The sequence below is a fragment of the Scomber japonicus genome, chromosome 12, assembly GCF_027409825.1.
Source record: "Scomber japonicus isolate fScoJap1 chromosome 12, fScoJap1.pri, whole genome shotgun sequence".
NCBI lineage: Eukaryota > Metazoa > Chordata > Actinopteri > Scombriformes > Scombridae > Scomber > Scomber japonicus.
Window position 1 is genome coordinate 27,168,853 of NC_070589.1, and position 111,403 is coordinate 27,280,255.

Below are 111,403 nucleotides of genomic sequence, written 5' to 3' on the forward strand. Positions count from 1 at the left end.
ACCTTTTTGGTGCCAAAAAACAATGATTTCAGTGTTTTTCTTTGTTCAGTTGTAGAAACTTCTGGCACATCCACTAATTGATTTGTTCAATACACTTATTCATCAAATGTAAAGTAAATGGACTGTTACTTATTAGCTCTTTTCTAGTCTTTTGACCACACAAAGCACTTTTATACTACATGTCATGTTTCAACCATTCATACACTGATGGCAGGGGCTACCACACAAGGTGCTCACCAGAGAAAACTAACATCCACACACTGTTGGAACAGCCATCAGGAGCAATTTTGGGGTTAAGTATGTTGCCCAAGGACACATCAAAATGCAGACAAGAGAATCCGGGAATCTAACCGCTGATTTTCCAATTGGCGGACTACTGACTCTACCTCCTGAGCCACAGCTGCTCCTATAAGGGACTATAGTCATGTGGTGACATTGTTATGTAGAGTTGTGGATGTCATCTGCATTAGTATGGTAACTAATGGTAAGAGATATTATAATATTCTATACTTTTAGCAAGCAGCAGCGTGGAGATATTAAATAGAAGAGGCCCCAGAATGGACTCTTGAGGAACTCCACATGTGATTTTTGTCCGTCCAGATTCATGATTACTTATTGACACAAAGGATAATTGCATAGGCGGCACCAAGGAGGGGTTTGCAGGTGCTTTAGCTCCCCCTAGTGGTGGCTCAGCACCCCCATGAAATCAAATAAAAATTAATCAAATACAATATATTTTTTAAGACATTTTATCTTGTGCCACTTGTATCTGATTTCTTCCTAAAAAAGAATAAAATAAATTGTGTTACAAAGTATATTTCATTTTCTTGACATTAACGCGAGGTCAAAGTTGAAGTGTCAGGAGTCACGTATTTGGGCACCATTTATGTTTGGCTAGTAGCTTCATGAGTAGCTTGATGTATCGGCTGCAAAATGAAGCGTTTCCTCATCTCAAATAAAAGAAAACGGACTACTTCGCCAAAAAGTGACCCCAGAGGAAAGACCGATAACATACCGGACCAACCTCTCGACAGCAACAACAACTTTGTGGAATCCGACGGCACCGCCGCGATATCAGATGGCCCTACTCGTCCTCCTAGCTTGGAGCCCGCGGCCGCGGCTACGGTTACTGATGTGGAGAAAGACACCGTTATTGACCGAATGACCGGAGCGGCAGCAGTACCTCAGAGTCAGATGGGGAGCCGCTCACGCCGAGGGCCGGGGACGTATTGCCGGCGACCGGGAAGCCCACCGCTGGGGCCGAGGAGGTAACGTCCATGAGCGGTTTTAACCATTTATTGATGGACCCATATGGTTGTGTTCCCACTGTCCTGCAGCTGTGTTTTGAGATAGTGGTCTCATTAATGCCTCATTCTACGTGTTCTGTTACATGTTTAAAAAATACGAGTTACTTTTTCATGTGCATGTCAAATGCCTTTGGATAATTTCATAAAACTGAGTTTTATTCCCATGATCTGACAGTGGTAAAATAAATGTTTGGATCATTTTAGTTTAACATCTAATTCTCATTTGATGGTGGCTGACAATTTTTCAATATAAAGATAATGTAATTGAAATCCTGTTGTTTCTCAATTTGTGTATAAAAACACTTTAAAAACAATATTAACGTTGCATATCCACTACTGTTTATGTGTGTGAACTGCAAATACTGTATTTCTAGGAGCACCCCCAGTCAATATTGGAGCACACCCATAGCACCTGCAGTCAAATTTTTCTGGTGCCGCCCCTGGATAATTGACACTATCTTGTAAATATGATGTAAACCAATATAAAATCTAGCAGTATCTTATGGTCAATCGTGTTGAATGCTGCACTGAGATCTGGTAACACGAACACCGAAACTTCAGCTTGCAGTCTCAGTGATGTGATGTGATCAAAATCCAGACTGCAAAAGTATAAGTAAAAGTATAAGAACATTGTTTAGTGCAAAGAAAGTATTAAGTTGCTGAAAATCAACCTTTTCAATGATCTCTCCTAAGAAAGGACCATTGGAAACAGTCCTGACTCAAGAAACCTATTTACCATTTGTAGTGCATCAGATTTGAAAACATCATTAAAGAAGCTTGAAGGCAGAGGGTCAAGGCAGCGGGGGGTAGTATGGCCAAGATGCTGGACAATTTCTGTTGAGGTTGCATAATCTAGGAGGTAAAAATGTGCCAAATCAACTAATATGAAAAACCATTTCAGGAACACTCTAGTTGCTGAGTGGTTACAAAGCATGCCATATACCACACGTCCAGCAAGGGACCTTTGTTGCATATCTTACCCTTTTTCCTCTCCCCTTTGTTTCCTGTGTGTCTCTCTGCCATCAATTGTCCAATAAAGTCAAAAAAAGCCCCCCAAATAATAAAACAAACAAAAAAAAATGACATAGCCATTTTGCCTGAGATAAGTTACAGACTGTTTTTCTTACTCAGAATTTCTTTTTCTTTCTTTTTTACCAGAATTTTATCAGTGAAAAAAGATGCATGATCATTGCATGATGTGGTGGATAGCAGTTCAAGAGGGACTGATGCTGAGGGGTTTGTCGGTCCGTTGACGACATTGAATGTGGCACATGGATAGTTGTTATTTTTATTAATAAGAAAAATGACTGCCTTGCCCTTTTTTTTGTTCCACACTATAGATGAAAAGTCTCTCTTTATAGATGTCATTATGAATCTGGAGTTTGGTTTTTCACCACCGGCGTTTTGCCTGTCTGCACTCTCTTTTTTGAGCCTTTACCAGCGTGGCATTCCTCCAAGGTGCTTTTTTTTTCTTACCAAAGACAACATCCTTATACATCTGTATGTATGCAGATATAAATTACACAGAGTTAACTAGAGACGACAATTATAGAGATACCATAGGGGATTATATCAACCAGAAACCAGAACATGGTTAGTATAAGGTCAATACTGAGATCTGCAAACACACACAGTACAAAATTACAGGGACACCACTGGAAATAAAAATACCATAAAGTGCAAGAAGACCCATGTGAACTCGCTATTGAGTACTAAAGACACTGTCATTTCATATAGAAGAATATTATTAAACCAGAGAGAAGGAGCAACTACAAAATATTTTATCATACATTTAGCCAACATTTTTGTCAATCATTTGCGTACATTTGGAGCAATTTGGACTCCACTGTCTTGATCAAGGATGTCTCAATCTGTGAAAAGCAGGAGCTGATAAATAAAAGATTTAATGGCTGAGTACATGCCACAATATGATCTTTATGTATTTTGAACACAAGTTCATAGTAAAATGAAAATGTGATGCCATTAAAAGGGATCACTGTTAATCTAACTCTGAAGATTAAAGACCCATTACAGTTTCTATTAACATATTATAATGATTATAGAAAAATAAATCAGTCTCTCTCAGGTCTCAGCAGTCTTCACACTGAGATGATGAAATTATTTTTGCATTATTTGGTATTTATAGTATTATAGTACAGCAATACCATTTGGTTTGTGGTTCAATTATCTTGTCTTTAATAAATGTAGTTAATACTATAAGCCTTTTTAAGTATGGAAGTGGGCTTGACTTAAACTATAATGCACCGTTTTCCTAACAGTGATACCACAAGAGAGTCAAATACATATGATATTAATAATGTCACAATCACTGAGCATTACTGCATCAAACTGGTACTACTTTCTAATAAGACATCCTTCATAAAGGGTTTATAAGTTGTAACTAATGGCTTCATCAATGGTTTGTTTTACTGGGCAGTTGTTGGCCATCAGCATCAAGAAGGTTTGGATTGGCGGGTGGTGATAAACCCCTCTGGCTGTAAAGGGTTGCGAGCTTTTCACTTTCTAATAAACCATCAAATCTGCAGTTATAAATGTTATTAAGTTGTTTGTGAACATAAGCGTGCGCTCCATGATCATACATGTTGATAAAAGTAATAACCCTATTATGCAGTTTTTACTGTTCATGGGTTGTTAATAAACTGATTTTGGCCCAGATGTCCTGCAGCACTTTTCCAGGAGATCAGAGGTCAAGCTGTCCATTTGAGGAGAAGAAGTGCAACCTATAAGTTGTTCTCATTAATAGTTTATAAGCAGGGTTGGGAAGGTTAGTTTGGAAATATAATAGGTTACAGATTACTAGTTACCCTATTTAAAATGCAATTACTAATGTGACTATTTCAATTACTTAATCAAAGTAATGTATATTATTAGATTTGATGACTTTTCTAATTTTCTAACAAATATTTTCAGCGGTTAGGGTAAGTATACCTATTAAGCACCAAAATCTGACATGATTTATAAGGGAGATCATTTCTTATAAAGCAAGATTTATCTCTCATTTGAAAATATATTCATTAGTTCAAGATATTTTATGGAAAAAGTCAAAAGTCTGGCATGGGCTTAATTGGTATGGTGACACCATTTAAGCCCACGTCATGATTTATTTACAATATATATATATACTTTTTTTTAATTAGGAAAAAAACCCCTCCAGAGCAAAATCTTAAAGGTCTGACTTCAGATGTAAATCCCTTTGTAATCATCACCATTTCAATAAGTAACTGTAGGTTTAATTACACATTTAACTAGTTGTGTAACTTACTAGTTACTCCCCAACACTGGCCATCATACTAATTCTTTATTGAGCTCTGGAGACTTACAATGAGCTCTTTTGGGGACCTTTTCATTAATTTGAAGTTTACGGTATAATTCTGGTATTTATATATTCATAAATGCATATTTTAGTACTTGAGACGCTTTCCACTTTGGCAGTTAAGTGAATATGACTTTGGCTCTGTCTCTCTTTATTAAGACAAAAAAAAAAAAAGAAAAGGAAAGGGGGGAAAAAAAGTGTTTGCATGTGCGTGCATGTGTGCGCGCTGCATGGAGCAGAGCGCGCTGCTGTGACAGTGGGAGGCACAATCCGCGTGCAGCCAGCGCGAGGCAAAGACCGTCCAACAGGCTGTGAGAGATGATGAGACGCAACACGGTAAGAAGAAGCGCTTTAAATGAGACATTACGACACTTAAACGGTATTTCTAACGATTTAACCTGCGGGAACAACGTAGAGAAAGTTGTCATTTAGACTTAAAGTATGTGTTCACAATGAGCGTTACGTTAAGATTCATGTTATGTGTCAGATAAGTTTTCAATTAGTGAGTTTTTATTGTGACTCATCATTAACTTTTCCTATTGAGGACGAGAATGGTGGGAAAAAACAAATGATGTAAGTAAGTTAGTGGAGTATTAAGAAGTATTTGTCAATTGTCTGTAAACATCCTAAGTGACTTTAACCATTGTTTGGTGGATGTGCACTACTGCTTCAAACCCACTTAATGCTCAAGAGTTTATCATAAAAGAGGAAAAACGTCCCCAAAGAAAAGAGGAAAACGTTAGTACTGATGATAAGAAACGTGATGATCAGCTTTAATTTTACTTCCATATCAAGGATTACACAACAACTTGTTTTGATTGTGCAACAAGTTTTTTTTTTTTTTTGTGAGGAAGGCAATTAATAGATAGGCTGCTTTACTGTAGTGAACTCTTACCCAAATGGTTTCCTGTGATATTACCCCCCCCCCCCCTTATTACTTATGGGACTCTTCCTTTCCACTCCTCTGCAGTCCACTGATTTATGTAATGTAGCTGGAATGAAAAGTGCTGCGCAGGGGGTGGAAATCTGGCTTACTGAAAGTCAAACAGATGAGGAGGCTTGTTTTAATCATTAGGCTCATGGTATCACTGACATGGAGCTTATGCTGGGGAATCGTGGTTTATGCTCTCAGGCCTCGGCCAGTGTTCCCACAGCACTGAGGTGTGTGCACTCAGGGTTGAATCACAGTTAATTTTATTATTTACCCCATTTAATCTTATATGTGGCCCTTTAAGGGGGTAATAAACAAGGTTTGTGCTGCTCAGTATAGCGCAAAATCATCTTAATATGCCTCTGGGATGTTGATCAGGTTGTTGATCAATACCAATGACTCACCGATTGTTTCACCAGATGCTCTGATTGTTTGTTCAAGTGTTCAGATGGAGCATGGCGCTACGAGTGAGAGGCAACACCGAGCCAAGATTTGTTTCGCCTTAAAAAAATTTGTTTGCCCTGGCAGTGTAGCGTCGCCTCGATTTCACACCAGGGGAAGAGAATAACAAAAGCATTTCAATTTTTGGTGGATTGTTTTTCTACTGCGGACTTTTTCAAAATGTAAACAACGGTTTCAGAGTATTTCATCAGGTTACGAGTGAAAGTATGAACCCCAAAGCTTGGATCCCTTAATTCTACAAAGAACTTGTGAGGCTTTACATTACTTTGACATTTATTAAATCCATTCCCCTATAATTATTTATATGGCAAACAAACAGACCAAGGATGAAATGAGGGGAAAGCTCTGTTTTCTTAGACATACAACAATTTCATACATTTGTGTCAAGCTCGACAGCTTTTCCTGTTGACTAAATAATCACAACTCAAGGTCTATTTACTTGCTTGTTCCGGAGCTTTCAACCTTTGCTACACAGGCTTCATCAGTAGAAGTTTGCTCAGCTGCCAAAAAAACTGTGGATGTTTAAACTTTCCATTACTCTGACCGCTTTTAGGCCTTCTCGTCCATTTTCGGTTTTTAAAGTTGACCTTGAGAGTTCATTCATGACTCTGTGGAAAAACAGCTGAATCTTATGATGGATGATACGGTCAAAAGCTCGGGAACAAGGGAGGAACTGGACATTGAGTTAACTTTGTGTAGTCATCTAGTTCTCAAGCCAAAAGACTACTATCATAAAATATTATTACTACTTAAGTGATAACATGTATCCCTGACATTGGAAGTAGTAGATTGACAAAAATAATTCATCACTCACTTTCTTTTTCTTGAGCTTTCCCAAATCTCACAGTCCTTGTTTTGCTCAACTGTGACAGCTCCGTAGAAAAACTCAACCAGTGTCTTTGACAGATCTATAAATGGATCATAAGTGCCCTACATCTGTTTTTATGCTTATTTTGAATTTTGCAGATTTTTTTTTTTCAAATACTGTTGTCATGCTTGGCCGAGGAGGTGAAAAAGATGGCATGTCTGTAATGGAGCGTAAAAAAGTGATGGAAATGCAAACAGCATTTCGTCACCTTACTCCTCTCAGCATAACAGACCTCCAGTTAAAGGAATAGTTCAACAATTTGGGAACTGTGCTTTTTTTTTGCTTTGAGTTAGATGAAAAGATCAATGTGACTCATAATCGTTAAAACAATAGCAACAACCATCATAAACTCTGAAAGCAGGAGCAGAAACAGCTACACGTTTTCATCCACTGCTTTTTATGCAAATATACTGAAGGAGATGTAATAAAATTACATAATCAAAAGTGACTAGCATCATATTTCTGTGTACTGTAGACCTTCGTTGTTGTCCAAAAAAAAAAAAAAGACTCTTTGGAGCCGTTTCTAAAAAAGCTACGATAACCACTTTGTTAAGTGATGACGGAAGATGTCACCAAGTGTGGCGACGTGACTCACTGCCGTGTTTTAAATCGTTTTTGGACAACAACGGTGGTCTACAGAACAGAGCAATATCAAACCACTCTCTTTTCATTATGTATTTTATTACATCCTCTTCAGTATACTGTATTTGTATAAAAGGAGCTGATGACAACACTGACTGATCCAAAAAAATTTCTTTTGTTGACTTTTTGGAAATCGGAGCAATATTTGGACGGACACAACCTATCACTGCAGGTCCCAATGGTGAACAATGGAGGTCATTTAAAGTCATAACTTACTTACTAATGCCCCTTTAATACGTGTGTTTATATTACGTCGACCAAGATGAGCTAACGTATTTAATTAAGGGTTCAAAGTCGCTGAGAAACTGTGATCATATGGGACGTATTAGTGTTAGGCAATTTGCTTTCTCTTATATAAATATTTGTTACCATGTCTCTCTGAAAAAACATCCCTGAGTCTGAATTTGTCACATCCGATCTCATGCTAGTTTGGACTGTTGTTTTATGACAGCCGTAGCTGTGTTCATGGCATGCTGCTGAAATGCCTCGTCACTTGTTTTTCTCAGCTGCCTGGACTCTTACATACCTTTCACAGACATTAACAGTGATTGCCCCTACAAACAGTACTCATTTTGGTTTGGTGCAGAAATATTATTCCTGGCCAGAGGTGCTCTTTTGCAACACCCAAGGGTGACACAGCTGGGTAATACGACCCGCTGTGAGTATCAGAGGTAACTGTTTCAACATTGTTTCTGGTGTGTATTAACTACGAGCCAATGTCTTTTTAAATCATGTTTACTCGGTAAAATTATTTCAACTCTCAGAACTTTTCCTCTTAGTGCAGTCCAGTGAATTAGTGGGATTATAAAAGTTCCAGTTAATACATAGAGGGTACTTTATCTCTACAACATGATGATAAACTCCAGATCTTTGCTTGGGGTTATTCTTAAAATACTTAGAATAGAAAACAAATGTTTAAAAGAAGTGTGTGTGTGTGTGTGTGTGTGTGTGTGTGTGTGTGTGTTTGCATGCGTATTCAGCCTCTTTGGTGTATATTTAGTTGCAGGCAAACTCGTCTTCTGCTTAGTCGAATGATTTGTCGAGTCAGTGTTAAATGGTAGGAGATGTTTCCTTTGACTGAGTGACAATACCAATAACACAATATAAAATAAAACATGTTGAACAATGTATGACAGTAAAGTAAAGTTGTACACATTATGCAAAGTGGCCTCTTTACGAGTTTGCAGTTGTTGGTGTATGAACCATTAAAGAGCAGTTTAATGTTGTAGATAGTCCATGTAACCACTTTTTGTACAATACTGCTTCAATATTGCTTCAAGAAGATGTTGTCTGAGTCAGTGTCGGTCGGCGCTGAAGACTACAATTTTTGAAAATGAAAAAAATCTGTCTTGAGTCTGGAGTTAGAAAGAAAAGAGGATACGAGACCTCTGTAGTTTGTTCCTCATCTTTTTCGGAGCAGCTTCTACCACAAGGCATGCCTGAATCTGTGAACAGACTGTCAATGAGCTGAGTTGTATTGTGGGCCATGTAGACACCAGGTTTTGATAAGGAATACGACTGCGTGGAATAAAAGGAACAATATCTCTGGATCTGCTGCATCAATTTTGATCCTTTTTTTCGTGAGTCTACCATACTGGTGCCTGAGGAAAAGTTATTACCACCTTTGTTGCTCCAATGATTGCTGGATTGATTAATTGGGCAGTTAACTCAGCCAAATCTACTGACTATAATTAAGTATTTTACATAACTTGTTTCATACTGTAGTAAAACTGTGTATATAATTACTCTAAAGCTGCATTAATTGACTTTCATGAACAACACATTGACCTATTATCACCATGTGTTGGCAAATAATTGCTTACACATCCAGCAGAGACAGAGTAACATTAACCTCCATTTGGATTTATGTTTCTGGCTACCTGACAGATATTCAGTCTCCTTATTTGGTCTCCACCGACTCCTGAGTTCTCCCTCTAGTTTCCAAGTCGTGTATGAAACGATGCTGATGATAGCTGTAAGACTGTAAGACTGAACCAGAATACCTATAAAAATGAAACTAGTGATCCAGAATAGACTAAAATGCTTCATAGAGCTGAGGCGAAGAGCAGGGCTGATTCGTTGCTATGGGCAACCTTTGTCACATTACACATCAGTCATTTCATTCAATCAATCAATCAATCTTTATTTGTATAGCGCCAAATCACAACAAAGTTATCTCAAGGCACTTTACACATAGAGCAGGTTCTAAACCAAACTCTTCAGGTTTTAACTTTAAAGAGACCCAACATTCATGCTTCATATAGAAAATATCGATTACTGCAACTTTAAGTTTCCGACAGCTTGACAAACTTTTTACACAATGAAGTCCCTCTTTGTTTGTCAAAAGCTTATGTTGTAAAGACACAAGGTTTTTATTAAAGATAACACAATAAAGCTAATTACTTTATTTCCCATGAGATCCTCAGCAGGAGGTCAGAGTTGCAGCAGCAGCAGCAGCAAGAGAGCAGAGTTTTATCAAAATCAGCACAGCAGCAACAATATTACAGCATACCTATTGCTAAATAAACTCAGTAACAATGAGTTCCAGTAAAAATGAGAATATTTTACGACAAATTAAAAGTATGCCTCTTACAGGGCACGTAGCAACAGCCAGTAGCAACATAATGCATGGCTGTTGGGACTGGTACACTAAAGAGAGGACCAGACTCAATGTAGAGCGAGTTGTTGCAATAAAGTTTAAATATTATTACTGGGAGCCACCTAAAACTAACATACAAGGATAACAAATATAGCTGTTAAATTAAAGAGATCTGTCAAGATTAATGACGCCTTGCAGAATCGGTGAAGCAGACGTACACACAGCTTTTCTCATTTCATCCACTCCCAGACAAAATTTAATTTACATCTCGGAGTTTTAATATGAAGAGTCAAAGAGTTTCAAAGGCTGCAAAGGTGCAGCTGGAAAAGCAGGGAGAAATATTTAACATGAATGTGTAACCTGGAACAAGTATATCTTTGCATTTATTTACATTAATTCCTTTTTTTGTAATTTAAAAAGCTTTTTCTCATTATTACAGTACTCTCTTGGCTTAATTCCTTCTTCTCTCTTCCTAAATGTATTTCCAATATGACCCTAAACATTTAATTGTCCTTTTGAGGAAGATACTGTTATCTGCTAGTTGTGGAAAATGAATTATTCCATGACTTCATATGGAGGAGTCCTGCATGAAGAGCTGTAAAGTGTTGTTTGATATAGTCCTGTAGTAATGGCTGGATGGTTCATCTATGTGAATAAGTGTGGCAAGAAAACAAATACTAACTCATCCTTTTAAAAGATTCAGCAATTTAATAAAGTTAACCTCCCAAAAGCTAGTAGCAAGCTAACGTTACATAGCCGATGGTGAGCTAAACATGTTTGCTAACCATCCATAAACACTAACATTAACTTAATGACTTATCCAGGTGTGTTTTCAGGTGCCTGATGAATTTCAAGCATATGGCCGTTCTTTTGTTTGGGCCTTGTATAAAGTTATTACAGCCAAAGGCGATTACAAATGGCACAGCAGCTGCAGGTGTTCCCACTGAGGTGCTGCCACAGTTTACAGTCATCTGCAGCTCTGACACAGACCAGGGTTAGATCAGCATGTTTTGGCTGTAAAACCAGATTTCACATCATTACATATTTTACAAATGAATAAAAACTTTTAAATGTTCACCATAAGCACTGCACACTCTGGACTGTCATAAAATATGGACATAGTCACCTCCAGTTTAGCAATTTGACAAGAAACTAGCAATTTAGACCATAAAATAATTAGGAGAGTGTTGTACTGGGGTAATAAGTGAAATCAAGTAAGAAGTAGGGTAATTTTTTCACAGGCTTTCATTCAATCGGACTACTTTTTGCAACCAGTGGAGTCGCCCCCTGCTGGCCATTTGAAAGAATGCAGGTTTACGGCGCTTCCACTGCTCCCCTGCTTGGAGTTGACGCAAATTACAAATGTTTTAAACTTGAAATTTAAGGACATGATTTGTAAAGGCGTATGGAAAGTATGCTTAAATGAAGAATTGAGAATTTGTGCTGATATCAATCCATCACAGGAGAAGTAGTGCGCGAAATATCAAGAGCCATGACCTTTTTCTGTCTACTCTGCCATCATCGCACTGACGGTGACAGTTCAGCCAGGATCAATTTACTTTGATTGGTAAGTCCATACATTTTATTGAACATTATCAAGTTACATTTTTGCCATGCTCTTTTGGATGATAATGCAAACTCTTGATGTGTAGCTAGCTTAAGATGGCTAATAAGGACACCCATCTGTGATCTTTCAACAATTAATGTCTATCAGAGGCTGTAGCTGTAGACAGGCTCAGGCTCAAAGCTAGAGTGAAGACACTGGTGTAATAAAAACTAGATAGAAGACACACTGAGTTTGTCGAGTCATGGAGGATAACACAGAAAGAACAGAAAGTATAAACCTGAACTCTATCCTCCCTGTCAACCTTATTCATAAAATGGAGTAGTCCAAGATGAGGTCACGCTCTCCCTTCAAAAAAGAAGAAGAGGCACTCAGGTAAGAGAAAGAGGAAGACTAATAAGGTGGTGGAGGATGACAGGAAGCAGCTCCTCATGCCTTCTTCTTGTGTGTATTTGTGTGTGTGTTTGGGAGAGGGGGGGGGGGGTTACGTCAGGTACTTTCCTCCCACACTTCAAAGGCATGCAGCTCAGATCAACCACAAAGTCTAAACTAGGAGTGCAGCTAGCGTTTATTTTAGTAATCGAGTATTCTAGCGATTATTCCATCGATTCAATCAAGTAATCAGATAATAAATGTTTTAGCTTTATTTAAGAACCATAGTAAATCTACAAAAGAGAAAATATGACGTTATCTTAAAATGAGCAACTAACTGGTTTCATTTTAGTGCGAAAATCTGAAATGCAAAAACAAAAAATTACTTACTCTTTGTTTTAAGTGTGTTTTGGATATCCGAACACGAGTGGACAGCCAAGACACATCACTGTTCACACCTGTGTTTATTTATTTGGCTTAAATGAACAATTACTTTTGTAGCTAGCAGTATTAGCCCAGGATTAGCTTACATGTTTGTTGAGGGTCATTTCATGAAAGTTGGTCCTTTGCCATCATATCATATATCATATATATGTTTGTCCTATCTGTTTTTAAGACATCTGTTTTAAAGTTAACAAAACATTTTCTTTTATTACAGAGTTTCCAGAGCACCAGAGTAGAGAGGTTGTGAGACACCAGGGAAGACAGCGGATGGCGTGTTGCTCATCTTGGATGGTTTTTCTTGGTTTCACATGTCTGCTTTCCGAGTGTCTTACTGTATCTACCGAGACTGGCTTAAACAGCGAAACATAACTTTTTATAGTTTTATTTTCTTAGTGCAAAGGACTAAGACACACATAGACTTGGATCTTTTACAGTCTACAAAAATAAATGGTTTTAGAATTGGTATTTCCACACAGTTTAATGCTAAATGTCTTTATTAAAGTGTTACAACATAATTTGTACAGTACAGTCGTAAAACAGTTAGAAATCCAAGACACTTTGAGTCCAGATTGTAATATTCATAGTGTTGTGTCTTTTAATTTAGTGGATGATTAGGAAAGGTGGTCAATCTTTGTATAGTACACACATGAAACATGTACAGTAGCTCATATTGGCTCAATAAAATGAATTCTTCATCGTAAGTCATTGTGATATTGTTTCGTTGGATTTCTTTTCATCAGCTTCTCAACATCATCTAATTATGTCAGTAAAAAAATGTACTTGTGTATTGTGCCCCCTCCTGCCATTGTTAAAAGCCTATTAAAATGTTAAATGTCTTTTATAAGTGGAAAGAGTTAAAAATACTTATTATATAGTAACAAATTAATGCATTTGTCTTGTAAAGGAACTTTAGATGATCAATTTACACAATAATGTTTCAGATTGAGGTGATTCCTCTGAACACGGCACTAAAAAAACATCCAAACTGCTTGATAGTGTTACTTACTGTATGTATGATATATACAGCATATATACACTGGATTGTTTAAACACTAAAACAAACAAAACAACAGCAAAATTAATTGATTTTTTATGACAAACCGGTGTCAAGTTTTACGTAAATGTATGGCACATTAGGCCAGTAGTATCATATTTAGACCCTCCTTGTTGATCCTCTGTAGACCAGTGGAAATTAGACATAATTCATTAGAAAATGAGGGATGCTTACAACACTTTAGGTCTGCTGTATGACCTAAGACGTCTTTAATAATTTTCTAAAATGCTACTCATGCTCCATTAGTCAGGTTTTAAACTTGCAATAATTCTCTTGACAGTATATTATGGTTTGGTAAAGCCCAGATAAGGTTAAAGAAGTCTGAATTTTGGCTCCTTTGGCACATTTCAATTCCAGTAAATGAAATATTGCCAGACTTAAACTGAAATAATACCTTCAGCGTCTGTGAGGGTCCATGTTAATTAAGTTTTATCATAAGAGGGTGCATTGTAGGCTCCGTACGGACATCCATGCAACAACTCCAATTTGATCTGCTGCTATTCGTCTTGTAGATGCACATCCTCCAAGTGGACTCCAGATAGTGGTTTAAATAGAGCTACTGAGTATCCATCATGTCCGCAGGGAGTTTGGAAGTATATTTGTGGCTTTAACACTCTTAAGAACATCTTGAAGAATCAGGGTAAGATTGCATTCATGATTATACAAAACAACAACATTACGCCTGACGAATCCGATTAAATTACTCAAATGTCATAAAATTACATCAGGACACGACCCTTTATCACGATATATAATGAATCTATAATAAAAGTGTAATAAACCGCTGGATGTAGAACATTATCTATGTTCACGGGGTTTTTCAGACCAACCACCCAAAATCTGTTTTGACAGTCACGCTGTAATCAGTCGTTACCCATCACACTAGACTCAGAGCATCACAGAAGAGTTTTAACAGACATCTTGTGAAGCTGCTCCTATTTCAAGACGCTGGCAGGCCGGGGAATCCAACTTGAGTCCATAGGCCCTATTGCTGCTGCTGCTGTTGCTGCTGCTGCTGCTGCTGCCTCTGCTGGCCCTGCTGTATCTGGTTCACGGGCTCTGCTCACACTGTCTTGTGGTTTGGACTGAGCCACTGTCATTTCACTGGAATTTCCTGCCATCTGCGCTCAGTCAAAGTTTCTCACAGATCCACACCTGCTTGTAAATGTCTGAGTCTACCAGGAGGAGAGGATGGGTAGAGGTGGGGATAGGTGACCACGGATGAAGGGAGAGGGAGACATCCGCACCCACTTTTTGGCGTACGTTTAGAGCTAATGAAAGGAAAATGTACTTGTTTGTAAAGGAAATGTTATTTAGGTGGAGGACAGCACTTTTGCAGACACCGAGACAAAACGATGGGATAGTGTATTTTAACACCGGTCTAAGAAAATAACTGAAACATATTTCCATTTCCTGCACTCATAAGTAATTTCCTGCACTTACACTCTCATGGTTATGTTTACTGTATACCAGTGTGGTAGATATTTATACTGGAGAATGTCTCTGTTAAAAAAAAGTCTTAAATAAGCTTAAATAAAAAAGCACCAAAGCATTATTAGCTAAATGTCTCAAAGTGTCTTTTAGTTTTTTGTTCACACAGTTGGATATTTGAGCTTCCCTGTGCAGAATGATGTATGTGCAGAGTTTGACACTCGAAAGCTGTTTTCACATTCATCTGCCGAAGGTGGAAAGTTTCTCTGTGCTCACCTTAAATCTGAGTTCAAGGTGTCTACCTATGATGATGATTTGCCAGCGTGCAGACACTGAGAATTGGACAGAAGAAGTCATCTTGTGTTCTAAGTGTATATTGACCTGAATCGTTTTCAAGTTGAATTGTGAGAGTCATTTTTTCCATTCAGGGAACAGAATTGATTATGTTGATAAGAAAGGCAGCAGTGGGAGGGTTCCTCTGCAGCCAACATTTTGCAATTGTTTTTTTTATACTTGCGGCCATAAAAATCTTCAAAAGATATGTGTCACTTTTACTGAGAACTTTGGGAATGTCTCCAAGGTATAAAAAAAGTGAAAGAAAAATCAGATTTCAAGTCCAGAATCTCTAAAATTAAACGACCCACTTCCTTCCAAAAAGGCTGAACAGATGAACAAAACCAAAAAATATGTGCATGGTCGACCGAAACTGATCCACACTGCCTCCAGCAAGCATGCTGAGACCCACTTAATTTGGATTTCTGCTTGGGGGTAATAAAGTAACAGATCAGGTTCATCCTGCAGAAATCTCTCCAGAAATAATAATTAATGAAAGTTAACTGGGTTTCTCATACTTGCGGGCATGCGTCCTCTCATATTATTATATTAGCTAGCAGTTGAACTTTTGAAATGAAAAATATTTGCATATTCATAGAGTCTGTATTTTTAACAAGGAAGAAGGAGTAGATGTAATTTATCGGACAAGGTAATTTAAGTTTTTTGTGGAAAAACCACATCAGACACAAATTATTATTCAAGGCTGAGTCTTTTATATGATTTGAAACTTGTCTGGAGGGAATCTTAAAACATCAAAAGTAAAATTAAGAAGTTAAAAGTATGTGGAAAAATGGCCCCTGTGCTTGTTTTAATATAATAAAACAATATTATCAGATGATTACTGCTGATGCATTTATGTGTACGCAGCATTTTACTGTTGGACTTGGTCGAGGTGGAGCTAATTATAACTACTTTATACATTTTTGTGCAGTTTAATCTGTAACAGTGAATCATATTTTATGTTTTGTGGATAAAGTATTACTCACTGCTGCTTTCTACAATTGATATTATGTGTCCTGTTTAAACAGTGCACAAGTAGTTTACAGAAAATGGTAAATGCTTATTTGTATGTGCAGATATGTGAAAAAACATAAAAATAAAAATAAAATAACACTGTTAAAAAAAACTGTTAACTTCTGAGATACAGTAGATTGCACATTTCTAAAAAAAGCCCTACTCAGAGTAACTGTCTCACTTATAGAGGAAGAGTCCTCAGAGGATCACTGTTTAAAAGTTAACAGCAATTCAATCCTCTTCCGAAGATGACAGGCCCGAGTGCTGATCCAATAACACTTCTTTATTTTGTGCAACATGAGACTGTGTTATTCACCTGCCCCCGCTGAGTTTACTCTTACCCAAACTGTCTCTCACTATCTGCAAAGTGCCAAAGAATTTTTCTGGCTAGAGTCGCACAACAAACTATCCTACAGGACTGTGGCATTGGAATTGTAACCTAGCAATGATACGGTACATATGATTAAATATATCACAATAGGGGATTTTTGTGCAGCATAGATAGACAGTCTTCTGCTCAGTGTGGCAGTCCAAAACTTGAGGTGAAACAGGGCACCGAGTTAAAACTTAAAGTGTTTTAACTGCAGCCAGCACCACATAGGGATTCAAAAATTCAGCCCACATATTATATTTTTTGTGATTTTCTGTCGTTTACATACTGTTATGATGTTGGATATCTTTATTAAACATGGTCTAAGTTCAAAATCTTGTGGTGAATGTATGTAAAATGCGCTCCGTGAGACAAAAGTCTAGGTTTCTGCCTGCCCTCAACCCGTTTTTTGAACATCTGTACGTGGCCGTCCATTCAGTATAACTTTGTTGCAGAGGTTGTTCGGGAATTACTCACATATTTCAGTGAAAATATGTCAATGTTGTGTTTACAGCTGGTTAAAACAAAAAAAAAAGTTAATGCAAGTTTATTTTCACAAATTAGTCAAGGCTCTGTGTATAAAGAAAAAAAAAAGAAGAACAAAAGCCGGCAAGCCTCACAAATTAAAAGAAACATCAGTGATCTCATATCCTGGCAAAATAAACTGTACATCACTCACTTCCCTTTTAGCAACTTTCCAGGTGAGAATGAGTGCATTCTTCATTTTCACACGTATCTGTCTGAGACTTTTGACGTTGCACATATGTGAATGGGCAGGTTTACTACTCTGTGAGTTTGAATTGAATTGAATCTGTGATCTCAGTAACCTTGGATGTAAAACATGGAAGTATCTCCCCTACAGATATGGTTTAAATTAACATGTTGGCTGAACTATTGATCTTTTTATGAAAAGACTAGAGTAATTATTATTCCCTGAGAACTCCATAATGAATAAGTGTATCAGTGTAGGACTGATATGAGCGCCTTTTGCACCACCTGTGTTACATTTAAGTTTGATTTGGACTAGAGTTTGGTCGCTGAAACATTGATAAACTTTGGCAGTGAAGTTACTTTTCATGTAAGAACTGCTGGATCTTTATCTTTGACTGCTCAGATGAAACTCCTTGCAGATACCCTTGCATCACGACATCTCAGCATCTTCCAGCTGGACTATCAATACAACCAGACATTAGAGAGTAATAACCTTCACTGTTGGGGCCATGTAGTGGAGCTTTGGATTGCACACTTAATTTCCAAGCAGTGTCACCGGTGGTGGTTTTGAAACGTGGACAGCCTTCTTTGAGCAGACTTAGTGGCATTGGGCATCACCAGTGGATTTTGTCACTTTGGCAGCCTTCACATTATTAAGCTGATCACTCCCTTGGATGTAGCAGGGATTTCATAGACATAGTATTTCTGGGAAAAGCACCTTTTTTGGCTGGCACATGGAGCCTTCAGGTTCAGAAAGTAAAGTGGCAGCTTCCAAGTGTGTCGGCCTCTTTGGTGATGTAAATCTCTCCAGACTCCTGGAGCAAGTTGGACCTGCTGTCTGTAGCTTCAAACTTAGCCTATAACACAAAAGTTTACTAAATGGAGATTTTTGCACTCAGTTGCACCACACAAACTAATTTTTACTAGTTACTTATTGTTACTTAATATTTACACCTACTAACTGCCACCAAATAATGTCTGTTAGATTAGCATATAACTGGATATATCTATTTTACTGTAAACTGCATAAGTACTACTAGTTCCTAAGTGTACTGTAATTAGTCTATGTATTCAGTTAAAATGAAAATGAAACAGTCTCGACCCCATGTTTATTTAATTTTTTTGCCCATATTTTTGTAAGTTATACACAGTAACAGTTTGTGATACTTCACTGACTTCCTGTTTACATAGTTGGTTACAATACATTACTGATGTGTTTGCTAGATAAGAAATCTTAGTTTAAATGCAATTTGATCGAGTAAATCACTAGTTTGATGAATAAGTTAATAAGTATTTAAGAAAGGCTTTATGCTGAATAAGTCCCTCCCCTTCCCCTGTCCACCATGGGACCTAATTTCAGAAAATGTATGAGTGGTAGTCGACAAATACTTTTTGATACCATATGAAATGTGCCATGAATTATACATGAGGTGTTTGTCAATTTAAAAGATAATTTTGCAAGTGAAAGAAGTCACAGTTCATCAGATAAAGCTGTTTGGTGGTCTATTAACGTACCACAACTCAGTCCAGGTGCAGCTGGACGTTGGCCTGTTCTGTTCCTGTTGACCTCAATGCCATTAAATTTTACAGCCTGGTTATTTAGGTCAGATTGGGGAATACTAGACCTGATGTGCACTAACTGAAATGTGACAAAAATGAGAGCAGTGCCACAGTTACATGACCTTAGCTTTTTCCAGAACTATATTCCAAAGTCTGTTTTTTTAATGCAACAATCTAACATCTTTATGACGTTTGTATACTAACTGCAAAGTAGAAAGACATGAGGAGCCAGTGTAGAATGATTCGAAGGCATCTTAATAAAACCACTTTTATAAATACCTCAAGGATCAACAAGCCTCACATTTCTTTGTGCTTTTCTGCACAGCTGAGCTCATTGACTCGTGGCTTTGGTATCCCTGCACCTGCACGTTACTGATACAGATCCTTTGCACATACTTGTCATTGGCAAATAATAATATAATACCATGACTGTTAAAAAAAGTGCTTTGAGGTATTAAATATCTTCAGTTGTGAGGTTGAATATCTGTATTTTGCAGATTATTTATCATCTGTGGAAAAGATTTTTAAAAAACACTAAATTTAGACTGTAAATGTGTTAACCCTCCTGTTGTCCTCGAGTCAAGGAAGGAAGGGAGGAAGAAGGAAGGAAGGGAGGAAGAAGGAAGGAAGGGAGGTAGAAGGAAGGAAGGAAAGAAGGGAGGAAGGAAAGAAGGAAGGAAGGGAGGAAGAAGGAAGGAAGGAAGGAAGGAAGGATGGAAAGGGGGAAGAAGGAAGGAAGGGAGGAAGAAGGAAGGAAAGGAGGAAGGAAGGAAGGATGGAAAGGGGCAAGAAGGGGAGGACGGAAGGAAGGAAAGGAGGGAGGGAGGGAGGAACGAAGAAGGAAGGAAAGGAGGGAGGGAGGAAGGAAGGAACAAAGAAGGAAGGAAAGGAGGAAGGAAGGGAGGAAGAAGAAAGGAAAGGAGGGAGGGAGGAAGGAAGAAAGGAAGGAAGGAAGGACGCAGGAAAGAAAGAAGGGAAGAAAGGAGGGAGGGAGGAACAAAGAAGGAAGGAAAGGAGGAAGGAAGGGAGGAAGAAGAAAAGAAAGGAGGGAGGAAGGAAGGACGGAGGAAAGAAAGAAGGGAGGAAAGAAGGAACAGTCAAAGATTAAAGTACAAGGTTTAGGATAGCCTACTATATGAATAATCAAACATAAATACTAAAAACACGTTTTAATTGTAAACTTTTAATAACATTATAAAAAACTATTTGTGTGAGTCCTTAAATCTTCTGCAGCAACTGACACACACACACACATTACTTGGTGAAATATGGTATTGTTCACCTCTAATCAGAAGTGTCAGTGACAGTCTTTGTGCAGCTCTGCAGTTTTCAGTGTCAGGTCAGCAGCTTCAGGTCGGGCCTCTTCCCTTAGTATAAATAAATGTTTCAGGAGGCTCCAACTCACGATCCTCCTGTTTAAGTTCCACAGTTGAAGCTGTCTGACAGGTCGTGTTGCTGTGAAATATTTATAGTGGACTTGCTCAAAGACAGAACAAAAACAGAACATTTTGCTCACTTTTTATGCATATTCATCACTTCATACAAAGTACATCATGTCTTTTTGGATGAACAAACTCTTGTGCGTGTTCAGACCTTACGTTGGCCCCCCAGTCCAGCTGTTTATCTCACAGCGGGCAGGACTGCACTCCTTTAGCAATATGCATGATCTGAAGAGGTGTTTGTGTTTATTATTTTCTTGACATTGAGGAAAATATGTCTTCTAAAACGTCTGTCTTGCTGTCATAACAAACTGAAAATGCATTTGTCTTACAAGCAGACTGCCGACAGTTTGGCGGTATTTACTGATCATCAAGAACAACCCTGTCTCCAAGAAATGACGTCCATGTACAACCAAACTTTAACCGCAAATATGTTTTTCTAGAAACGTAATGCTGGCTGAATTACATTTTCTATCAACATAATGAAAAAAAAAATGTTGATACTGAACATATGAGTGAACAGTTCAGGGACTATGTATCTAGCTGTTTTTTGCAGCTTTCAGTACGATATCAGCAAGTAGGAACTAAAGCAATTTAACACTTTATATAGTTGTGATTAGGCAACACTATGGTTATGGTTTGGTTTAACCCTCCTGTTGTCTTCAGGTCAAGGGAGGAAGGGGGGAGGGAGGAAAGGAGTAAGGAGGAAAAGAGGAAGGAAGTAAGGAGGAAAAAGGAAGGAAGGAAGGAGAGAAGGAAGGAAGGAAGGAAGGAAAGGACTAAGGATGGAGGCAGGAAAAGAGGAGGGAAGTAAGGAGAGAAGGAAGGAAAGGAGTAAGGAGGGAGGAAGGAAGGAAGGAAAGAAGTTGGGAGGGAGGGAGGGAGGAAAAGAGGAAGGAAGTAAGGAGAGAAGGAAGGAAAGGAGTAAGGAGGAAAAAGGAAGAAAAGGAGTAAGGAGGGAGGAAGGAAGGAAGGAAAGGAGTAGGGAGGGAGGGAGGAAAAGAGGAAGGAAGTAAGGAGAGAAGGAAGGAAAGGAGTAAGGAGGGAGGGAGGGAGGAATATAGTAAGGAAGGAGAGAAGGAAGGAAGGAAAGGAGTATGGAAGGAGGAGGGAGCAAAGAAAGAGGGAAGGAGGGGAAGAACGAAGGAAAAAGTAAAGAAAAATGATGGGGTCAATTAGACCCGGGAGGACGACAGGAGGGTTAATACTGAAAAAACATGACTTGAAGTGTTTATGAGCATTTAAGCAAAAAGATCTTTCACCAATCTAAACCAAAGTGATTTGGTTCCCTAAATCTAACGACATGTAGGACCCAGGATGTAAAACTGTATCTGCTGATTCCTGTGTCTCCTACAGCCGACATTCACCCCGATGTCCTCACTGCAACCTCAGAGTTATATATAAAACTAGTGCTGAAGAAACTTCATGTCAATATAATCCAAGCAACAATTACATCTGTCAACAAAACGTAAAAGAGAAAACAATATAGTTATATATGAATGTTATTTCTAGGATACATGGGTTGTCAGCAGCTCGTCTAATATTAGCCTTTCTGACAGCATGACGTCAAGTCCTCCGACCCAGTCTGACAGCAATTTGTGAAATAATCACGAAATTTAATTTATAGATTTATTTACATGGATACGAATTTTCAAATGTTTGTCATGACACTCAGCATGACTGCCAAACCTTAGTTTATTTCATTATTATTAATATTAACTTACTTTTGTCTGTTTTTTATTTGTCTGTGTTTTGTTTTCTGGGAACAAACGCAAAGATACATTCTTCGTATGCTTGCATTGGATAATAAAACAGAGTCTTATTCAGACTGAGTGAGCGATGTCATGCAGACATAAAATCCCCAAAACCAAGATTCATAAATATACGATACTAAACTAAACCACCACTGTAATGTAATTATTGAATATCAAATTGCTATCCCTCACAGTACTTAAAAAGTTGCCCCATAACTGTAATACATGACTTGCCCCTACTGTGTGTGACAGATCTAGCCCATATGTGACCTCAGCTCTCCGTACACTCTGTGACTCGGTCACACACAAACCTTCTCACCACAAACCTTATGGGGGAAATAAAACATGTTTATTTTTTACTCATTACCCAGCAGCGGTTTTCAGATTCAAATGTGTTTTGGTGATCGTACAGGTGTTTACGGTCGGCATGGGATGAGAACATGATTGAAACCGATGTTTAAATACAGTGTATCTGTAGATGTAACATACAGCTTGTGTAGAGAAAAGAAGAGAAGAGCCATATTTCTTCCATATTTGTAGTCCTTTTTCTAAAAAGTGCTGGAATGTTTGTGGAAATACAGGTTTGAAATGTTGGTTTAGCCTCGAGAAAAGATGTTCTCTTTCCGGGCAGACAGTAAGAAAACAGTGTTTGGACTTACGCTCCAGGATCAAGTCTAGTCGGACACCTTTGCTTCCTGTCATCACCTCCTCTCTCCTCGTGTTTCCTGTCTCCTTCAAGGAAAAAAACACCATAAAAATATCTTGAAATAAAAACATGAACTTGAAGTTATTCTCAGGGAATTAGTAAATACAGTTTATGACAGTAAAAACGTTGCTGCCCAATATTTAAGGATATTGAAAGCTGTTGTGAACAGTTTGGAGGTTAACGAGGGAAAAAAGTTGCAAGTATCAAAAATTACAGATGGTTGAAATTAAAAAGTGAATAAGTCAAAAACCAGGAGAAGGCTGTGGGGATTTTTTATGTTTTAATGTGTGTAACTATAAATGTAAAGCAGGCAGCTGTTGGTGTTGCAATTTCCTCTGAATAAATAAAGGTTAATGACCTGAAAGTAGAGTTAATACTGATTTATTAGCACACTCGTAGCCCACAAAATTGGTTTCACAGGATTAAGCTATTTTGAAAATTGAGGCCCAGAGGCACAAATTATTTAGAGAAGTGTAAACTTTCACCCTCCAGCCAACTTTCTCTGTTACTAAGATACCAGTCTCTCATGTCTTTTATAAAAACACAAGCGACAGTTGTGAAAGTAGTTACGTAATTCCCATGTTTTCTTTAATGCCAAGCCAGCCACATTTATGAGATTTTGTTCTCCTGCAAACATATTGTCCTAACCTGAAATATATTGCCCCTGTGGGTATTTCTACGCACCAAAAAAAAAAATGCACTTGTGTATTTTCTTACAGCACTTTTTACATGATTTATATAAAAACATAATAAAAGGAAATGTCAGGACTGCAAATCAAACCTCAGATATCCCTTGAAATGAATAACTGCACACAATCCTCAAAATTATTTATTAAAACATTTTAAAATTGGTTCTTTCCTGTTCTTATTTGCTTTATTTCTTAAAATAACACCAGGCAATAGAAAAAATAATATGCTGTGTTTTTTTCTCTCTTTCAGTCTCAGTGAATAATAAAATGTGTCTTGGAAACAAATACTAACGGCAACTAACATTAAAGCTGCATTATTTGATTTTTCTCAGAAACACAACATTTACATTACACTTATTTAACTTATAAAGTTGATATGGTGAAAATTATAGCAAATATTTGACTATTTCTACATGCAGCAGAGTAACATTATCAATCATTTGGGGTCACATTTCAGGACATCTAAGTCTATAACTATAGGTCATAATGCCAGTTGCCCAAAAACAACCTATAGTAACGTTTGCGTAACAGATGCCATCTAGTGGACACAGAAATAAGTAAATTCAGATGACGTCTGTATAAGATGACAAATGTTCTTATTTGGAGGAGGAGAGGTGGACGGAGGCATTATCCAAACAGTGGAGCAATGTTTGTTTCCTGTTTTCAATTACGAGTTGGGACCCTGTTATTATTGTAGACATGACAATGAAAGCCGCCGAACTTTCAGGAAGTAGTAACTTTATCAAAAATCATGTTTGTCTAAATTTAACAAAGAGATCATTTTAACCCAAACCATGACTCTTCCCTTAATCTAACCAAGTGTTTTGTTTTGTTTTTTTGCGTAAACCTAACCAGACGTGTTGTCACATCATGAAACGTCATTCATTTTCAACAATGATTTGTAACCTTTTTGGACAACGCAGACAAATGATGATGCTACACCAAAAGATCAGAAGACGTTGTTGGGTGCATGGTCAAACAATGTATTTGGTTGTTTAATGTAGCGTACTCGATGGGCACTTTAGATGCTAAATGATCCACTATGTTTACCAGCTTGTCTGTCTGTTGTTTGGCGCTGAAGAGGTACTGTAGTGTACCATGAGAGCTTTTTCACTGAAAACAGCTAATTGTGGGCAATAAAAACCAAAATGAGCCAAAAGATGATAAAACACTCCGTAGGCCTGGAGGGAACTGCACAGTCAGGTATTATCTCTCTGTTTGTCACTATGAGCAAACCATTTAACATGACATATAGTAGTACACATGTAAGATCACACATATCGTTGCAGGATTCAGCTGCAGGATTCAATGTTAATGTTACAGGAGTCTGTATAACTGCCAAACCACTCTGACACCTCTATAACACCACTGAGAATTATTTGGGAAGGATAAGATTAGGAAACAGAAGTTCGCCTGTGAATACACATCTTTCACTTCAATAAAGAACATTTTCCCATGTTTCAGTTGAACCAAAAAGGACAAAAAAGTTTGTAATTCAAGAACCAAAGTGCTTATTGTTGGGACAAGTACACATTTGCTTGTCCTGAAATGCCACAGCTGTGTTTAGCTAACCTCAGCGACTGAGTCTTTAAAAGACACCACATGAGATGAGCCTGCTATTTTATAAAGTTTGCTGGCTCAGTGGCTTTGTGGGACACTTTTCTTAGTTTTACTGTCTGACTCTTCTTTCTGGATCAGGACCAAAGTGGTATGTGAATAGACACTTGCTTAAAAAAAAAATCCCCTTTTTCTATAAATGTTGCTGGATTTCATTTTGCCGGATTTATGAAATTGTGGATGGTTACATTGAGATCCGGTGTGATGCTAACAATACAACAAAAACAAGTCAAGAAATTACATAAGATGGATAATCAGATTTGGTCTTTGAATTTATATAGCATCTGAAAAACCTCAAAACTCTTAATGTTGGTTTTAGCACTTAAAGCCAACAGGTAAAAAATTGCAATTATCATATTTCCAACGGACCAAACCACTTCTACTGCACAAGCATCATTAATCATGTTCAGCTTGTTGACACATAGACACATTACATCCTCTCTAATTAAGATTCAACCACAGTTCCCATAAATGGTCTGCTGCACAGCTCTAGTGGGGGGAACTCCAGCAATTTACGGGAAGAATCATAAAATTGTAAACCAGACTATACCAGGAAACTATGGGCATGAACCTACACTTAGTGATTCCTTCGTCAGCTAATATAACTACAGAAGTGAACTTACTCATCATCTTGGCTGTGTGAGTTTCTGGCTTGTAAAAGAACTGTCCATTGAATCTTTCCGATGACTAATTACATGTGGCAGAGATCCTGTTGTAAATTAGATCATCAATATCTGGCAGATGTCCGATAGCAGTGGAAATCAAGTCTATTCCAATAAACAGTCAAGGGCTATTGCACAGTAGAGCTACTGTATATGTGACACAGGGTTGTTGGGGGGGACTTCTGTTTGGTCCACCATTTTCCAGTCTTCTTGCACTTGAGAGATGTGGTCCATTACTCTTCCTCTCTTAACAAGCATCTGGACCAGGTTCCAGGCAATCAGCTGCCACACAACGCCTGGCTGTTTGCTGCAGGGGTGGCCTTAATGCCTGTAGTAATGAATCAACCCGTCTGCCACAGCAGCTCAAAGGAAACCAAATATACACTCACAGCAGCGTCATACTCAGAAATGTTTGATTGAAGCCTGCTGACAAGGGGGTTGGACATGCTGTTTGTTTGGGTTTTACTTCATGCGAGACCTTCTCCGCTGGTCACCTTGCTCCATTTGTTGTTAATGATTGAACGCAGATTTGCCGATGGCTGGAAATGTGGGAATTACATTCAGAGTGTGACACAGATTCCCCAGAGGTTTTATGTTTCAGCTCTTTGATGGCAAGTTGTCATACCAGCTGGGTCACAGCATTGCAACATCACAAAGAATCCTGAGTCAGTTTAGCTGATATTGTTTCACAACATTGATGGACTATAACTAAGCACAACTACTATTTTGAAGCATTTTACTCGACTATTTTCATTTTTTGCTTCTTTATACCTTAACTCTATTACGTTTCAAGCTAAAATATTGTACTTTTTACTCCACTACATTGAGCTGACAGCTGCAGTTACTTAACATGTTGATATTACATTAAAAACATTATGATAAGCTTATAAAATACAAAACTTGTCAAATATTAAGCTTTGCATTGTGAACCCTTACAAAAAGCTGTGTATACTTGAGGCTCCTTCTCAGGTTTCAAATGTCTATGAGTTGTTTGTTATTTCACTAAAGTGAAATTTTACTTCAAAACTTCTCAGATGGTTTTATTTAAGTTACTGTTTGAGTTTGAAGGATGTAAAAATCACAAATATTTAACAATGATAACAACTTCATTAATCATCCCACAACCACTCAGAGTTGTGTTGCAGGGGCCCCGGCACCTTAGGTTGGAAACCAATGGAATAAACTACCTAACTAACTGTATATGAAGTAATATAATGCAGCTTGCACATTGAGGCTTTAGTATTATAATCTATTTTTTAATATGATATTAATCAAGGGCCTTTTTTTCTGCAGAACACGCACTTGACATGTTAAGTACATTTTTGTGATAATAGTTCAGTACCTTTTGTGTGAGTATGTGAGTATCTTAAATGCATAATTTGTACTTGTAATGCACTATTTTTACATTGTTGTATTGGTACTTTTACTAGATGTTATGTGATATGTTTCAGAAATTGTTTTATAGTTCTAATTTTTGTTTTTTAAAATGACTCATTCCTGTTTGGTTTCTGTCTACCACAGACCACAAGAGATGACTGACCAAGCGGCACTTTGGAACAAATAACAAGATTAAAACATGTTTGGATTGAAATGAGAAGATGCCAGCCTCTGCAAATCAATCTCATTTGGTTAAATTTTAGTGCCTAAAGATGCTGTGGACGATTTTGCTTCCAATGGATTGTTAAAGTTGCTCCAACACAATCATCAGCAAAGATTTTATTGACGGAATCTCTTGCTGGAAGTCAGCGAGCGGGGGCCAGGATGTGGCCCCCCGACCTCGGGCCTCCAGATGTCCAGCTGACCCTTCCTGGTTTTGGGAGTGTGTTTGAAGATGCGGAGGACCCTCAGGCGCCGCTGTCTTCCAGTGGCTTCTGCCAGTCATCGATCCATTCAGGTGGTTTGGGCGTGTGCTGTCTTCCAAGGACTTCCCTGTCCCTGTCCTCTCTGGGCCGTGACCTCACCTCCCTGCTCAGCTGTAAGACGAATGGATCCCATGTTGATAAAAAAATGGAGGACTTTGCCACCACAGCACACACAGACACCAAGAACAACACCCAGAGGTTCAGTTGTTACCCCCAGCCCTCTCTTCCTATATCTTACATGCTCACCAGCTGTGCCACATCTTCCTCTTTCTGTACCCCACCATCCTCTCTTTCCTCCTCCTCCTCCTCCTCATCTTTATTCTTTACCTCTTCCTTGCCTCTTTCTGATGCACTTGGGGCCAACAGCAAACCTTCTCAGCAACAGCAAAAGCTACTGGAAGAGTATCACTCAATAAAACAAGAGCCAGCAGATGATTTCCTGCCCTGTAAGAGGGAGCCGTTTCAACTTAACAACCAGCAGGGGGAGCTGTACCATGTGGGCCAGCCCCTCCAGGGCCTTGACGGTCAGGACAGTACCCCTCTTCATTCACCCAGACTTAACGGACCCACAGGACAGGACGCCACTGGGGACCAGCAAGATCAACCGTGTCATTGGATCGACTGTAGTGCCGCTTACAGCAGCCAGGAGGAGCTGGTGAGGCACATCGAGAAGGTGCATATTGACCAGCGCAAAGGGGAGGAGTTTGCCTGTTTCTGGGCTGGTTGTGTGCGGCGCCACAAGCCCTTCAACGCTCGCTACAAGCTGCTGATCCACATGAGAGTCCACTCTGGAGAAAAACCCAATAAATGCATGGTGAGTCAGTCTGCATTTCATGACTGGAATTAAAGGATACAGCTCTCAATTTTCTATATTTTTCTTATTGTCAACAAATCTCATGTGCAGTGCCAAACCAACTGATATTGAATACTTACAAGTATTGTGTGTGTGTGTCCAAAGTCTGAAATGTTCTTATTTCTCTGTGCTATAGAACTTTTGTTGTCCAAAACCTATTGAAAACATGTCAGCGAGTCAAACTGTTGCACTGGGTGACATATTCTTTCACCATGAAGGGTTTGGGCACATACATTTGTTTAGAAAACGGCTCCAAGGAGTAATGATAGCAATCATATATTCAGTCTAGAGTAGTTCCGTGTAAGGTAGACACCACTGCAGTGACTAAATGTGATCGCTGTTATTAGTCTTTGGAGCCTTTTCCTAAACAAACCAGCGTGTCCAAACTCTTCGTGGTGAAGAAACATGTTAGCCAGTGTAATGGTGTGACTCACTGATGTATTTTTAATAGTTTCTGGACAACAACGTAAGTCTTCGGTACAGAGGAATATGATATTTTAGGCTTTGGATACACACAATACTTTAAAGTAGATCAATTCATAGTCGGTTTCGCTCTGCACATGAGATTTGTTGACAATAAGAAAAATGTAGAAAATCGCCAGCTTCGTCCTTTAACATTGATTTTTTTAAAGCATATTATACACTCAGAGAGGACAGTTCACATTTGAGAGCTGCCCTGTAGGACTGTCACCATAAGAAATAATGACCGGAAAAGTCATTTATAGGTTTTGTACAAGTGCCCAAGATTACATCAATTCATATTCAAGAGACAGCAGTCAAGACTGTAGTAATTATGAGAAGTAAAGAAGGAAATTAGGTTATTATATTGTTGGTAGGAGGTCATGGCAGATTGGTTAGATCATCCCCTCAACTTTAACCACAATGAAGCTTCCCCAAGCTTAAGGAAGTAGTAATTTTAACCCAAACCGCAGTGCTTCCCAAACCTTACTAAAAGTACTACTAACCTAAACCATGATATTTCCCTGAACCTAACCAAACCATAACCATAGCCATGTCACGACATTAACTGTAGTGATAGATAAAGTATGCCACATTATGTCATCCTGCCTTTTACTCTTTACAGGTGCGTCAGATCTTACATGTGTTGTTCTGGAGTGCACAACAACCGATTTTGTTATTGCTAGACCGGCACAACTACAGACTCCTACTGCTGGCCACTAAGCAACTCAGTGGGAAAAATAACATTAATATGTTTTCTTTACAACTGCAGTTAAGTTTTTACTTTAACAGCACCTAAATGTTTTGTCGTCAGTGCCCTAGAAGTAAAATAGCAAGTAAAGGCTTCTTCCTAAAACTTCCATTTACATATAGCAATAATCCACAGAAAGACTCCACTTAACTTGGTCTTACTCTTGCACACAACTTTCAATGATTAGTCACTTGTAGAAATATGCTTCGATAAGCAGTTCTCAGGTATTGTTTATACCAGTATGATGAATAACGCAAACTAGTATAAATTTCCCAACTTTAAAAGCATTGAAAAAGTCTTCAAATGTTTTCAAGAGGTACGAATTGAAATGAACTCTACAGCTGGTAATGATATTTGAGACAAATGATAAATGTGGATGTCAGAAATGTGTAAATTGCATCACTTTTTAGTCCTTGAATCTTTAAAACAGAAAAGATATACACATACCACCAGCTCTGAGTATACCCCTGTTTATTTCCCTTATGAAAAATGTATTATAGAATTTCCCTCATGAATTCTTCTGTTTATTGTCTGTTTTTCACAGATGAGATTCATTTTATTTCAAGAATGACTCATCAGTAAAAAAGGGAGGTTTTTTTCATTCACTTCCCCCAAATGCAGATTCATCCAAACTGTGCAGAAATCAAACTCAACAACAGTTGTAACCATTTTCAGTCACAGTCAAAACACATCTCATTCTTTCCAACGTTGCACTTCCTTTAAATGGGACATTGGGAGGTTTAGCTGAAAGGCATTAACTTGCTTACAGTCCGTCTCGACTTCTTTCAGTCTGTGCAGCCGGTGATCAAGAGTCTGTAAGACACAGAGATGATCAAACGGTTTCCTCTCCTCACGACAGGTTTCCCTTACTCATGCATGCCGGAGGAGGAAACGTGGCAGAGCTGAATGAATGGAGGATGTGTTTGTAGTTCTGCAGCATTCAAGGACCAGCACCCTGTGGTTATTTTGACAAATGCTATTAATTTATAGGTATTAATTCACATAAGACTTTATTGTGCACTCTTTGCCTTTTCTGAACAACTTGTCTTTTAAAACATCCAGTCTGTCTTTGAGGAATGACAGATTATATTACTGAAAAAGACAAAATGACAGATTACAACAAAAGAATCATGAGCATTTAAAAAAAAATCCAAGCTAAAGACAAAACCAGACCACATTAGGCCTGAGGAGAGACTGTGAGGTTTCTGCCTTAACCATCACAACAGTGGCCTTTGAGCCCCAGCGTACCGTCATCCTCCATCAGTTCTTGTCATGAGTCATTTTCTGAAACACAACTATTGCAGCTTGAACATGTCTGCCCCATGATGACCTTCTGCTTGGCGCCAAATCCCCGTCCCTGAGAGTGAGTAATGCTCCGTAATTCCCCGATGACTTTGCCGCTGTCATCAGCCTGATTAATAATTCATTCAGATATTTTCACTCAGGGAGACGCTTAATACTTAAGTGAATTAGTTCATTAAAATGACCTAAACTGTTGGGAGCTTGTAAATACATTACTGTGGAGTGTCGCGTGCAAACAGATTAATAAAATTAAGTCAACATCAACATAAAAAAAATGTCATCAGTCACACTTGGATGACGTGAATAACATCATTTTCATGAAGCGCTCGAGCCAAAACATGTAAATTAAGTCATTCCTGGTGCAGCAATGGAAAAAGAATATCTCACATGAATGTGGTCAGTGTTTGTAAATGAATTCAGCCTTATTTACCAGCTCGTAATGTCAAGCTTCAGATTAGACAGGTGTTATTCTGGCTGTAAACACAAGTTCCCACAGTGTTTTTAAATCCAGCGTGGTAGAGTCATAGTGTATAATTAACACTATGACTCTGCTGGACTGACATTCATATGTGTATACATGTAGAGGAGAGGTTGGTACTTTTTCTTACTGTCAGCAGATCCCATGAAAAGACTAAAACCAACATTTAATTGATGCTACTAACAAGTGTTTTTGTCTATGTAGCCAAAATCTGTTTCATCTGTTTCATCTTATTCATCAGTGCATATTGTTTCCAAAAAAAATGCTAAAAACACATTAATGAGCCCCACTGTTATACTGTTACTGGGAGGTAAGGTAGTTTCTTCATAATGATGAACACAAGCACTGTAGTTAATTAGAGTCTAGCCTAAATTCACCATCCTGCTGCTGTAAATATCACTATAACATTCAATCTGTATCACTCCGCAGTAGAAAATAGTCCCTCACAATGCACTATTTACTGAAAACTGAAAAAAATTATGTATTTTGGATCCATTTTTACAAATGTACGTGTTTAGTGGGAATAAATAGGCTTGGAGCTAAGAGGCACAGACAAGAAGGGAAAGAAAATATGGAAAATCGACAGACTAATCCCTCAAGTGTGTAATATAGTATAAGAATGAATGAAGGAAAAACATTAAAAACTCTAATTATTAACTTTACAAATGTGACAAATCATAGTACTTATTATAAGGATAAACAAAATAAATTGAATAGGTGCCATAAAAACTAGACATATAGGCTTCAGGAACGTCAGACGGGGGGTGGGGGGTGGGTCGGGGGGTGTAATGTACAGTTTCCTTGAGTTTATCCGAATTTCCGCATCTCACGTAAGAAGTAAAGGAAACATTATTCTTCCAGTAGCAGAAGCTTTAAGAGGAGACACTATACATGCTGTCATGTTGAGGAAATAAAGTACATAAACTAAAATGACAGAGAGCTTAAATAAGGGGGCTGTGCTCAAATTTCTACACTGTGAACAATTTTTTAGGGAAATATGTTTCTAGTTAGGAGTCATATATATGTGCGGGGACATGGTTTCATTTGTTTGATTGTTTTCTTTGTTTATAGCTTTTTAACCACAGTAGCCACAGGGAGAATTATGACAGACAAGCCTGAATGTGCATGAAGTTTTTCCCTCTTTTCAAACTACTCGAACAATGTAGTTTCTCACAACCGAGTCAACATAAAGCTGCAAAGCGATTGAGTTAAATCTGATATTCGGTGTGTTACTCCTCCAGCTGACTTCCTGCTGACTTGTAGATGTGTGTTTTTATCCGATTGAGCGTCTCGGTCTGTGTTTTTAAGGGTTGCTTTTAACTCCTTGATTTGATCTGATTTCAAACCTTGGATTAATTAATCTCAATGATGTAGTGTTTTTTTTTATGTACAGACTTATTAAAGTAAATGAGGTGACTGAAATTTACTGACTCATTAGCGAGACCAAATAAAAACCCTGGAATGAACGTTAGGTAGACAAACTGTTTCCATATTTCCGTCTGGATTCGTTTAGAAAGGATCAAACACACTTTAGTTTTTAGTATAAGAATCAGTCCAGAATCACATTTGAAGACTCTGATCCAAAGATGGCCGTAATCCTTGTAAAAGCATTTAAATTTTATACAATAATATATAAGGAAATTATCCTCTTTTCATGCCACCCTTAAACAAACACGATGAGTCTCTGCCAGTTTCTTTCCTCTTTATTATTCACTTTGTGAGCAAAAGACACGTGTTTTTAGACAATAGATCTAAGAATGAAAACTATTTTTAAGACGTGGTTTTCCAAATCTAAATGTTTTGAAGTTACCAGCACATAAACCGAACCCAGATAGTTTTAATTAGGCCAAAATGTTAAAAAAAAAAAAAAAAAACTCTCCTCTCCTGATGATTGTATAAAATGTTCTCTAATTTCCTGCTCAGGGGCTGCAGGAGGTTTAAAACAAACATGAGAACATTTTCATTTTAAACTTGGATTTAAAGGTCAAAAAATGACAACATTGCTAATTTCAAAATCTGTGAGATCTGAGATTAGATGTGACATGGTTTCTGTAAAGTTATAAAATGTTCGGTTTACGGCCTGCAGTGTGTGTAGCGTAGCTGCTGACTCTGATGTTTGCTTCTTGTCTGGCTGCGGTCCAACAGAAACCCTTTTACCAGAACCTACCACAGCCTAGTGTGTGCGTGCATGTGCTCATGTGTGTGTATGTGTGTGTGTGTGTGTGTGTGTGTGTGTGGTTTTGTTCCAATTAGCTATTAGAGAAAAAGGCCATTACCAGAACTTCATGATTTAACAACCTAAAAAGTCTGAATTCCAACTGTGATATATTACCTCCTTACTATATATTTCTGTTGGATCAGTCTTTAACATCTCTCATCTCTAATGTGAAAATGTGATTTTATTACATCTTAGTTACAGCCAAACTCTGTAAATGTTCAAATGGGAGGGTTTTGTTATTTTTTTCCTTAAAGATTTGTATTCTAACATAAAAAGTTCAGATGTTTTAATTCCCTCTGACAACCAGAGGTGAGATAAAACTGGGATGTACTGCACATCCAGGATTAATGGATATACTCTATAAACAGAAAGACATGAATATGATTTAATGAAATAATATACTTGTTTAAAGAGCCAATGAAATTCAAAATGACTGGTTTAGTTGCTTGAGTTTATTTGTATAGTGCAATAGCTTACAGTACTTGACCCCCCCCCCTAAAAAGGAAAAAAAGATTAACACAAATTAGTCATCATTATAAACAAAATATGCATCAAACTTTTGCTGCTTGTTAGTGCTTGTTGACATGTTTGTGTCAGGATCCTTTCCCTTTCTTTGAGCTGAGCAACATTTTGCCACGTCATGCACTCATGGATGTAGTACCTAACATTTACAGATATCACAGCAAAGCAGCCAGCCCCCCTCCTCCAACATCTAGGAAGCATTTCATGCCTTTATTAGATGGAGCGATGACAGGAAACGAAGGAGAGAGATACAACAAAGGTCTCCAGTCTGGCTCGAATCAGGGATGTTGTTGTTCACGGTCGGCATCTCGACCTCTAAGCCACGGCCGCCTCCTCCCAGCTGCCCCTCATCATGTCATAATAATTTCTCTGTCGAAATTTCCTGAGTAAGATATTGAATACGAGCTGCTATGGACAAAAGTGTCTGTGAAACTATGTGTAAAGTTAAGTTAAAGTTAAACCAGCTTTAACTTGGGGGCAGCTGTCAGGTATGAAGCAACACTAGCATGGATTAGGAGAACTCCAATATCTGCCTCTGTAGCTGCTATATTTGGGTCATAAAACCAAAACAATAAGTTAAAAGATGCTAAAATGCTCCAAACAATTTATTGCACGTTCATTACTTGGAGAAAATCCTTCCACATCATCAACACAGTCTTTTGATTCATTGTCCATCTAAAAATATTGGTTTCAGTCCTGCACCAACATTTTGATTCACATGGAAATACTTTAAATGATATATATATCTCACGTTGTAGTAAAACTTTTTATTTTTCCTTGTCAGTTTGAGGGCTGCTCCAAGGCCTTTTCGCGTCTGGAGAACCTGAAGATCCACCTGAGGAGCCACACAGGAGAGAAACCGTATATCTGTCAGCATCCCGGCTGCCTCAAGGCCTTCAGCAACTCCAGCGACCGAGCCAAACACCAGCGCACACACCTGGACACGGTCAGTGCTCAGCAACAGAGAGCCATCCACAGCACGCGTGCCCTGAAAGGCTTCACTTCACAATTTAAAAAAGCGCCTTATTCAAGTAAATCCATATACTGTGTGTATTTAGAGAAACCAGTGACACAGCGTTTTTCTATCAGTTATAACACTGTTAGTCAGAGTGAAACTGAATGAAATGAAATGAGACAGAAGCAATTTTACACGTATGTCCGAATAAACACCCAGTTTTATGTAGTACAATATATCAGTTTTATACTGTAGGTTTGACCCAGGGCATTTCTGGAACATTAACACAGTAAAACATGCACTGAGAGAGATTAAATACACATATTGTCCTACTTTATTACTTTATTATCACTTGGCTGATATCTCCTCTGCACAAAGAAAGCAGCATTTATAATTCAATTTAATTATCCTCAAATTGCTGTGAAAGAGCCAAATTTAAGTGTAGCTGAGAAAGATGTTCCCCCTTATTGTTTGGAGAAAAAGAGGCAAAAAACATAAAGGCCTAAGTAAGTATAATCCTGTAATTGGGATTTTTTTTAAATCATCCAAAGTACATGAGTGAATGAATGAATATCATAATCAAAATCAAATACATGGTAAAATAGGAATGAAACGAGAGTAACATCTTGTTCTATTACGCTTTTGTGCTGCAGGAGATAATAAAAGAGGCAGCTGAATTTGCTCTCTAATAACACTAAATGATGAAACTGAGGGAATATTTATCAGAGGATTCAGAGAAGCCGGGGGCCGAGCATCCCTCGTGCTCCTGACGGTCGTAAATTAAGGCTTCCGCAGTAAAATAGGTTATGAAATCCGGCACTGATGCAGCCTGTGAGAGAACGGAAAACACTTTTCTTTCCTTGAAAGACAAACTTTTTAATTTGCAACATCTCTCTTCCTTTCTCTTTGGGGTTGTAGTTACCAAATATTGCACCAGGATTGAAGAGCTTTTCCTGTCATGTCCGAATAAAGCCGTGAGGAACATTAATGTAAAAGACACACATGAAGCCAGCGAATGTTACGTAATGTGAAAGACGAGCACGAAGCCAAAAAATGTTACGTAATTGATGTCTGAAAAGGGCTGTAGAGTATGAAACCTCGCTCATAAGACCTCTTTATGATATATAATATTTGTTCAGTAATAAAGGGTATGTTCTGTGCACTTAACACACGTAAAATAACATGCACTGCCTCCCCTCTTCTCCCTCCGCATAGTTTCCTGATATACAGTCTGAACATTCTTTAGGATTGTGAAACTGCATACCTGCTGTGGATTTATTCTGTAAAACCACAGTTATTTTTACTCCTGCTGAAAAGCAATGAGGATTTAGCAGTAATCCAGCAAATCAGATCTCTTATTACATGGATGAGATGGAGCTGTACGTTGCACTGCACTGTTATTGCAACGACGAGGAGGAGGTTATTTTCTCCTGTTTGTGGTTTCACGCTGGCTAATAGCGGCTTCGCGTGTTGCGTCACAAATCAAGAATCAGACACATCTGGCGCCATCACGGAGGCCCAGCAGAGGATTGTCTGAATGTAAATAATTGCTGAATATAGCATTACAACCAGCCAGGAAATGACTGGTGTCACTACAAGCTTTTAAAGATTTATTAAATATCTCGTATTGTCTTACTAATGTCATAAGTAATAGTCTGTAAAAGGGAGATTTGTTTTACACTGAAATGTCAACTAAAATTTCCAGCTCACATAATCTGAAAAACAAGCTTATTTTAGGGTTTTTCTTGTTCAGTATTTTTATTATTAGTAGTAGTATTGCATAGTCAAGGGTGCACTTTTGCAAATTCAGGGGTTAACTATAAATAAAAGGATACACATATGCACACCATTCTTCATTTCATAGAGTAATAAGACAGTAATAAATAAAATAACCATGATAAATGAATAATTATAGCAAAGATAAAACTATTAAAGAAGTCTGAGTAAAAAGAAAAATACATCAAATCAGTATATTGAGAGAAAAGGCTAACATTGAACATATTATAATCCATTTAAAACAATATTCAGCACTCTGTAATATGCTGAACAACATCTTATGCAGCAGTCATCTACTTAATATACAGTAAAAAATCATTCAATCATTTTGCATGTTCACAATGACAACTTAAGCTCATGTGGAGTCATTTTCCGCTCTCTTAGGATCCCGTGTTAAAAAAAAATCAATAAAATTTAAAAGGTTTGTTTCTCAATGTTGGATAGAAACCTTCATTAGGGATCAAACATAGCACATTTTGAGTCCATTGGGCAATTATTGAGGTTTTATCCATTATTCACGATTGCAAAATTCACCTACCAGGGTAGTGTATAACAATATTTGTAAGAGATGTGAATGCACAAAAGGGATTTCCGTCATCGTCAACATCTTGAATCTTGAATTGCGACATCACACAGAAAAGCTTTTCTTTTTTTTTCCCGTGTGGTTTTATATAAATATATATATTATTATTGTGCTGATTTTGATACAAATGAATTGCACGTTATATCAACTGACGCTTACGATTACCAAAATTCGGTTATGATTAGGAGGACTGTGGAGTTTAGACTTAATGTATTGAGACTCAACAAGTCCTGAGCTCGCCTCCTAGGGAATATTTTTCAGCAACAGTTTCATAAGAGAGAAATATTGCTCAATTTTTGTCAGCATGTAGGCACCGTAGAGAATCAGCTGTCTTATGCAAGATCGACTTTAGAGTAATTACATGTCTTAAAGTATTCAGCTGAACATTATCTCTAAATCTGCTTAATTCATGTTACACTAATGCAATCTGTTATTTCGAGTCATCCCTAAATCTACAATATTTAAATAAATATTGTATATGTGAGGTTTTTCGATTCGCTCCCTCATGTGGTTAAACACTGAGTGACTGAAAAGGAAAAACAGCTGTAAGGAATCAGATTCATGGAAATGAGTGGATTTATTCGCCCACACCCACAACTTTGATCAGTTTTGTGAAACGCAGGCGATATCACCTCATCATATTCAAGAACAGACATTTACATTTGATTTCGATTGTGAAAAAACGCCCACGTGCATCAGTTTGGATTGAATCAATCTGACTGCAGCTTTTATTTGCATGGAGACGAAGCTCTTAGGCAACTAACATGTTTATCTCTTGTTTTAGTCAATGCAGAGTAATAATTTGCACTGAAAGGACATATTCTTTAATTTATAGTTTATAGATGTAGTACCTTATAAATGCATTGATATATATGGGTTAACAGGTAAGCGTTTCCTCTTAAGTCTCCTCTTCCTTCCTCTCTTTAAGCCTCGAAACGAAAGGTACAGCCAAGTAGCACATTATGTAAAATGTTGACACGATCTTCACGTCCTTCCTTTGGCTGTTAGTGCAGTTGTCACGCTAAGTAACCGGATTTACAACATGTATCCTAAATGTTTGGGTCTATAATACACAAGACTACTGTATACACTTTTACACCTGTCAACCATCTGGATGTGACTCACCTGAACATGAACTATTTATTTGTAAACGTAATTAATATTGAGACCTGAAGTTGTGTTAAAATGAGATGTATCTTTGTATTATTTGTATACAATAAAAAAAAGGGTTCAGTTTGTACTTTTTGAAACCATGACAGTAAAAATAACTAAAACACCGTTGAAACAAATATTAGTATGTTCTGTATTTTTTGGGTCTATTTTGTGTTTCGGTGGTATGTTTTCCTTTCCGTGTCGAGCTTGTTTTCTATCAGCCAAAATGGAGCGTGATAGCAAGAAAATATTTCAGCAATCTCACGGTAAACATCTGGTTTTGGCCTCTCTCAAATACAGCAGCGTACATAACAAGTGACCCTTCATACAGACAGAGAGCCACAGTTTATTCTCCCCTCTTTCTTGTTGTGGTTCATTCACAGAAGCCGTACGCCTGTCAGATCCCAGGATGCACCAAGCGCTACACCGACCCCAGCTCGTTACGAAAGCACGTCAAAGCTCATTCAGCCAAAGGCCTTCAGGACAGGGAGGTCAAGGTACGAGCAACAAGTATATTTTTTTGCATGGTGGACATTTTATCTTGAATATGATTACTTTTCTGATCAACAACCACAGAAACAAACATCTTTAAGAAAACCTTCCCGTGTGTGTGTCCAAAATTAGATTAGATTAGATTACATGTGGTGCAAAAGCAACAAGTTAGTCGTGGGGTTTACAAGACAAATACAAATATAGCAAAAATAGCAAATGTATTTATTTTTAAGTAATTATGTTTATTCTTTGGGCTTTTTTTTGGCATTTATAAGACGGGAGACAGTGGAGAATGGGACAACAAAGATATCCAGCCAGATTTATAATATCTTTAATCCTTCAAACATCAGGACACCCCATAAATTATAATCTTATGTACAGTATTTGGCAAATTTCTTTAATTTTGGATAGTCATGTGACTTTGACCTGTGGGCCTGCAGAGCATATTGTGTAAAAATTTGTTTTTGTATGGAAGGAAATCAGATTCACTTAATTCATCACTTTAACTTTTTATTTTTATTTTTTCAAATTACTGGTTCACCCTGAATTTGACAGCTGTTTGCTTTGATACTAGTCTTGGTTTTATTGTTGTGTCGCAGCATTGTGCAAATTAAAATAATGTTTAACAAAAGAAACACAAAACTGGTATGTTTGTTTGTACTTTACGGCCAGATTTAAAAAATATTGCTTTTCAGCTTCACTATAAAACATTTGATGTCAGAAACATCTTAATCTCAATGACATTTGCCAAATTCTGTTATGTATGAATAATACCTGGGAAAAATATGGCAGACGCATGACTTACTGACAGATGTAAGGGTAGAAATGATTGATGGTATCGGTTGTTTTAGTTTGAGGTTTTCTGGAAGATAGATTGAAAAACACACAATAGTTTTAAAAGGAATGAGATCCCGGATACGTCGAGAAAAAGTGTCTGAATCTTCCATAGCAGCAGCAAAAATCATATTTAGTTTTAAGTTTCATAAAAATTACTTTTACCCCACAAAACTGTTTCTGCAGAGTGAAGTACTTTTTTTGCTTTTCGAACTTTTTCAACAAAAGGGGGGTTTCTCAGAGGTCAGTGGTTGTTGGTAGCGCCCCGTCTTTGCATGAGGAACCCTTGTTTCAGAGAAAAAGCAACAGAAAGCAGAAGCAGTGAAAGGAAAGAGTAAGCATGTTTATGATTCAGTAGGATGAAATACAACTAAACAAAGTATTACACACACTCCCTGGAAGACAGAATAGGGAGTCTATTGTTCAGCGTTATCTGGGCCTTGTTTGTTTTCTATGGACCATGAGTGACACTGGGGCTTTGTGTGTATTCCCATGCCTTGTTTGGTTTAAACGGAACCACGTGTGCTTGTAAATTGTGACATGGCTAACACGCCCTGCGCTGCAGTAAACCCTGTGAGGCTAAATAAGGACTTTGAAATATTAAATATTAAACATGCACTTCATAAACTCCTCACGGTTATATATTTCTTGGAGCTTGTGTGTCAAAGCTAAGTCTGGATCTTCATAAACACTGGTTTGGGCGAACATTTTTCGTTGATTATTCATACCTCTTTTGTGGTTCCTGGGTGTCCTTCGCAAGTTTCTTTTGAGTCCTGGAGCTGTCGATAAATTGTTTTGGAAAGTCCTGAGGGATACTCTGTTAACGCTGGATAATAAAGTAAATTGTCTTGCCTTAACTTTGTTAGACCATTTTGGAATAATATTACCTAACAAGATTTCTGGATTTAGTACCTCAAGAAGCTGGATTGCGAGACGAAACAAGAACCAGGCATCTGGTGCAAGCATCATTTCTTTGAAAAATGAACAGTAGAAAACTGCCTGCAGAAAACTCACTGTGTTTTCAATTGATCTACTGTATATATTAAAAAGAGAAGTAAATCTATTTAAAATTTAGCTCCATGGGAGTTGTATTGCCCAACAGCAAAAACATTTGGAAGAGAACGAAACTCCACATGTAATGATATTACTCTCATCCTGACACGCAGGAAGGCATCAGCACATCCTCGCCAGTGTGAAAACATGATACAAACTCTGCCATACAACACTTTTATTCATATTAACTGTAACTGTAGCTACATGAACATCTGTATTTTTCCTTTTTGACAGGTTCAAGTGCACTCTTTGCTGGAATCGGAAATTTTAAGTGACTGTCTGGCAAGGCAGCATCTCCACAGCTCCGCCTCCCACCAAGGAAACAGCTCACCTTTACCGGGCATAGATGACTTCACAGGTACGCACAGATGAAAGGGTAACAAAAACCGTGGCAATCTGCGTTAAGCCTCCTGTGTATGACTAAAAACAAAGAAACGGGTAATTGCCCCAACACCTGGGCTGTTAAGCTGTCTCTTTCATTTTCTCCTATGGCCTCATTTGCTCATTTTCCTCTCCCTCCTTTCCCATTCCTACGATGATAACTCATCATGCCAGTGTTTACCTTGTCCAATTACCGGGCACTGACTGCGGGCAAGTTGGCCCTCTCCCCGCCCGTCCTTCAGCTTCTCCAAACCAGTTTTCCAGCCAAACTCTTTTTCTTTCCCTTTCAATGGCTGAACTGGGATCAAGAAACTGTCAGGTACACTGAGGCTCAGTTGGCAAAAGAAAGGAGAGAGTGTCCAGGAGAGCTGTCCATGTCTATTACTTCAGACTACTTGCAGTTTTACCCTGAAGACTTTGAGGGAAAAGCCTCAAACGGCACACTACAAGCTATGTTTATTCAGGGTGAAACAAGCATGTCAGTGTTTAATTTTGAAAATGTCCCAAGAGGACTTTCTCCTTATCAGAAATGGGCAAATGTTATAGCCTGAAATCTACTTTCTAACTTGTCTATGTGCTGTACTTCATGTATGTTGAATATATGGTGACATATGCTATTACCATCAGCCGCTCCTAAAAGTCAAAGCCAAGTGTTGATATCCCCCCTGGTGGCATGCATATGTGTCACAGCTTATAATGAATACACCACCAAAAACTGTTTTCAATATCAAATACTCACCTTATGTTGGCTCGAAAGTGGATCTGAAAAAGTAATCGCTTGCTCTTACACGGAGAATGACAGCAGCAGTTAGCTTGAATTTTAACTGTTAAAACCGATTTCAGCGGTGACCCAGTTACACATTGAAATAAATGGACAAATATGTCAAGCCACCACCGCAACATTATCTAACCCTATTCTGTCAATTTGTGTGCTTGAATTTTGCCACAGTGTGCTAAAATACATTTATGTTAAATATAACTTCTTGCTAGTGCAGCTACAGCTAAAGAGTTAGCCATTAGCTTTGTTGATACTTTGCTTTTAGTGCTTAAACAATGGTTAATCGATTGGGTGATGAACTGAAAATTGATTGATTTATTACAACAAGTTATCATACATATTTATATACCAATTGAGAAATATTCCTAGACTGGACTTCTAGTTCAAGCTCAAGATCAGATTTGAGGATTTGCTGCTTTTTGAAGTCATCAGTTTTCACTCTTTCTGCCATTTCAGAGAAAAATGATTAATTAGTTACTCAAAATATTGACAAGTAAATTTATAATGAATATAATAGGTGTTGCCCTATAGCTTGCTTTGGTTGAAGACAACAATCATAAGCATCTAACCCTTAGCAAAAGAGTTGTTTGTGCTGCAGTAGCAGTCTCAGAGGTTTCTGTGTGGACATTCATCATCCTTTTTCCGAGACTGTAGCACTGCTGGAATCCCTTCACTACTGTAAATCTAACCATATCTGCCAAAAGCTCTACAAAGGAACTAGCTACAAACTTTTAAGAGCTACCTGTCAAGCCGAGAGGTGGTGATTCATACTCAAAACATTTTCAGCGGTGTAATCTTTTGAAATTTTGACTGTGTCTTTTTCAGGTGTGTACTCAAACAGCAGCACCGTCCATAACAGAGGGAGTTCGGAGTTTCTGCCTCCATCATCAGACACCTGCTCGAGGTATCAAGGCATGGAGGGAAACACCAGCAGCCGATTATCTTCGTTAACAAGCCCAGGGAGCATGAGAGAAGAGTGAGTGCCAGATTGATTTTTTTTTTTTTTTGTATGAAAAGCCGTTTATTTTTCACTCATTCACACAGATTAAAGTGTCTGAAAACACCCAGTTACACACATTTATTCCTTTAAGTGTATTAGTATAACTGCGTTTCTTTCTATTAGAGTTTTAGTGCTTTTACACGCCTTGCTCAAGGGTAGCTCAACCGTGGAGAGACAGGCTTTTGGGGTTTTTTTCCCAATCCAGAATTTCTGTCCAAGAGTTTTGCAATGCAGCTTTTTGGAGCAAAATCACCATTAAATTGCCTTCTAATCATAAGATACGGCCATTAAAATGTCAAAAAATAACTTTTATATTAGAAGTACATTGCTTTCACTTCTTGGAAAACGGAGTATTTTAATTATACTAAATGATATACCCAGAGGCAAACTTAAGGGGTCAGTTTATCCCAATTTTTTAAAATAACATTTTCCCATTTACCCCTTGTGCTGTCTGGCAAGGTTTTGAGTTATCTACTGCTGGGTGTTTTACTGCCAACCCAATACAAATGAGCTAAACGGGATTTCGTTTGCATTTGGCAGTTTTCATTCAGAGCTATTCTTACTAAATATAAAAACAGTGAAAACTGACCACAGTTTTCTACCCCTCTCTGCATGCATCTATAACTTCACATCTCACTGCCTTTTTGGGGTGTTCTCCCCCAAATCTTTTCTTGTAAATCTTTATTTATTTGTCAAGTCTGGCATATATCAAAGGGCACATATGCTTTTTGTGGTTTTCTGTTATTTATATACTGTTATGAGGTTTTATATTTATGTTAAACATGGTCAAAGCTTGGGGTGAACACATGTAGAAATGCTCCCTGCAAATCAAAAGCCAGGGCTTCAACTTGCTCTGAACACTTTGTTTGCAAGTTTTTTCTACCTTGCCAACAAGCTGATGGCAGCTTTTTGTGCATGCCGATAAATGACAGTCCATTTTGTAGTCTTTGTTGCTAAGGTTGTTGCTGAGGTTTTTCCATGTGTTATTCAAGTTGTTCGCTCTCATATTTCAGATTGGATTTCAGCTCGAACATGTACAGATGTATTTGAGAGGTTGGCAGTAGAGAACAAGAAAAAATAGTGAAATTCTTCTTCTACAGTATGTCTATAGTTAGTTTCATGGTTTGTTGATGCAGCCGACGTGACAGATATCTGTCAAGGGGCATTTTCCAAAAGCTAACCAGTCAGAACAGACTGGGCTCATTGGGAGGGAGCTAAGACAGCCTGTTTTAGACAGAGGCTGAACTGAGAAACTGTGTAATAGGTCAGTATGAGATAGGTAAGGAGTTTTTGCAAAGCTATTCCAGTGGAGCCCAGACTAAAAAATAGACTTGGAAACATATATGATATGTCTTCTTTTTTGTATTTTTGAACAGCCCTTCATCTCTTCCAGTGTTTTTTTTTCAAACCCCAACATTGTCTTTCAACCTTGAATATGTAAAATTATGGACTTCAACATCAGAACTTTCCGTGTGATTCTATATATTTCACAGTCGCTTTGCTTCGCCTCTCTTGTCTGGAAAGCACATGCCCAGAAACAGGGATAGTGATGTGAGCTTATGCATTCTTGAATAAACCAGAGACATTATCACCAGAGATGGAGTTATGGCTTTGTGGTTGCACTGATTGGGTAGTTGGAGGCCGCAGAACTTATGTGTACTGTAAACTGAGACAAATTTTGTCTAGGGTAGTATAAAAGTAGAAGTGAGACTAAAAAGATACAGCTGAAAGCCTCCAGGGCAGCAGTTTCAGCAAGGCCTCAAATCATTGGTCATTGAAGGTTTGCCCGTAAACTAAATTTTATTGGCACAACAGTAACAACAAAGGCAGTCTATCCAATAAAAAAAGAGTTGATAAGGGCCAAAGTGACATTTTTGTGGTTTAATGAATGATATAAAATCTTCACATATAATGCACATAGTTTCTTGTGAAACTTTCCAGTATTTCCATGAGTTGTTTTCAAATATGCTTTCGGTCTCGGCAGAGGTGTTAAGATGAGTTTTTCTCACACATGCAAACCTATAAAAGGATGAGCTTGAGGTTTTTATTTTTTATTGACATTAGAGATAGAGGTTTGACAAAAAATTCTTAGCACAAAAGGTCCACTGTCTTAGTTTCATTTCGTGGTCTTTATTCTCTGGAAAGTTTTCAGTTAGTGGACCTTGGCCTAAAAATTGTTTTGTTTTGATTTTAGAAAGGATGTTAGTAAAGTAACATTGTAATGAAAATGCATCTAGATGTTAAGTATTTCTGTGCTGATCAGAGCCAGAGAAAAGCCAGAAAACCTTTATTTGAGTATTAGTAGTAGTGTGGGGTTAACATTGTGTTATGATCAGTAAAGGGAGTGAGATTAAAGGGGAATGTCAGGCAAGGCAGAGGGTAGAGGTAATGGTGGATGGCAGAGCTCAACTGAGCTGGATGACAGGCTGGGGAAAACAGTCTCTATGAGAGCCTCCAGGCAAACCACCATTCTTGTCACGTTGGTCTCTATGGAAGTCCTGGTTTTGAATTAGAAAGGGGTCTGAGAAGAGCTAGTGGGATATCTAGCTGCATTCCTCTGGGTTGTATACCTCCCAGTCAACCAGACACTGGTGCCCACAGCCTCTATGATATACATCCAGCAGCCACTCGACATTGTAGGCTGGTTGATCATCAATAATCTGGCTGGGTGGAGAGGGGGAACGACTGGAGGGCACAATGAATCTATGAAACTGGCTACAGCTGGGAGACATGAAAGGTGGGATGAATTCTCATGGAGGGAGGCAACTTGATTTTAACGACAGAGGGATTGATTATACAGTCTATCTCATAAGGTTTAATATATCAGGGTGTCAGTTTTCAAATTTTGTTATGGGATATCTTTGGAAGAAAGCCAAACTCTCTGACCTGGCTGGTAGTTGGATGCTGGAGTCTTGTGACAATCAGCAATGCACTCAGCAGAGCAAACCAGCCGTGAAGATGGCCTGGACTGAGAGTATGGCAATTTCATCCTCCTGAACAGGGAACAGAGGAGGCTGATAACTCAGTGAGCATTTAAAGGGTGACAATGTGACATACCTGTGGCAGACGTTCCAGGCTGTGGCACAGAGAAGCATGGCTCCTATGTCCTCATGGTACTTGATGAGAGACTCCCATACCTGTGGTCCATGGTCAGACACTATGTCAATTGTGATCCCATAGAGTCGGACAAAGTTGTGGATCAGGAGGTTGCAGATTACGGTGTTACAAAGTCAGGCTCTGGAGGATCCTAAGAGGGGAGGCATGGTGAGACCCAAGTAAGGAAACTGTTGGGGGTCTCCAGGAGCAGGATGAAGCAGGAGGTTAGCTGATTCAGGGGCAGAGGTAAACTGTACTATAGTCATGGAGACAGGCTGGTGACTAGCAGGGCCAAAGCTATCAGACTGGGTAGCAAACTGCTAGCAGGCTTAGAAAAAGATTGGTGGCTAGCAGGCCCAAAGCCAGCAGACCAAGAGACTTGCTGATAGTTAACAAGCTGGATATTCCCCAGTTGGAGGTTAGCCACACAAGACACAGGCTTGGAGATAGCTGATGAACTTCTTGGCTGCTCTGAGGAGGAGCTAAGAGACTCCAGGGAATCAAGGAAGGCTGGAATGAACAGGGTTAACATGAAATTTCCACCTGAGGAAAGTCACTTCTCACGATCCTGATTCAAAATGGCAATGAGGAGCTTGAAGAAGTCTGGCTCTTCACTGAGGAAAATGTCTCTCAATACATGAAATATTTATTGAACATATAAAACTTTGTATATATTCATATATATCATGAAGTATGGCAGGCTGAGCAGGCAAATGTGTGCTGGATTCATCTCATTGGCCTGATCGTACTGTTACGTTCAGTAGATGCAGACCCAAACAATGGAATTAAGTAATATAAAAAAGTTATCATAGGAATGAAGGCGGATGAGCAGGGCAGGGGGTAGAGAGATGATGGCAGATGGCAGAGATGAGCTGAGTGAAGCAGCACAGGTGGACGAGGAAGTGTGGCTGCTTGAGGATAAGCTTGGAGGGTTAGTCAGCAGGTGAGGCAGACAGAGAGGGGGACCGGAGGATAGTGATCCTAGAAACACAAATGAACACAGTAAGTAAAAGCAATGAATACAACACAAGGAATAAGTCTGAACCCAAGAGTGAGAGACTAAAATTGCATTTGACACAATGATCTGGCGATGAGGGGATGGAAAGGCACATTTTTATTATAGTTTATAAATTATTTGACTTAGAAATATTTGAATTAAGTATTGAATTAATAGTTAATGCTAAGTGTAAATGACCCCAATATAGTGTATTTCATGATATTTTGCTTTAATTTAGTTTACTGTGAACATGGAAGTGCTTCATTTTGAAAAGATGCTAGACACATAACATACAAAATTGACAGTAAGGAGGAGGACAGGACAGAGATCCGCTCTTCTCATGTAAATATCTACATAAACAGATGTCATTTGGATAAACTGACCGCATATTGGAATCGAAATGGTTATGTTCTATATTAAAACTCCTATGCCACTAACACTTTACTAGTGTGCACATGTGAAACGTGACTGTATCAGTGGACCTCCATGCAACTCCGTGTGAGATACTTCGGTTGGTGAATGCGTGTTTTTAAAACTAATTTTGAGGCTGCACTTGCTCTGAGTCTTACAGAGGGTGGGCTGCACTCGAGGCTGCTGCGCTTCAGTCCTGCTGAGAGGTTGAGTGTCTGTGGACATGACTGTTAATGCCCCCTGACGATGTAACAGAAAAATGAATCATTTTGAAAGAGTAGGGGCCAATGGGGAAACTCCAGCTCAAGGCCATCCAACCAATGGTGTAACTTCATCACTCAGTCACTCAGTAGATGGACAGATATTCTGGGATATAGAGCCAAAACTACCAGCCAAAAACACACTCATGGACATTTTCTCTGACACAACAGCTGTTATAAACATAAGGGTTTCACCTGAATTTCTCAAATTGAGGAGATAATTTTTAGGGTTAAACTAAAGGTTAAAACAAAGCCTTGCTTTAGTTATTCAAATGTCATTTATTTTGAGGTTCAGGTAGCAGTTTGGCTGTGTGTGTTTTTGTGTTTTTAGGAAATAAAAATGTACTTTGCCTTGATGCAGCATCTCTTAGTCTCCATTGCCTCAAACTGTGCAGCCAGAGCTTCCATGAAGCTATGCACAATCTGTCCATTGACGTCTCTTTATAGAGACTAAGGATGTCATAGAATCCCACTGGTGCCCGCAGTACTCCACGGCCTGCCAAAGCCAATACCAGACAAGCACTTGTTTTTCCCTCAAATGACTTAGCGAGACGTTAAACACGTGAAAGTAAATGATCTTTGCTTCACGGTGCAGCCGGCATCAAGCTCTGACCTCATAGCCAGGCGCGTGTTTACTCTGGCTGAGTCGAGCCTTTTCGACTTCTTTTAATTATTTAATACTTGAGGGATTCAGAGGCCTGCACTAAGGCTTGTCCATCAGCGTGTATTTGTGATGTGCAGTGTTTGTGTGTTTTGCGGTGAAGGGGGGATGAAGAGCTGGATTGGCTCTTTGGAGCGGCATGTCCATCAGATACAGGCGCACTAAACGGGATGGCTCTCACACAGAAACACTATTATACAATTTGAAGGAATGAAAAAGTAATGAAGTTTACTTTGCAGAAGCTCCGAGTGACATTGGATCGCCTCCTTTAACTGAAATGTTTGACATGTCCACACATTTTTGTATTTACTGTATCTCTAACATGCAATAAGTGTACTCTAGTTTCTCTAAGTACTGGACTGGTAGCGCCTTAGATCACATTAAATCTCCATCTGTATGACAAACATTCAACATGATCTCCTGTGATCCAGTACTGCAGCAGCTTTTCTTTTGCCAAAACTGGAAACAGATTGTGTGCACAGGCTGGCACCTTTGGTAAACTTACTCATCCCCTCCCCCTGATTCAGTCCAAGTGTACTGCTATTAAAAAGCACCCATGGATTAAGGAAGGGTTGCATACAGTATAATGTGCATATAAACACAAGATCTTAAATTCTGCAAGCAGCATTCCTCTCATTCCAGATATAAGGAGAACAGCTGGCTGTAGTTAGTTAGAAAGAAAAAAAGTGAGTGATGAAGGGGTTTAGCGGGTAAAATACGATCAGAGAAACAGTTTTCTGAGGTTGTGCTGACAGCCGCTCCCTCAGGCATGGACTCTCTATTAAGCTGATGCATCTGAGAAGTTTGGGCACACCGGCCACAAAACGACAGATCGACCCAGCAGGTCTATGCATGGCACGGCTCAGACATCTCAGCTATGTTGTTGCAGCGTCGCAAGAATGTAAGCCGTGGAACAGACGCGGTTGTTTATAGATAAGGTCAGCACTGATGGTTCTGGGGCCACCGAGGGGAATACAGAGAAGTGTTGAATTCTTGTGGCTCACAGTCATCGCTGCAGAGCTGCACATTCATTTCAACAGTCGTACTATATCAAAGCCTACTTTGTTTACATAATCTTATACAAAGCCTGGTCTTTATTACCTTGGGAAGCCACAGCCATCTGTAAGTTATATCAGTATGGGTTTCAAAAAGTCCTTCTGATTAATTTTGGCTTTTATTGTGTTTCTCCGTTGAAAGCAGAGACTGTTAAATTAAATGTAATAGCATTTGACATGGGAAATGGGTAATAAAGAGACCTGGGGATGATAAATGATATATATGTAAAGAAATCTCCAAACATTACCTTTCTTTATAGCTAGTCAGATGCGAATATAGAAGGCACATGGGCCAGCAGCCATCAGTATCTCTGATAAGGCCTGGCTTGTTTATGAAGCCCACTAAAACCCTTGCAGTCGAAACGAAGGCCATTTGGCTCTCTTGGGACCAATATGCTATAGTACATCATCCAGGAGAGTTCTCAGCCCCACATGAAATGCTGAGAGTGAGCTCTTTGAAGGGGGGGAAGAGGGGGGTTCAAATACCATTCTGGGGGTTTTCAGCTGCATATCTCCTTGGAGAGAGATTCAGCTGCTTTTCTTTCTTCTTGTCGACTTGGCTTCACTGACTCATTCGTTTCCATGTTGAGTCAGAGTGTTTGTGCTCAGTCAGCACATTCTTGCAGCGTCGTGATGGATACAGCTCCACATAAACCCCCCTTCCCCCCCCCTCCATTATGGAAACACTTCCTTATATAAAATGAATTGTTTGTATTATCATTTACATGATCGTGCCTGATATCGCAGCTGCCACCACACTGCCTGCTAATGGTTATCTGCATAAAAAAAGACTATGTGAGATTTATGTTTAAGTTTAGCGTACATAGTAAATTGTAAAAAGATCTTTCTTAACTTAAAATGAACCCTAAGTGAAGAATAATGTTTACTTCTACAATTGATTATTTAAATTTAAATGAATAAAACCAAGATGACCAACGTTACCTTAAAGGACAAAGGCTTAAAGAAGTCAAAGGTTGTTTATATGAAAACATATTTTATTTACTTTCTTTTTATTTTGAAGTTGCTTGATGTCTCTCTCAGCTGTGACATTAATAATAATGTGGTTCTGCCACCATCATTTTTCCGTAAGTGTTCTGGGCTCAGCAGTGGAGCTCAGAAATGTTTGTGGTGAAGCTAATGAAGCCTGAGAGGCACTGATGTACGTCTCTGTGTGTCAGAAACCTTAATCAGGTCAGCAAGAGTGACGTTTAAACCAGCTGGAAGAAAACTGAAACAAAGGTGTTATTATAAAAAATGCAACTGTTTTGTGTCAGTCTCATCTCTCATTTCATTTTCTATCATTCACCCAAGAAAAAAAAAACACACTTTTTAATTAAAATTACCACATTTCAAGTTTAACTACAATTTATTTTTGGTCTTGTCCAGCTGTTTCATATTTAGTGTGCAGACATGAGAGTTGGATCAATTTTATCATCATATTCTCTGAAATTTAGTAGATCATTGAATAGACTATAAATAAATCAAGTTTAAAAGTTAATCATCGTATATATCATATTACCTTTTTCTCAATTGAGTGCTTACATAAATGTTCATGTTGGCATACAGAAAAGTAATTCAGCTACCTGATATTGTTTTAACAGGAACCGACCGACATTGTTGTTCATGTCTGCTGACGTCAGCCCAGTGAGCTCCTCATCAGATGGGGCGGACGTCCGGCTGCAGGGTTACCACAAAAACTACAACCACCAACAGCAAGTGTTTTCACAGCAGCAGCAAGGTACCAAAGTCCGAGTCCAGCGAAAGTCAGCAGCCTCGGATCAGTTTGACTGTTTTACTGCCTGTTTTTTTGAGTTGTTCTTGACGTGCATCATTTCCTCTGTGCTTCTCCAAGGCTGTTTGTATGGAGAAGGAAAAGTGGTTCAACCTGCCAACGATGGAGACTTTGAAGCCTCTGGTTATTTTACGAACTCTTCCACCTCTCACTCTACAGGTAAAGTCAAGAACTACTACAAAAAAATCATTGATAGTATCATAACTTGCTGAAATTCATTGCTTTGTAGTAATTTGGATTCAGTATGGACTACCCTGTCTAATATTATTATATTATTATTAGTGTGCTTTACCTCATCTTTAATACGTTGTATATTAATTATATTATTATACATAATACATTTTCTTCAACCAGGGACAACAACTTTTGCTCATTTTAATATATATTTTTTCTGTTAATTAATAAGTATTGTTCAGTAATATAATAAAATAAAGAATAAAAAAATCAACAATTATTATCTGAGAATTAGTTAAAAAAAATTAAATAGCCACCATCTGACAATTAAATGATATTAAATGAAAACTTAAATGAAAAGTAATATGCTTAGAAAAAGGAAATTTAACAAATTAGAAATAAGTGCTTTATCCAATGATTAAAGTGACCTAAATAACTTTAGGCGTTTTCTTTCAGGGTTTGACTTGTTGCAGGACCTCCAGGGCCAGGCAGGGGGCGGGTACTCCATGTCTCCTTGCCCAGACGACAACTTCCTCTTCCAGGCAGGAGGTGTCGACCGCTGCCTCAATCAGATCTACTCCATCTACCTGGACTCATGATGACGACCCAGAACCAAAAGAACAAAACAAAAGTTAGAATCACTTTGTTTTCCCAAGAACAAAAAGCAGCATGTATGATGTACTGTATGACAGCAGACAATCACACCAACAAACAACATACTGTATATTCAAGGCTGACGTTTTGTTTTTTTCTACTTGTGAAAAATGTGCCAATAAGAGCTTTAATAGTACAAACTAATTAAAATATCCATGAGGCAGAGCTGTTTGGTCAAATTAGAAATAGCAGTGACTTTTATATTCAGAAATGACCACAGCATTTGTGATCTGGATAGAATGAGCTATGAGCTTTAGGTCAGGTAACTGGCTCTCCGGCTCTGCCACTGATGTTAAACTCAACCGATGGCGTTATTTTTGCATCCTCAGCAGCTTTTCCGTCATAAAATGTTAAAAGGGAAAGCTTTGACCCTAAATGGGATCCTAAACTATAGTGAATCCTTATCTGGGATCAATTTATGAATCTGTTAGTGCCATAAGATAAGAAGAAAATACCACAAACAAAAGCATACATAGTTCTACTTTTAAATTATAACAAAATTATAGAAATTATTTTTTAAATTACTTTGCTCTAATTGTATTCCTTTTTTCTGTAAAATTGGATAGTTTTCTCCTTCATTGACCTTAACAGTCATATAAATGAGTGTCAGAGAAGAAAAAAACCACAAGATGACACAGCTTAATTTTAAGGTGTCACAGAGCAAAAAGGATGAGAAACATTGTGTTATAATGGATGACAAGTTGCACTCACTATTCTATTTAAAACATTTACATCAAAAGTTAGACATTTTGGTTAATAAGCTGTTTTGCAGCTGGTTAAGTAAGTGTAGCATAAACTCTGGAAACAGGGGAAAACAACTTGTCTTTCTTTTTCCACAGTTAACAAAATCCACAATGAAAATCAGACTCAAGGAAGTCACTGCACTTGGTCAAAAAATAATTTGGCACATAACCCTCATAAACTCCACAATCTGTTGTTTTTACACACTTTTACACTAGATTTAACATGTTAACTACACTAATGAGCTGTGGAGGTGTTGGTGGCTGGATATTGTTAATGTTGGACAGAGCCAGATTACATTTTCCACTCATTATGTTAAGATTAGATAACTTGGTGCTGCAGCCACCTGAGTGGTCTTATTATAACTTTTAGCAAGAAAGCGGATACACGCATTGCCCAAAATGTCAGACTAATCCGTTAAGGTTATACGTTTATAAGCAGCAGCCAAGTTACCTTGTAACTAAAGTGTCATTAAGCATCTTTCAATGGCTTGTTGCTGCACTAGAGGAAGTTGAAGGAGAACGGAGAGCACAGTAAACTGTAGCAGTGCTGCCCCCAAGTGTCTGAACGACTGTATATAAATATTGTGCAATTATTATACAGTCTGTAGTGCAAAGTGTGTCAGTGGGGAAGAATCTTTAAACTAATAAACTGACACACAAAATAAAAAAATAAAAATACTGCACTAAAATATATTGCTTCCTCAGTTGTGGACTGAGAGTCATCAACAAAATGCTGACATACTTTTTCGCTTATGTTTGTAATCTAACAAAGATCAAGATGGTAGCATAATCAATCTCCTTTGTTTTTTAAAATATTGTCTTTTTTGTTGCTTCAGCCAGTGCCTGTATGTTTGTTGTATAGTGTCTATCAGTGTTATATTCAGTGAGAGGGAGGTGTGCATTGTTTACAGCAAGTTCTCTGCACTCTTTTCTGTCTCATCAGAGACTTTAAATGACCAACCAGAAAATGTTTACACTGATTTTGTAGCAATTCAGAGATTTCTTATTATTGTCATTGAACAGTGTAAAAACTGTATAAAAATGCACCTGTATTTTATATCTAAATAAAAAAAATCTGTTTGTAAGTGTTCCTGTTCTTGTTTGTTAAATGTGTTAGCCTGATGATGGCTGGTTAACACTGCCACCCATTGGTCATATGTGTATAAGCAGAACCTCAGATCATCAAACAGACACTTTAGACAGCTTAAAAAAGTGTGAGCCTCAGTCACACCTGCCTTTGTATAAGGAGCCTCAAACACACTTATCTGTATATAAGGAGCCTCAAACACACTTATCTGTATATAAGGTGCCTCAATCATACCTGTCTGTGCATAAGGAGCCTCAATCACACCTGTCATTGTATAAGGAGCCTCAATCACACCTGTCCGTGTATAAGGAGCCTCAATCACACCTGCCTTTGTATAAGGAGCCTCAATCACACCTGTCCGTGTATAAGGAGCCTCAATCACACCTGCCTTTGTATAAGGAGCCTCAATCACACCTGTCTGTTAATAAGGGGCCTCAATCATACCTGTCGTTGTATAAGGAGCCTCAATCACACCAGTCTTTGTATAAGGAGCCTCTGTCACTCCAGTCTGTTAATAAGGGGCCTCAATCATACCTGCCTTTGTATAAGGAGCCTCAATCACACTCGTTGTTTTTGACAAGTTCTGACCTCTTTTGCATCATTTTGGATCATTTGTAATGACTTCCATGTTAGAAGTCTACGTTACCTACTTTTTGTTTTATGTTAACCTCAGACTAACGTGTAAACACAGTTTTTTAGGGGCAACTTGTGGATTTTGTCCCCCATCACTTACATTGTAAGACCATTATGAAGACACCTTCTATGGTCAGTATGAACAGGAGGAATATGGCAAGAAAACTCTATTTCTATCAGCACCTGACTTGTTTTTAGACAGACTTGAAAAATTGTGAACCCAGTTCTTTAAGGTAAGTGGTTGATATCATTACCATGTGTTTAACTACTATGTCAAAGGTATATAAATAATTTGTGAAATCTCTGTATTTTGACAAACTGTTATCTTACAGACCCTGTGTGGTCACATGTCATCTACTTTCATCACTGGTATCATACATACAGTAGTTGTACCTGAATGACCAGTCGGGGTGTTGGGCGTGAACCAGTCTCTCTGTTACTTGGCCTGCTCCTCCTTCAACAGCAACGTTGAAACCAACACACGACTATAGGCCAGGTGGTTCAAATGTACAACCCCCCCAAACATTTAACAGACACCACAAAGACCCATATTAATGAGTGCAGGCTCCCTCAGTTGTGCCATAAAATGCTGAAAATCTGAAAAATGTGAAGATTTAAAAGTGTTATCTTATCTTTTACCAAATTGTGGTAGTGTTTGGTATTTTACATACATACAAATGTATAGGACATAAGTATAAAATTAAGGGACTTGTAAAATAATACGGGTTTATTATCGTTTTTATGGATATTTTACGTTACTCTTCTACCTCTTAAAATAAGCCTACGGGCAGATTTACATGATCAGGGTCACAGCAGGCTTTACAGGCAATTCAGCTTCACTCAGGCTTCACTGTGGACCCCCCACGCTCAGAGGAAATTAGGCCCCTCATGTTAAACCACTTAAGTGAGAGTTCAACCACCAGATGGCGCTGTGTCATCACATCAGCTAAGTTAACCTTTGAGCTCAGTGAGGATCAAATCTGTTACTGAGTTAAACAGACTTTACCTGAACATGAGTGTGCTGTAAACATTATTAGCACGCTCCCACACTGACACACACACACTAACACACACACACATGCACACACACAGACGCACCGAGGCTGTATTTCCACATTCCGCTCGGAGGAAGACACACCCTCAGATCCGGAGGAGGAGAGGTTCAGTCGAGGTTGCAGTTGCAGGGATGCAGAGAGGGAGGAGGAGACGCTGTCCTTGTCTGTGATGTTTGAATCAAAAGTTTCAGATCTCATGTGAGCTTCTGTCAAAGAGCAACAGGTGAGCAGCAGACATGGAAATCAGAGGTGAGTGGAAACATATTCAACTTTTTCATATCCTCAACAGGTGTGCATTCATGTTTTGACAAATCTACCTCTCTTATTCACCTCAGAAACACCATGTTTTTTTTGTTTTTTTTAATTGACAGTTTGCATTTTAGCATACTCCCAGTAAAAACTTTAATCAGCAACAGGAACTCATGCAGTGATTGTGTTTTTTGTTTATGTTTAATGGTGCTGTTGTGGTAAATTTAATGCAGGGCTGTTGTCAGATTTGAGTAGTGATGGGTGCAAGTCCACCCCCAAAAAGTGCTTAAAACATGAAATTATTTTCTATTTATTCAGGCAATTTAGTTTTTATTAATTTAATGTATCTTCATTCTGAATTCTGAATCTTAAAAGTTTCATATTTCTAAGATAGCAAGTCTTAAAAATAAAGGAATCAGTCTTTTAAAATGTGCAACTTTCACTTAATAACCAACATGTCCTCTTTATTTTTAATGGTAGTGCAGCTGCAGCCTTGGTTTTACATACAGATATTTTATGATGAGAGAGGAGAATGGAGACCGTTATTTCAGAGGAAGCTCAGCAGCCAGAGAGGATGTAGCAACTCACATTGTTAGTGAGTGAGATCATCCAGATTTAAACCTTCTCGCTGGGCACACACACTCACACACCCAAGAAAATCAAAGCCTCTGTTTGGATGAAGGAAGGGCCTTATAACTCTGCAGACTCTGGTGAAGAGCAGCCTGTGTCTGTTGTTTGTGTGTAATTTCAGGATCCAAAGATCGACTCTCGTGTCAATATTTAGAGTGGATGCCTGCTTGATAGAAACCTAAAGAGACCTCAAACAAAGCAGGTCTCCTCCGTGACAGTGGAGACGACTCTAACCTTTAGACTGTGTATGTTATCAGGCCGAGATGGGAATTTGACTCATCACGTTTCACCGGATTGAGCTATCTTAACTGATGAATGCATGGAAATAGCAACTCATACAAAAAGTCTCAGTTAGCTCACATAAAGGTCTGAATATTTGCACGAAAATATCCAAATCTAAGCAAATTATTACCTACATGCAACCGCACAAACTCATCTATTTCCCTTTTCCTGCTGGCAGTGAAAGAGTTTTTAATATGTCATCTGTTGATAACCATCAGTTGGAACAAAAGCTTGTCTCAGTGCCGTGCAACATGCAAATAATTAGTCATAACAGAGGAAATGCAGCACACTATAAATGAACACAGAGCCTTACAGTTTAGTTCACACGGTCAAATCAAAGTTTGAGATTAACAATTCAATTCAGCAGATTGCTTTCATACATGTTTTTATCTAATTTTGATAATCCCACTTTCCTCTCTGTAAAGAATGTGGTGGTTTATAAAGGAACATTTCTTGTCAAGAGTTAAATGATAAGATACCACCCATGTGTTTATGCTGTAAATATGAAGCTACTGTACAGTCAGGAGCACGTTAGCTTAATTTAGCATAAAGACTGGGAACAGGGGGAAACTGCTAGCCATGGGTCTGTCTTTAATAATTAAGTGTTAAAACAACAATTGACAGTTTTACAGGGTTTTAGTTGCTGGATTACTTTGTGGCTGTGACCAGTTGCCTGGCAGAGTACAGTAGAGGTTTTTTCTGGCACAACGTCACCTACTTCCAAAGTGCATTACCCCTTCTCCATGAACCAGTTGCCAGGCAGCCAGCGGTCACTCCAGGAAGCGACAGCTAATAAATAGTCCGACACATAACCCTAGTAAAAGAGCGAACTGTTTCTGATTTTTATTCAGATTAAAGTTGTACAAACATGGTGGAAGAAGTGCTTAAGACTTACTAAAGTTCTGCTACATGAATTTGGATAAATTTCTCTCTCTTCTTTTCTCTCATCTTTGTGAAATATCTAATCTATATCTATTTGAAATGAAGATTAGAGGGGCTAACAACTTTTAAAACATGACAAAGAGACACAACTACACACTGATTTTATGTGAAGTTTGGGAACTGCTGGTTTCATCTTAAATAATTCAGTATAATTTAAAAAGCTTTTCTTATTTTATGTCAAATTTTGATGTAAAGCTACTATTTCCCTTTGAGTTGTATGGAGCAGAACTAGAAGATTTAAATATCAATGTATAAGTACCTCAAAACTGTGCTTACTTTAATGTATTCCTGCTTAGTGCCTTTCAACCACTAGTTACAGAGCCAGGCTAGCTGTTTCCCTCAGTTTCCAGTCTTTATGCTAAGCTAAGCTAACCAGCAGCTGGCTGTAGCTTTATATTCACTGTACAGACATGAAAGTGGGATCAATCATTTCTCTCAATCTCTTAGCAACTCTTGGCAAGAAGCACAACTTTTCCAAATGTCAGACTATTATTATATGTATATAAGGGTTATTTACGAATACATTTGACCAAAGATTCTTTATGATGAAGTTTCACAGTCAAAAATGGCAACACAGCATCTAAGAAAAAGTAAAATCAAGGGGTAAATATTATTCAAAGAATATAATATTACTACTACCACTAACACTTAAGCATGTTGTTACTCCAAATCCCTTTAAAATGCATTACAATTCATGAAATTAATTGCATTCATAATTAAATCATAAACAATCTCTTCGGTAACCCTGAACAACAGACAGGTACTTTTTACTCTCTGAAATCAAACTGTCACCTTCAACTATACCCACTAACTGGCCTTTAAACTGAAGCTAATGAAGTGAGGACATGTGAATCACGCCCACAGCGTTTAGCAGGAAGTTTTTGAATCCTCAGCAGTGCTGTGAGGTTTTAAATGTCAGTGTGATTTGTTTTATCTGTGCTGAATGAATTCCTGTGACCCGATGTGTAGTTACAGATCAAAAACTTTGTATCCATAAGTTTTTACTCTTTGTCTACAAGAGTCTCGTTTTGTTTTATCGTATGTTTTCTCCTCTGTGGACCTTTCTTCAGGCTCTTTGCTACTTCTGTTTATTTCAGACTGGACTACTTTATGTTTGCCAGAGATATTTTTTTTGTTTAGCAAATATTTGGTAGAATCACTACATGTTATATAAATAGGTTTTTTTAAAATATGAACATGTCAGATTATGATTGAGTACATTGGCTCTAGGCTATCTAGGACAAATACGGGTAAAATATACAGTCTTGAATAGATTCCCTCCTCCATACCTTTCCTATCTCAGCCTCCTACTCTCTGTCAAACACTTAACATGTTGAATATTTTAGATCATCTGGAAGCAGAGCGTTTTCTTTCCTTTGTCACACACTTCCTGGATTTGTTTAAGAGGCTCGCTGCTCTGCTGATATTTTAAGTCAAGGCTGAAAATCCACCTCTGCGCCTCGTATTTCCAAGTTGTTTTTTGGTGGGTTGTTTTGTGTGCCTCTTAAAGAGTAAACCCCATGGATTTAGCATAATAAGTAAAGTCAGTTTTCTTGTCATGGTGAATGCTTTTGACATGTGTGATGTTTCCTGGGTCTCTGGAGGAGTTTTGTCAAGTCTGAGAAAATGATTCGGGTGACGTCACTCGAGTATCTCTGCCTTTTTTTTGAAGCAGCAAGAATTATGTCCATATTTGTCCATATTGGAGAATTCCCCCACGTCACAATTTGTATCTATTGCCAACGCTGGAAGTAGTGTGGAGGTCAGGGCACTGGATGGATGTGTAGTACCCCTGACTTTCATGTGGGAAATTTTGTGTCTTTATAAACTCTAACCATTATCTTTCCCTAATATTGGCCGTGTTTTGCGTAACCAACCATACCATAACCAATTTATTAGACACAACTATGATTATTTTTAACCTTGACCATCTTCAGTCTTGGGCATGTGCAGATATTGAAGAAAGTGAAGATATTGAAAACATTTGCATTGGACATGCATTCATTGTTGAATGTAACCTGAGGTTTGCACGATTGTCCAATAGAAACATTCTTGATTTTATGGTTGGCTTGTCACAGAAAGCGTACAAACTGGAGGCATTGAGTTTGACATACGTGGGCGTTTATAAGCCAAGGAGTGTCTAACAAAATAATCTGATTGGTTGCATCATACAAAATGTAGGATCCAGTGGTTTATGAACTTGACTCAGCCGCTGCTGCTTCAGTGTGTCGTTAATCTGTTGTTTGCAAGTCTCTCAACTTTATGGCAATGCAATATTAAATTGTTGGATTACCCCTTTAATCTCAGAGGAGCCTAAGACTCAGAAAAAGAAGAGGTTTTGGATAAAGTTGTCAATTAAACAAAGAACACCCAGGTACAGTTTATTAGACAGGAATTTACATGTACTGTAGTCACTTCTTAGTATGAAAACTCCAAAGTGTAACCAACAATATTCAGGAGACAGATTTTATACAAGACTTTTATACAAACCTTTACACTTAAATACAGTAACAGTAACAAAACATCAATACTCTAATCTAATATTGACATTAAATGCCCCACTTGTCCCAAAAAAGCTGAATAGACATTAACAAAAAAAGAAAAGAGGCTTGTACCTATTATTTTCTCCAATAATCATCTAATTGTTTGGTTTGTAAATTGCCAGAAAATAGTGAAAAATCTACAGATCAGCAGTCAAAACCCCCAAAACATTCAGTATTTCTGTCATAGACAACTAAGAAAACCAGTAAATAATCAGATTTGAGAAGCTGAAACTACAGAATTTCTCTTAAAAGGTTACTTAACTGATTAGTCAAACAAACAATTAATTGCTTCAGTAATGCCAACAATTAATTAATCAATTGAAATTGTCGTAGTTTCAGCTGTTTTTGTGTCTTTTTGTTTGTAAGTTGTGATGAGATATGTTGGTATTAGATTTTTAATTTAACCTCTTTTCTTGCCGGTGTCACAAAGTGCTCAAAGTGTCATCAGTAGGTGAAGTGAAGTTGACAGTCGTAGATGAGGCTCCAGCTGACAACGGTGGTCCAGCTTAAACCCCTCCACTGGTAGAATTGGTCCTGTTGTTGGGGAGTTAGCACATTCCTGCCTCCTCACTGTAGAGAAGCTTTCCAGCCCCCTATTGTGGTAGATGAGGAAGTCTGATGTAACGACCAAACACACTCTCTGTCTGCCTCTTCCTGCTTTACATGTAAGTCATTTGGAAAAGACAGGCCCTTGTTTACGTCGACCACATATGTTTTTAAGTTCAGGCAGCATCAATAATTTCAGGAAGTGACCAACAATTACTTACTTTATGTCTCCAAGAGAAAGGCTTCCCAAATGCTGTCATGTCACGTTCTCCCAATGAGACAGTAGTATGAAACCTGAGATTAAAATAGTCACAGAGGGATAATTTCTTCTAAGTGGAATTACAGTAAAATTCACGTCTGGAGGTTCCCGGACTGTAGTTAAAGAAGATTCATGTTTGAGGTTGTGGCCACCGTGATTCTACAGATACGTCTATATGGAAAACCTTTATGGTTCAAGTTATAGGTTGTGTTTTTAGCCATGCTTTTGGCGTCTGTATAATTATTGGATAGATTACCATAAAATTTGGTAGATGTATTCAAGATGCCCGCAGTGTGTGTCATAATGACTTTTGAGGTTCATGGATTTGTGGTTTTAAGTAAAAAGGCTCAACAACTGTTGGAGAATATACATTTAGTAGACTCATGTCCCTTTCAAGGTGTTTTTGGCCATCCCTTAAATTAGTGGCACCATCAGGTCTAAATTTTAATGTCCATTACTTTAGTTTATGACTAAACACTTAATGATACTGCCATCAGCCTCAGCTTTTCTTTGTGTTTGGTGTTGATAAGCAGATGTTAACATGCTAAGGTCCTAAACTTAGATGCTTATGCATTACTTAAGTATTGTGAGCATATGTTGACGTTAGCGTTTATTTTGGTTATTTAACTTAGTAAATAAAGTAAATAATCATATATCATTGTTCCTTGTCCTTTATCTCTATTGGAAACAGTGACAAGCCAAAAGGATCAAAGATTTTGAATGTTAAACTGGCAGTTTGTTAGATTTATAATATGGGACTAAACCATTAAGCGATTTGTAGACTGTGAACTGAATAATTCAATGAATTTGTGGGCAGGTAACCAGTGGAGATGTTTAAATGGTATGATTGTTGTTGTTGCTGCTTTTTGAATAAGCTGAAGCCAATAAAAGGCTTTTACACGGTGCAGTTTTATTGAGTTATCTGTATAAATCTTTTTAAAACAGTCCAGATTTGAGCAGATTTATGTTACCCAGATAACAATCAGACTCCACCACTGAGTAATGTTTGTATAGCTCCCATCTGCCTTCACATTACAATCATAGTAGCACCTGTTTCCTCTCCCATAGCCAAACACTGGACTCCTGATCCCCAATGACCATTGTCACCATGCCAACTCCGACGATCCTCACAGCAACCAGGAGCCCTCTGAGAAGTTGCTAGGTTTACAAGGTCGTTTACATCTCTGCAAGGCTACATAAACTGGATCCCCTCCAGCACTGAGAGAGAGACAGAGAGAGAGACCAGGAAGGCAGGTAGGGCTGAAAAAGAGACAATAATATAACAAGATGAAGTCACACTTTCTAAGCTGAACTGTCTTTTACTGTATTTTGTGTTTCAGAGATGGTTTATCAGTGGAGCATCCTGCTGCTTTTCACGCTGCTGGTGAAGATGGGACTCGTGGGTGGATGTGTTTGTCCAGCAGCTACCGTTTTGTCCCAGTTTCCCTCTGAGGTGTCTGCTGGCGTCTGTTGCCTGAACTACTCTGGCTCCACTTTCAGCCATGTGCACTGGTCTGTGTTTACCAATGAGACAAACATACAGATACTGGATCTATCCAACTGTAATATCACTGCTGTTAATAGGTGGGGCAAAATGGCCTCGACACTGCAGAAGGTTTATTTAAATCATAACAGACTAACAGTGTTGCCAAGAGAGTTTCTGGCGGGTCAGCCAAGCCTGATGGAGGTGGATATGACTGGAAACCTGCTTCAGGAGCTTCCTGAAGGCTTCCTTGAGGACTCGGACAGCCTCCAGAGGCTTTATCTGCAGGAAAACCAGCTCCGCTTCCTCCCCGGCTCTGTGCTGCAGAAGCCCAACCTGAAAAGGCTTGAGCTGGATGGAAACCCCTGGGAATGCTCCTGTTTGTTCCTGGAGAGCCTGGAAGAAGGCAGGAAGGCTAATAGGACCACCAAGCTGCAGGATCTGGTGGGAAACCTAACCTGTGTCTCTCCCAGGAACGTGGCAGGAAGGCTTGTGTGGTCGGTGAAGATTAGCAACGCGTGTCGCCCAGCTGGCCTTACCGCGCTCTTCATCGTGCTCCCCCTCCTCATCCTCTCTGCCTTGGTGCTCTGCTGGTGCTGCGGGAGGAAGAGGACGAAGAAGGAAGCCCCTGTCTTCAGCGCCTCAAAGAAAAGAGCCTCCAGCTGTAACGGGCAGAAGCATCGCAGCAAGCAGCCTGTGGCAGGTGAGCAGCATAAAGCGGGGGGCTGTAATGAGGGGATCCTGAAGAATCAGCTGCTGCTTCGCCCGTCATCCGCCCTCCTGGGCAGCACTAGAGACATCTATGAGGAGGTGGAGATCAAGCTGGGCTCAGTGGAGTCTCTTCCCCAAGCCGCCTCCTGCTGTTCCAGCGCCACAGGTGGGAGGCAGGGCTCCCAGGAGCCCGACAGGGCCAGCAAGACAGAGCTGGACACAGTCAGTGTGACAGAAGTGCTGAAAGACTCAGCTGATAGGGAGAAAGCTTACATGACCCAGTCCACTGAGTACTACAGCCTGGTGCCGGGGATCGAACTGGAGGACTCAGACCACGGCGAGTACGAGAATGTCGACCTCTCGTGACAACGTCTCAAAAGACAAGTTTGACATTTAAAAGTGTATTTGGGAAATACACTAATTTACTTTCTTGAGAGTCACATGAAAAGATCTTTGCAACTCTTGTGTGTGTGTGTGTCCCTGAAAACCTTCTTGATTTTACATGAAGATTTTTTGCTGATGTTGGTCATTTCAAATGAGAGATTTTTTGTATTTTGGGTTTTTGGGTAAGGCTCAGATGGAAAAAGGAGGTTGTCTCATACTTCTATGCACCAATCACAATGTAGCGATATCCAAATAATAATGAAATAGCAATACATTTCATTTGTACTACACTTTTCATTTGTAGTCAAGTGCTACAGGATTAGCACTCTTTGTGTTTGTGTACAGTTAACATGAAAAAAGCCTGAAAAGAGACGGTTGTGGGGTTATTGCTTAATCAAGGCACAATTCATCTGATCACACCACACCTAGACAGTCAATGTCAATTTGTAGCTTTACAGGGAATTAGGTGCTGTAATTATTTCTTTCTATTGTTGGTTAGGAAACACAATATAACTCCTTTTTCCATTTCTGTTTCTGTGCAAATTAAACCAAAAGACACAACTTTTTAAATTGAGAGTTTATATGTGAGTATTGGAAGGCAGATTTATTTTTTAACTAAGAGCAGCCAGGCTAACTTTTCCCTCTGCTTCAAGTCATTATGCTAAGCTAAGCTAATCATCTCCTGACTCCAGCTCCATATTAAACACACAGACATAACGAATAAGCACATTTCCCAAAATGTCCAGTTATTCTTTTTAAAGCAATGAAAAGAGACAGTGTGTGTGTGTGTGTGTGTCAGTGTTTGTCGGTGTGTGTCGGTGTGTGTGTGTCGGTGTGTGTTGTCTATTGACACAGACACAGTGTGGTCCAACCACTGTAGTATCACAATGTAAGAGGAAGTGATTTAATCCCGAGCTTTTCCTGTGGGACCTGAGGAACGCAGTGACGGTTTGAAAGGGAGGCCCACTTTTCTTTTTTTTCCTCTTTGAAAAAAAAAAATCTAACAATTTTAAAGACACAATGACACAAAGACATTTATTTAATGCTGCACTCCATGCAAATGTACACTTAATACTGTTTTCAAGTCTACTACAAAGAGCAATACACATTTTTGGAATTACTGTATATTCTTCTTGCTTATTGAGTCCCTCCAGGAGTTTTTTTGTGATTATTGCACCTGAAAATACCTGACTTTGAAGCAACTTTTATCAAATATTGCAATATTTATGTGCTCTTTTTATTGTAAAATTGCAGGAATTGGGAAAACAAAGGAAAATAATGCCACAATTGGTCCAAATCACAAGCAGTTTATTGATTTGGAATAGGAAAGGAGAAAAGGAGCTGTGGTAATTTGGCAAATATTAGCAGAGATTTCTTGAATTTCCATTACTTATTACAATCGCAAAAATATCAATTTCCTGGAGGGAGCTGCTTATTCCAAGTCATGCAAGCTTTTGTATGCACTTTCCTTTACTTACCTCACCCATGTGTTGTTTTGATGTGCTTTCCACTTATTATTTTGCATACAAGAAGTTCTGGTCTCTCACCTTAAGCTGCACAAACCAGAAATGTAGGTGCTGAATGATGATGACTAATCTCACTGCAATGCGCTCAGTTAATTCAAGGTGATCCGTGGAATGTAAAGCTTGGATGAGAAGTCTAAATTTATTTTGTCAAGCACATGAAAGGACAGATACTTGCTCATGCTTTCCGTCACACACTAAAATGTGCACATTGGTTGGAAAATGCCATTACAGTCAGATCTAAATGCAGGTGGATGCTGGTTTGAGATAAAGATCTTTGTAGTGCCGGTTCAGTAAAGTGAGATACAGGGAGCAATGGAGAGGAGACCTACTGTACAAAAAAACGACAACACTGAACATTGGGGTCATTGTGAAGGTGCAAAGACTCGATCTTTATCTCAGAGGTGGAAAAACAGACATCATTTCTCACACTTGATTTCTTTGAATACTAATTGGGTCGTGTTCAGCGAGAGTGGGAGCAGCGAAGGGTGTGGAGCTTCCTGGAATGAAGGCGTATTTTCCACATGGGTTTTCACATATTTTCCATCAAAGCTTTTATATATCATCATTGTAAGGTTTACTACTTTGCAAATGCAAGAGCTTTTAGGTCAAGACACTCAAAAAGATGTAACAAAAATGATCTTTTTTACAGATTTTGTTCGGAAAACTTAATTAATTGTAAACAGGGCTGTAGCTACAAATGGGGACACTGAGGTCATGCCCTCTTTATTTTATTTCCTTAGTTGTGTTTTTTAAGGGTGTAGATGAATTATGGTGATGATTCTGACAACCAGGGAGGATTAAATTCTCTAATTTACTGTTTGCTTAATCCTGCCAGACTGTTGCTACCCCTTGTCAAGCTTTATTAGGCAGTCCATGGCGATAACAGCGGCTGATTTATCACTCGAAATTCTTAATAATCTTAAAAAAAGCAAAAGCAGGCTCGTCATTTCTACAGTAGGTTGCAGCTGTAGATTTTCTCAGCTAAAATAGTAACTGTTGCTACCAGATTTTCATCAGCAGTGTGTAGTTAGATTAGTTAATTAAGCTAAGGTTAGCCCCATGAGTTGGTTAAAAATGCAGATTGTGGCTGAGGTTTTACGTTACAATCTTCTAAAAGGAGTTAAATATACAGTTAATGGCTACATACCTGGTTTAGAGCTAAAAGAACGAGGCTAACAGGTAAACAAAAATCATCCTCACCTTGATGTTTAGACATATGTTTAGAGGAACCGTTTGTTCATGTATTTCAGTATAGAGCTAGTTAGTCAAAGTATATAGTATAGGCCAATAATGAAAGATTTAAGATATTGCACTGTTATTTAATGTGTCCTGTGCTGCTTAACATTAGCTTACTTATGAAGTATCAAACAGTATGATTCACTTTTAATGTTATAAGAAAAGAGACTTTTATGATGAGGAGCTATGTGTTTGGTCAACATGTAATCTCAGGTAACATCGTCAGGTTTGCTGAAGTGTGAACTTCCCTAAATCCAGTAAAAAGATGTCAGAAGTGCTAATGTTAATGCCACAAACTATTATAGATTTGAATTAGTTGACAACTTAAGCTAACTAGCTAACACACTGTTTAATCTATTCTTCACACCTTTCATCTTCTGTTTTTGGTTTTGGAAAGGCTAAATGGACACCAACTTTATCCGCTCTCATTTCAACATGAAATGAGGAATTTCACAGAACTGCCTCGCCCTGTTATGGTTGCTAAGCAATGATTGGGATAATCACTGTTACAGTCAATTAAAACCTTTCCGTGTGTATTTCGAAAGCTGATTCTAGCATTTTTGGACTCAGTATATTTAAATTAGACAACAGTATGGACTAACAAAATATTAAATAACAGCTTCACCATTTCTCCCCCAAAATAAAATGTACAGAAAGTGTATTATAGTACTATTAAATGTTGTATTAAAGAGAGTTAACTGAGTAAATAAAAATCCAAATACTGCTAAAATTTTAGGGACCTTTAGGGATTTAAGGCCCCGTAGCTACAGTCCTGATTATGACGTTGAAGTGAATTAGGTCGCATGTGTTTGACAGGAGTGCATTTTATATTAAATGCTGCATTATCAGCTACTAAATAACATTTTGTAAATAACCCTAACCCTATACTGGTATGATATGAAATAAAAGCACTGACTTTCATTGTTGTGTTTATACTGGCAGATGCACTATCTTTATTGTTTTATTGTATGCAAAATGTTTTAATGTTGAAAGAAAAATAAATGCTTTATTCAAGGTTTGTTCTTGAAGACTGTGTATGATGATGATTGATAACACCACGAAGAAGTGACAAAAGAAAGAAAAAACAAACTGTTACTGCATTTTTGAGAACGTGCTCCAGATCTTTTCATTTGAGCCCTTTTTTTTTCTTCTTTCCTGTGGCCTCTCAGCTCTTTCTGCCCTGACAATGACCCAGGTACCTGAAATCCCACTTTTCTTTTGAGCTCTAATTTCACACACCGTGGGAAGTTGTAATTACCGCATTGGGTTACCCAAACGATCAGCACAGAGCTGCCCTCTCTGTCCGGGTTCTCAGAGGTCTTAGCCCCGGACCAGCAGATCCTGTAGCTGAGGGACAGGAAATGACTAAACTGAGGGAAAAAGAAAAAAGAAAAGTTGTTGGAGTATCCATAGATGTTAATCTGGGAGTGTTTCATCTAACATCAAAATCACAGACCACCCATTGTCTCCAAATCTGACACAGAGGGTGAAGACTCAACATTGAAAGTGGAAAATCTTAGCGAACCAGATTGAGCTAATATTAGCATAATATAGTCGTTGTTTTTTGTTTTTTTGTGTTGTATATTGTTGTTTTTATGGCATTTCTAACATATGTGCATGGTTGTATGTAAGAGTTTGGTCATATATGTAAATGAGTTTGTATGAGTCTGAATGTATGGGTGCATGTGTGTGTATAGTTTTATATTTTTATTAGGCTATGTACAATCATATATAGATCTAATTCTATTTTTATTAATGTAAATTCTGCCTCTTTTCAGTTGTTAACTGTGAACATGAATACTAATAAACTCAACATGTTGCTATCCCATATTTAAGTACAAGAATAGGAGCAGAAATCAGAATAAACGTGCATTACATACAACAAAATTAAAACCAGCCAGGCCCACTACCAAACAAACAAGAGAGTCAGAAAAATATATGTAGTGTATTGCTGACCCTGATCCTCACTTTAGTAGATGAGGAGCAGTGTAATTTGACCTAATTGCACATACATGTCCGACGGTGTCTTTTTGTTTTCTGTCAATAGAGGAGCCTTTGGGTGTCTGTTTGTAAGATAAATACAGAGGCAGACAGATGAGGCCTTAAAGGGCTGAGGCTGCGATTCATGCTGCACGACACAAGAGCGTCATCTAGTGACAGCAACAGAAACTACAATTTAACACCCTGAATACTTTATTGTGATGAATGCATAAATCTATTGGCAGTAAATGCAGTAGTAGTTGGATTTAAAACCAGACTGAGGTTCATCAGTCTGCTGCAGTTGTAGGAGTGACACAGACAGAGAAAAGGGGAAGTTCATAATAAGCTCTGACAGAGGATAGATAGCCTCATAAATATCATGTCAGGGGAGAGCAAACACAGTCAGAGGGTAAAACACGACTGGAAAATAGAGTCTGATTTACAGTGAGGTGCTGTAACGATGTGAACCGCAAACATGTGACTCAAGCACTGCAGCCAATGACAAAAGCAGAGAGACATGGGTGGGATGGGCCATCTGACAGGTCTGCATCACACTATAAAGATGTTTGTACTGGTGTTATCACATGCACTAATGACCAGGACTGTAAATAACGCCGAAACACCAAAAAGTCTGTGCTGTGCAATCAATCTGTGTGTCTTTTATTTGATTTTCTATGGCGAGGCATCTGATTCACCTAGATAACAAGACCAAAGTTCTTATTTGACTTTTGTTGCATCTGTAAAGGACATGTTAACAGACTTATAATATATAATATCAAAATATTCTTTCTACACTCTTTATATAACTTTATTTAACCAGGAAACTTGATTAAAATCTCATCCTGGCCAAGATAGCAGCACTATATAGAAAATAAAACATAGAGGTTTCGAAAAACACAGACTTAAACTTAAAGGGAACAATTAATTATTTAATTCACAAAGTATATAAGAGCAAACAGATGAAATAATACTGATAAACAGTGTAGATAGAGGGGTTTTTTAATGATTAGACATCATCACAATACATCCCTTATTCCAATACACAGCTTAAAAACACTGACAGCAAGATCAGCTTCCCTCCTATTGGATTCAAAAGTTTGTGAAAAAATTAGTTTTATATTTGAAATAATTGTGTTCACATCAGAAGCCTGAAACACCAAATCCAGATAAAAGCCAAAAGTCACTGATCACAAACTAGAGATCCAAATTAAATTAAATGTCAGTTTTGAACATGTATATCTATCTGTGTAACCAGCTGTAGTTGCATCAGATCAATCAATTTTTGTACTCAGTGTCATTTCGGGGTGTATAGCAAGCATATTATTATCATCAAGACTCAGCTGAGGCCAAAGCAGTTAGTTGATTAATCAATTAGACAACCAAGGGAAGAGGATTTGTCTAATTTGACAGTAAATTGAGTATTTTTAAGCAAGTAATTTAAAGATTGTTTTGGCTTTAGGAAATTGTGCTGGTATTTCTCTCTCTCTCTCTCTCTCTCTCTCTCTCTCTCTCTCTCTCTCTCTCTCTCTCTCTCTCTCTCTCTCTCTCGCTGTCTGTCTCTCTCTTTACCTTTATATATACCAGGCAGTTTATTGAGAAAAAGCGCACACATATCAGTTCACTGGCATCATAAACACAGGAAGCCATGAAGACATAAACATATAAAAACAAGACAATCAGAAATTAAAGTGCTGGTATTATACACACAATTTGGACAAAAAGGAAGGATAAGAGGATAAAGATAAGAAAAATAATCTCCAAACTGTGTGGAGAAGCAAGAAGCATGTCTATAGAGTCTCGTCAGCTCTATGAAGATACACAAACTGTCTCGTCAACTAATGACTAATCGATATAAGGACATTTAGAAGAAAACTGATCACCCAAAAAAAGTCTTTAATACTTTCAAACACACAATAGGTGTTACCATGCACTCAAGTTATAAGAGTAGTAGAAAACCACTTTGACATCTCGTTCCCAGGTAATAAATCTAAGATGATGAATGATGATGATGATGAATTGTGACAGCGCAACAGAGAGGTTTAAATTGAGACCAGGAGGAAGAATTTTTCTTCCCAGGACAGTTTGATTCAGCACAGGTCCAGCTGATTCACCCGCACAGGTAAGACACATCTTTAGAGATTTTTTTAATGAGGATTGGATGTAATAAAATCTATGTATCATCCTTAATGTATCACACATTTCTAAGTAGAATGAGTTCAGATTTATTTTTTGATCATTTTCAGGAGTTTTCTGCTCTTACAACATCACATAAACCCAGACATGACCGTTTCCTACACACTTGAGGTGGCCAATGCGAAGTTTGGTGGCTTCTCCAAACTTTTGTTCAGGTGGAAGGGAAGCATCTACCGGCTGCTGTACAAAGAGTTCCTGGTGTTCTGTGGGCTGTATCTGTTTTTCAGTGTGATTTACAGGTAAATAAACTAAACAAAAAGTTCATCTTTTAAAGGACAGGTTCTGAATTTTTCAAGTCTGTCTTAAATCAACAGTCAGGAGCCTAAATGAACATTGAAATCATTCCTCCTAATCTCTTGATGATGCATTTACAATGTAAGTGATTAGGGACAAAATCCATAGTCTTACTTCTGTACAAGCATGTATTTAAAAGTTGATGAGAAGCTAATATTAAGCTTCAGTCGTCCAAATGAGTCAAATCAATCTAAAATCTTTCAACGTTACAATCTTTTTACTGCCAAAGTCTCTCTTTTTGTTACTATACTTCCACCACAGCTCAAAGGGGAAGCACAAAGTAAATGGGGCAGATATCCACTTGATACAACTTACTCAGACTCTTTAAGCTTCACATCAACTTTTAAATGCATTTTTGCACTAAATGACTGTGTGGACTCACTGAGGATTTTGGCCCCATAACTTACATTGAAAAAACATTTAAAAGGCATCTTTTAATTGTCAATATGAACCAGAGGAATGATTAAAGCAGAAAATCTTCTTCCTGTGTTCAAATGGGCACTTGACTGTTGTTTAGGATAGACATGAAAAACTGTGAACCTGTCCATTAATTTTTCTATTTGCCTCTGTATGGCTGAGTGTTTATAGCTTTCAGTGGAAAACTTTTATTGGCTGCACAGGTTCATGCTCACAACAAAGCAGCAGGATCTGTTTGAGCGCATTGCCCTTTACTGTGATCATTTCACCAACAGCAGCTTCATCCCAGTTCTGTTTGTGCTGGGTAAGCCTGACTGAATCTATATTTTTACTAACAAGCTAAATCTAGAGATGAGTCACCATGATAAGCATTTTTATTGTACTACAGGTTTCTATGTGACCCTGGCCTTTAATCGATGGTGGGGTCAGTACACCAGCTTCCCACTACCTGACAATCTGATGATGGTGGTGTCTGGGAACGTTCATGGGGCAGACGAGAGGGGTCGACTGCTACGACGCACTCTCATGAGATACGCAAACTTATCTTCAGTGCTTATTCTTCGCTCTATAAGCACAAGAGTTCACAAGCGATTTCCAACTATGGAGCACATTGTGGAGGCTGGTAAGTACAACAGTACAATTCAGTACATTTAGTTTAGTGCTGCATTTAAGTTACTTCATACATCTCAGATAAAATTATTTGGAGTTGCAGAGATTAGAGATAGAGACAATCTGTAAGTCTATTGATAATCAATTAATAGTTATAGTCATTTTAAATGTCATAATTGCATTTATTTGCCTGTTAATACTTTAAATTAAGAATAGGTTTGAATTCTGGGTTTCAGCAGTTATTTTATAAATAAGATAAATATCTGAAATTTTCTCAAGTAAAAGATTTAAAATGTCTTCCTCCATTTGCTAAGAAGTGGGCACTTAGTTTCTGCACATTATCTCATCTGACTTTATAAAACTCCTTGGATGTCAAACTGTATCGTCTCTGTGCAGGATTCATGACTTCAAATGAGCTGAAAAACTTTGAGTCGCTGTACTCTGACTTCAACAAGTACTGGATGCCTTTGACTTGGTTTGCAAATCTGGCGTCCATAGCGAGAGAGGAGGGTCGAGTGAGAGATGACATAGCTTTGAGACTCCTCATGGATGTGAGTGATTTGGGTTTTTTTTCAGCTGACATAAAAAACATAAAAATAATTTTTATATATTACAGGTTGGGAAAGATGAAGGTGAAAATTCATTCTCAATTCCTTATTTGTATTATATAATCCTTAATCTGTGTGCACATTCTGTATAACTGTATTTAAGCTATATTATTGCAGGAGCTTAACAACTACAGAGGAAAGTGCAGCCTCCTCTTCCACTATGACTGGATAAGCATCCCACTGGTCTACACTCAGGTAGGATCAGCTTTCAAACTTCCCAAAGAACTGCACAAAACTTTTAATTTATGATCAACAAATTTGAGCACAGTGTTAGTTCAGGCAAGCCACAAAGTCAAGCTCACCTCACAAATCCAACTACATGGCTCAGGTGATTCTATGCATCCAATTGGCAATCTCATATCCCATATTTTAAGCTGCTTCAGACTGCCTACCCTTGCACGCCAATACCCCAGCTCCCCCTTACCTGCTGTGTTTTATTTAAATAATGGCATTGCTTTGTTCTCATTGTTGCCTGCTCTGTTCTGTACCTGGGGTCTTTGTCACCACTCCCCCTGCACCAAATAAAACTGTTGCAAATGTCAATAAAAGTTTTCTTTTTGACTAAAGCATATTTTGACTTCATCTTTATGTTCTCTATCCTTACTTTGAGCTTAAACTTAAATCATATTTTGCCACATTTAGAGAAAATAAATGCAAACTTTATGTGCACAGGTTGTTACTTTAGCAGTTTATTCGTTTTTTGCCTTCTGTGTGATTGGTCGACAATTCCTGAACCCTGAGAAAGGATACAAGGGTCACAATCTGGACATGTACGTCCCAGTTTTCACTCTGCTGCAGTTCTTCTTCTACACTGGCTGGCTCAAGGTAAGATCTGGTGAAGTTTTCACTGGTATAAAGTGGTTTTGAGCTTGTCATGAAAAACTGACCTATATGTTTCCACTCTGCAGGTGGGGGAGCTGATTATCAATCCTTTTGGTGAGGATGATGATGATTTTGAGACCAACCAGCTGATTGATCGAAACATTCAGGTTGTCCTCAACAAGGCATCAATCCAACAAAACCATTCTGCCAAAATATGGGTATATCATTCTTATAGTTTCACTCTTCTGTAGGTTTCAATGCTGGCAGTGGATGATATGTACCAGAACCTAGCTCCAATTGTGAAGGACAAGCACTGGTCACAGAGACATTTCTCCATTCCTTATACTGTGTCGACAGCAGCGGATGCTCTCAGACCAGCTTTCAAAGGGTCCACCTTCGACATGAGGTATTTTACCTTTCATCATGTTTTAGTGCCCTCTTCTGCTGCTACACAAGAGCACAATCCAGTAAAATTACAGTACTTGACCTTAACATTTCTGCCACTTTTGCAGGATGAGCATTGAGGATCTTGAGATTCACCAGCCTGCAGACACTTCTTCAAGGACACAGTATTTCCCTCTTAGGGCCTCTCTAGGCGATGGGCTCGACAGCCTTCTGCAAAGGGGTAAAGCTGTTCTGCGTGGTGGGAGTCTCCCTTCTCTGCTAGACAACTCATGGCACCCAAATGAGGATGAAGATGAAGATGATTCTCCTGAGGGGGACACCAATCATAAAGAACAAGAAAAGGTGATCATTAACGTTTCAGTGGAACCCAACTAGTAGAAAATATACTTCTTCATGGTACCTGTAATGCAACCACTGTATTGTTTTGAGCTGAGAAATGTAAACTTCATGATTTTACACAACTGAATTTATTTGTGAATAAAATGTGACGATGGAAGAAATCGTTTTTTGTTGTGGGAGTTTCTGGAGAAGGTGAACACAGCAGCTTTTGGGAGAAGCTTTTAGATTCTATCAAAACAGAGAAGTTACAGCAGAGAGGGAACTGGATAGAAGTAGGGGATTCCTGCAATACCGGAGGCTGCAGTTTCAGGTTCATATTTCTAGGAACCTTTTAGTTTTACTAACTTGAATTGTGTGTATGTGTGTGTGTGTGTGTGTGTGTGTGTGTGTGTGTGTGTGTGTGTGTGTGTGTGTGTGTGTGTGTGTGTGAAATAAAACATAAAAACATATAAAAGAAAACTGTATCTTGTGTCTTCCCTCTCTCTCTCTTTATTTTACCTGATAATGAGTTAATTATGACAATTACACATTACAACATGTACATCTTAGCAACCAAGTTGAATTGCGACCAGATTGTGACACTGAAAGTAGTTTTTGGGTGAAATAAACCTTTAAAACTAACCCTTAGACAGAAAGTAATGCTTTGCGTGGAATTAACCTTTAAAAACGCAAGGGCCCAGGAACATAGTATTGGTTCCTATCATTGAATCAGTGTAGTTTTAACATAAATCCACTAGATGGCGATAATTCAACAAGTTGGATGCAAACCACCACTAAAGACGAAGAAAGCAGAAAACTACGGAAAGCCGAAGAGATCAAAACTCTCATTCTGCGCTTCCGCGTTGTGAGAAATCTCCAGCGTTAGTGAAGTGTAACAAACCAAAACTACTTGTCGGCGGAAAAGGTAATAAACTATTCCTGTTTGTGAGCATTAATTTGATTGTTTACCTCCCTAAAGGTCTTACCAATGTTATAATAGTTGTGTTGTTAACGTAGTGGCCGTAAACGCCTCAGGATGCATTAAAATGACTAATACTTAGCTGCTAAATGTTAGCTCTCTCTCTCTCTTATCGATGAGAAGTCGCTTTTATCTCTCTCTCTCTCTGGTTTATCTTTACCCTTTAGACTGCTTACACACCAGAGGAAGGGAGGCAGGACAGGAAATTAATGGTTGCACAGGATCTGGTTGTTTATTGAGGGGTCCGTTAATCCAGAAAAGTCCTTTTTGTTATGTGTTGTTTGACAGGAAAACAAAAGCAGAGGAGTGGGGAGAGGGCGATGGTGTAATGTCAGCTGACTGTCACCTCCACCACTTATATCATCATCACCATCATCCTCACTTTCATCATGTCTCTGGGCGACAACCCTCACTTGCTACTGGGCAGGATCCGGTTCCTGAACAGGTGCATTGAGTGTTTCAAGAGGAGTGAGGCTGTCCCTGAGTGTCTCTGCTATGTCCCCAAAGAGGTGTGCTATAAAATCTGCAAGGATTCATCCTCCAGCTCTTCTGCCTCCTCTGGGGCTTCTGCAGGAGGAGGCTCCACTGTAGGAAAGACCGTAGTGTCGGTGTATGACAGTCCACACCAGATCCCACACAGCAAGAAGTCATGCAAGTACAACATTGAACCAAAGAAAGGGACTTGTATCCGGACCACAGGGGAGGAGTACTGTAACAGCCAGGGCCTCTGGGTCAAAATCAATAAGGTAAGGATGGATACAGTCATTTTAATGCTCAGTGCTCTCAGTCTGCTTTAAATGATGATTATATACAGTACAGTGCAAATCTGACCCCACTGGATAACTTTGCAAAGTATGAAAATGAAAGTAATTCTAGTTTTTCTGCTGCTTCGGAGGGTTTTTTCTACCCTAAACAGATAATGATGAATACATATTGTGGTTTTACTTAAGTTATTATGCATATATTGAACCTTAGGCCTCTGGGTCAAAATCAATAAGATAAGGATAGATACAGTCATCTTAATGCTTATTGCTCTCAGCCTACTTTAAATGGTGATTATATACAGAACTGTGTGAATCTGGCCCACTAGATGACTTTGCAAAGTATGAAAATTATGTAAAAGGTCCAGAGTTTTTTTTCCCTCAGGAAAAACATGAATACATATTGTGGTCATATTTAAATAATTCATATATTGAACATTGTGCAAAATATGAGAGATACTGTTGTTCAAATTGCTCATTTTTCTTAAGACGTCTCAGGCTGTTCATCTGTTTTGTAGATATATGGTATTTATAGGAAAGTTATAATACATATGTATTATTAATAGGTTATTATGTGATGGTTTTACTGGTCTGGCCAGCTTGAGATCAATTTGGGCTGTATGTGAACTAAAATGAGTTTGACACCCTGCTCTACTGTGAATGGTGGTTGTGTGCAGTACTGTGACAAAGTTTTAGGCTCTTTATATATTTACATCCGTGTCCATTATGTAGTATCACCAGGGAGGCGTCTGATCAGTGCAAAATTACTTTATGCAGCATGACAACTAGAGATGTGTTGCATGCTGTATTTCAAAGATTAGATAATCCTTTTTTAGTCCCACAGTGGGGAAATTTACATTTACATTTACTTTTACAATTTACATACAATTTACATTTCAGCAACAAGTGGAAAGTGAAAAATAAAAAGAGAATCAATAGAAAGAATAAAGAATTTAATATTGGTGTTTCCTAATAAAGTGTTTCCTAATAAAGTATTTTTTTATTGTTTAGGAAGTTTTTCCTCATTCAAGTCAAGGGTCAATGTTGTATTGCTGTACAGACTGTAAAGCCCTGCAAGCAACCATATTCATTATCGAGGACACTGTGCTCTAACTTATTATATTCTGTGTGTGTGTAAGCTTAAATCAACTGTCTTAAACTTTAAATGGCTGTTTTTGATGTTATTTCTTATACAGAGTCTAAAAAAGCTGCAATATACTGCACACACTGCTGTTCAGTGACTTAACTGTAATTCAGATTTACCTTAAAATGATTAAGATCAATTAGTATTGGAGAATATACTTAAGAATATCCGTTCATAATGAGGTTTTCCATGCTTTAATAGATAAAATTATTACAACATATATATTATATTGCACATTTTAGTAAGGTGAGATAAAACACGATAATTCACGTCTGTGTGCAGGAGCAGCTGGAGGAGCACCGTGTGGGCCAGGAGTTGGAGGAAGGCTGGATCCTGGTGTGTAAGCACACAGAGGGAGGCGACAGGCTGGTGCCGGTGGAGTCACCAGAGACTGTGAACAGGCAGCAGCAGCTCTTCGGCTACGACCACAAACCTTGCAACAGGTGGGAGCAGGTGGTGGACGTGCAGAACGCGCTGTACATCGGGTCCAAACCCAAAGTAGCTGAGTGTGATGAAGCTGCTGTCCAGAAGCTACGGTGAGCCTGCTGGTTTGATGTCAAAAAAATACTTTTTGGGATGTATTTTTTTTACAGCAGAAGATTGTTGTTTTTATTTTATTATCATCATTATAATTATATTTTATTTTGTTTTATTATTTTTTCTTATTTTATTTTATGATGTTATTTTATTTATTTGTTTTTTTTAAATTTTTTACAGCAGAGGATTGTTGTTCTTATTTTTTTTAAATTCATTTTTATTATTTTATTCAATCTTATTTATTTGTTTTGTTATTATTTTACAGCAGAAGGTTGTTGTTTTTATTTTATTTATTTTTTAAATTTTTATTAACTTTTTATTTTTCTTATTAAATTGTTTCTTATTTTATTTAAAATTATTTTATTGTATTTATTTATTTTTACAGCAGAAGATTGTTGCACGCTAAATAAATCTCTCTCAAAATCTAAAGGTATGTTCCTTCCACCTGGACGTACGAATGCGACGAGGACCTGGTGCACTACTTCTATGACCATATAGGGAAAGAGGATGAGAATTTGGGAAGTGTGAAGCAGTGTGTTACCAGCATTGATGTTTCTTCGTGTTCGGTGAGTAACATCCAGAACTTTATTTTCACTTTCACTTTCATTTTTAAGTGTTATATGTGCTCTTTGTCTGATCTAACAATGTCTACATATCTATTAGAGTAAAGATGTCAGTATTTAGTTAGTTTACTCTCTCACCTTGAAGATATTACAGATACACGTACAGTAATCTGTCTTTAAGGCGGCTATAACTTATCTTGCACTCCTCTGTGTATCTTACACAATACACGTTGCTATTTGCTGACAGGAGGATCCCAGCGGAGGGGCGAGCTGTTTGACGGATGGAGACACAGAAACTTATTGGGAGAGCGACGGCATGCAGGGACAGCACTGGATCCGCCTGCACATGAAGAGAGGCACTGTGGTCAAGTAAGAAGCTTCACAAGAATATCTGCTGATTGATAGATAGATTGATTGATTTCAGGAAATGAATGAGAGCAGCAGTGTAAACCTTATTAAATTGTTAAATTGTGAAAGAGAGTGTTTCTTAATTATCTGCATGGGGTTTTGTTGTGTGTGTGTGTGTGTGTGTGAGTGTGTAATGTAATGTGTATTAAATGTATAAATGCTCTTATTGCTTTTTAATGTGTCTCTCTTCGCTCTCTAGTAAGCTGATACTGACAGTGGACTCAACAGACGACAACTACATGCCCAAGAGAGTCACTGTGTTTGGAGGAGAAGGAGACAACCTGAAGAAGCTGAGTGATGTCACCATCGATGAGTGAGCTTTTTCCTAAATGTTTTGTGCAATAAAGTTCATGATAATGAGTTTCAGATGACAGTTTAGACTCCTCATGAATGAATAAAATGTCGGGGCTGTTTTCAGTTTCACTTGTAATTGTGAAGCATATCTGACTTTACTCAGCCAACAACAGGAGTTTATTTTAGACTGATGACATTTGTCTGCTCTGTTTTGTCTGCAGCAACCTGATTGGTGAAGTATGTGTGCTGGAAGATATGACGTCTCACCTGCCTGTCATTGAGATCCGAATTGAGGAATGTAGAGGTAAGAGGTTCTTAAGATGTTTCTATATTTATTCACCCAGATAAGTTTCCTTGTCTGCTCATGCGTCTGCTGTGATATTTTAGATCTAAAACAGCATTTTTCTCTCTCCTTTGTTTCCACAGATGAAGGGATAGACGTCCGGATCCGAGGATTGAAGATCAAGTCGTCATGTGAAAGAGACCTCGGTCTGAACGCCGATGTTTTCCAGTCCTCAAACTTGGTGCGCTACCCTCGTCTTCAGGGCACCCTGCCTGACGTCCTGTACCGCAGAGCACTGGTCATCCAGAGGTACACCAACGCACATCATACTGCCACAGATCTTACAGTCACATAACAGCGAGATTAATACTTTCTATTATTGTATTCTTCAAATCAAGCAGCCATGTTTATAACAACCAAACATATTACAGACATAACAAGTCTTAGGCAATGCTCAAATAGTCCAAAATACTGTACTAGAAACCATAATTCTTCAGAGTTTGTGATGGTTATTTTTTTTCTGTCTCGCTCCCGGCAGGTTCATCTGTCTGCTGGACAGTGTGCTCCCACACTTGGTGCCTGCCTGGGACTACAGCCTGGGAACCTTCAACCAGATCAAAGTGAGTCACCAGAAGCTTTTAGAAAATACGGTGTGGTGATAATCCACAATCAGCTGTTATTTAAAGCGACTTTAGATTTATTATAAAGGTATAAAAAGGAATTTGAGTTTGAAATTACCAGAAATGTTCAATAAAGCCTTTATGTTAAACTTTTAAAAACAAATAATGAAATGTTTCCTCTGCTAATCTGTTTAAATTTGACAATTTTATGTTTTTGAGATTTTGTTTTAAATGTATTATTATTATTATTATTATTATTATTATTATTATTATTGTTATTATTAGTCTGGCCAACAACAATGAGTAAAAACACAAAAAATATACTGTATGTCTCAAAAATACATCACAATATCAGAGTGAAACACTGCAGTTTAAATCATGAATTTAGTCTCAAATACATCTAAATAAACTATTGCAGCCTGAAGGCAATTTCAGATTATTTAAAACAATCTGAGCGTGATATAATATTAAGGAGACCGATCTGAAGCAGCAGTGATTTAACTTCCTCAAGAAGAAATCCATTTATCTCATTCACTTGTGTGATCTTTGGTGCCCTCTAGAGCATAAAACAGTTCCTGCTGCTATCCAAGCGACGCTCGGCCCTCATCACTCAGTGCCTGAAGGACTCGGAGACCAGTAAGCCAAACTTCATGCCTCGCCTCTACATCAACAGACGCCTGGCGATGGAGCACAGAGACAACCCCTCTCTGGACTCCACCTGCAAGAACGCTGTGCTCAATCAGGTAATGACACCTGCTGACTGACGTAAAGTAAGAGGCATGAGATGTTTGTTAATTTGATTTGTGGGTGATGTCACTTTAATCTTTTGATTTTTATTTCTCCCCTTGCAGGTGTATGAAGGTCTAAAGCCCTCTGACAAATTTGAGAAGACTTTGGATTACAGGTATGATGCATTTCTTTAATATATCTGTCACTTAAAGCATTAGAGAATCTAGAGAAGCTCAACCTCTCACATTTCTCCTCTTGGTGTCTGTCAGGTGGCCCGCTCGCTACGACCAGTGGTGGGAGTGTAAATTCATTGCAGAGGGAATTATCGACCAGGGCGGTGGATTCAGGGACAGCCTGGCGGACATGTCTGAGGAGCTTTGCCCCAGCTCAGCCGAGTGTCACATGCCGCTGCCGTTCTTCTCCCGAACGTCCAACCAGGTATCTACTCGCCTGCTGAAAATGCTTTATTTATATGTTTATATGATAGGGACAAAGCTCATTTTCATCCGTTGTCCCTAGCCAGTTCTTAAGAGGGCAACCTGGAATAGGATAATAATAAAAAAATTATTGAAACATATATGACTGGGTACATGTCCATGGATGGCACATGCAAGCAAGCTAGTGCCCAGACCAGCACAATGCATGACTCATCAGCCAGACAGTACGGCACAGCTATGGTAACACATCACAGATCAAGCAAGCAAACAAACAACAACAACAATAAAACAAACCAAAAAAAAGAAAGTTATTACTATTATTATTACAAATGCAGAATTCATCCATAGTGAAAAGTCTACATATGTACATACAGCTTGGGAAAGTGCAGTACCAGGAACTGGGGAGTGTGACTTCATGTGACCACAAATTTGGTTTGCCTTAAGCCATGTTTCAAGTTTATATTTAAAAGTTGGATAGTTGTCAATGGGTAAACATAACCAGTAATCGGTGGCTCTGACTGAAAAGACAGTTTGTCCCAGCTTGCTGTCTGTATTGCACAACAGCCCCCTCTGGTGGTTGTTCTAGTTAACCTACTGCTACTTTCTTCCTGCATTATGAACTGAAGGTCTTCTCCTTAGATTAACACTATCTCAGGGAATGTGTTTGCCTAAAACAGTTGTTGGTAAGGGGCAGGATGGTCATCTTATATTACTGTTGAAACTTTTTTCTTTACTGGTTTCGAGTGGTTGTCTTTTTCTTTTAAACTGTCTCTCTGGTTTCTTAGGGTGCCTTAGAGGCCAGGGATTACTACGTCCCCAACCCATCCTGTAAAGAGTTCCACAAGTACGAGTGGATCGGTCAGCTCATGGGTGCTGCTCTCAGAGGGAAAGATTTCCTGGTGAGTTATTCTTACTTTCCACCTACTGTAGGCAGTTTGCATCACCGTGAAGTGAGAATAAATGACTTGAGCTTCTTGGCTTCATGCTGCAGGTCTTGGCTCTGCCCGGGCTAGTGTGGAAGCAGCTGACTGGGGAGTCGGTCAGCTGGGGCAAAGACTTCCCTGCTGTAGACTCTGTGCTGGTGAGGACATACAATCATATACATTACAACAATAATACAATACAATAAAGGCACTAATTTTCTCTATTTGTGTTGTTTTTGCAGCTGTTAGCCATGCAAACAATTCTCTTCTCTCGCCTAGCATTAGATTTGATGCATCATTCATGACATGATTTGTTGAAGACAGGGTTCAGAAGTGATTGTCATGTTTTATAGCAATCTATAAAACATTGTTGTGTCAGCAGACTAGATTATATATAATTTTCATGACTCTGAATTAATATTTCTGTATTAAAGTGGAAATGTTGTAAAAAAAAGTAAAGTCTCCTTCTATCTGACATTTTTCCTACTGCACGTGTCATTGCATTAAGATGAATGTGGATGTGTTGTCAGGTAAACTTGCTCGATGCCATGGAGAATATGGATCAGGAGACGTTTGAGTTCAGGTTTGGCGAGGAGCTGGTGTACACCACCCTGCTGAGCGATGGACAGATGGTGGACCTCATCCCTGGCGGCAGTAATGTGGCCGTCCGCTACGAGGACCGCAAGGAGTTCATCCGCCTGGTGCAGAAGGCTCGGCTAGAGGAGGGCAAACAACAGGTGAGGCTTCAATATTCTTACACCATTTTTCTTTTTTATCACCTTTACATTCATCTTTACAGTCATCTTAACGTTTTTTCTGTTTCCCTCTGTGCTTTAATCCGTTCGTTGTCTGTTACAGATTGCAGCCATACAAGCAGGACTGCTGAAGGTTGTTCCTCAGGCGGTGCTAGACCTGCTCACCTGGCAGGAAGTGGAAAAGAAAGTTTGTGGAGACCCTGAGATCACTGTGGAAGCCCTGAAACGACTCAGTGAGTGTCAAGCGTTGAGTTTTAGCTTTGACAATAAGCACACACACAGTATATCCTGTGTAGTATATCCAGTAGCTGAAGAGATGATATTACGTTGCCATAATGTACACAAAATACCACCAGCAGTGGATAAATTAAACAGGTCTGAATGCTTGACCCCTACAGTGAGGGCATCTGGTGTCTCTGTTAGGCTGTGGGAGGCATATTGGTGGCATGGTTTACATCCACTTGTCCCCTTAGAGGGAAGAGTCTCTGCAAATCTATGATCTATGATCATCTGATGAGAGTGGTCTCTTACAGGATAACAATGCCCCCATCCATAGAGCACAAATGATCACTGAATGGTTCAATGAGTATGAAAACAATGTGAATCATATGTTATGGCCTTCACAGTCACAAAGATCTCAACCCAATTGAACACCTATGGAAGATTTTGGAACAACATGTTAGATAGTGCTCTCCACCGGCCTTATATAAAGATTAGGAATAAATACAGCAAGAAAAACCTCTTTCACTGTTCATATGAAACCCTCACTGCTGTTTTAAGACACACTTGAAAAACGGTGAACCTATTCTAACCTTTAGAAACCACTGAGGTATAAGTCTGCTACTGAGGTAAAACCCCAGTACAAATTCAACATGATTAATCGCTTCAATCTCTCCACCAGCTCGCTATGAGGACCTGGAACAAAGTGATGTTAGAGTTCAGTACCTGTGGGAAGCACTGACCAACTTCACCAATGGTCAGTTAACGCAACATTTTACAGCTCATGTCCACTTTGGTGAAATGTCTTTTACAACATGTACCATAAACTATATGTACTGTATCCGTCTAACTGTCTTGCTGTGTCTGTTGAGTCTAGGGCTGGGTATCGGTGCTTGATGCCTTTATGGTATTGACCGAAATAAATCAATACCAAGTAGTATCGAAACATCTCCCATCAAACGATACCTGCACTTGATCCTTTTTGCACACAGTAATAAAAAAATATGACTATTTGTATGGACTTGCTCACAGCCAATCAACCCAAGCGTTCTTCAATTAATAATTAGTCATAATTTGAAGACTTTAAAAATGCATTTGTTGAAATTGAAATAATCTTGATGTGGAGGAGTGGTTTAATGCTTTTATTCACATGATGGGTATTGAATGAAGTCCTCAATTGCTATCAGTATAACTTTAAGGATACTGGTATTGTATTTTTTCTTAAACGATATCGAGGCCTAGTTGAGACTCAATCAACTCCTCTGCTTTTATGAAATGTGATATAAACCAATATTCGTGATACGTTCTTGGTGACAAAGACTGTTTCTAATTTCTGATTTCAGAGGACCGCAGCAGATTTTTGAGGTTTGTAACCGGCAGAAGTCGTCTTCCTGCACCTATCTACGTCTTTCCTGACAAACAAGGGTGAGTGCGAGTGCATGCACTAAAAAAAATGATTACAGAAAAATGACTGTTTGCTGTTCATAGTGAAATATCTGACTTAGAAGACATACAACAGAACATAATGCTGTTCATTTCATTATTTTAAAATGTTGTCTGTTCCCTGTAGCTTTGAAACAACAGATGCACTTCCACAGTCCTCCACATGCTCCAGCACTCTTTATTTACCCAACTACCCAAGGTATATTATAGTTCTATGTATGTGCATGTGCAGAATCATACGTGAATTTATTTGTCAGACAATAACTTATTTTCTTAAATATCTCTTCCTTCACTCTTGTTTTTTCTGTCCCGCAGTGCAAAGGTGTGTGAAGAGAAGTTGCGTTATGCTGCATACAACTGTGTGGCCATCGATACAGACATGAGCCCCTGGGAAGAGTGATCTCTCTGCTGCTTGACTGAATGACCTTTGCACATTTTACAAATCACCTCTAAATGGAGAAAGACATATTGCCAAGTTCATCACCATATCTACATAAATGCCAATTAATCACAGCTGTATATAATAAAGAACTATATGTCAATGACCTCCAGTGTTTGTTGAATGAATCATTGAACAAAGTTGCGACAGGATTGTTGACATCATTGGGACATGACATTGTGGGACGATGTTTGTCATTCAGCAAAGTTTCTTAAGTTTCTTTACAAAACAAACAAGAAGTATTATGAGGCAAAAAAATGCATTTTTGAGACGCACTGAGTTCAACATTCAGCGTATTAAAGCAGCTTTTTGATAAAGATAAATACAAAGCACAATCTTACAAGATTTAAAAGTGATTCAAACAGGAATGTTAATTATGCCATCATGTTAACAAAGAACAGATAATTGATACTTTTACATCTACTCTAATTTTTACCTTTTTTACTTTAACACTAGTCCTACAACTTACCTTTATACTTCATATACGTCATTTACCATTTCAGAAAACACTTAAAGTGTACTTACCTTGATGACTTGAATACTTTAATGTACTTTTAGATCCACCCCAATACTTACCTCAGAATACATCCTAATACTACTCCCTATTTTACTTCTGATGATGTGTCTTATGATTAAAATATATGATTGTACATGTGACAATTCTTACTCAAATTCACCCCCTAGTGGTGGAAACCCAGGCAGCAAAAGCATCAACATTGCACGAAAGACAAAATTATAAACCCTTCAGTGTATAAATCATATTACTTAGTTCTGGCTCAGCTCAGACAGTAAAATAGGAATTGGTATTAACTTTTTCTTTTCTCAATAAACTGAATTTTCCTTTTTTTTTTTTTTTTAAATATGGCATTATATTATAATACTACAACTTCAGCACTGCTACACCATCTGTGTTAAACTGCAATGGCGAGAAGATAATCTCAAGATACCAGGTAAGAATCTTTCGGCAGGCAATGCTTTAAGATCATTTTTCATTTGAGCCAAACTAATTTTTCTTGTTTCTACATCTTTTGTCTAAAGCTTGGACAAAAGCTATTGTGAATACTTTTCGAGATAACTGATTTATTTCAATAAACAAACCACAATAGTAGCCTGATATTCTAGTTGGGTGTTGTGATATATCAATATTGAGTGACTATATGTAAGTGAAAAAAAGAATATATTAGTGTAATTTGACAGACTGAAACAAACCTATGCATTTAATGTTTTGAGTGAGCAACATATTTTGTTACATAAAAATGATTTACTTGTAGTTGTTCCCTATAGGTACATATAGGCTACTGTACTGTGCTGTGCATGTTGATGCTGTTTGTGAATCATGAAATAAGAACAACTTTAAAGTCATTTCTCATATCTTCTGAGCTTTTTTCAGATATATTGAAATTTAAACATTCTCCCAGGAGACTGAAACAGATTTAATGGCGACAGAACATTTAACTGTAAAGAAAGTATAAAGATGAAAGACCTATTTGTGTCTGTGTACAGTACTGTTGCCATGGTGAATAATCTGATCACCTGTTCAATCTCAGGGTTTATTGAACCCACCCACACTGCACTGACCTTTGTACACAATAAACTGCAGAATGATTACTAGTTAAATATTTGTCATTACTATCACTACACTTCCGGTCAATGCTTCACAGTTAAACTTCTATGCCTCTCAAACCTTGTGAGGCTTTTATTGTGAAGCAGATATAGTGACCAACAGCTTCAGCTGCGTAGTAAAACGTGACTGTACGGTACAGGAGGGTTGTTGACGTTTCCGTCACTTTCTGTTATCCAAGGTCTCTGCAGGAGTTAAAGGAAACAAATTAAACGTTTTTGCAGCTTCTTCTCTGCAGCTGTGTCACCGGTAAGTTAACAACACATAATGTGAGGAGGGAGACTCCAAACTTAAACAAAACCACTGGTGTGTAAATACTCTGTTTAAACTATTGCCTCATGTGTACCTACCAAAATACCCTCTAGGTATAAATGTTGAATGCATCGTAAAGATCTAACGCTGAATCTCAGGTAATAGTTAACTAATGTTAGCTAAGACTAGTCATGAGTCGTCATGTGGTTAGTTAGTGTGATATTGTTGTAAACTAATGTCAGCAGTGACGGATTCCGCTCGGTTTTCTTATTTTTGTAAAGTAGCCTACTGATGCAAAAAGTAAAAAATCTATCTATCTATCTATCTATCTATCTATCTGTCTATCCATCTATCACCTGTGCAATCTACTGCAATGCAATCCAATACAACAGCTTTGATGTAAATTCTACATTTATACAGTTTTTGATGAAATAGATAGAAAAGCTTGAACGTTAGTGTGGTATGTACACAGTGTGAAACTGAGCCAAGTCTTTTAACTTGAGTAAACTGAGCAAGCAGTGGTGGTAAAAGTACTAAAAACATAGTGTACAAACACAAATTTTAATATTTGTCTTATAAAATCAAAATCTACATTCAAACTTATGAGTAAAAGTATATAGCTAGATGTACTTGAGTGATATTGTAGAGCTGCAACAATCAGATGATTAATTGATTAATCGATCAACAGACGATCAAAATACATTTTGAATTAAGAAACATCTGAAGTACTATATTATGAACTGTCACTACAAAATTTTACATGACATTTTCCATTTATTAAAACCTATTCCCAAACTGATGTTCTTTGCTGCAGTTGATAATATAAAAATGATGGTCATACTTTGTTTTTGCTAAGAACTGAGTAGCTACCAAATTGTCAAATGTGATCTATTATCAACTGTTTTGATAGGCTAATCGAATAAAGGTTTGTTATTTTTCAAGTAAAGATACTAAACATGTCTCGCTCCAGCTTTTTAAATGTGGGATCGACTGGTTTAAACTTTAACTATGTATTGCATTTTATATGTTTATTACTTGTTCTTCTGTAAAATATCAGCAAAGTGACAAGGAACTGCAGCTGTCAAATAACAAGAAGAGGGAAAACTATGATGTTTCCCTTTTAAGTTGTAGTGAGGTAGAAGTATTAAGCACATTAGTCAAATACGTTGACACATCCAAGGAATTTGACCGTGGTTGTGTTATGGAGACTTCCTTAATTAATGGTAAGAGGAAAAACATGAGTTCAGAAGACACAAGGAGAGGAGGTCAAAAGCAAACGGGGTCGAAACCGGGGAATCAGTGCTGGAAGGTCTGGCATGTAGGTGAAGCAAATGCGAATGACAATTTGGCAAAGAGTGAGTGGACAACAGGAGTATACTGGCTTGATACAGATGGGGTGCAGCTGAGAGTCTAGGTGATTGCTGATGAGCTGTAGCTGAGTGCCCAGCTGAACAAAGTTAACTGATGAGGTGGGTGTGGCTGATTAGCAGGAGTGGAGCAGGTGTGTTGTGAATGGAAATTTACCAGCAGCAGGAGAAGAGCAGAACAGACTGTAACAGTTACAGAGATAGATCAGGACATACAGTTCTGCAGTTTGGTTGCACACAGAGTTAGAAAAAACAATTTTCATGACAAGCAGAAAATGTATCTTGTGATTCTCCCTTTGAAGAAGTTAGAGTGGATACATTTTTCATTACAGTTGTCACTTGATCTCTGTATGTTTATCAAAATGAAGACACACATACAACTCGAAAAAACAAACAAATTGACACAGTGTTACCTAAAATAAATATACAATTTTTATATAACATTTTTCAAAACAATGTTACATACAATGAACCCTAACTCTTAAAATGGTAAAACCAACAATAGACAAAATCATGAAATAGAGATAAAACAGAATTAAACACTACTAAACAATACAACAACAAAAATAAAATAAACATGCACACACACTTTACAGTAAGTGAAATGAACATTTCCTGTGTCAGTTTTGCAGACTGGTAATTATGTCATCTTTTCCCAGCTTGATGTCTTACAGAGAAACGTCTCTGTAGGAACCGAAAGGAAGGAAGGTGGAACCTGTAAGGAAAGGATCTATAGTCTCAGAAGAGATGGCCTCCCAGGTCAGACTGAGGTTGCTGCCTAGTGCCAGATGTTTGTTCGACGAGCCCGTTCAGGTGAAGGTGACTGGGCTGAGGTCGAGACAGGTGGTCACCATGAAGGCCAGATCAACTGACGAGAAGGGTGTGGAGTTCAGCTCCTCGGCCACCTACAGGGCTGATGGGAGTGGGGAGGTCGATCTGGAGCGAGACCCCTCACTCAGTGGGCCCTACAATGGAGTTGAACCCATGGGTCTGCTGTGGTCTATGAGGCCAGGCACCTTACACAAAAGGTTTCAAAAAACCAAGTCACTAAACCCTCATGTGGTGAAGTTCTCTGTTCATGAGGTAGAAGGGGAGGGCAGGATGCTGGCAGAGGCGACCAATGAGAGGCTTTTAATTGGAGACGACGTCACCAGGCTTCCCATCAAAGAGGGGAACATTCGTGGAGCCTTGTTTACTCCTCCAGGTTGGTCTATGTCTCTTTCTAAGTAATTAATTAGTTTGTCACAATCAATAGTCAATCTATCTTACTGATAACTAATATTTTATTACCTATATCCTGATATAGATTAAGCCCTATGAGCCAGACATCCATTGTCATCCATAATCATTGTCGGTTGTTAGGGAATTTTCCTTAATTTATGTCAATCATTGGCATGTACTGGATCAAATTAGACTTTGTGGTCATTGCGAGGTCACACCAAATCTTGACTGGAAGACACTGTCTCCCCTTGAGATAGAAGTAGGAAGTGAGTCTGCTCCTTTGGGGGAAAACAGGAGGCACTCTGATAGTGTTGCTATAGCAGCCAAGGTCAGTTTTCCTGTCTCTCTGAACGTAGTAGAGGTAACTGTAGTCAGACGTTGGATATGCTGAACCCTGTGGCATGGAGGACAAAGGCCCTGAGTTGCGTCTAGGCACTGATTTTATTTGTAGACCAATAGACTCAATTCTATATGCTTTAAATGTGTTGGATCTGTGCATATTTAGGCATGGCTCAACCTGTGGCATTATCTGTGTGGTTTAAGACTTTCCCCAGAGGACATAAACTTTAGCATTGAAGGGAGCTCCACAGCAGAATATGTTCTGATTATTCACTTCTCCAAGTAAATAAACCTTTTCAACGCAAGACACCCTGGACTCACATCCTGGACTCTCATCCTGGTCTACTCTCTCCACTGACTGAATATTTCAAAATCAACAACATTTGTCACTTGGGGCAAAGTGAAAAATGTATTGCAACCTTACTTTTTAACTACTGTACTTTGTTTTTTATGAAGATAAATAATTATTAAATAATTTTGATTCCGATGTGTCTTCTGATCCAGGACGAGGTCCATTCCCTGCTGTCTTGGATCTGTACACTTTAGGAGGAGGTTTGTCAGAGAAAAGAGCGTCTCTGCTGGCCAGCAGAGGATTTGTGGTTCTGACTGTAGCACTGTATGGCCATGATGACATGCCGAAGAACATCAAGGTGGTCCATTTGGACTATTTTGAAGAGGCGATACAACTTTTAAAGAAACAAGATAAAGTGAGTTTTGGAGGGAGGGGGGGCGGCGGGGGCAGATGATACTTTGCTACTGTGGTGTGCTGAACATTTTTAAATTGTACACAGCAACTTTTAGGCGAAGTGCCATTCAGCTTTTTAATTTGTCTGTTTTCCCACAGGTGGGCAGTAAAGGAGTAGGAATAATATCACTTTCCAAAAGTGGAGACCTTGCACTTTCAGCAGCCTCTTACCTGCAAGGTGTTGATGCCACAGTATGGATCAACGGCTGCAGTGCCAACACAGCTTTTCCTCTTTACTATAAGGAACGCCAGATCCACCCTCCCTTACTGTTTGACATCAGTAAGATGGTGATCACTGAGTCAGGGGCCGGTATGTGCAAGCATGTTACAAATAATCCTTTGGCAGAGGAGAACCGTGATACCCTGATCCCCATCGAAAAGGCCAAGGGACATTTTCTCTTTGTTGCTTCAGAGGACGACCTCAACTGGGACAGCAAAGCTTATGTGGAAGACATGGTGGAGAGACTAAAGCGTCATGGGAAGGAGAACTTTGAAAGTGTGTGTTACCCTGAAGCGGGACATTACTTAGAGCCACCCTATGGACCCTACTGCCCTTCCAGCCTTCATGGGATGGCAGGCATACCAGTGATGTGGGGCGGTGAGCCCAGGTCCCACGCAGCCGCTGAAGTCCACTTGTGGCAGAAGATCCAGGAGTTCTTCAGATCTCACCTTAGCTGTGAAGCTACACGGCCTACAGCCAACTTATAGACACAATTTCAAGAGTAGTAAAGACATAGCAACAGAAAAATCATGATATCCTGGCAGCCAATTACAAGTATATAGTTAAATATGACAATTAAATGTTTGATTGTTCTCTGAATGTTTATGTTTTGAAAGATTATGATGATAATGACCTGATGCAGGAGAGAATATGCCAAAATATCTTTGTTGAACTAATAAAGATTATCGGCCCATAATATAAATGGTGCCTCAAAGAGAAAGCTTTAACTCAAATAGGAACATAAGCCAACAAGCACACATCATGCAATATGCAACATCTCAAGTAACTGTGACTCTTTGTTTGTTGGTCTCGACCAGTCAGCACTGCGCTGTCTACAGGTAGTCCAAAATGCAGCCGCCAGCCTGCTGACTGGAAAGAAATGGTGTGATCACATCAGTCTCGTCCTTGCATCTTTGCACTGGCTGCCTGTTAATTTTAGGATCCAGTTCTAGGTTTTATTCATTGTTTTTAAGTGTTTAATTGGTCTGGCACCAACTCAGAGCTTGTACAGCCTCACAGTACTTCCAGAGCATACTCATGGGGACAGAGCCTTCTCAGTGGTGGCCCCAAAGCTGTGGAACAGCCTACCTTTCCAGGTTAGAGCTGCACAATCTGTTGAGCACTTTAAAACACTGCTGAAAACCCATCTTTTCTCCCAGCTAGGCAAGAATCCTTGGCTTTTACTTTTACTCTTTTTTACTTTAAATTGAGCTCTTACTATTTCTTTATTGTTTTATGTATTATTATATTTGTGTGTGATTATATCGTATTTTAATAACTGTGCAGCACTTTGGTTCAACTGAGGTTGTTTTTAAATGTGCTTTATAAATAAAGCTTGACTTGACTTGACAAGGTGTAACCACTGTAGGACACAGGTTTGTACACAGAGGCTCTTTATGATGATCAGGGGGAGTGTGTCAGGTAAAATTACGAAAATTACACAATCACGAATGGTTAGGCCAGAAGTACTAATACTTAAAGAAGGCTAAACTTGCAGATGGCTGCCTTTTTCCACTCAAATCTTTTAAGCTTCCAAATGTCGTTTCTCTCATTTAAACAGATAAATAAGCCCACTGTATTTTTTTTCATTGTCTGTTTCTGTCTTGTAAACTGGCACAAATCAGTAAATTTGAACTTTATTTTTTTCAATCATCATGTCTACTTACTTGATTGTGCAATCCACATTTGTGCAATTTTAAAAAAACAAAAAACATTAGTGATAAACTGTAATCTATAATTTAAAAAATCAGAATAAAGCTTTAGGCACGACTGAATAATTTAATAATTATCTCTAGAACTCATGGTCACACTGATAGAACATCATTCCTACAATAATGGAGATTATATTTTAATATTGCTGAGTGAGCAGGATCATGCAGCATCACTGAAAGTTGTTGAACCAAGATATAGTTAAAATCTACTGCATTTTAACGTCAATGCCTTTAAAGTGCAAACCACCAAACATAGTATTACGAGATCAGATTGGGATTTTACAGTCATGTCTTTCTGTTTTACCACTTAAAAAAAATAAAAATAAATGAAATATATTTTTCTGCACGTTGTCCACTTGAGGGCACTTGTGTACTTGATGAGGGTTTGGACAGACCTCGGCACTAGCAGACTACCGGCAACACGCCCACAAAGTCTGCAAGTCTTACAAAGTGTGCCAGTGCAGTGAACTCCAAGAAAATTGGATTAATGAAGATTAATTGATCGGAGTTCAGGGTCATTCTCACAGTTTGTTTTAATGATTTTTGGAGATTGACTGACCGTGTTAAGAAAGCTGCAGAGATTTGTGTAGATACCTGTCATTACTACCATTACACTTCCGGTTAATGCTTCACAACTAAACTTCTATGGCGGTCAAACCCTGTGAGGCTTTTATTTTGAAGCACTTTACTGTCAGCTATGTGACCATCAGCTTCAGCAACGTGCCTCTTGCGACTGTACGTGAGGGTTGTTTCAGTTTCCGTCAGTTTCTGTTGTTGTCTAAGGAGTTTAAAGAAATCGTGAGCAGAATAAACATTTCTGCAGCTTCTTCTCTGCGGCTGTGTCACTGGTAAGTGTATTAAGTACAATTAACTAACATACAAGATTACGACATTGCCTTATTGTTTAAAATGCCTGAACTAATAGGTTTTGGATGCGTTATAATCTAACTTTGAATCTCAGGTAAATGGTTGTTTAGCTAAGTGCAGGTTAGTGTAGTGTTGATGTACACAAGGTGAAACTGAGCCCTGTTTTTAAACTGGAGTAAGCTGTGTGGTCGAAGAAATACAAAACCTACCAAAACCACAGTGTACACTCCTTTTTAATACTCATCATGTCATGTGTTTAAAATCAGCGTCCTTCATTCAAACTTCCACATTTTGAACTGTCACTACACGACTATTTTCCATTTACTGCATTAAAACCCATTGCCAAGCCGATGACTTGAATATCTGATTGTGAAATGTAATCACTTCTGTTATTGACAATCAGCTCTTTTGATAATAGTTTCAGTTTTTGATAATTGAAAAAAAAAAAATTCTCATTGCAGCTTCTTAAATGTTTCTTTAGTCCTCTATGAGAGTAAACTTTTTAGGTTATGGACTGTTAGGGACAAAACAAGATGTTTTAGGTTGCACTTTGGGTAACAGTAATCAACGTTTTTCATCATTTTCTGACATTATACAGAAGAAACAATTAAAGGAAGTATTCACCATATAAACAACAAATTAAATTAATTAAAAATGGATGAAAATAATAGTTAGTCACAATTCTTTGCATGATTAAATTAGATTATGTATTAACTGTAGTCTCAGAAAAGATGACCTCCCAGGTCAGATTGAGGCTGCTGCCGAGTGCCAGATGTTTGTTCGACGAGCCCATTCAGGTGAAGGTGACCGGGCTGAGGTCGAGACAGGTGGTCACCATGAAGGCCAGATCGACTGATGAGAAGGGAGTGGAGTTCAGCTCCTCGGCCACCTACAGGGCTGATGGGAATGGGGAGGTCGATCTGGAGCGAGACCCCTCACTCAGTGGGCCCTACAATGGAGTTGAACCCATGTGTCTGCTGTGGTCCATGAGCCCACACACCTTACACAAAAGGTTTCAAAAAACCAGGTCACTAAACCCTCATGTGGTGAAGTTCTCTGTTCATGAAGTAGAGGGGGAGGGCAGGACGCTGGCAGAGGCAACCAATGAGAGGCTTTTAATTGGAGACGACGTCACCAGGCTTCCCATCAAAGAGGGGAACATTCATGGAGTCCTGTTTACTCCTCCAGGTTGGTCTATGTCTCTTTCTATGTAATTACTTAGTGCATTTAAAGGATAATCCCAAGGAGAGGTCACAATCAATAGTCAGTCAATCTTATTATACCTATATCCTGATATAGATTAAGCCTTTAGACATAGACCTCCATTGTTGCCCAACACCACTTTTGAAAATGAATACTTTTCAGGTTTGGGTTTATTTCATATAGTTTTCGGACAACAATGTTAAAATATATTTATCAGGCAACTAATCACTGTCTGTCATTTGGGGCAAAGAGAAAAATGTTTTATTGCAACTTTACTTTTTAATTACTGTACTTTGTTTTTAGGACAAGGACCATTCCCTGCTGTCTTGGATCTGTACCATTTTGGGAGAGGTTTGTCAGAGAAAAGAGCGTCTCTGCTGGCCAGCAGAGGATTTGTGGTTCTGACTGTAGCACTGTACGGCCATGATGACATGCCGAAGAACATCAAGGAGTTCCATCTGGACTATTTTGAAGAGGCGATACAACTTTTAAGAAAACAGGATAAGGTGAATTGTTTTAAGTAATTTGTTACTGAGGTGAGCCAATGTCCGAACATTTTTAAATTTCGTACTCAGTGGCTTTAAGATGAAGCGCCATTCATGTTTATCTACTGAGGAGTCCATCTTTGTGAAATAACAATATATACTTTATATATATACTATATATATATTTATATATATACTACTACAACTTTCAGTTTGTTGTTTTTAATTTGTCTGTTTTCCCACAGGTCGGCAGTAAAGGAGTTGGAATAATATCAATTTCAAAAAGTGGAGACCTTGCACTTTCAGCAGCCTCTTACCTGCAAGGTGTTGATGCCACAGTGTGGATCAATGGCTGCAGTGCCAACACAGCTTTTCCTCTTTACTATAAGAAACGCCAGATCCACCCTCCCTTAATGTTTGACGTCAACAAGATTATTCACACTGAGTCAGGGGCCAGCATAATCAAGTATAGTGGTGATGATCCTTTGGCGGAGGAGAAACGAGCCACCTTGATCCCCATTGAAAAGGCAGAGGGGCGTTTTCTCTTTATGGCTGCAGAGGACGACCTTAACTGGGACAGTAAAGCTTACATGGAAGACATGGTGGAGAGACTGAAGCATCATGGGAAAGAAAACTTTGAAAGTGTGTGTTACCCTGGAGCGGGACATTACTTAGAGCCACCTTATGGACCCTACTGCCCTTCTAGCTTCCACGGTTTTGTAGGCAAGCCAGTGATGTGGGGCGGCGAGCCCAGGTCCCACGCAGCAGCTGAAGTCCACATGTGGAAGAAGATCCAGGAGTTCTTCAGATCTCACCTGAGCTGTAAGGCTACGCGGCCAACAGCCAAGTTATAGTATAGGAAAGACATGGCAACAGATAAGTCATGATATCTTGGCTAATAATATGTCTGTCATAATGTTTTGAAAACAAAATACATTCCACAAATAAAAGAGATAGCTCTAACTAACTAACTAACTAACTAACTGTTTACTTCAGTCATTTTAAATATAAATAAATATGTATGTAAATATGTGTGTAAAGCATCTGCCTTGGAAACAGTGACAAACCAGAAAAAGGCAGTTTAAAAGGATGTAGGCTGAAGCATTAGCTTATAACACAATTTCACTCCATTAACTGATAAACATCTTTGTTTTGTTACTTTTTTTGATATGCCGATTCCTCATAATTCATACTGACTCATTTGAATTCGAAACAGCCTCTGGATACAGTCTGGAGGCATCTTAATTTAACTTTATTAAATAAATAATGTCTTGGTTGGTTCATTTTGGATTTGTAATTGTTTTGTATGTTTCCCACACACTAGGTAATGTATAGAACTATTAAAGAATGGTACAATATGCGTAAGGAGTTTGGATTGAGGATTTTTTTTGTGTAATATTGCTATTGCGGTGTATGTGTGGTTTCTAGCATAGTCTGTGGTCTTAAACCCTTTCTATTTCAAGATTATTTAACATGAGTTGTATTTGATTATTGATTTTTCAATTTCCAAGTATAACAAATTCAGTTGTTTTGTTTTTTTATTAATATCAAACCGTTGTTTTAAAGTTTTCAATTTGGTTTCCACTATATGTTTATAGGTTCTGAGGAATATTTGTGCGCATGTGTTTTGTGGCTTTAGACGGCATTTTATGAAGTTTCACCATGATTGGAGATAAAGAGTTCAAATTTTAAACTGAAAAATCATTTGAGGCTAAATTAGCCGCTACAAGCACCAGAGGCACTCTGGACTGTAGACACTGGACTGTACCACATCCTTTGATTCAGTGTTGTAAAACAATAAAACATGAAAAATTCCACTTTAAGTAAATTTTGTAACTAATACTTCTCTAATTTAAGATTGTCCTTTTTTGTTGAGGAGTATTTTTACACTGCAGTATTAGTGTTACTTTTACCTATTAAAAGATCTTGGTGCTTTTACAACCACTGAACTGTTGGGGGTCAAGTTGCATTGTGGTTATTGTAAGGCGATAAGAATGTTATTAGATTCATAATGAGTGCACATTGTTTGATTTGCATGAAGGACTCTGAACCTGGTTTCTTACTTATTTTCAGTCTTATTGCTATTTCTGCCTATTTGGTGTGGTCCTATGTGCTCAGTATTAAAAAGTCTCAATATTATTTTACTGTAGCTTTTCTTTTCTACTGAAGGTTTTTGTTTTCTGAAGACATGATTCATTTGAGCACCGATTATAAACCCTACAGATTTACACACAGCTATATATTTTATTTATAGGAGAGTAGTGCTAAATCACACGGATGTATTATAAGAACTAAATATATGCTAAATCGGTGGAGTGGGCTGTTATTTTAAGGGCCTCTCTCTTAGGACCCTGTCATTCATTCATTTCGCCACTAGATGGTGATATAAGCCACTCTAAATTTCTAAATGTGTGGTCAGGCTCTTGTGATACAGCAATCAGAAAAACTACCTATAAAAGAGGACTGAAAGCACCAACAATATGAAATAAAATCAAAGTTGAATATTTTTTATCATTTATTTATTTATTTTCTAGGAATTTTTCCATTAATTTAAAATGACCACAATATACTGTAGTAATTTAAATCTGCATTGTAAATATTGTTATTGATTTACTTTATATATATTAATTAATAGTTTATTATGTTGTATCACTGGGTGATACACCTAATCACATTACAAAAAAAGCTGTAATCACTATGTAGCAAGATGTACATGTACATATGTATAAAATGAAATGATGACAATAAATAAAGTATAAAAAGAAAATAAAGGCAAGGCAAAGCAGCTTTATTTATATAGAACATTTCATACACAGGAGCAACCCAATGTGCTTTACATAAAAACAAAACATCAGGGGATGATTAAACAGTAAAAAAAAAAAGAAGAAAACCCAATTAAAAAGTGAAAACAAAAAACTAAACTAAAATGGAGCATAAAATAATGATTTGACGCTGAAATAATAAATAGTAAATTTGTGTCTCATTCTGTGACAGAAAGACGCTACTATGTATATACACTCACCAGCCACTTTACAAGGAACACCTGTGCAATCTAATGCAATCCAAAACAACAGCCCTGCCTTAAATCCTACTTTTCCGTTTTTAGCTTCAGTTTTTGTTGACAGTGTCACAAAGGTGATAATTTTGCTTCATAATTTAGGTCGTAGTGGTTGGCGGTGTGCATTATATTGAAAAGTGTTCCTAATATTTTGCCCCCCTCATGTGTCTATGGGAAAACTGCTGTTTGGGTCATAGGAGCATTTTTCACTGCAATACCGCAAGTGACCACTGTGAAAAATATGCTGCATGGCTGAGAGGTGGCATGTTTTTTTCATGTATAGTTATTCATAATTGTTAAATTCTCAGGTTTACTGTTTCAGTGCACTGATGTAATTTTATTCAACAAAGTTTACTGGTAAACTGTAAAAATATCATGGTATCATGGTATTATATATCTTTGTCAAGTGTTTGATGACTACATTGTAGGGATCATAAGAAAAAAATAGTGTTTCTTTTCCTATATATTCTGTGTAAGATTATCAGCCAGTATAGTATAGTAGTTTCTCAACCTACAGCAATGGTGGAAATTAACTAAGTACATTTACTTAAATGGCACACTGTATTTACTTAAGTGACACACTCTATTTACTTACTTTATTTACTTTATGTACATCTGCTCCACTATTTATTTGACAGCTTTAGTTACTTCTCAGATAATGATTTGACTGGATAATATAATGGATATATAATATAATAATATAATCACCCAGTGATACAACATAATAAACTATTAATTAATATATATAAAGTAAATCAATAACAATATTTACAATGCAGATTTAAATTACAGTATATTGTGGTCATTTATAAATATAATGGATAATATAACAAGCGCTTAAAATATAACACATTGTTAAATATTAAACCAGTGGTTTCCAACCTTTTTGTCTTTTGACATCATAAAACCAGTGTGTAGTCAGGGTCACATTTCATATGTACAAAACGAATCCACATCAGTAGGATTTTCAATGCAGGACTTCTGATGTAACTAATGGTGTTGAAGGAAAAATAAGGTGAAAGTTAAGAATTGACCAAAAATTGATGAGAAAACACTCTACAGATTAGTCAGATCACATCAGACAGAAACTTTCAACATCACAAACAGCTGTGTAGCAGCGAGGGCAGAAGTCAGAAGGGACCTGAAAGAGGTAATTTGTGAACAAACAGGATTGCCGTGTATGTGGACAAGTGACAATAAACTGTCTTCTGTCTTTGCTTAAACTTATGCAAGGCTGCAGGCACACTGCTCATCTCCCAGATCATTTGCAATAAATCAATATTTACACACTCACACTCCTTGGAGGAACACCGTGCTGTACCAACAGATGAGATACAATTTTCACTGTGTGGTGCCCGATCAGGAGTCCGTGATGAAAATAAGGGACTTTCAACCCACATTATAATCACATTCACTCTACATGAGCAGTGGTTTTAACTGCAGGTAAGTCACATTTCTACTTTTCAGACTTTCCCCCTCCCCCTGCATTTCCTTAAAAGGAAAGTAAAATGAAGACAGATAAAACTAACTCTTGTTTAGATATTTAGATTTCATGATGACATTACATTGTGAGAAATTAGGTTGCTCTGTGAGAAAGTGCTTTCTTTACTGAACATTTGTGGGAAGTCACTTAGTATTTAATGGACTAAGATAAAACCCATTACAGTCCTTCCTAATCCTTATGTATTAATTTGCACTGTATTCCTTCAAGTGTCCTCTGATTTATGGCTCTGCAGTTAACCCTGGTCTTGTCAACTTCCATAAAGGAATACAGACACAAGTCTTTATGTGAGGCAAGGAGAAACAAAGGGGAGAGGGCTTTGTTTTTTGTGTCTGAGTGGACTGATGCTGAAGTCTGGGTAGTTTTTGATAAGTTGAGATCTTTTATTTTCTTGTTTTAATCGGTGATTCATCATCTACTCTATGCACAGGACAGCGATATGTGTCTACCTGTGCAGATTTACTTTATCAACTTTCTCATCTGTTTTAAAATGAACTAAGTATTGCATGACTTTAAAGCTTTTTATGCATTTATTATATAAATGTGTGTCTGTGTGAGTATCACAACTTATAGCTCTCATAATTTAAATGACAAACCACGTAAACAATGACTCTGCTATCTAGTACTTTTTAACTCTAAGACCCTACCCTGCCATGAAAAAAATCTCTGAAGGTAGCATAGATCCATTCAAAAGGTCAGATAAAAGATGAATTCAAACATAAATTTTGATGAAAAGTATTTCCTTGCTCAACAGGTATGTCTATAGGCTGGACTGAGATAACCTTGAATCTTTTGTGTGTTTTATGGTGGAGAGAAAAAAGACAAACAAGGTTCAGCACAGATATGTATAATGTATCTGTTTCATCACATTTTACAGTACAAAGTCTAACCCGGTGAAGAAAAGAACAGTATCTTAAGAAGAGATGGCCTCCCAAATAAGAGTGAAGCTGCTGCCGAGCACCAAATGCTTGTTCGATGATCCCGTTCAGGTGATGGTGGCCGGGCTAAAGGCGAGGCAGGTGGTCACCATGAGGGCCAGATCCATCAGTGAGAAGGGAGTTGTTTTCAGCTCCTCGGCCACCTACAGGGCTGATGATAAGGGGGAGATCGACTTGAATAAAGACCCCTCACTGAGCGGGAGCTACATTGGGGTTGAACCCATGGGTCTGCTGCGGTCAATGAGGGCAGACACCTTGCACAAAAGGTTTCAAATAAACACATCACTAAACCCTTACTTGGTGAAGTTTTCTGTGCTTGAAGAGGAGGGAGAGGGCAGAATCCTGGCAGAAGAGACTAACGAGAGGTTTTTAATGGGAGAGGGAGTCACCCGGCTCCCAATCAAAGAGGGGAATATTCGTGGAGTCCTGTTTACTCCTCCAGGTTTGTTGCTTTATTCTTATTCTTCAGGGACAATGTCAGAAGAGACAAAAAACATCAAAGCTTTGTCCAAAACCATATTAAATACGGGTGAGCAATATCATAGCATTAGCTTAGCATTGACTAAATTTCTCTGTAGTCACGCTGGATTTTTCATCAGTATGCTTGGGAACAGTAATAATAGCAGTGCCAGTTCATGCTCTGCATACAATAACATGACAAATGAAGATGCATCTTAACATGAAAGTTTTAAATCATTTCGTGCTCTCGTGTGTCCTCTGATCCAGGACGAGGTCCATTCCCTGCTGTCTTGGATCTGTATACTTTAGGGGGAGGTTTATCAGAGAAAAGAGCTTCTCTATTGGCCAGTCGAGGATTTGTGGTTCTGACTATAGCTGCGTTTGGCTTTGATGACATGCCGAAGAGAGTCAAGGAGGTCCATCTGGATTATTTTGAGGAGGCAATGCAGTTCTTAAAAAACCTTGATAAGGTGAGTTCTCTGAATTTCCTGACACTTGATTTCTAAAAGTAAGGTGGCCCAGATGCCCCTCTCCTTAGCTAACTCTCTCTTGAGGCACAGAAAACAGTGAACGTAAGTCACAGGTGCATAGAGGCAACACTCTGCTCAACACTGCTATGAGTAGAGGTGAGGCCAACTATATCTGGCATTACTCCACCTCCTGCTCTATTTCCAGCTCCCTTCCAACTAGAGGCACTTAACATCTCTGTTTACTTAGCCAAGGGTCAGCATGCCAAGGCCCCCTCTAAGGCCTCATCCTTTGCACCTGACCAGACCCCGACAATTGTGGGTGTCTGGTTCATGAGAGCAGCCTCATACTGTTGATCTTTGGGCTGAGCCTGATGGTGCAAGTCTGAGCTCCTGTCCCAAGCCAGACCCAAAGAGAGTCCTGTCTCCCTATTCCAGTCAGTGTTGCTTTTATCTGGACATGCCACTGAACTCTTAAGTTTAATTAAGTGCGATAGAAGAATAAATATTTAAAAACAAATCTGCATTTTTGTCTCTTATAATTTACACTTTGTGTTTTTCACAGGTGGGCAGTGAAGGAGTTGGTGTATTATCCCTTTCAAAAACTGGAGATATTGCACTTTCAATGGCCACTTACCTGGCAGGTATTGATGCTGTAGTGTGGATTAATGGCTGCAGTGCCAACACAGCTCTACCCCTCTACTATAAGAAAAACCTACTTCACCCTGCGTTAATGTCTGACGCCAGCAAAGTGATTCACACTGAGTCAGGGGCCGACATATTCAAGTATTGTATTAATGATCCTATGGCAGAGGAGAACTGGGCCACCCTGATCCCCATTGAAAAAGCAGAGTCCCATTTTCTCTTTGTGGCTTCAGAAGACGACCTCAACTGGGACAGCAAGGCTTACATGGATGAGTTGGTGGAGAGATTGAAGCGTCATGGGAAGGAGAACTTTGAATGTTTGTGTTACCCTGAAGCAGGACATTTCTTAGAGCCACCTTATGGACCCTACTGCCCCTCCAGCTTCCATTGGGTTGCAGGCAAGCCAGCCATGTGGGGCGGTGAGCCCAGGTCCCACACAGCAGCTGAAGTCCACATGTGGAAGAAGATCCAGGTGTTCTTCAGATCTCACCTGAGATGTAACGCTACAGCCAAGTTATAGATGCAAATACAGTTATATGACCAAACATCAGAACCACTCATGACAGTTTAATTAAGTTGATTAAATGGTAATACAATTAAAGGTGGAGTGTGTAGAATTTAGTGGCATCTATTCATTTATTCTTTGTAAGAATGTAGAATAACTCATTTATAAGTTTAAATTACATGCACTTTACAAATTCCTTCTCACGATACATTTGCTACTCACTAAGCAAAGGAATGATTACTATGCAATGAATAGTGAATGTGGGAATGAGACCAGACATACACCACCAATTTATCATGTTTGAACAATTGCAATTTGTAAACATACTTTATGGAGCCAAAATCAGTAGCTCCAGTGAGAAAAGAGAAAAAAAACCCATCACCAACAATATTTAGAAAACCATACCTTCAAGTGAAGTGAATTGGATCTGTTAGTTGATGTATTTTTAGTGACTCCTCAGTTGTCAATATTTGTATATTCACTGGTTGTAAACAAGAAGGTGACAGTTAAGTATTGGACAATATTTGCATCATGGTTATGGTGACACACTAAAGTAGTAAAGTAGTATTGGTAAAAGTTTATATTTTCTGGCTTTAAGTGCAAATTACAGTGTAAATTCTGTTTCAAAAGCAAATTCAATATTTTATTTTATGAACTTGATAACTTCACAAAAAATAATAGTGGCCCAAGCATTTTCAGTAAAGTGCTATACTAAATTCAGATGTTAATATTAGTTATATAAGTTAATATTTTGGAGATATTAGATTTATACCTGTTGAAAACCCTTAAGAAAGACAAGATCATCTCATATTGAATATAAATTCTTAAATTGTAAAGTGATATTTTACTTTTTTTTCTCAAGCACAATGATATGAATAAAAACTTTGCAATTTAACACCAATGTCTTGTACGTTTTGGAAAGAGTTGGACTGAATAAAGATGTCAATATGAATTCTAAACATTTTCTCTCTTTTTATGTAGTCTACAGTCGTTAAAGCTAGAATCATAAAGGCAATTCTATGTCTATTCTATTAAATTTTTACCCAACATTTTTCAGGTTCCACTTGTAAAATCGATTGTTTTTACAACCTGCACTGAATTCTCACATTTTTCAGACATTGGAAAAACACTTAATATAAAATTGTGAAGCTTGTACAGGTTAATAATGTATTAATCTTCCTTTCAGTCTCACTGTATTACACTCAGCAGCTGCAAATCACCTGGAAACAACCTTTACCAAAGAGAATAAAACTAAAAAAGGAAATGAGAGGCAGGGAACAAAACAGGAGTTGTTCTATATCACCCTGATCTTTCTCTCTCGCTCGCTCTTCAGAGACAACAGATAACACGTTATTGTTCCTAGCAGGCTCGCTACAACACAGGTTAATCAAGATAGCAGAGCCAGCCTTGATCTTTGTCCTCAATTTATTAAGCAGCACTGTTGAAAAGCTTTTTCTCTCTACCCCTCCTCTGTTCTTGGTGTTTCTGTATCTGACTATTCCCTTTCTATCGTTTCAGTGACAAAGAGGTCGCTCTTGAAAGGAAGGGGAGTGGTTTGATACAAATACTGCACCTCCGCTAATAGATGTACCAAGCATCAGAAACTCGAGGTTAAGGTTGTACCTCAGGTTGTGTTGTCCCTCAGTAAAAAGTGGATTTATATGTGTGTTAGGGATTTATGTTGTAGCCTCTACTGCTACTTGGTATATGTTTGAGCTGATGTGCACCTCCTTAAAAAATGTAATTGCACCTTTGGACTTGGGCGCCTACTGAGACCACAAGAGTTATATTTAGCCACCTTGGAGGGCCTGTGTTTTCTCTCATACGTTTTATATGTTGTCAATAATACAACATCAAGTAGGTTGAGGAAAGCCACAATAATCTTCTTTTCATTAACGTGCAGGCCAAAAGTCACCTGAACATTGTACCCATATGTGATTGTTGATCAACTACTTTATCTGCTTGTTGTCTTCAATCAACCAATCAACCAATCAATCTTTATTTACATAGCACTAAATCACAACAAAAGTAATCTCTAGGCACTTTTCACATAGAGCAGGTCTAGACCGTACCCTTTAGTCTAATTTAAAGAGATCCAACATTCCCACATGAGGAAGCACTTGGCGACAGCGGCAAGGAAAAACTCCCCTTTACTGGGAAAATACCTCAGGCAGAGCCAGGGTCTAGGTGGGCGGCCATCTGCCTTGTTGAAAAAACAGGGGCCCTCCCCTCAAATTGGGAAGCTTGTGTTGTATCAACTCTCACAAGTATGTCGCTTTGGATAAAACTGTCTCCTAATTGAAATTGTACATTGGAACGATGCAGCGACATGTGATGTCATATATAGGTTTGCATTGGAGCCAGTTTGAAGTTGCTGCTTATGGTTGGCATCAAGGTTTCTGTTTGGAGCCAGGACTTTCCAAATAAGGAGTGCAGAGTGTTGCATTTCATGGTCTGGAAACATACCCCGCTACCTCAGACTGAGGTGAATGACAGCTTACTGGGAACACTCAATAATCTGAACAATTTTTCCTCCTCTTAACTTATTTTTAATGTTTTACTTCATTTTTTACTTTTAGGTTTTTATTTGTTCTTATTTATTTATGTATATGTGTTCATTTGTGTATATGTATGAGCTACTGGATACATGAATTTTCCCAATGGGATGAATAAAGTCTATCTATCTATCTATCTATCTATCTATCTATAACTATGCTCACACTGCAGGTATCATCATCATCAAGTAACATTAAACTTGACGAAATATGACAAATATGACAATAGCCCATTGCTACAGCCTTAAGCAGCGATAATTACTGGACTGACCAACCAGCAAACCACCTGTCACAGTCTGTCCTGCCACATAAGGTCATGTTTGTTTATTTTCAATATTTATTTGTGTTTCCAGTTTTATTTTGGTCACTTACCTTGTTTGAAAGATAAAGGTACTTTATTTGTCACTCAACTCCATATCTATGTCAGTACCTTTGGTCATGGGTGCTTCCAGGAGAATTAACCTAACTTGCATGTTTTTGACAATGGGAGGAAACCTGAACATGCAAACTCCACACATAAAGGCCCCAGCTGGGTACTGAACCAAAGATTTGATTGCTGTGAGGCAACAGTGCTACTGAACCACCTTACCACCCTAGATACACCGTGATTGCCTGTCCCACCCTAATGTGTTGCACCTGTGTCTCATTGTCTTCCCTTCCTTCTGTGCCAGATCTTCTTTGTCTTAGTGTGAGAGTTCCAGCGTTTTTGTGTTGTTTTCTTGGTGTGTTTCGACTTCTGCTGACTCTTGTCTATTACCTACTTACTGATTATCCTTCCACCGACCTGATTCTGATTAAAACCCTTGAACTTGTTCTTGCTGAAGTTTGCTTTATGGGTCCACTATTAGTTTATGCCTGATACTACCTAGAGCCACGCTGCTTGCTAGCATGGTGTGGCCTTAGAGATTGAAAATGCAAAACTAACATTTCGAATAGTGTCTGTTTTAAACATTGCTGCCTGAAATGCAGCAGGAAATCAATAATGCTATCTATCATACCCGATACCAGAAGACAGAATGGAAGGTAGTCTAATTATGGTGTAGCGTCGACTAAGGCCCATTATGGAAGCACACTCATGATCCGCTGTGTGCTGTGTAGACTCATTTGATCATATGTTGTCTTGCTGAAAGCACGAACCACAAAAACATGTTGACACGTTGATTCTATGCAATTTTTCAACCACGCTGCAGAGCTTGTGTTGTGCGCATTCAGGTTCATCCCCCTGACTATTTCAAATAAATGTAATCTCTGACTAATTTTCAGCTCAATAATATCATATAGAGTCATAGATCCTCACAGATGCTTGCTTTTTCATCATTTTAACCTTCTTATACCAGCTGTGTTTACTACATAGCTCTGGTTATCCAGAGTAGAAATCAGAGAGCCATTAGAGCTGTGTTGGTTTTAGCTGTGTGAATTGTACTGATGGAAATTACAAGGCTACCATCTCTGTGTATTATTAGGTGATATGTAGTCTACACCGTGTAATTAGCTCAGCAGGCTAGCAAGGGTTGGTGGCATCACTACTCTCTTCTGGTGCAAGTATATTTAACTGAGTGAGTATAAGACAGTCTTCTGCATGTCTTTATGGTGTATTTCCATACTGTATTTCTGATACACATATCAGTTCAATTTGTCTTAAAGCATTGTTGGCATCAAAAGATGAGACACAACGATAACATAGACTCAACTGTGCCTTAAAGTCAGATAGCTCTAACTCTATAAAGGCACTGCTCTTTTAAAACTGAAACTTAAAAAGACTCTCTGACACTTTGCTCAATAATGCATCACATGTCAGCATCTCTTTCTTCAGCACTTCAAGATACTTTAAAGAAAGCTTTTGGTTTCTAGCAACTGTTATATTCATTACTGAATGAGGGGGAGATCCCGCATTACTCCTTATTTAAATCCGACTGGGAGTCATCACTACATTTGATACTAACCTTTTTGATCCTTTGAAATGGTGCTTGAAAAAAAAGAAGATATTTTTTGTTCAGTTTACAAAGTGAAAATCACTCAAACAATAGATCACAAGCTTGTTTGAAGCATTTTGTGATATCGACATTATGTGATGACAGATTAAGACTGAACGAAACTGACATCACGCTTTATAATAAGGGACAGGCGAGTTATTCAGTCTTTTTGTTTCAGCCTTCACTGAAATCAGGAAGGTGCCATTTAAAAAAGGGTCTTTTCCAAATACATCTCACTCCACATCACAATGACACTTGTTTTAAAGGGAATATTCATACCACTTTACAATAAGACCACCCTTATAAAAGATTTATAAATGGTTGTAATTGAGTTATGAATTAGATTGTAAACACATCATTAACCATTAATTAACAATTGTAAATGAGTTATAACCTAATTTCCCCACACATCAATGCAGGATCACTATTTGGTAAGATGAAGGTAGGCTATACTACAGTATTTTTATCCACTCAATGGAAACCAAGGATGTTGCCTGATGGACAAGACAAAGCTAAGAATCCAATCTGAGATTTACTGTAGCAATCCAGATAAATATGGGATCACTATTTGGCAAGCAACATTGTCACTGTTATCCTTTTTTGCCAATGAGTTTTAACAGCTTATTAATGATTTAGAAAGGGTCCACAAGCTAATTAACAATCCAATTATAAACCACTCACAAAGCCTTTATAAGGGTAGACTTATTGTAAAGTGGTGCTGGAACATGTCAATATTTTGACACTTGTTCACTGGGAGTTACAAGAGGAGAATCATGTAATCTCAGCTCTGTGTTCAGTAGAGATTGGTCCAGGATGTTATTAGCATAGCTTAGCACAAACACAAAGGGCTCAGACACAGGTAACAGCCACCAAAATAGGTAAAATATGTGTTCCCTATTTCTCCAGTTGTATTATTTGTGTATCTTCCTAGCAAGAAAACCACCAATACATTTAAGAGTCAAGTGGGTTTTGTGTGCAGGTATTATGTTGGCAAATTTAAGCTACATAGCTGTGCGTGTTGAGTGGGTTAATGTTTAAATGGCTTAATTTCATGAGCCAACAGCTTGTTAAGCCACAATATCTTCTTTGTGTTTACATGTGTTGGTGTCACGTTCGCTGGTGCCAAGCTAGAAGTGCCTCTGCATGCTAAATGGATGCTAAACAGCACTAAACATATCCTGGAGCTTACTGAAATGAATCTGTAAAATGGATAAACACATGCATTTCCCCGAAGTGTCATAGTATTTAAACTTTTTTTAAAAATGTAATGAGAGCGCTGATATTAAATTTGAGAAATTTTGCATGGTCACTCTGTTGATTTTTTTTTTATAAACCATGAAGGAAATCCCTGTTGTAGTCTTTGATTTCCTGAATAAATGAACATCAATGAAGAAACACAGCATTTGATACACTGTTTTCATCCAGCAACATTAATTGCCTGATCATTTACATAACCAAGAGCGGCTCAAATCCTTTTTTTATCTTGTCGTGCCCTTGTTTCTTTCCCTGCATCATACATTCAGTACCAGCAGAGCTACCGTATCATCTCCTGTTTAATTCATTTAACAAGGACACAAGGAAGCAGTGATTCCAGAAACATTTATTCAAATCCCCCGGCAGTTCAGCGGCCCGTGTGTTTGGCAGTGCTCCTCAGGCCTTCGCCAAGATGCAGTCGACGAACCGTGCAAGCCAGGCTTTGAAAAACACTGGATCAAAGACTTCCATGTTTCTGGTAAAGGCATAAAAATTGCTTGTTCGTCCCACGAGTTCGGTTGTTTAAACTGATCCCACTGAGACCTGCAAAGGTTCACTAAGAGTCGGCAACATGGACACCAAGCAAAGATTTCCATGTGTCAGACCTGGATGGAAGTGTTCATATTTATAGTATTCATAGAGTCATGTCTGCTATTGCTGTGTAGATTTATGCATTTATACAGAAATACAATATGATTAAGAGGAAATGCAGCTTAATAAACTCATATATTTCTCTCTTTCCATCTCTCTGTCTGACAGGTCCATGGTAATGTATTTTAATCATATCCATGAGAACTATCTCTACCTCACAGAGAGTCAGAGGTTTTTCCTAATGATGTAATACCTCATTTAGCATCACGGGGGTGCTATAGTTGAACATTTCAAGCTCAAACGCAACATTACAAGTGTAATTGGTCCAGTTTGGATGGTTGATGCATCTTGCTTTACTGGAAAGAATCCTAATAGACTGCATAAGTCAAAGCAATGTTACTTGTCTTACACATTATTCAACAACCAGTTTTCATGAGTTTAAAGCTACTCAAGTAAAGTAAAGAAGTTACTTTGTGTTACACCATAATTTCTCCCTCCTCTCAGTACCATGCTGTGAATACATCTCGCCCCCTCTTGGTTCTGCAGCTCTGCAGCAGGATGTGAGTCTGCATGAATAACTCCCAGTTAGCTGCTGATGAGTTTTTAACTTAGACCAGCTCACCAATGAAGACACGGATGCTGCACATGGCAGGCAGCTATAAGTCTGTATTTTAGGTAAATGACAGACAGATGGGTTGTGTTGGAGTGTTTAAGAAGTGGATTGGATGAGTCTTTGGATGTGTGTGCATTTGCAATAAAGAGGGGAAGTGTGTTATTAAACAGATAGATGAGGAATACAGCTGAACAGTTGCACATCATATAGTATGTGAAATGATCAGTTCATCTCTATGAAACAGATCAGCATGCAATTAAATTAGCTGTAACTAACGATTATCTTCTTCATCAGTTCATCGTTTATAAATATGTCAAATGTAATAATGAGAAGTGCTCCTTGTAATTTTTCACCGCTCAAAGGGACGTTATCAATTTTTTTTTTGTCTGACTAATGGTCCAAAACCCAAAAGATATTTAATTTACAATGATATAAAAGAAAAGAGAAAAGCAGAAGAACCTGCGATTAGAAGCTTCTGAGTATTTTTGCTTAAAGAATGACTAAAACAATCAATTGAATATCAAAATGCAGCCACTCCTTAAAATAAGCACAAATATCTTTTTGGACATTTTATTTAATTTATTGCTGTTGTGGTTTTCCTTTTTTGTCCTTGTAATTGACTCAGTGTCATTGTAAATAAGCCTCACCCTCTCAATGATCTATTGAGTATAAATAAAGGTTACTACTAAATACTTGCTGATTGATTTCCTGTCAAAAGACTAATTGTTGCAGCTCTAAATGAAAAACATACACAAAAAAAATGTTGTTGTGTTTCTCCCATCAATAATGTTTTGTTCCTATGTCCACTCTATCTTTGAATTAGAGATGAAAGAAGAGAGAGAATTATTATGGTAGATTTCCTGAATCATACTGGATATCCATTTGTCAGACTATAAAATAAAAAAGATTACGCAAAAGAAACCGCAGAGGCTGTGAAATCATTTCAGATCAATTTAATGAAGCATAATGTTCACATTAAAATGCTACAGAAGACACGGTTATGGATTATATAGATCTAATCAAAATTGCTGTACGGCTCTGCGGGGTTGGACATCTTTTTTGTGCCTGTTATCTTCCTTTCTTCTTCATCATATTACTTTAAAAAGTGCAATTAAATGGCATGTCATAATTGGCTCAGAAAGACAACTTTTGATGGAATACAGCGAAGCTTGGTGAAGTTTCCATATGTGTGTGTGTGTGTGTGTGTGTGTGTGTGTGTGTGTGTGTAAAAGATAGCGAAGCCTCAAATGAACCTCTGGCCTCATTTTAAGAACTTGTGACAGCTAGGAGACAGGAGTTCAAAAGAGAGAGGGAGTGCAGCGGTTATATAATGAATCCTATAATAATAAAGGAAAGATGAAGACAGACGAAGAGGTGTCAGGAGGGGGGAGGGGGGGGGGAAGGTTTCATTATATAATGTGATCATGAAGGGTGACAATGGCAATGACACTTTCAAAATGACTGAGTTGCTTTCTAAAGATAAAGTACAAAGTTATACGCATGTCACTTGTGGGATTTTGTGTGTTCTCGAGCAAATTAGGTGAAGGATAAAACCATGAAAGGCAACGGAGCAGCAGATTTTAAATCTCTGTGAGTGAAGGATGAATTAAGTACATTTTCTCCTCCGTTTGCAGCTGCGAACATTGTGCCTTTGAGCAAGACATGTAACCCCATAGCTTCTACAGTGAAGTGGCTGAATGCTGATAGATGGTTGCCAGGTGTAACTGATTATTGTTATATAAAAAAATGATGAGAGATTTTGCTGAAAAACGGAAAGAAATAAATGAGTTGAGTTTAGTTTCCCCCGGAGTCTCGTCCTTGTTAGAAGTCCCAGTTTCTCCTTCAAATAGACAGAATATCATCTCCTCTACTCCGCTGGTTCCTATCATGCAGGAGGTTGAAAGCCTCCAT

The 111,403-nt window shown here is 38.4% G+C and overlaps 7 protein-coding genes across 7 annotated transcripts; all 7 read left to right on the forward strand.

Annotated features, from left to right (window-relative positions):
• Positions 1-27,624: 27,624 nt before the first annotated feature.
• Positions 27,625-53,027, forward strand: LOC128369025 (zinc finger protein GLIS1). Its single transcript, XM_053329975.1, has 8 exons — positions 27,625-28,539; positions 35,093-35,254; positions 39,158-39,271; positions 41,388-41,511; positions 43,138-43,288; positions 51,394-51,530; positions 51,645-51,743; positions 52,215-53,027. Exons 1-8 carry the CDS (start codon positions 27,625-27,627, stop codon positions 52,355-52,357), a joined length of 1,845 nt encoding a protein of 614 aa, XP_053185950.1. The 3' UTR covers positions 52,358-53,027.
• Positions 53,028-55,933: 2,906 nt separating this feature from the next.
• On the forward strand, positions 55,934-64,206 carry si:ch211-106k21.5 (leucine-rich repeat-containing protein 26). Its single transcript, XM_053330046.1, has 3 exons — positions 55,934-56,179; positions 62,450-62,635; positions 62,722-64,206. The coding sequence occupies exon 3, from the start codon at positions 62,724-62,726 to the stop codon at positions 63,939-63,941; it is 1,218 nt and encodes a 405-aa protein (XP_053186021.1). The 5' UTR covers positions 55,934-56,179; positions 62,450-62,635; positions 62,722-62,723; the 3' UTR covers positions 63,942-64,206.
• Positions 64,207-70,981: 6,775 nt separating this feature from the next.
• On the forward strand, positions 70,982-74,352 carry best4 (bestrophin 4; the record flags this gene model as incomplete). The annotated part of the gene is made up of 9 exons (XM_053330799.1): positions 70,982-71,133; positions 71,809-71,909; positions 71,994-72,227; positions 72,611-72,765; positions 72,940-73,017; positions 73,495-73,647; positions 73,731-73,811; positions 73,896-74,050; positions 74,157-74,352. Coding segments are annotated over exons 1-9 (1,305 nt in total), but the record flags the coding sequence as incomplete, so codon positions are not given.
• An 874-nt stretch (positions 74,353-75,226) lies between these two features.
• Positions 75,227-85,007, forward strand: hectd3 (HECT domain containing 3). Its single transcript, XM_053329744.1, has 20 exons — positions 75,227-75,292; positions 75,635-76,092; positions 77,534-77,787; positions 78,219-78,354; positions 78,599-78,720; positions 78,959-79,072; positions 79,275-79,357; positions 79,480-79,645; positions 79,875-79,956; positions 80,517-80,699; positions 80,808-80,860; positions 80,955-81,123; positions 81,908-82,021; positions 82,114-82,203; positions 82,576-82,782; positions 82,904-83,033; positions 83,702-83,776; positions 84,363-84,444; positions 84,590-84,661; positions 84,778-85,007. Exons 2-20 carry the CDS (start codon positions 75,736-75,738, stop codon positions 84,860-84,862), a joined length of 2,574 nt encoding a protein of 857 aa, XP_053185719.1. The 5' UTR covers positions 75,227-75,292; positions 75,635-75,735; the 3' UTR covers positions 84,863-85,007.
• A 1,646-nt stretch (positions 85,008-86,653) lies between these two features.
• On the forward strand, positions 86,654-92,368 carry LOC128369226 (acyl-coenzyme A thioesterase 1-like). The gene is made up of 4 exons (XM_053330231.1): positions 86,654-86,771; positions 88,801-89,345; positions 90,206-90,408; positions 90,546-92,368. The coding sequence occupies exons 2-4, from the start codon at positions 88,889-88,891 to the stop codon at positions 91,152-91,154; spliced, it is 1,269 nt and encodes a 422-aa protein (XP_053186206.1). The 5' UTR covers positions 86,654-86,771; positions 88,801-88,888; the 3' UTR covers positions 91,155-92,368.
• Positions 92,369-93,949: 1,581 nt separating this feature from the next.
• Positions 93,950-95,840, forward strand: LOC128369228 (acyl-coenzyme A thioesterase 1-like). Its single transcript, XM_053330232.1, has 3 exons — positions 93,950-94,433; positions 94,752-94,954; positions 95,179-95,840. The coding sequence occupies exons 1-3, from the start codon at positions 93,977-93,979 to the stop codon at positions 95,785-95,787; spliced, it is 1,269 nt and encodes a 422-aa protein (XP_053186207.1). The 5' UTR covers positions 93,950-93,976; the 3' UTR covers positions 95,788-95,840.
• A 4,569-nt stretch (positions 95,841-100,409) lies between these two features.
• LOC128369220 (acyl-coenzyme A thioesterase 2, mitochondrial-like) lies at positions 100,410-102,521 on the forward strand. Its single transcript, XM_053330221.1, has 3 exons — positions 100,410-100,872; positions 101,157-101,359; positions 101,922-102,521. The coding sequence occupies exons 1-3, from the start codon at positions 100,416-100,418 to the stop codon at positions 102,519-102,521; spliced, it is 1,260 nt and encodes a 419-aa protein (XP_053186196.1). The 5' UTR covers positions 100,410-100,415.
• Positions 102,522-111,403: the final 8,882 nt, after the last annotated feature.

Coding starts and splice junctions, on each gene's coding strand:
- LOC128369025 (XM_053329975.1), top strand. CDS start 27,625: ATGTGGCCCCCCGACCTCGGGCCTCCAGATGTCCAGCTGACCCTTCCT. Junction 35,255..39,157: donor AGCGCACACACCTGGACACG/GTCAGTGCTCAG, acceptor GTTCATTCACAG/AAGCCGTACGCCTGTCAGAT. Junction 51,531..51,644: donor GTTTTCACAGCAGCAGCAAG/GTACCAAAGTCC, acceptor TGCTTCTCCAAG/GCTGTTTGTATGGAGAAGGA.
- si:ch211-106k21.5 (XM_053330046.1), top strand. CDS start 62,724: ATGGTTTATCAGTGGAGCATCCTGCTGCTTTTCACGCTGCTGGTGAAG.
- hectd3 (XM_053329744.1), top strand. CDS start 75,736: ATGTCTCTGGGCGACAACCCTCACTTGCTACTGGGCAGGATCCGGTTC. Junction 76,093..77,533: donor TCTGGGTCAAAATCAATAAG/GTAAGGATGGAT, acceptor GTCTGTGTGCAG/GAGCAGCTGGAGGAGCACCG. Junction 82,204..82,575: donor CTGCTGTAGACTCTGTGCTG/GTGAGGACATAC, acceptor ATGTGTTGTCAG/GTAAACTTGCTCGATGCCAT.
- LOC128369226 (XM_053330231.1), top strand. CDS start 88,889: ATGGCCTCCCAGGTCAGACTGAGGTTGCTGCCTAGTGCCAGATGTTTG. Junction 89,346..90,205: donor AGCCTTGTTTACTCCTCCAG/GTTGGTCTATGT, acceptor CTTCTGATCCAG/GACGAGGTCCATTCCCTGCT. Junction 90,409..90,545: donor TTTTAAAGAAACAAGATAAA/GTGAGTTTTGGA, acceptor GTTTTCCCACAG/GTGGGCAGTAAAGGAGTAGG.
- LOC128369220 (XM_053330221.1), top strand. CDS start 100,416: ATGGCCTCCCAAATAAGAGTGAAGCTGCTGCCGAGCACCAAATGCTTG. Junction 100,873..101,156: donor AGTCCTGTTTACTCCTCCAG/GTTTGTTGCTTT, acceptor CCTCTGATCCAG/GACGAGGTCCATTCCCTGCT. Junction 101,360..101,921: donor TCTTAAAAAACCTTGATAAG/GTGAGTTCTCTG, acceptor TGTTTTTCACAG/GTGGGCAGTGAAGGAGTTGG.
- LOC128369228 (XM_053330232.1), top strand. CDS start 93,977: ATGACCTCCCAGGTCAGATTGAGGCTGCTGCCGAGTGCCAGATGTTTG. Junction 94,434..94,751: donor AGTCCTGTTTACTCCTCCAG/GTTGGTCTATGT, acceptor CTTTGTTTTTAG/GACAAGGACCATTCCCTGCT. Junction 94,955..95,178: donor TTTTAAGAAAACAGGATAAG/GTGAATTGTTTT, acceptor GTTTTCCCACAG/GTCGGCAGTAAAGGAGTTGG.